At 52.9% G+C, this 102,448-nt stretch overlaps 2 protein-coding genes across 2 annotated transcripts; both read left to right on the top strand.

The window, feature by feature from the left end:
* The first annotated feature begins 815 nt into the window (after nucleotides 1–815).
* ALDH4A1 (aldehyde dehydrogenase 4 family member A1) lies at nucleotides 816–32,299 on the top strand. Its single transcript, XM_059914947.1, has 15 exons — nucleotides 816–1,017; nucleotides 10,725–10,818; nucleotides 11,542–11,634; nucleotides 17,648–17,695; nucleotides 18,532–18,687; nucleotides 20,247–20,396; nucleotides 20,475–20,549; nucleotides 21,673–21,860; nucleotides 24,286–24,359; nucleotides 26,839–27,035; nucleotides 27,172–27,219; nucleotides 28,015–28,167; nucleotides 28,933–29,054; nucleotides 29,965–30,083; nucleotides 30,806–32,299. Exons 1-15 carry the CDS (start codon nucleotides 956–958, stop codon nucleotides 30,916–30,918), a joined length of 1,692 nt encoding a protein of 563 aa, XP_059770930.1. The 5' UTR covers nucleotides 816–955; the 3' UTR covers nucleotides 30,919–32,299.
* Nucleotides 32,300–41,210: 8,911 nt separating this feature from the next.
* On the top strand, nucleotides 41,211–62,026 carry TAS1R2 (taste 1 receptor member 2). Its single transcript, XM_059895235.1, is given in 7 exon segments — nucleotides 41,211–41,392; nucleotides 43,084–43,383; nucleotides 45,909–46,671; nucleotides 48,878–49,087; nucleotides 60,514–60,637; nucleotides 61,099–61,521; nucleotides 61,524–62,026. Coding segments are annotated over 7 exon segments (2,505 nt in total).
* The last annotated feature ends 40,422 nt before the right edge of the window (nucleotides 62,027–102,448 follow it).

The raw sequence follows: 102,448 nt of genomic DNA, 5'->3' as shown, positions 1-102,448 counted from the left end.
TGGGTCCCTAAGATTCCATCCTCTGGAAGACTTCAGAATCTGAGTTTTAAATAACGTTCACGTGTTCATCATGCAGAAAACTTCCCCGAAAATTCAAATTTTGGTGCGGGGCACAAAAATAAAGCACAGGAGCAACTGGTTCCGCGTCCACAGGCTTTGAAGGAAAGCCTGAGCATAGACTGGCTCCGGTTTTATCTTTTATTGATCGTAATTTGCAAAGAAGCAGGCTGATTTATCTAAGCGCTAGGCCTCAGGAAGCTGGGTGGCCCCGCGCCAGGCCGGGAGGTGGAGGGCGGCTGAGTCCCAACCAGGAGGCTAGAGCCAGGGGCAGCAGGCTCATTCCAGGGGCTGCAGCCCCCGAGTTGAGGTAGGGGGCTGGCCGCTATGCGGCCCTGCACGGTCGAATATTCTGGCAGCCACTGGCCAAGGACAGCAAGAGTGGTAGCGCTGGGACTCCAGCTGCACCTGACTAGCAGACCCACTGTCCTTCCGTGCCGCCTCACACGTGTCCCATTCCCGCTCTCTTATTGGCTGCTTCAGCCCCTCTATCCCGGCCTAAGAAGGCGGCTACATGACCGCCCCTCTGATTGGTCCAGGAGCTTCCATGTATCATTCTGATTGGTCGATGGAGCTCACTCCCTTTTGCCCTCGGCCCCCTTTGGAGGGCGACTGGGTCATACCATAAAGAGAGGAGGGGAAAGTGTGTACATTTCAAGGCTTCTCTTTTGGGCAATTTTGCCCTATGTCACATAACATCCTTTATCATGCCCTCAAAAGGGAATTATCTTATTAGCAGAAGGTAAATACAGAGGCGTTTCGGTTGAGCCTGGCTTGGAGGACGGCTGGGGTGACATGTTCCCCCCGCCAGCCGAGGTGGTGCGCTCAGGGCGGGGCAGCGCAGTAGAGCCGCTCCGGGGGCGAACGGTCCAGCGAACAGCAGTGCCGAAAGCTCAAGATGCTGCTGCCGCCCCTCGCGCTCCGCGGCGCCCTGCTGGCTCGCCCGTGGAGGGCTGCCGGGTGAGTGAGCACCGGGCCTGGGGAGGCCCCTTGCAGCGCCTGCTGGCCCGGGGTCCCGGGAGTCACTGGGCGCTCCCTCGCCCCCGAGCCGGACTCCCTCCCTGCCATACCCTCGCCGGGTTTCCCAGGGTCTCCGCTCCGCCGGGGGTCACGTCCTCTGATGCCGTTCGACCCCCACGCAGGCCTTCCTCCCATTGCTATCCCCCCGTCTTCCAAAGGTCTTCCTTCAGCTAGGGGGACCCCCTTCCCGAATCCTGCAGCGGGGTGGGGTGCCTCGGTGCCCTGTTGGCTCCCACGCTTAGAAAGTAGCCGCTTAATCACTCGTCCTTCTCCTGATACTGGATCTTCGAAATTTGCCCACCGCCGGAGTGCAGTGCCTTCCTCCCAGGGCACCTCTTTTTAGCACACCCCGCTTCTCACCTCCCCACCCTCGGTCTCACATTCAGGACCCTACCTGGGTCTTCCCTCTCTTCTGTCCACCGGCATTTCTATTTCTCTCTTTTCTCCTTCCCCTTTTTTCAAGTTAAGTGTTGGGCAGAAAAAAGGACTCCTTTCTTCTGATAGGTGGAATAATAATACTTATGGAGTGCGTTGAACGTGCCAAATCTGTGCTACGCACTTGGGGTATGTGCCTTATTGTGATGATTAATAAATAAGTTGCTACATGTAAAGTGCATTGAACAGTGCCTGGCGCATAGGCAGTGCCGAGTTGCTATTAATCATGACCGTCATTATCACTCTTATTTAAACTTCTCCTGTGGGTAGCTGTTATTCCAAATTACAGATGAAGAAACCAAGGTGCAGTTTCAGAGTGGAGCTGCTCTGCAAACACAGATTTGCAAACCCCCGCACTGTGGAGTTGGGTTCCTGGACCCTTGCCCACTCAGCGACAAATGTTCTCAGAGCCCCTTTCTGCCTCTGGGCTTGGTGGAGAAGGTAGGTAGCACACAGATCCTGCCCCAGAGGGGCTCACAGTCTGGAGAGGCTGCACCCCTATGGACCCGTGTTTCTGTCCACCTCCCTTTCAGAGCTGGGCAGCTCCTGCCCCCAGTGTTTGCCTGACCTCTAGGACTCAGCAGTTACGTCTCGCCTGCTGAGCTATGCCCTTTCTGAGTTAATCAGTGTCCTAAGGGATGGTGCAGGGGTGCCCTGGGCACGGATGAGTCCCAGCGCTGCTGTGTATTCTCTGTGGTGGGGTGGGATAAGGAAGAGGACATGGACAAGAAGGGCTCTTTTTCCAAACTGAGGACGGGGGCCACGCTCACTACACCCTCAGCGTGGTCCCATTTGCCGGCCTCTCCCTGCACTCTGAGACCATCCCTCTCAGACCCTAGATGGAAGCCACATAGATTCACCTGTTTACTGAGTACCTACCGTGTGCATGTGCTTTGCTAAACACTGCAGGAGGGGGGGTACCCAGGGGATTTACACGTGGATGGGAGCCTTCCAAGAGTTTTCAGTGTAATGAGGAAGAAAGCCTTAAACATTAAAAAAACAAACAAACCCTCTAATATCTGGTAGAAAGAAATCCCTATTCTGAAAAAAAAAAATAAAAGCTCATAACAGCAATAGTTATCAAGCAATCAAGTACCATAGGCCTGATTGTGCAGATAAGCCCTGTATTATTACCATTTTACAGATGGGAAACTTATCTGTCTGTTAAGACAAATGTGAGACTAAAATCGCAGTCAGACTCCAGACTCATGCTCTTAATTACAAAGCCTCCTGAGTGGAGAAAAAGCATTTTGCGATCAGAGAAAGCGTTTTGCAACCAGATCTGCCGGTTCAGGTTATTTCTTTGGATACAGCAGCTGACCCGCTGCCCCAGACCGGGTTTCCAACCTCGGCAGTATTAACATTTGAGTCTGATAACCCTTCGCTGTGGGGCACCGTCCTATGCATTGCAGGATGTTTAGCAACATCCCTGGCCTCCACCCACCAGATGCCATAGTATCCCCCAGTCGTGACAACAAAATAATGTCTGCAGACATTGCCAAATGTCACCTGGGGGGCAAAATCACTCCTAGTTGAGAGCCATGGTTCTAGGAGAACAGTTTTGGTGTTTGGTCACTTGTTCATTTAGTCGACAGATATTTAGAACACTCCTGTGGCATGCCATGTCTGCATTTATGGAGAAACAGCGTTAGGACGTTTTCAGTGATATCTCTCAGTGTCCTGCACGAGAAGATCTAGTGCTGAGAAAAACCATCTCTTGGGGAACTGGCATGGGTGATGTTCTGTAGTGTTTCCCTTTCTGCCTGGAGTGCCAGGAATCTCAACCAATTTTTAAACATACTCTTGATTGTGCATTTTCTTTTTATTTAATTAGTAGGTGTCCATTGTACAAAGTACAGATAAAGCAAAAAAGGGTTACAAAAAATCGCCTGGCAGCTCACCACACAGAGGGAACCACTGCTGTCACTTTGATTACTAGCCTTTTAATATTCTAGGAACATATATGCTTTAGAAAAACAACATAAAAATGGGCTCCCCTGCAAATCCATTTTTGTAGCTTGCTTTTTCACTTGAGACTTCTCTACCATATTATATGTGCCCAGGGCCTAGAACTGTGACTGCCACCTGGGAAGCCCTCAGCAAACATTTGGTGAATGAAAGAATGATTACGTGATTCCTTCCTTGCCAACAGAGATTTATCACAACCAGTCTGGGAGACAGTCACGACAAACACCTGGCCTTTACGGATGGCCTGGGGATGGTCACTAATGGCTACCATTTACCTTTTACATGGATGATGTTACTTAGCTCCTCAGCAACCTATGCTGTGGGTGTTACTATACCCACTTCACGGATTAAACAGCTGAGGCCTGTGGAAGTTAAGGAAAACTTGTCCAAGGCCTTAAGCTGTAAACACCAGACCTCCCAATTGATTGCCTTTTGTCTCCTTTGGCCCTGACCTGCCTGCCCTTTTCTCTATTTCATTAACTTTGTCATGGGTGTCCTCTGCAAATTCTCTTTGGAAAGAGCCACAATACACATTTATATATAAATTTAATAAATAAAAGAACTAACCCAGGCTCATAGGAAGCTTACAATCAATGTTAATTTTTGTCCCTTACATACTCTTGTATCTGACCTCGCTGGGTGTCGGGGTCCAGAGGTGACTCCAGTTCAGCCCCACCCCCCAGTGTCAGGGGGCTTGCGGGCTGGAATTCCCCTGCAGAAATCCTGGTAACTTTGGACCCCTCTCAGCCCACCAGCCTGTCTAATTTTCCCAATTTCAAAACCCCCCAGTGCTTGTCCCAGCCTGCCCGCCCCTGGGATGGGCAGAGGCTGTGCTGGGCTGGGGCCTGGTACCTCCCACCATTCCCTGGACATACTCTGCCCTTTCACTCCTCCAAGCGGTGGCCAGGGCAGTGCCTCTTGCCTGGAATGTCCTCCCCTGGTGAACCCATGCTCACCCAGCACTTTGTGGCCTTGCCAAGGCAGCTCTCCTTTGGCCCTTCAGTGCCCTGTCTGTAAAACGGGAATAATCCTATTAACAGGCATGTAGCACAAGGATTAGAGATGATGTGACAAGTGGCTTGGTGGGGGCCTGGGACTCAGTGTGCGCTCTCTGAATAAATTGAGTAAAAGAATAAGTAGAACCTACAATGATCATAATACTTGCTTCTAAAGGTGTCAAAATCCCCACTCAGGCAGCAGTCGGCACCAGCACACGGACCCTGGGGAACTTGGCTTCCGGTGCCCAGCACCTGGCTCGGCACACAGCAGGTGCTGAACAGTTGCTGTTGGAATGGCCCACAGGACAGCCTGGGGTGGATCCTGGCTCTACCTCTTAGCAGCTGTGTGGCCCTGGGCAGGTTGCTTGACCTCTCTGTGCTGCCTCTTGTTCCCACGTGGAAAAGAAAGATAATAGTCGCTACCTTGTGGAATTGTCTTGGAGAGTAAACGAATTCATACGCGAAAACCACTTTGAAGAGTGGCCAGCACCTAGAAAACTTAATAAGTGTTGCTTCAAGCATTATTTTGATCCCCTCCCCCACTAGCGGGTATTGTTATGCAGTGAAAGCCCTGAGCTTCACTTCCCACCTCAGGGTGGCCTCTTTGCTCAGGTGGGAAGAGAGGAGGTGTCAGCTGGGCGATGAGGAGGATGAACCTGTCCCATTCAGCTGGCCAAAGGTGTCTGAGATGCTCCCCATGTTTCTGCCAAAGCGTGTCTCCCAGGTGAGGAAACCTGGGTTCAGAGCCTGCACCGTCACTCCACCAGCTGTGACCATGAGCTCTTAATCTCTGAACCTCAGCTTCCTCGCTGTACAATAGAGGTAATAAGAGTTTGCAGGGTAATATATTTGTAGGGTGAATTCAATGAGGTCATCACTTAGCACTATGCCAGGCATGCCGTAAAAGCTTCAGAAAAGTTCTTTGAACTGGGCTTCAGGCCCCTCCCTTCTGACCCTGCCCTGGGCTCTGTACTTTCTCTCAGCTCACCTCCATCACTGGTCCCTTATCTCAGTGATAAGGAGGATTGGTCTTATCAGGTCCCAGATAACAGCCGAAAAACCCGGAAGCTGCTGAACAAAGCAAAGGCAATTTCCTTTCTAGTCCTCTCCTTGGCCTTGGCTGCCCTGACCCCAGCCGCTGGGGACCTGCATCCAGCCAAAGAACATTGGCCTGGGAGTCCCGTCCGTCCCGGGGGCCTGGTGTCCACTTGTGTGTTATTGTTTTAAAGGTATTTCTCAGATGCTTACTGTGGTCTGGGCAGTGTGGGAGCACAGACAATCAGACCTCTGTAATGAGGGTTGTCACCTGTGAGATGATCTGATAGGGGTCCCATCCAGGCAGGGCAAGGCTGGTATCCCCTGCAGAGGGAGATGGGGGTGGGGTGGAGTGGGGAGACCAGGGTGGCAGGATTGCAGCAGATGAGGTGGGAGGGGGTGGGGGGTGATGGGAAATGAGTCTGGAGGCCTCAGTAAGGATTCTGATTCTTTTCTTTTTTTGGCTGCGCCACGTGGCATGCGGGATCTTAGTTCCCCGACCCAGGGATTGAACCTGTGCCCCCTGCAGTGGAAGTGCGGGGTCCTAACCACGGGACCGCCAGGAAGTCCCAGGATTCTGATTCTTTATTGTAGAAGAAATGGGAAGCCAGTAAGTTATGAGCTGAGCACTTACCCTCCGTCTCTCTGTGTTGATCATATTTTCATGTTAAGACTATGAAAACCAGTAGCTGCTACCTTTTAAGCTTCTGCCCTGGGTGGGACACAGGACTAAGTTTATTCCAGCAGTTTTGAGAGGAGCTTGGAGTCAGTGGAGCCAGAATGACTGTTGTAGTTGTCCAGGCAAAAGCTGATGGTGCCTTGGACCAGGGTGGAGGCGGAGGGGCGGCCTGGGAGCTCAGCCCCTGGCAGCTCAGCCCCTGGCAGCAGCCCCCTCAGTTTTCCCCTTTGTAAATTTCAGAGCTTGCAGGCTCTGTAAATTTCACACGTTGCAGGCTATGTTTTGGTGTTGCAGCCTTTTTAGCTCAGATCCTGGTACCTGCCGAGAGTGGGGAGGGGCAGCTGGGGTCTCAGGCCCAGGCCGTGAAGTCCCCAGGTGCGCAGAAGGGGCACCCCGGGTTGTTCGGGGAAACTGAGTCAACTTCAGACTCTGCCTTATGCTTCTTTCCTGAAGCGGGAGGGCTGAGAGCTGCCCTAAGAAGGTTGGGTTGCATTCACCTCTGTGTCCCAGAGCCAGGCACCTGCCAGGTGTGATGAACACACGGCTTGGGTGAGCCGTTTGACCTCATCTGAGCTATCTCTGCATCCTTGACATGTGGGATAGATATGTGCTGACTGACTGACTGAATGAATGAATGGGAATACAGTCCTGCCTAGAAGGGCCTCGCAGATCCTTGTAGAGGCCCCAAGTCCTGCGAGTGGTTCACGCTGCCTTTCCCTGAGCCAGTGAAAGGGTGCTCATGTTATCCCAAAGGGTACATGAGCCAAAAAAAAAGAAAGTTTGTCAGGCATCCTTGGATTATTTTTGGCTCTAGTTGACTCAGGCTGATCTTTGAACTAGTCTCTGTTCCCTAAGCTACGTTCGGACTGGTGGACAGTGGGGCCAGGGCCTGGAGACTTTCCAGGCAGAGAGAAAGCCACAGGGGCATGTGATCCTGAGGTCACAGTGGACCTCTGCCCTGGGGAAGGTAGGGGGAGACCTGTAGGATTTCTGTTTCTGACGTTGCTTGGGAGGGAACAGGGAGAGGAGGGCTGGTAGCTGCTACCTTTTGGACTTCTGCCCTGGTGGGACATTGGGCTACGTCTATTCCAGCATTGTTTGCTGAGCCCCCAGACCAGCCCCTGACCCTCGGGGGTGTCTGGGAACCAGTTTGTCTTTGAAAGCCTGGCCTGGTGGAGTAAACATTCTGGAAGACCTTTACAGTTTCTTAGGGAAACCTAAGAGCAGGAAGGGTGAGGAGAGGCAAGGCTTGTCATCCTTACAATGACCCTGTGAGGAACATGGTGTCACCCATTCTTCAGGTGAGGAAACAGAGGCCTGTGGAGTTTGTAATAATGTGCTGAGGTCTCAAGCAGGTGTGGGGGTCCGTCCGGGCTCTGTCTGCTTCCAGAGCCTTTGCTTTTCACACCCGCCAGGACATGGGGTCAAGAGAGGGCTTGGGCCGCCCCGCTTCTGGCTCCCAGCCCAGCACGCAGCGGCTCTCTCCTGGCTTGAAGAGGACCAGGTGATATGTGATTCACTGCTTTGTGGTGGTGTGCTGCTACTGAGGCAGAGAGAGAGGCATCTGGAACCTTCCAGATGGTAGGGGGTGGAGGAGTAGACGCCGCCCTCCCCTTTCCTGCCGGGCTGTTGAGACCTGTGGCCACTGAAATTTTCTGGCCTCTCCATTCTTCCCCACCGCAGTAGGTGGAAGGGGGCCGTGTGGATTTTCAGTTTTTGGGCACACGTGTAGCTTTGCGTTATTATTTCTTCAGATCTCCAGAATAACCCCAGGAGATGGGTGTCTCCGTGTTATACCGAGGAATCCAGCTGAAGGTCACACAGCTGCACAGAGGGTGAAGGAGCCTTGCATTTCTTCCTCTGTTTGGGGAAGGGTGGGGCCTGAGGCTTGCTGGCTTCCTTGGGTGTGGTGGGTAGGGCTGGGGTGGACCTGGAGGGAGGAGCAGGAGAAAGCCCCAGGGCTCACTTTGCCCTCCTGGGCAACCGGCCCTGCTCCCTCCCCCGTCCGTTCCCTCCCCTTCCACTGCACAGGCCCCTTTCTGCTCTTCCTGACTCAGGCTTCCTGCTCTGGGCCTTTCCCCTTGCTTGTTCCTCTGTCTGGAATGCTCTTCCCAGCTCTTCTCAGACCTCCTTCAGGTCTCTGGCAGAGGTCATCTCCTCCGAGAGGCCCTCCCTGACCACCCCCGCTGAAGCAGTCCTGCCCTTCCCGTTCCTCATTTTCCTATCCCCTTTGTCACCGCTGTGTTCCTTTCTTACCTGCGTCCCCCACTGGAGGTCAGCTGCATGCAACCACAGGCCTTGCTGTCTTGGTCACCGCTGTGTCTCCAGAGACGGAGCGGGTGCCCAGTAACCTTGTAGAATCAATGAAGGACCCGCCCTCACGGCCCCCGCTTTTGTGTCCTTCCTCCTGGCCTCCCAGGCTGGGTCTTTGAGCCCCCAGACCCGGTCTCAGTGAGAAAGAAAAAAAAGTGCCCAGTACTCGTAGCTGTTCTGTTTGGATCTCTTGGGCATAAACAACCTCGCAGAAACCCAGCCTCAGACAAGGTCACCGGAGGCCATGATGAAATGGACAGAACAGGCCCTCTTTTTAGTTTTGTCTAAGCACAGAGGTCACCATGCCACCCCCAAAGTACCAGGCGTCCCCCCACTCTTGCCAAATGAGGAACTGCTACTCTTTCACCCCACCGTAGAATTGCCGAGCTTCCTGATCCAGAGCCAGCCCCAGCTTCCTTAACCCTCCCCAAATTACCCTACTATAACCCAAATCCTATGACAGGTTCTTTCCAACACCTTCATCCCTGGAGGTCCTATGGTCCCCCAGGTGTGTGTCCTCCCTACCTCGGCGACCAGTTATCTGACTCATCCACCCACAGGTGCTGCCTGTGGGGTGTTGACACCAGGGGGAGATAGATCTGGGTTTTTCTGGATTCAAATCCAGGTTTCTCTTGATCTTGATCTTGACCTAGTCTTTTTACTTTTAGGATCAAAATTACCTTATTTCTATCACGGTGCCACTGGTGAGGCCCTTCGGATGCCACGAGGGCGTTATCAAATCTGATGTGCCCTAGGTGGGCTTTGTCCTCATTATTTTCCTCATTTACAGATGGGGAAACTGAGGCCTGGAGGAGAAGTCCCACCACTGGGGTTCCTCCAGCTCTGGAATGACTGACTCTTTTTGTTTTGTTTTGTTTTTGAAAAATTTTAAGGCTGTATTTACAACTCTTTTCATTTAAGTATATGTTATTTTGTTTATATACCATTTTCACCAGTATTAAGACAATAGAATATTGTGTGGCTTATTTGGGATCACTTGTGAACAATAATTCTTCATTAACAAAAAAATTTTTTAATTGAAGTATAGTTGATTTACAATGTTGTGTTAATTTCTGCTGTACAGCAAAGTGATTCAGTTATACATATATATACATTCTTTTTTTAAATATTCTTTTCCATTATGGTTTATCACAGGATATTAAATATAGTTCCCTGTGCTCTACAGTAGGACCTTGCTGTTGTTTATCTGTATATCCATACGGTAGCTCACATCTGCGAATCCCAACCTCCCACTACGTCCCTCCCCCAACCCCCTCCCCCTTGGCAACCACAAGTCTGTTCTCTACGTCCATGAGTGGAATGACTGACTCTTACCCACCTGTCCTCCCACCTTGGGACCCTCAGACACATTAGGGGTGGAGGCCACTGGTGGGCACTAATCAGTGAGGTCATACAGGTTAAGATTGAATGGGGTCTGCAGAACAAGGAGTTCTTGGAGCGCAGTACCCAGGAATCGGACCCCATACCCCAACAGCAGCTCTCCCTGTGTCTGTAAACCGAGCTCAGAGCACTCCTCCAAGTTCACGGCCCACCTCTTGGCCCTTCTTGCCCACCCGGAGCTCAGCTCTTTGTGCCAGGGGAGTCTCAGCTGTTTCACATTCTGATGAGACTGAGCTCTGGAATGCTCTGACTCTCCTGCTTAGAGAAAGAAGTAACTCGGGTCTGTTTGGAAGAAAGTCTGCATTGTGGGGAAATAAAGGGAGAATAAGCCTTCTCTATGTGCAAAACACTAAGCCATGGTTTTGCACCTATGAATTTAAACTTCAGGCAACCAGGGACTTCTCTGGTGGTTCAGTGGTTAGGACTCTGCGCTTCCATTGCAGGGGGCACAGGTTCGACCCCTGGTCGCAGAACTAAGATCCCATGTGACGTGCAGTGCGGCCGGGAAACAAAACAAAACAAAAGAAAGCAAAAAAACTTCAGGCAACCATGTGAGTTTCTATGATTATTCTCACTTGATAGGTGGAGAAATAGGCTCGGAGGAGGCAGGTCACATGCCCGAGGACACAAAGTGGCAGGATCTGGACTTGAACTTGGGTTTTGGATCCCAAGGCTGGTTCTCGTCTCCCAGTTCTGTAGTTGCCCTGGATTTCAAGATGCTGGGCCAACCTAGGACCCCCTATCGGGGATAGAAGGGCTAGGGCTGGTGGTGGCCGCTGCTGACCTGTCCACCTCTGTTCCCCACCCTCGCTCCCCAGGCTGTGTTGGAAGCACGTCTCCTCCCTGAAGGTGGCCAACGAGCCCATCTTGGCATTCACGCAGGGCAGCCCTGAGCGAGATGCACTGCAGAAGGTAATGGGAGGGTGGGGGGCACCCAGTGGTGTAGGGCCTGGGGAAGAGATGGCCTTCAGCAGCCCCCATGATACCTCTCCGTGCCGACAGCCACCCACGCCTTCCTGCCTCTGCTCCCAGCCCCGGAAGGAAACTGGGAATCTGGGGAGAGCTGTGCATCTGGAGGGGGGTGGGGGACCTGGGAGCAGCAGGGTGGCAACCTGGGTCTCTTTGGGGTGCCAGGTCAGGGGTCATAAGTCCACAGATATTTTATGCTTAAACACATTCTCCCGGGAATTCCCTGGCAGTCCAGTGGTTAGGAATCTGCGCCTTCACTGCCGAGGGCGCAGGTTCAGTCCCTGGTCGGGGAACTAAGATCCGCAAGCCGCAAAGCCGCAAGGTGCGGCCAAAAAAGAAGAAAAGGAGTTCTCCCATTAATTGCCAGTGTTCTAAAATTGTGAGATTTCACATAAATTTCAGACACAGGTTTTTAAATCTTATCTCTAATGGGAAGACCTGGCAACACTGGCCTTACGTTCCTGCAGGACAGGAAGTGACAGTGTGGGAGCTGAGTCTGCCCCCGCCCCTGGGGAGGAAACACAGCGGCTCTGACCACAGACCCCGCCCGGCCCCCTCCTCATTTCTGTTCCTTCCTGGGTGTCCGCGTTGGCAGACTGCATCGGGGTTTTAGGCGGGAAGTAGAGGGGAAGGAAGTGCTCATCTGACCTCTCGTCCTCTCCCCAGGCCTTGAAGGAGCTGAAGGGCCGGACGGAAGCCATCCCGTGCGTGGTGGGGGACGAGGAGGTGTGGACTTCAGACGTGCAGTACCAGGTGTCGGTAAGTCCAGTGGGCGGGCAGGGCTCAGCCTCTCCCCTGAATCTGGGGTCTGTCTCTCGGGCAGCACATAAGCATGCAACATGGGGTCTCTGCCTCCAAAAGGACTTAGAGTCCCTGCAAGATTTTGAATTCTGTGCACCGGTATAAAACTTCCAAAGGCAGTCTTAGGGGACTCTCGTAGAAGGTGCCAACATCGCGCCTGCCAAGAAGAAGTTAAAAACAGCAGCTGCCCCCAGCTTTGCCATCGCTTTGGAAAAGTTGACCCACTCACCAGCCTAGGGAGTAGGAAGCAAGGATAGAATGTCAGAATCAAGGAGAATCTTTCCGTTAACAGATACACACTACTATATATACAGTAGATAAGCAGCAAGGATTCACTGTCTAACACAGGGAACAATATTCGATATCTTGTAATAGCCTGTAATGGAAAATAACTTGAAAAAAAAATATGTATAACTGAATCACTTTGCTGTACACCTGAAACTAACACAATATTGTAAATCAACTATACTTAAAAAAAAAAAAAAAAAAAAAGATAATCCTTCCAAAGAAAGACAGTCACCAAAGTCCTGGTCTGTATTTGGGAACCAGTGGTCTAGCTGACAATGAGCTCAGCAGAGGTAAGCACCCAGGGCGTGGCCAGGTGTCACCTCCTCCTAGAAGCCCTCCTGTTGGAGCCCAGACTCCATCCACAGAGGCATCTGTTGAGACCCTGTCCCCTCTGCATAAGCTCCTCCCTCAGCCCCTGCCACCCCCCTTGGAGGCTGGAAGAGCAGGAGGTTAGCTGCCCATTTTACAGATCAGGGGAGAACTCAGAGACAATCAATGACCCTCCTGGGGTGGCACAGTTAGATACGGAACAGGGATGATGGATCCAGTTTCCCCAGAACCATATCCCCTTGATTTTGATTCAAATGAATTCATTCACACCCTGACTATTTCTAAAGGGGATTTCAAAGCAGAGTGTTAATTAGCATATGGCAGCAAGATAATATTCTTGCTGTGACCTGCTGGTCACAAAATCCTGAGGCCCTAGGCGCTTGCTGGAGATGGCCACAGACTTGCCTTTAGGCCTCCTGGTCTACAGCGGAGAGGAGAACACATCACTTGCCCTAGTCAGAGTGTTCCTGAAATAAATCCCCCACTGTGTGGTAGGAGAAGCACAGCCATTTCTGATACTGGGTCCAGAGAGGAATTTCTCCTGAAAGTGTCAGAAGGACACAGTGATGTGACAAGTCCCCACAAGAGTCACACATCTCATGCACGGATGTTTCGTGGGGCTGCTTCTCACACACTGTCGTGTGGGCCGAGGATGTCATCAAAGCCCAGTGCCTGAGGATGCCCAGAGGTCGCCCTGCAGGCCCCATGTCCACTGCTGGGGTGGGTTTTCCATCCAGAGCTCAGGCTGCAAATCGATAGCTGGTAGCTTTGTTTCCAAAACCTAAACATGGGTCGATTTCATGTACAAATTCAAATGTCTGGCTTCTCTTGAGAGAAGGAAGATGTGGCCACACAAGTGGCCTTCCTGTGAGCCCCCATGTGGGGTGACCCTCTAGCGGCTCCAATCCCCAGCCCAGCCCTCTCCACTCATCCCTCTTGCCTCCTTGGCCCTGGCAGGCCTCTCAGAGCCCCGGCCAGAGCAGTAGCTGGTCTGCCTGTTCCTCCTGCATTCTCCTTAAGTCTTTCTCTCAGTGGGGATTTTGCTAGATAATGAGACAGTGATAAGACAGCCTGCCTTTCCTAGCAAGTCCCTGGGAGGCATCTAGTCTGACTTGACAGTTGAGAAATGGCACCCATACCAGTGCCTCAACTGTCAGTCTGTTCAAGAGTGAGAGTGACATTCTTTGGTGACAGTTGGGGATCTTGACCAGGACTCAAGGCTGAATGGAAGTCTGCGGTGCTTCCCCACAAGGTGGCCTGAGGGTGAACCCCTGGGTCTGCTCCAGCCCCAGGCAGAGGCACCACCCCATCCCTTTTTATCCCTTGTTATGGCCATGACAATTTTAGCCCAGAAAGGCTTAAAGCAAATATGCTCCTTGGCTATGAACAAAAGGGAAGTGTATGTGTGTCTTTGTGTGTGTACACATATATATACATTTTGATGTTATGGATACATATGGAGTTTCCAGCTTTGTGCAAATGCAACCAGTTGCAAAATAAATGCCACGGTATGTAAACGAAGTGGTTTACTCTATGGCATTATTAGCTAGAAACCTGTTTAAAGTTGGAAAACAGTTTCTAAAAGGATGACTTTAACTCTTTCTAGGAGGGGTACTTGTAAATCATGATAGTAAAACCCACCCATCCATCCATTCATCCATCCAAGCCTCCTCGGCCCCAGACCTAGGGCTGGATGCTGGGACACAGCGGTGAAAATGGCACATGGCTCTGCCCTCACGGTGCTGACCTAGGGGAGAGTGAGATTGGTGTACATGTCAGCAAAGAAACAAACAGAATTCCAGATGGTGAGAGGGGCTGTGGAAGGCACAGGTGATGGGCTGGAGATGTGAGGCCACGCAAGGTGAGGTGGTCCACAGGCCTCTCTGAGGAGGTGACATCTGAGTTGAACCCCAGGGATGAAGATGGGCTGGGGACTCATCGCCAGCAGAGGGGTCTGCGGGTGCAGAGTCAGGAGGGGGCTGGGTGAGCTGCAGAACAGAGAGGAAGCCAGTGGGGCCAGAGGACTCGGGTGTGGTTATTTATTTATGTGTTCGTTTGTTTGTTTATTTTTGTCTGCGGGGTCTCGTTGCTGCACGCGGACTTTCTCTGGTTGCAGAGAGCGGGGGCTACTGTTTGTTGCAGTGCATGGGCTTCTCACTGCAATGGCTTCTCGTTGCAGAGCACGGGCTCTAGGCTCGCGGGCTTCAGTAGTTGCAGCACGCAGCCTCAGTAGTTGTGGCACACGGGCTTAGTTGCTCTGCGGCATGTGGGATCTTCCTGGACCAGGGCCCGAACCCATGTCCCCGGCATTGGCAGGCGGATTCTTAACCACTGCGCCACCAGGGAAGTCCCACGTGTGGTTCTTGTTGGCTGTGGTTAAGAGCCTCTTCCAAGAGCCCAGGGAGCCATTGGAGGGGGTTAAGGAGGGTGAGACTTTCCGAAAAAGCCCATTGCTCGCTGTAATGCTTTCTGATATCAGGATAGAGGAGGGATTAGGAGTGTGGGCTTGGCAGAAGAAGTGAGTCCGGACATAGATGTTTGGAGGGCCAGGTGCCCGTGGGCAGCCAGGGAGCTGGGATGGGAAGGTGGGTGGAGGGCCACGATGAGGAGTCCACAGCAGGTGGGGGGCCTGGGAGGCCGGGGAAGGCGTCGTGTACGAAGCCTTGGGAACAGCTTGGAACAAAGCACTGAGGATTCCATGCGAGGTGGAGAGGCACAGTGGGCGTCTGGGGGGGGCGGTGTCTGCTCAAATTGATGAGCCCCTCGCCCGCCCCCACGCGGTGAGCCAGGGCAGCCTTTGAAATCGTGTAGTGCTGCTCACTGAGGGATGCTGGGTCCAGGGATGGGCACCTGACCCCAGCTGGGCCAGTCGGAATTACCTGCCCTGGAACTTGGAACCGGCAACAAGCATCTTTCTTTGCGGGGCTGGGAGCTGTGGGGAGGGCATTGAACACCTCCCCACAGAGGACGAGAGAAAATAAGGAAGCGGGTCTGTTGAAAGATGCAGGACACCAACTCTCAGAGGAGCAGAGGCAAAGGAGAAGGAGCCTCAGGGTTTTCAGGCTGGGCCTCTCGAATCTTCCTAAGACCCAGCTGCATCCCACCCTAGTCACCATGAGGAGGCCCCTTTCTGCCCACTTGCTGGTTATGTATGTTTGAGCTGCGTGACCTCTCTGTGCCTCAGCTTTCTCACATGTACAATGGGGTAACAGTCACGCCGTGGAGGGATGTTGTCAGGTTTCAACGGATTAACCCGTGTCAAACACTTGGTGCCTGCACGCAGGAAACTAATGTTAGCTTTGACAGTAACTATCACTGTTCCTTAACCAGGGGCCTGCAGCTAGTTCATGTAAAAAAGAGCTAGTTAAAAGAAGGGAGAGGCAGAACTGTTTTTAACCACTGGAAGTTGTTCACTACCTTGTCAAGAGACTTTCTGCTAACCCACCCCGGTTGTCACGCAGGTGCCATGTGGGGTTTTGTGATATCACTGACTGAGTCCTGCCCACAGGCAAGAAAGATCCTGAGGGGTCCACACAACATCTTCCGTTATTCCTGATGGATTTCTCCACAAGGCGGTTTAGGGGCTAACGGTGGGCTAGGGTGGGAAGCTGGGCTCCAAGCCCCATGATGACATTGGCCTAAGAAACCCACCTGCTTGGAGTTTAGGAAGCCGGGACCTGGCATGTGCTTTGGACGGATCAGGAAACTCACAGGTCCCTGATTTAGGGGAGTGAAGGGCTGGCCCTTTTGCAAATGGGCTGAGCACACATCTGTCCAGATGGAGCCCTGAGCAGCACGTGCAGGGTTAAGGGGGCGGGCCCAGGGCCCCTACTCTGAGGGTTCCGAAGATGGCCTGGGGCAGGGGTCACCCACAGAGGCATCCTAGAGCCCCTGCGGCTGGATCAGCAACCGGAGGGCCCACACCTGGGGTGTCAGCACAGCCTGGGGTCCGCAGGCTCTGCAGGTCTGCACAGGTGTGTGCCAGGTGTCAGCCCAGAGCGGCTCCCACGGCCTCGCTCACCTGGTCTCTGTAACCGCCCAGAGCCCGACCTCACCTGCAGCTCCCCCGGCCTCCATGGCCACTGCAGCACCTGAATATTTTTCCAGACACTGGGATTTTGATAACCCCCTGGTGGGCACTTCTGATTTTCATTTCCCATACCACCTCACTGACCTGGCCACGTGTCATCCTTGGAGCCCTGGCATTTGGGGCCGTGGCGGCGTGAGGGCAGGAGCTCTGTTACCAGGATGTATTGCTGACTTGGGGTGTCCGCAGTCCACTGGGATTGGATGTGCTGAATCGAAGGGCCCGGGTCCCCAGCTTCTCGGCCCCTAAGGGTCACAGGCCAATCTCAGGTATAGACAGGATACAGGTGACCATGCCAGGGGGGGCCACTTTGCACTCAGACCAGACCAGTGCTGCCCAGTAGAACTTTCTGAGATGATGGTGGAAATGTTCTGAATCTGCTCTGTCCTCTTCGGCAGCCACCAGCCCCACGTGGTTATTGAGCACATGAAACCTGGCTTGTGCCACGTGAGTTGAAGCTCCAGTAGGCATGTGTGACTAGCGGCTGCCTCATTAGATAGGAAGCCCCTAAACATTCCATTGGAAGACTTACAGGTGGCGAAAGTGCTGATAATTATGGTGTAAAAAATAGGTCGGGAAAGAAGTGGTGTTCCCCCCGCCTTGTCGCCCAGGCTGACGTTCAGCACTGCCGGGTTCTGTTTGTAAACGTCTGTTGGGCTTCATCCCTTTTAGACAAGTTAATCTGCGTCCCAAGCAAGAGGCTCGAGAAGCAGTTGCTCTGTTCCTTTAGGGCCTTGGGGGGTGGCAGAAATCCTGAGTGTTTCACGACGCAGTGCATCGCCTAGGGCCTCCCGTGGTGACAGCCCACCCCCGAGCCTCACGCCAGACCCAGGTGTAAGGGCAGGATCTATGTTGGGGAACTTTTCACCTGTGACCCCATTTGGTCCTCCTCTCCATGCTTTCCCTGATGGGGAGACTTGGAGAAGGAAAGTCAGTTTACAGAAAGCTGCACAGCTAGTAAGGAGGGGGCAGAGCCGGGATTCGAACCTGTGTCTGACCAAAACGTCCATGCTTTCCCTCAAAGACTGTTCTGTTCATACCTTTCTCCTGCACTGTGAACCTTCCAGAGCTCATCAAACAGCAGGTGCCCCCGTAACTCTCAAGGTGGAGAGGTCATCGTGGGCCCGGGCGATTGGAGAAGGCATCATGGGGATTGGAGGGCAGAGAGCGAGTGGCCTGGAATGCCAGCTCTGAGCCCGGCTCCATCCCCACCTGCCCTGGCACCTCCCTCCTGGACAGCGGCCTCACTCTTCTCTCTTCTTTCAGCCCTTTAACCATGGACACAAGGTGGCCAAGTTCTGCTACGCAGACAAGGTGAGTCCCTGGCGACTTTGGGGTTGGGGTGCTACCCCGTCTTGTCTGGTTAGTTGCTGACATGGGGGTAGAGGTCAGTCACGGCTCCCCTCTCGGGCCATGGAGGGTGGGGGCGTCTGGGGGGCGGCTGGCACTGAGGGCGTCCCCGGGCACGTGTCTTTGACTGGGCCAGGCGTGCCGGGGTTAACTTGAGCCTAATGAGAGCTGCTTTGGCCAGGGCTGGGACATGCCCGCACATGCCCCTTGTGAGGCTACCCTGATTTAGGGAGGGGGAGGGGGTTCTGGAAGGCTGAGTCAGGGAAATTGGAGGCATCATGGATGGAAAGCCAGGCAGAGACTTGGCATCAGGGAGGGCCAGCGAGAGGCCACGGCGTCAAGGCGCTGGCGTCATGTGGTGATGAGGGCAGTTGGCAGCTAGGATGCCAGCGGCAGGTGTCTGTCTCTGGCTGCAGTTCTGGCCTGGCAAGGGCAAGGTCAGACCCAGACCTCAAGGGCTGGAGGCTCTGGACAGCGTGTTCAGGAGCACCAGGCCCCAGGAGTAAGAGGAGGCCCTGATGAGACCACGAGAGAGAACGGAGCAAGTCCTTGGCCTGTTGCCCTACCTGGCAGGCCCCTCGGACTCCTCCAGACTCTAGCAGGGCAGGATCGGAGCCTGGGGCAGCCCAGCTGGCCATGGGACATGGCGTCTGCCGCTGTAGGGGGAGGGGGCTGAGGGCCGAGGGAGCCAGGGGTCTTCCCTGGGTGAAGAGTGACCTCCAGATCTCTCCTCCCTCCCTCGCTCCTCTGGGACCCTTCCTGCTGCAGGAGGAAGCCTCCAACCTTTCCCTCTTCATCAGGCCCTGCTCCACAGAGCCATCGAGGCCGCCTTGGCCGCCAGGAAAGAGTGGGACCTGAAGCCTGTTGCAGACCGGGCCCAGGTCTTCCTAAAGGCGGCAGATATGCTGAGTGGGCCACGCAGGGCAGAGATCCTGGCCAAGACCATGGTGGGACAGGTGAGATGCCCACCGGCACAACTGGGGATGTAGGGGAGGCAATCGTACCCCATCCAATTCAGCAGGCGTCAGCTGAGTGGCTTCTGGGTGCCCACACCTGCTCTGCGTGCGGGAGCCCAGGAGGTGTCCTTGAGGGACCAGGCCTCAGAGAGGGGACAGACCTATATACTTTGTAGACAAGGTGGATTGAACTACTCTTGCGTGTCCTGCTCTGGAAATGGCCCCTCCCATCCACTTCTGTCCCTGCCCTGGACCAGGCCCTTGTCGTGCTTTGCCTGGACTGACAGTTGCCCTACACGGTCCTCCAGGCTCCATCAGACCTCTGCAGCCCTCAGAGCGGTTTCTGTGACACCTCCAGCAGGTCACTCTAGCCTTATGAACCACCGAGATCTCTCCCTCTGGCTGAGGGTCACGTCCCAAGTCCTGAGCCAGCCCCCAAGCCCTTCCATTCCCACCTCTGTCCAGCTCACCAGCCGCTCTGCCCTTTCCTGCCAGGCCATCCCGCCCATGATGTCACCAGCCTGGACCTAGCAAGGCTCCTGGACACCTCAAACATCCCATCTCCTGCCTCTGCCCCGGGTCCCCTGCCTGGAATGCTCCCTGTCTTCTCTGCCTCATGAACTCTTAACTGTCAAGGTCTAGCCCAGATAGCACCTCCTCTGTGAGGCTTCTAGAACCTTCTTAGTCCATAACGATCTGTCCTACCTCTGTGCCCGCCCCCCTTCCCCAACATGCTGTTCCTCTGTCGGTTATAGCTCAGATTCCATCGGGGTGTAATGACTTCCTTTGTGTTTGTTTCCCCTTTACAAGTTTTTTGGGCATAGTAATCACATGTTAGTGTTCTCTGTCTTTCTGCATCTTGCACCGTGTCTTCCTGGAGTCACAGAAGTGCCTGATAGATGTTTTTTGAGTTGAATGCCGTGTTGAGCCAGGGAGTGGCGTTAGCAGTTGAGAGAGGGTTAGTTTCGCCTTAGGGGGTTTGGGTCACCCCAGCGCTCTTCCGGTTCGCCATCACGTAGTGAGAGCGCCCTCTGCTGCACGGAGCTGGTATGACAGCTCCACACCTGGGTAAGTGTCTCCTGATTCAGCAGAGCCCCTGGGGTGGGTGTCGGGCTCCAGAGTGTCCCAGGTGAGCCACACCTGGGCAGGAAGAGGCGCACACACTCCAAGACCAGGTGAAGGTGCCTCTTTATTTGCCTTAAGACTCAGGAGCTTGTCGGAAGCTGGTGGCCACGCAGAGCAGGAGGCAGTGCATCTTAGCTCAGCTTCCCCTGCTGTGCATCCTGAGCAGGGTGAGCAGCTGCCAGTGACCCAAGGAGGGGCCGCCCGATCCGAGAAAGCCCGATTCTTGCTGCCCAGAGTCCTTTCCCCACGGCTCACGTTCGCCGTCAGGAGGATCAGACAGTCTAAGGAAATGTTTACAGTCCTCAGGTCTCCTGGTTCTTGGCCCAAATGCACCTGCAACCCAGTGTCACCATGGGCTCAGGGTCCAGTGTCAGAAGAGGGCTATTGGGAGGCACGTCCTCCACCACTGACCCCCCGGCCCTCCCGCCTCACAGGGGAAGACGGTGATCCAAGCAGAGATCGATGCCGCGGCCGAACTCATTGACTTCTTCCGATTCAACGCCAAGTTTGCCGTGGAGCTGGAGGGGGAGCAGCCCATCAGCGTGCCGCCCAGCACCAACAGCGTGGTGTACCGGGGGCTGGAGGTACCCCCCGGTGGTGGAGCGGGCGTCGGGGGCTGCTGGAAGCCCTGGGCTTGGCCTCACCACCTCCTCCCTCCCCAGGGCTTCGTGGCAGCCATCTCCCCCTTTAACTTCACTGCGATCGGCGGCAACCTGGCGGGGGCGCCGGCCTTGATGGTGAGCTGTGGGCAGCAGGCGGGCGTGGCGGGAACGGGTCACCACTCCCCTGTCAACAGACAGGAGGCCACGTCAGAGCCCCTGGGGTCCCAGCCCTAGTCGTGGGGAGAAGCACAGAAAGTGGAGGCAGCTGGGGGCTGTGGAAAAGGCTTGGGAGTCAGAGGCTGGTCTGGGTCCCAGCTTTGCCCCACTCTGTCTGGGAGACCCCAGGCAAGTCCCGGCCCTCCTCTGAGGCAGTTTCCTCATCTACAAAGTGGAAATAAAAGAAAAACTTACATTACAGGGTCATGAGGAGCAAATGAGACCATGCTTGTGACGCATCTACCGCCAGGCAGGTCTGGCCCAGTGCAGGCTTAGCGTTATATAGGGGCTGCTACTAATGATGATACTTATAGCTCACCTTTGAGTGCTTGCTCTGTGCCTGGTGACTTATTTGTCAGGGTTGCAAGGCTAGCAAATGACAGAACAGGTACGGATTTGGGCTTGGTCTGTCTCTGGGCAGGTGGTCTCGAAGTCGATGGGCTCCACTGTCGTTATCAGGGGGAAGGTGGCCATCGGCTCCCAATCGATGGGGGAGATGCAGCCCTACCCTCGGAGGTCCTGGGTGGCTCAGGGCGCAGCAGGAGGAGGGCTGACAGCTGTCAGGGGCAGCTGGGTGATCTGGAAGGATGCTCGTGCACAGGGCCATCCTCGTGCATCTGCACTCAGACAGACGCACACACACCTGGCACCCATGTGCCCTCGTCCAGGACACGTGTAGACAGAGCCCTGTGAGCACTTGCCCAGCCTCGCCCTGTGAGCACCCAGCGAGTTGGAAACACCCAGAACAGACCTGCCCGAGGGGTGCTGGCAGGACCGGTGGGCACAGGCTTCCGGAGGAAGGGAGCCTTTCGTAGCCAGAATGTGGGAGCAGACAGGGCAGGGTGTGAGCTCACTGACAAGGGCTTCTAGGGCCTGGGGTGCAGCACCTGGGCACCTGTAGGAATGGGGTTGGGTAGGGAACATCCTGGCCTGCATGGGGTCCCGGTGGCTCCAGGTGAGGGATGGCCATGCTTCAGGGTAGGGTGGGAGTTGGGGCTGGTGGCCCCTGACCTCATGAGTCATCACCGTGCCTCCCGGGCAGGGCAACGTGGTCCTGTGGAAGCCCAGTGACACTGCCATGCTGGCCAGCTATGCTGTCTATCGCATCCTCCGGGAGGCCGGTCTGCCCCCCAACATCATCCAGTTTGTGCCAGCTGACGGGCCCACGTTTGGGGACACTGTCACCAGCTCGGAGCACCTGTGTGGCATCAACTTCACAGGCAGCGTGCCGTAAGTCCCCGAGGTGGGATGGGCAGGGTGGCCTGGGGACGCTCACCAGACCTCGTGACCTCTGTCCGGGAGCTGGGGCTGTGAGCCCAGAGGTCAGGTGCTGTGTGGCCCTGGGTGAGCCACTTCACCTCTCTGAGCCTGTTTCTTCACCTATATGACCGTAGTCATGATTCTTACCTTGCAGAGTAATCGTGAAGGCCAAACTAGTTAATGGACAAGAAGGAGTGTGACAGGCTCGAAGCGGCCTACAGGTGTTTGGTGATATGGATTTCGATGCCACCACTGTCCCTGGAAAGGGCACAAGGGAGCTTGGGATAAATTGGAGGAGGAGAGTCAGGAAGGCTTCCTGGAGGAGGTGGCATCTAAGCAGACGAGTAGGCCAGGCAGAGGTGGAGGAGAGCGTTCTAGGAGGGGGAACAGCATATGGCATAAGGCTGAAGCTGTTGGGCTCTGGGTGGTGGACGTGGTCCCATGGGGCTGGAGTGTGGAGCTGGGGGCCGAGGGTCAGAGGGTGGGGGCAGGACATGGTTCGGTCACAGCTGCTCATTCACTCACTCACTCACTCAGCTGGTGTTGATCGAGCCCCCATGTGTACCAGGCTCTGCCGGTGCTAAGACTGGGCAGTGAACATGTGGAGTGGACAAGGTCCTACCTCTTGGGGGATTTAGTCTTTGTGACTATAACGCCCCATGAGCCTGCTAAGGTGTCTGGACTTTATCCTGAGGATGATGGCAGCCACGGAAAGTTACATACAGGGGGCGTGGCTTAATCAGGCTTCTTTTGTTTCAAGCAGGGATTGCAGATGGTAGCTCTCCAGTGGGCCTTGGCAAGTGGCTTTGTGTTCTTTGACTCCTAATAGGGGTGGACCAACCTTGTACCATTGGGACAGTTTCATGTAAAAATCCAAATATTGGGCCTCTTTTAAGAACCTGGTCCCACTGGACCTGCATTTCCATGTGGCACCATTGGCTGGAGGTGGGCGGGAGGTCTCTGGTTCCCCCCGTCCTGACAGGCCCTGGGTCTCTGCCTACCTGGACGGCCTCACTCATTCTCTGTCCGGCCCCTCCGGGCCCCTGTGTGTGCAGCCTCTGATTCGCTCTGGCTACTCTGAGCACAAGTCTCCAGTGGGTGGAAGCAGGAGACGGGTTAGGAGGTGTCCACGTCCGGGGAGGGATGGCAGGCGCCTAAACTCGGTTGGAGTCGTGGGAACGGGGTGAGGTGGGCTGATTCAAGTGAGGCAGTAGCAGGGAGACTCGATCACCTGTCCGTGGGGTCAAGGTCAGGGGGGTTCAGTGGGAACATCCAGGCTCGGGGCAGGAGGTGGGCATCGTTCACCGAGGTGGGCAACCCAGATGGCTGGGCACCTGGGAGCCTTGGGAAGAAGGTGAATCACATGCTGGTCACTTTGAGTTTGAGGCCCCCATGGGTCATCTGGGTGGAGATGTTGGGGTCTGCACTCCGGGCCTTCCAGGTGTCCTAGGGACACCTGCGGTGGCTTCTCGCCCTCTCTGCCTGGCCTCAGGCTCCCCTGCAACAACAACCCCTGCTAAGGTTTGCCGGGTGGCGATGGCAGCGTTAGAATTGCTGAGGAGGGCTGTTTTCCAAAAGGCCCGCTCTGCCAGCCACGGGCCGCATGGGTCTCTGCCTGTTAGCGGGCGGAGCGGGCCTGGCCCCCATTTGCCATGCTCTGATGCGCAGCGGGCTTAAAGGTAGGAAAGTCATAAATTAGTATTAGCTGCTGTGTCGCCAGCTCCCTGGTGATTAGCATTTTTATTGTTTTGTGGTGCTGAGGTTGGTCACACTTGGAGCCCAGGGAGGAGGTAGGGGCCTGAGCTGCCTCTCCCAGGACCCTCCTTGGTTCTCTGGAGCCTGGGCGTGAGCTCGTGGTGCCCCTCGCAGACCACGGTGGTGCCTGTCCCCCATCAGGCACCCATAGCATACCCAGCACTGTCCTAAGCACTTGACTCACATTAGAGCCTCACAAAACAGCCCTGCCAGGTGGAATTGTTCTTTCCAGTTCCCAGATGTGGCACAGAATTTGAGGCTCAGAGAGGTTAAGCGGTGGGCGCAAGATCACACAACCGTGTATGCCTGAGTCGGGACTCGAACCCGGCATCCCCTGGCCTCAAAGCCTGGCCCTTCTCTGCACTGTCTTGCCGCCAGGCCTCCCCTTGCTCCCTCCCTGTAGGCCCGGAGTGCAGCCCATTTCCAGCTGCTACCACCTACTGGGTTCCCCATCCCCATCACCACCACCACCACCGCTGTGACCCCTGCCCGCCTCCTGCGGGGCTGCTGACCCTAGCGCTCCTCCCTGGGCTTTCCAGCCTCTTCCTCTGGTAGGGCCTGCTCCCTACCCCCCAGGCCCCTCACCCTCTCAGGAGCCTGAGTCCGGCTCCCTAGTCACTGCCCTGTCCTCTGGTTTTAGCACCTTCAAACACCTGTGGAGGCAGGTGGCCCAGAACCTGGACCGGTTCCACACCTTCCCACGCCTGGCCGGAGGTAAGGGCCCCTCTCCCCGTGCCCTGCCCTACAGCCCTAGGGACCCCTCCCTGCCCTGGCCGCCATGAAAGAGGACGAGGCGGAGGTGATGCCCCCAGAGGTGGGGCGGCCCTGCGGGCGCAGAGAGCTCCTTCAGGGTGGAGCCCCTGCTCTGGCACTTATACAGAGCATTTATGCCTCAGAGGGTGCATTTTTTCTTTCATTCGTTCATTCATCCATCCATCATTCAGCAAGTAAATTATTAAGTATGTTCATAGGCACTTTTTGGACACTGGGGATGCAAAGGATGATGAGACCCAGAGACCCAGCCGTTAACGAACCTCTATTCCAACAGCGGGAGGCAGACAGTAAACAACTAGATAAATGATGTCAGGGAGTGAGAAGGGCTGTGGATAATTAAAGGAGGGCAAAGAGGTGACAGGCAGGGACGCTCAAGGGCTGGGCGTGGTGGGTAACTGTGACTTAGGGTGGCTGGTGGGGTGGGAAGCCTCTTCAGGGAGGGAACATTTGCGCTGAAACCTGAGCAATGAAAAGAAACCAGCTTCGCAAAGGTCCGGAGGATGGACCATCATGGGCACCCGTACTGTCCAGTAGAACTTTCTGCAGTAATGGACATGGGCTGTATCTGTGCTGTCCAATAGTATAGCCACTCGCCACGTGTGGCCGCAGGGCACTTGAAACGTGGCTGGCATGGCAGAGGAAGTGAAGGTTTTGTTTCATTTAATTTTAATTAATTTGAACTTAAATAGCCACGTGTGGCTGGTGGTTACCCTGTTGCACAGCCCAGATCTAGGCCAAGGAAATGGCAAATGCAGAGGCCATGAGGTGGGAATGAGCTTGTGTTTGAAGAGACAAGGCCAGTGTAGCTGGGGAAGGGAGGGAGGGGGGTGGCAGGAGATGGGGCTGAGAGGTCAGCAGGGCCAGGTCTTGTCAAAATAATAATTTTCCCACAAAGAAACAGTTTCATGGTCAAGGACATTTGGCGTGCGCTGTGTTTAAAGTAAAACGGATTCCTTACCTGCAGGACTTCTCAGAGCCTTTAATGCACTAATATATGCATTGCTTATCTTCAAGAGCCAAGGCTGATGTGCAGTGTTTCCCAAACTCTTTGGACTACACAACCCTGTTTTGACAGAGGACCCCCTGGACCATGTTTTTCATGGAACACACTCCGGGAAAATGCTGAGACCTCTCGAGAGGGAGGGCTGTCCAGGGTCACACAGTGCAGTAATGGCAGAGCTGGAGCTGGTGGTTCAGCGTTCTTGCTCCTGGGGGTGAAAGGGGGGGTCATGGGGAGACTGGACCCCACGCCTGAGCGGGTGGGAACTTTGTAAAATTTTACTGAAGTATAGTTGATTTTATAATACTGGGTTAATTTCCACTGTACAGCAAAGTGATTCAGTTATACATATATATTTTCTTTTTCATATTCTTTTCTATTATGATTTATCATAGGATATTGAATCTAGTTCCTTGTGCTATACAGTAGGACCTTATTGTTTATCCATCCTATGTATAATAGTTTGCCTCTTAAGCTGGTGGGAGCTGTGATGGGGGTGTCAGGGCAGGTGACGCTCCTCAGGGCCAGCTGTTGCATCTCCGATTTCCAGTTCCCCAGTGTGCCCCAGTCCAGCCTTCACGAGATGGGCGACAGTGAGTCCCTTGTGTGAGCTCTCCATGGTTTTCTGTTCTGTCTCCTTCCCACCATCTCCCTGAGGGAGAGAGACCGCTACTTACTCTACCACTTCCCCCCTTGAGTATGAGACTTTAATCTCTCTGTGCCTCAGTTTTCTTGTCTTTAAAATGGGATAATGATGGGAGGTTGCTGTGAGGCTTCAGTGAAATGGAGTTCAAAGTGCTTTGACCTGAGTCTGGCAGTTAGTGCTTTGTAACATGAGCTGCTGTTAGCTGATGTTTAACTGAGTGAGGAAACCGAGGCCCGGAGGGTGGAGTGATCTGCCGAGGCTCCCTCATGCCAAGGAGATCGAGGAGGGGTGTCCCCACTATGGATCAGGAAGAGGGGCCAGCCCTGGCCGTGGACCTGGGGTGGCCCCCTCTCCTCTCGCGGGGTAGGGGTCAGGGGAAGGCTCAAAGGAAGCCGTGCCCACTGCAGGGAGTGGACCAGCTTTGGGGAGCCTTGGGTTCTGGTCCTTCCTCTGCCTTTATGTTGGGCAGCACCCCCAGGGCTCAGTTTTCTCATCTGTGAGATGGGGGAGCTGGTCCTGATGCCCCCTGGTACCCTTCGCCCTTGCCTGGGCCTCCGTTTTCTCATCTGTAGGGTGGGAGGACAGGCCTGGCTGATCAGTTTCTGGGAGGTTGTCGGACTCCGACTCTGCCTTCTCATGCCCTTGTCCTCCCAGTACTGGGGCTGGTCGCAGGGCCCTGCAGACGGGTGGAGGCAGTGCGTTGGGCCCCTGGGCTGGCCTGGGGAGCCCACCCCCTACTCATGCTCCTCCACCTCCCCGCCCCACCCCTGAAGAGTGTGGCGGGAAGAACTTCCACTTTGTTCACCGCTCGGCCGACGTGGACAGCGTGGTGAGCGGGACCCTGCGCTCAGCCTTCGAGTACGGCGGCCAGAAGTGCTCGGCCTGCTCCCGCCTCTACGTGCCCCGCTCGCTGTGGCCGCAGATCAAAGGGCGGCTGCTGGAGGAGCGCAGCAGGATCAAAGTGGGCAACGTGAGTGGCGCCGGCCTCCCCTCCCCGCCACGGCCCAGCGGGGGGCTGATGGGATTGGAGGCTGGGGGGTGTGTGCGGGGAGGGCGCTCCCTTTGTCTCCGACTCTTGTCTCCTCCCATGCCTCCCTTGCTTCCAGCCTGCAGAGGATTTTGGGAGCTTCTTCTCCGCCGTGATTGATGCCAAGGTATGAACAGGAAGCAGGCCATTCCCGGGGTCCCGTGCCTGGACTGGGTGGGAGGGGTAGGGACAGCTACAGGGGCGACCCAGACCTGCTGCTTCGAGCAGGGCAGCCTGATAGCCACGCACCACCCCTGCCAGCTCTGAAAAGGGCAGAGGCATCCGTACCCGAGGGCAACTCGCCTCCCGCACACCCTGCCCCAGGCTCGACAAGCCCCCTTTAAGTGCCTGTGTTCACACACACACATACAAATAGGCCTGCACACTGCGTGCATCAACCCGAACACGCACGTACATGCACAGCCGTGAACACGTTCATTTAGATCTCTGAGCGGGAGCATGCCTGTAGATTCACCCACGTAAACACACGCACACCCGCATGCACACATATCCTATACAGAAACATTTGTGTACAGGTTCATACGTGTATATAGGCACGCTTGTGGGTCTGCATGCACAAGCACATACACATAACAAACATCCGTGTAATGCAAGCATATGTGTGCCTACATACGTAAACCTAAAAATTCATGGCCATACGTTTATATGTGTGTTTGTGATGTTTGTAGTTCTAACACACACATACACACACACACACACAAGCGTGCACATCTGCCCTTGTCTCTGCCCTGGCTCAGCCAGGCCCCGACTTTTGCTGTCAGGGCCCCCTCCCCCCCCTCCCCCCACTTCAGAATTTGGGCCCTTCAGGGACAGGTGTTTGGGGTGAGTGTGTCAGGGGGCTGCTGCTGGGAATGGCCTCCAGCCAGCCCTTGACGCCCCCTACCCCACCCCACCCCCCCAGTCCTTCAGCCGCATCAGGAAGTGGGTGGAGCACGCCCACTCCTCGCCCAGCCTCACCGTCCTGGCCGGGGGCCAGTGTGACGACTCCGTGGGCTACTTCGTGGAGCCCTGCATCATCGAGAGCAAGGACCCCCAGGATCCCATCATGAAGGAGGTGATGGGACGGGCGGCCCGGGGCCGGGAGGAGGCAACCTCTCCCCCGAGCATGGCACACGCACAGGGCCCTGGTGCTTCACGGGGCGTCATCCCATCTCACAGATGTGGAAAGCGAGGCCCTACGAGGGGACCGTCTCACACCCGGTGAGAGCAGAGCCAGGCCCTGAGCTCAGGCCTCCTGACCCCAAATCCAGTGCTCTGTCTTCGACACTGTTGACCCGGGCTGGTGTCATGGCACTTGTGCTGTCCACAGCCACCGAGGCCCCTGCGGCCATCTCAGTGGCTGACACTTGTAGACTCTTAACTGTGGGCCGGGCATTTGACAGAGATGAGGTGGGCATATCGTTCCCATTTTACAGATGAGAAACTGAGGCTCCGAGAGGTCAGGGCGCTTGCCCAGGAGGACAGTGCAGGGGTGGGGGTCTTCCTCCAGCCCCTCGATGGCAGAGGGGACAGTGATACCATCGGGCAGTTCCTGGGCCGGCTGTTGCCAGAAGTCTCTCCTTTCCAAGGGCCTGGGCCCTTGGCTCTGGGTGTGGGTCTGGCTGGCAGGGAGGCCAGAGACCCCTTGGATCTTCTGCCAGGTTGGGGTGGGGTGGGCAGGGTGGAAGCCATCCCCGAGGGAACCCAGCGGGAGGCAGCGCCTGGCCCTTCCTGCAGGGGCTGAGGAGGGGGATGGGGAGAGGCGGAGGCCAGAGCAGGGAGATGGGAGGCCTCGGGGTGTTGGTCCAGGTGGGGCCTGACCCTGGGGCTTCTCTCCCAGGAGATCTTCGGGCCTGTGCTGACCGTGTACGTCTACCCGGATGACAAGTACAAAGAGACGCTGAGGCTGGTCGACAGCACCACGAGCTATGGCCTCACGGGGGCAGTATTTGCCCAGGATAAGTGAGTGGCCACAGCCCCTCCACTCTAGTCCCGGTGTCCTGTCCCCACAGGACCCTGCTGTCCCCGGAGACTGCCCTCCTGGGCGCTGATCCTAGTAATAATGCTGCCCTTGCTTCTCTCCATTCTCCTCACCTCCGCCCTGACCGGCAGGTAGACACAGGCAGTGGGCTCTTTGTTAAAATGCAGATTCCAGGGCCCCACTATTGGCTGCTGAATGTGGGTGTCTAGGGGTGGGGCCGGGGAATCAGTGCCTTTGACCTGCTCCCCGGGTCTGATGGGGCTGCAGAGTGGAAGACAGAGGCTTGGGCCCAGGTGCACTGCTTGTCTGGCAGAGGCAGGATTCCAACTTGAGCACCGGGTCACTAAACCTGAGGCTTTGCCCTTTCCTTTCTCTGTGGTATTGCTTGTCTCCCCGTGTCTGCACTAAACCTGAGGCTAAACCTGAGGCTTTGCCCTTTCCTTTCTCCGTGGTACTGCTTGTCTCCCCGTGTCTGCACTAAACCTGAGGCTTTGCCCTTTCCTTTCTCCATGGTACTGCTTGTCTCCCTGTGTCTGCCTTTAAGAATGGAGGTGGGATTGGAACCTGAGGGGCAGGCTGGGGGTCTGGAGGTTCCCCAGCTCCCAAGGGCAGGAAAATTGGACCGAGATGGGCCACTCCCTCGAGTGCATACAGCCTGACCCTCATCCAGCTGTCACAGATGCCCTGCGAGGGAGGCGTGCTAACCCCCTTTTCAGAGGAGGGGGCTGAGCCTCAGAGACTCCCGGGAGCCTGTCAAGAGCCCAGAGCTGGCGGCTGGCCTCATGCTCACCAGGGTGGCCCATGTGGGCTGGGACGGGGGTGTTGGAGGTTGGCCCTGGGTCTGGAATGAGGGTGAGCTGGCCGCCCTCTTACCGCTGCCCTGCCTTGTAGGGATGTTGTCCGGGAGGCCACAGAGATGCTGAGGAACGCTGCCGGCAACTTCTACATCAACGACAAGTCCACTGGCTCGGTGGTGGGCCAGCAGCCCTTCGGGGGGGCCCGAACCTCTGGTGAGTGGGTCCCCCTTTCCAGAGGGGGGCCGAGTTCCTGGCGGGAGACCCTCGGTCCTTCATCTCAAGGGTGTTAAGAGGAACAGCAGTAGCACCATTTACTGAGCACTGTGGTCCAGCCCTGTGCTAACTCAGAGTCCTGCCAACAGCCTCCTGAGCTCAGGTGCTGCCATTCTTCTTCCCATTTTATAGAGGGGGAAACTGAGGCCCAGGGAGGTGAAGTGACTTGCCCAAGGGCACATGGCTAGAGAGTGGTGGAGATGGGATTTGGGTCCCAGCGCCCACACCTTTTACTGTCATACTCCAGGCCACTGTAGTCCATCCCCCTCCTGTTTACAAATAAGGAAAGTGAGGGTCGGCGAGGGGCGGTGACTTGCCAGAGTTCCCAAGGGCCGGAAACCAGGTCTCCCGACTCCCAGTCCAGCGCCCTCCACGGTGCTCCCCTGCCTCCCGGACACCTCTTGCAGGTGGTGTGCAGGGACCTGGGGAGCATGGGCGTCCTGCCTGCTCGCCGGCTCCTGCCTTGCTCGACCTCCGGCTGAGTGCCCTCCGCACAGATGTGCTCGGGAAACCCTGGCCGCTGTGACTGTGTTAGGGTTAGTTTGGCAGTTTGCTGCCCATGCTGGTGCCCCATTTATTCCATCAGCTCCTCCCCACTCCTTTTCCCTCTGCCCAGAGCCGTTGTATCTTTCTGGAGATAAACAGAGCTGTCTTTTCCACAGGGACTAATGACAAGCCAGGAGGGCCCCACTACATCCTGCGGTGGACGTCACCCCAGGTCATCAAGGAGACCCACAAGCCTCTGGGGGATTGGCGCTACCCGTACATGCAGTGAGCCCTGCTCGGCGCCTCCGCCGTCCACTCGTCTGTCTGTCCAAACGACTGACCTCAGTGCACTGACCCCACCCCAGGCCCTCCACCCTGCTCCCCACGGGACGACCCCCTTTCTAGGGCCGAGGCCTGCCCCCTGCCCGCCACTGGCCTTACCCACCCTTGGAGTCAGATGCCGGGCTCTGGTTTGAGATCATGCTGTGGGGAGAACAGGGCCGCCACCCTTGACCCCATCGGCTGTCCTAGAAATTCCATCTGGTAGGTGTGACCTTGGTGCCCTGCTGGTTCTCCATCTGTCCCCTTCCCTTTCCTCTACACTGTGGCCCAGTGGCTCAGGGACCTGAGGAATGGTGGTAGAGTAGCTCACGGATCCGTGGAGGAAAAGGAGGCAGCTCTGGGGCCCCTGGCAAACCTCACTACCCACAGAGGCCCCTGGCCTTGGCCCCGGCTTCTCCGGGTCTCCAGGATTACATGTGGCCACAATGGCCTACAGGGCTGGCAAGTCGTGGCTGCAGGGCATGGGGGCACCAGCTGGCCTTGCCCTCTTTAGTCCGGGCGGTTCACTAGCACTTTGCCCAGATACGTCTGTACCAGCAGGTACCTGTGCCCAACCAAATGCCTTAGACCCCGTGTGCCTTGCTCCAGAGTGCCTGAGCTCACCTGAGACCCACGGATTCCTGGCTATCTCCATTTGGGGGTCTGGGGGGACTGCTGCAGGCCACCTGCCAAGGTGTGGGATGCGCTAGTCCTTCCTGTTTGGGCTGTGAGATTGGCAGACTTTGGGGGGCCCTTCCTGCTGCTTCCCTTAGCTCTCGGGTCCTGCCTCTAGAGCCTGGGGTTTCCTGCAGGAGCTCAGCACCCACTGGCTGTGGTTGAACAGGCCCGGGTACATGTTGCTCCCACCTTCCCCAGCACCCTGAGACCTCTCCTTGGGTCCCCATCCAGCCCGGGCTGAGGCTTGCCTCTAGAATCATCCCTCCTTTGCATGTTAGTGGCTCTGTGTGGACTGGCCCCTAGGAGGCCTGTTCCTTGACGCAGCCAATCGGTGGACACTTGCAAATGCATCCTGGGTAGATTCTGGGTGGCCAGGGAATGAGAAGTGGTGACTTTGGAGGACAGTTTTTAGGGGGCCCCGGAAGGGCTGGGCCCTCCTCAAGCACAGCTGGCATGGGGCCCCCGCGGGGCTGGAGTCGCCATTCCTCAAGTGCACGGTCACACACCTTGGCCCCCGGTCAGGGGTGGGTCCTGATGCTGCCCGGGTTGTTTCCCACAAGGGGCCAGGTCAGGCAGCGGGGGCCGGAGGTGTTCCTGATTCTACTGGTTCTACACTGTGAGGTGGCAATAGGATCCGCCTGATGCCACCTAATAAAATGCCTCTTACCTAACCAAGTCGGTGGTCTTTCTGGTGGGGTTAGTGGGGACTGGTCACCTTCTACGTCCGACGGAGTTGCCAGTGTGTCATTAGGTGTCAGGAGGGCAGCGCCCTTGGTGTGATGGAAGGAAGGGTGAGCGCTGATGGCCGGAATCCCTGCTGTGGGTGGCAGGAACTCTGGTGCCAGAGGGCCTGGGTTCAAATCCCAGCTCCAAAAAGTTGTGCAATCTCTCTGACCCTCTGTCTCTTCGTGTCTTAGATGGAAATAACCACACACACACACACACACACACACACATGCACGTGTGTGCACTCACATGCACACAGGTTGTCTTGAGAATTCAATGAGTTAATTCATATAAGTGCTCAGAGCAATGCCAGCTAGGTAATTCATGATTCAACAATGTTACCCATTTACCCATTGTTATAACAACCACTGTTATGTGCTGTGATAGTTAAGTTTATGGGTCAAGTTGGCTGGGCTGTGGTGCCCAGATATCTACTTAAGCATTATTCTGGATGTTTCCATGGAGGTGTTTTTTTGGATGAGATTAACATTTAAATCAGTGGACTTTGAGGAAAGCAGATGACCCTCCATAATGTGAGTGGGCCTCATCCAGTCAGTTGAAGGCCTTAACAGAACAAAGGCCGGTCTCCCCCAGGCAAGAAGGAATCTGCCAGTGGCTGCCTTTGGACTCAACTGCAACTTCCTGCGTCTCTGGCCTGCTGGCCGGCACTACAAATTCTGCTTACCAGCCTCCATGATCACGTGAGCTACTTTCTTACAATAAATCTCTCTCCCTGTATCTGTCTCTCTCTACGCCTCATAGAGGCTCCGCTTCTCTTCAGAACCCTGAGTCATACACGTGCCAAAGAGTATGCATATGTTTTTTTCACTCACAAGTCTTACGAAGGAAGTACTGCTGTGCTCCCATTTTGCAGATGAGGGTACTGGGGTGTAGAAATATGAAGGGACTTGCGAGGGTATGCTCTCAGTGGGGTGGAAACCCAGGTCTGTTTGATTCCAAAACCCATTCTCTCTCTTCCACCCAGATGTCCACACATGGCTCGCAAAGATCTGCTCAGTTGGCCAGGTGACATGGCAGGGAGCAACCGTGGCCAGTTAGCTTGAGCCTGGAATCCGTGGGTCTAAACCCACCTGGGCCAGCTGACTTGGAGGGGAAGACACGTGTGTCCTGACCTGTCTCCACCCACAGATAATGTAAACAGAGCTGGTCCTGAACCACACAGACACCACCCTGTCCGAGGGTCCATTGCTTAGGGCTGTTGGCTGGAGGATCTCAGAGCTGTGGGGAGGGGAGGGGACTCAACCCTGGGCAGGGCCCCTGCCCTGGCTCACCCAGGGGCTGCTACTGATCTGTGCCAAAGGGGGCTTGAGTCAGGGACAAAGGGCCGCACCCAGAGTGCTCTGACTGGAGCTCACGGAAGGGAAGGGAGGCAACTGCCTTTTGTCGTAGGGGGGCGGGGTGGGGAGTGGGGGTGGTACATAGGCCTCGTTAACCTTGCTGAATGGAGTGACTTACTCAAGGTCACACTGAGACAGCCGCAGAGTTGGCTGATGACTGGCCAAGTGTTTTACCTACCTAGTCTCAGAGCCTTGACATTGACCTTACCAGGTAACTATTACAGCATTCTATGGAAGGGCGAGTGGAGGTCAGAGGTAGAATGACGAGCCCAAGGTCACATAGCTGGTTAGTAAAGGGCCGGGTTAGAACCCAGGGCTGTGGGTGCCGCAGCCCATGCTCCTCGCCACCTGCTCCATCAGGTCCCTGACTCCCAGCTATGCCTCTACCAGTGTCATTTTACCCTGGTGCCTCTGACTCCACTGAACGAGGTCAGGGGGTGGCTCCAAGCTATCGTTCACTCTGTTCTGTCTGCCCTCCCTTGTCCCCCAGGCTTGGGGCTGGTGGCTCCCGAAGGCCCAGTGCCCACCCGGGTGCCCGAGGCCTCTTTGCACGGTCACTGCAGTAAGTCCCCATGTCCACGGTGGCCCAAGGAGCCTCTTCATTTCCCTGCTGTGGCCGGGGGCCCAGCCGCAGGTCTGGGCTGGAGCGTGAACCATTTGACTGAGGCTGGATGTCCCTGCCACCGCGGTGCCGCCAGTGGGGCGTGCACGCTAAGGAAATGAGGGGCCACCTGTGCCCCGGTCACCAGGCAGACCTGGAGCTCCTGGGGGGCAAGAGGAAGCAGCAGGGTGCAGACCCACGCTCTTCACAGAGTCACGCCTACGTTTTCATTAATTCCCCTACCGACACATTCATCATCAAAGTTCCCGTAGGTCCTCTGTCTAGAGGCGCGTAGGAAATAGTAAGAGTCACCATTACTTGAACGCAGGCTGTGTGCCAGGCATTGCGCTAAATGCTTTAGACGTCGCACCCTCAGATTCTCACCGCAACCCCCCAAGGTACATTCCGTTAGTCCCATTTTACAGATGAGGAGACTGAGGCACACATGGGTGAAGTAACCAGTGCACCAGTAGGAGATGACTGCCTGGGTTTCTGTTCCTCATGTCTGCCTGCCTGGGCGCTGAGCACAGCCCTGATGTCCTGCCTTAACCCCTCTTACCTGTGCCTTGGCCTCCCCAATCTCAGAGTTGACGTTTCTGTGGGAGCTGGGGATCGAATGACATGTTTTAGAGCAAAGTGCCAGGTCCCGTGCCCTGCACAGAGTGAGATGCTCAGTGAATGAGAACTTACCTTCACCCACCCTCTCAATACCCTCATCCTGGATGCCTGTGCCCAGGAAGGAGATGAAGCTGGGCTTCCCTGAGCACCTATCCATGGGCAGGTGCTCCTGCTAATTAGCTTGGACCACACCAGCCTGGGAGGGAGGTAGTATTATCTTGGCCCCATTTCACAGATGAGGAAACTGAGGCTTAGGGAGCCTCAGGGAGACTTGTTCAGTAAGGGACAGGTACAGGGGCAAGAGCTGGCTATACCAGCACCCCCTTGTCCTGGTCCCTCGAAGGAATGCAGCAGCTTCTGGGTGGGAGCCATCCAGCAGGTGGATGGGAGTAGGTATGGCTGACACTGGCTCCAGACATAGCCAGCCTTGTCCCCCTCCCCCGGGTTGTTGACAGCTACCCTGGATGGTGGAGCGGGTACCATATGACCCTAGGTGCCGGGGTACATGAGCTTTCTGTTCTGGGGCTCTGCCATGCCCTCCCCCCAGGCCCCAGGTGCCCGGCAGGTACTCCTCAGACTCCCGAGCATTTAGCACACAGAGACCTGGGAGAAACGAGGGAGCTGATGTTCTGCTGGGCACCTGCTTGGTGAGGTGCATCCGGGCAGGTGTTGTCGGAAGGAGAGTGAGGCTTGTGGAGAGATCTGAGTCTTAGGAAGGAGAGTCATACAGAATCATAGACGCTAGCCCTTTACTGGGCCTAGAATTGAGGGTCCCATGCCAGTTCCATACTAGGACAAAAGCCATCAACAATGTAACGTAATATTCACTATCATTTATTAAGTAGGTGCTTGATGTATTCATCCCATTTAATCACCCTTGTTTGAGGTGGCTATGCGCATTTTACAGGCGAGGAAGCTGAGCGGAGTCAGGGCCTGCTGGTTGGCCCCTGTCCAGTGGTGCAGGCGGGGCCCTCCAGAGCCCCACAGAACAGGACCAGCCCCCTTCCCCATCCCAGCCCTTTATGCTCCCTTTAGCCACTATCACCTTTTTGGCTCTTATTGGGCTTGTGGTCATTTGGAATCTTCAGCTCTTTTTCTGAATGAGACACAGCTGGCTTGAGTGGATCTCTGGTCTCAAGAAGGTGTCCCAACCACAGCAGAGTCCCTCCTTCAGGCCTTAGCTGACCCCTAGTTCCCCAGCTTCTGGGGGTCACCCTACCCACTACACTTCTGACATCTCAGAGGGGTGACCAGTGAGGCTGGGTCCTCTGATAACCAGCTCTGAGGCCTCCCCTGTGCCCTCTTCCAAGGTGTCTCTGAACCAAGCCAGCTGGCTCAGGGGCTGTGCAGCTCCCAGACCCTTCTTGGGGAAGCCCTGCCTGCCTACCCCTGCTCTACCCTCAGCTGGATTGGAACTAGGTTTCCAGCTGCCCAGTTTTGTCCTGGAGGAGGCAGTACTGGTAGGAAAGAGACAGGGGAAATGGGGGGGGGGGGGCAGAGAAGCAAACAGAGGATGTACAAAGGTGGGGTAGGGGAGAGGAGCCGATGCCCCAGTCCCTGGGGTCATGCCCCTCTTGGGGGCTCCCCCCTGCACTCCAGGCCCCTCCAACCACCATGGCAGGGGGAGGAAGGAAGTTCAGGGCAGCCCCCTCCAGCCTAGAGCAAACATGGCCAGTTCCTTTCTGTAAGCACCCAGGGAAGCAGATGTAAGGCAAATGGGCAGCATCTCCCGGGCCCCCATTTCCATGGCTCGCCCCTGCCCCATGAACTTTGCATAAGTCTGTCATGGTTCTCCATCACCTTGGCAACCAGTAGCCACACAGGTGTGATCATGGGGACCTCAGGCCCTGGACTGGGCCATGAGGATGGCAGTGTGTTCAGCCTGGGCCACCGTGGGGCATGTGCTCTGGGGGCAGCCCTGAAGGAGAACTGCAGGGCCTTGGTGTTCCTGGACATTTGTTCTCAGGGCAGCCAGTGCCCTAGCCTCAGCCACTTGCCCTTCTTAGGTGATGTCAAGGCTAGAGGGGACCACGGAGATCATCCAGCCCAGGACATCGCAAGGGTCACGGACTGAGCCTTGTGTCATCCTGGATCTGGGCGCACGGCTGCATTTGTAGGCGTGTGCATTAGTGTCCAGGGCTTTCATCAGAATCTGAAAAGGATCCTTGCCCCTGAAATGTTAAGAAGCACTGAGTCCATTTTACAAGTGGGGAGACTGAGGCCCAGAGAATGGAAGCCACTTGTCTGAGGGCAGCCTTCAGGTTGGGGCGGAGCTGAACCAGAAGCCAAGACTTCTGACTTTCCATCCAGGGCTCCTTCTTCAGATTTTAGTCTTCAGAGAAGATCATCCATCTGGACTAATAGCCCCCACTAAGCAGGGGGACCCCATCATTCCTTCCTCATTGGAGCGCCTTGGTCAACACCATTCCCTGAGTCCCCATTAGGGTCTTGGATTCCTCCAATCCACATACTTGCCACGTGGCTTTGAATAAGTTACTGTCCCTCTCTGAACCTCAGTCTCCTCATCTGAAAAATGGAGAGATAATAACAGCACCTCAAAAGGTAGTGAGAATAAAATGGGATGGCAGCCTGGCGTAGAGTGAGCCCTCCAAACGTGTTAATGATAGAAATAACTTGTGCTCATTATCACCATCTTCCTCCCATGCTTCGTGGCACAGACGCTGCCTCCCCCATGGAGCTCTTGGGTGGCCCACGCCTTCCCTCCTCCTTACCCCTTCTTGGCGGCCAGCACAGCGTGGGTCATCATAGAGCTGTCCCGACATGCTTTTGACTTGATTGGAGTCCAGGGGAAATCCACCTGCTTTTCTGGCCCTTTGGCGACTGGCCCTCTCTGGGCCTCAGTTTCCCCATCTGTATAATGGGTAGGCTTGTGGAGCTCTGCAGGCCCTCTTAGATCTGATACAGTACGCCACACTATGGGTGGCCCTGGTGCCCCTGGCATCTTCCAGCATGTGCTGCCTTCACGAGGGCCCTGATTTCTGTCTCCAGACTGCAAGCCGTATCCCTTGTGTGTCCTGGCTGTGTCCCTTGTGCCCCACCCAGCCCTGGCACATAGTGGGCTCTGCTAGTGCCCTCTGGATGCATGGTTTTCTCAGCCACTCTTGTACTCCACAACGCCACACCCAGCAGGCTCCAGTTAACTTAGATGCTCTTTTTCTCTACCATCCTCTTACCCCCAAGCTTTGCTAAATAATCTGAGTTGACTGGGAGTCTCCAGAACATTCCAGGGCCACCCAGCAACTGGCATCTTTATTCTCTTCAAACTGACGCACACACTCATTGTGCCTGGAACTGGTCCTTCACCAACACCTTGGCCTTGAGGTGGGACCTGCATTGGGAGAGGGCGGCACCAGTCCCCACCCCCGTGGTGGGTGTAACGGTGACAGCTCCTGAGGGCAGAACACACCCGAATCAGACAGTACAGGGTTGAGAGCTTGGCAGCCTGGGTCTAAATTCTAGTGTCATTGGGAATTCCCTGGCGGTCCAGTGGTTAGGACCCGGTGCTTTCACTGCTGTGGGCCCGGGTTCAGTCCCTCGTCCGGGAACTAAGATCCCGCAAGCTGTGCGGTGCGGCCAAAAAAATTAAAATAAATAAATAAATAAATTCTAACGTCACTACCTATTAAATGTGTGATTTTCGGCAAGTCGCTTAACTGTTCAGCCTCAGTTTCCTCACTTTAAAAATGGGAGTAATAATGGCTGCTTTGCAGGGTATCTAAACGATATGATGCATAAAAAGCGCTTGGCACCGTGCCTGGCACATAACACACCCCAGAAAAGTGCTGTTTAGTTACTGTCTTCACGACTCCCTAAGTAGCTGGCAGGGCAGAGGACAGTGGTCTCGGGGGCTCCTAGAACGCCACCAGGGACCGCGTTCCAAGGAGGCCAATGTGGCTGTAGTTTGGGGCACACAGTGCAGGAGAGAGCCGGGGGGAAGGATGGGTGAGCTGGGGTCAAGCTGGGGAGGCCTTGAAAGCCAAGGCCAGGGGCTCAGCTGTGATCCTGCAGCAATGTGGCGTCCCAGGGGGTGTTAGAGCCAAGGAATGATAGACTCAGAGCTGTCCTTCAGGGATTTAAACTGTCAACCTGAGGCAGACGGGGAGGTCCAGACCGGAAGGTATAAGGGTCTGAGCTTGGGGTGTGGCAAAAGGGGGAGGAGTCTGGAGAGAACCGATAGACACGGTGAATTAGCGCTGGGGCTTTTGACCTGCTGTCACGGAGGGTGAATAAGGGCAGTCCAAAGAGGACCTCCCCATTGTACAGATGAGGAAACTGAGGTCAGGAGAGGGGAGAGCTAGGACCAGAACCCACACCTCCAGACACCCCGTGCAGGGCTCTTCTTTTCATTCTATGGGTTGGGTCTCCCCCACCCCCCACTGGTTTACATACACCCAGAGAGGGCCAGGGCCAGGCCCCAAATCACGCAGCAAATCCTGCATCTTTCCACAGCACCCAGAGGCCTCTCCCTGTTGTTTTCAATGTCTGTGGGTTGACTCCACCCCAGGGGAGGTCAGGGGCGAGGGAGGGGGTGCTCCCTCTGGAGTTGCTAAAGACACAGCCAGTATCCTTCAGGGTAACTTCGAGAAGATTTGGGCTCTTTCAGCTGGGCTCAGAGCCTGGGGTGCCCCCCGGGGCAGTTCATTTCATTACAAGAAAGGACAATCTTGCACTCTGGCAAATTCACCTTTCTCCAGGGTCTGCCCTGCGCCCCGCAGTTCACACATGCCTTTTTATTTAATCCCCACACCGATCTCATGAGGCTAGAATTATTATTCCTATTTCAGTAGCAGAGGCTCAGAGAGGTTAAGTAACCTGCCCATTCTCACACAGCACACAGAGCTGATGTCCAGTCCAGGCCGGCTGGAGTCATGCTGCCTCAATGTTCCTCGAGTGTAGACACACACGTCAGCAGGAGCTGGTCAATGATGTAGGTCCGTTACCAGGGGCGCAGTGCTGATACAGATGGAAGAGTCACTGCAGCGCAGAGCAGAAGTGGTTCCCGTGAACTGGGGCCAGGAAAGGGCTCTAGGAGGAGGTGAGGCTCCAGCTGGCCCTTGAAGGAGGATCAGGGCTTGGCAGGGGTGGGCAGGGGGACAGTACTGGATTTCCAATCCCCTTTTTGCCCTTGGAGCCTCCTCCCCCCATGAGCCTGGGCCCCAGGAGCAGCATTCAGGCCTGTGACATATCCACCTAGGCTGGGCATTTTATAGCAGGCCCCCAAGGCTCCTGCTAGGCCATATTGTTGGGGCAGGAAAGGACCAAAACAGCATTCCATGGACAAAGGTCTTTGATTAAACCAGGTCCCTGATTTGCTGGAGCCGTCTCCCTCCATTCCACTCCTTGGGGGCAGTCACCTTCAATGTTAGGAATTTTCAACTTTCCTTTCTGCCAACACCCCTGCCCCTGGGTCCTGGATCCAAGGGGGGATACCTAGAGGGGGCTCCCTCTGCAGAGGTGATGATGGATTATTGGGCTGACAGATGGCCCCCCTCCCCCACCCCCACTTCCCAATCTCTTTGCTGCTGTTCTGCTGCTTTTACCAAAAGCAAGGTGCTCGCGATGTAATATGGCATGGAGGTTAAGAGCCAGGCCCTGAGGTCTGGCTGTGTGATTTGAATCGCAGCTCTGCTGGTTGTGCAACCGACACTGAGTTTCTTAACTTCTCTGTGCCTCAGTTTCCTCACCTGTGAAATGGGGTTAGTAATAGTCCCAGTTATTGTGAGTGTTAAATGAGATGGTGAGTGACAAGCACTCAGCGTGATGCCTGGTTCTTAGTATCAGTGGCTGCTGTTTTGGAACAACTACTATGGGTCGGGGCGGGACACATGACCACGTGCCAGCCCCAACTTGGTCAGGCTCTGGAGTGTGGGCTCCATTTGCCCCCCGGCTCTGTCTCCTGATGGGAGCATCTATGTCCTTTACTCCCAAATGTTTGAAACATCAGGGAGTTGTGACCTGATCTCATCTAAGTGGCAGAAGGCGTAGGTGTGGCCAGGTTAGCAGGACATGCTCTGTCTACTGCCAAATGGGGTTCTCCTGGACCACCCAGGCTCAGCTGTACCCTAAGAAGGGATCATCCTAATTCCAGCCTCCTCCCCTTCCTCCAGAGCCCTCAAACCTCTCTACCTGTGCCAGGTGCTTTCCTGCTCCACGGACAGCGAAAGGACCCATATGTAAATGTCTGTGCAAATCCCCTGGTGTTAGGTTGCCAGCTCTCCAGGGAGGCAAAGCCACCTCTGGGACCTCTACTTCCCAGCCATGGGAGCCCAGGGCAGGGTGGTCTGCTCCCTGATCTTCCTGCTGCGGGCCCTGGCTGAGCTGGCTGAGAACTCGGAGTTCTACTTGCTTGGGGATTACCTCCTGGGTGGCCTCTTCACCCTCCATGCCAACGTGAAGGGCATTGTCCACCTCAACTACCTGCAGGTGCCCAAGTGCAAGGAGGGAGTCTCCAGTGTGAGGCTGGAAGTGATGGTGTGGGCGGGGTGGGAGCCGAGGCTGGTCCTGTGGTCCTGGGGAGGCCAAGCCAAGCCCAATGGGTCAGAATGCGTCTCCTCATTCATTGCCAAACCCCCATCCTGGATGCACTCCACTGGCTCTCAGGGAGGCCCGGCACAGTCCGTGTTATTAAAATCTATGGCGACTATGTCCTGAAATTTTGAAACCTGGTGTCTCAATGTCACATCTCTTACTAAAGAGTTATGGGATGTTTGAGCCTAGAGGGGTCTTAGAGACCATCAAAACCAACCCCCTTCCCTCTGGCAGCAGCGGGACTCCCAGTGAGTCCATGCCAAGGCCCGGCTGTTATACCTTTGGGAGGCAGGTTCTCAGACTGGAAGGAAGGTTTGTATTTTCCCAGGGCTGTGGTTGGGTGGGCAGGGGTGTTTCCAGGACCGGGGGTGCTTTCCTCTGCACTCCATCCCCTGTGAACCCACTGGGGTGGCAGCATCATTCAGAGATTGAGTGGGCCACCTTCGGGCAGGCATGAAGGCTGGGATACTGGAGCCAGCCTGGGATTATAAAATAGTGATCTTGTGCAGAGAGGGCGAGGCATTCTGAGAAAGAGAGAGAAAGGAAGGAGAGTGCAAAGATGATTAAAGCCTGACTGTAAGAAATGAACCATTTATAAGATGTTGGGGAAGATTATATGTTGGCTTGAGAATGGTGAGGGTGATGGTACTAAGCATGATGTTGGATATTTTGATGCTTGTGATGATGGTGGAGAGTCTAGAGAAATGATGGTGGTGATAGAAGTGATGGTGATGTAGATAACGTTGGTAGTAGTAATACTGGTGATAAGGAAAATGGAGTACGGTGATGATGGTGGCGGCAGTGGTGATGGTGATGGTGGTGGTGGTGGTGATAGTGAAGGTGGTGGTGGTAGTGATACTGGTGATGGTGGTGGTGGTGGTGATAGTAGTGATGGTGGTGGTGGTGATTGTGATGGTGACAGTGATGGTGGTGGTGGTGGTGATGGTGATAATAGTGATGGTGGTGGTGGTGGTGGTGGTGACGGTGATGGTGATAGTGATGGTGGTGGTGGTGATGGTGATAGTAGTGATAGTGATGGTGGTGGTGGTGGTGGTGGTGGTGATGGTGATGGTGATAGTGATGGTGGTGGTGGTGGTAGTGATGGTGATGATGGTGATGGTAGTGGTGGTGGTGATGATGGTAGTGGTATTGATAATGATGGCCACAGACATGGGGTGACTGTGATGGCAGTGGTGATGATACCCATAATAGGAATAGTAGGTGATGATGGTCACAGTGACGATAGTGATGATGGAGGCTATGGTGGGTAATGGTGGTCACATTGGTGGACATTGATAGAGTGATGACGGAGGTCATAGGGACGGTAGTACTGGTGGCAGTGGTGGTGACTGATGGTGGCCACAGAGATCATAGTGTCAGAGGTGGTCATAGGGACGATGGTGATCTCAGAGCTGTGAAAATGATGTGGTAAAAATGCCAGAACCCTCTGGAGTGGTTCCTTCTTGGGCGATGCCTTGGCTTTCCTACTGCAGGCAGGAGGAACAGGCTGGCTCTCCCCTCCCCTCCCCTCCCCTCCCCTCCACTCCCCTTCCCTCCTCACTCTGGACCCGTTGCTCACTCCACCCTACTGCGGCCTCTCCAGGTACGAGATGAAGGTGCTGGGCTACAACCTCACGCAGGCCACGCGCTTTGCGGTGGAGGAAATCAGCAATGACATCAGCCTGCTGCCCAGTGTGCTGCTGGGCTACGAGATGGTGGACACCTGCCACATGTCCAACAACGTCCATCCTGTGCTCTACTTCCTGTCACAGGAAGACTATTTCCCGCCCATCCAGGAGGATTACAGCCACTACGTACCCCGCGTGGTGGCCATCACCGGCCCTGACAACTCCGAGTCCTCCATGACCGTGGCCCACTTCCTCTCCCTCTCTCTCCTTCCACAGGTGAGGCCCCTGGGCCCTGGGAGAAGGGGCTGGGCAGGAGGGCAGCCGAGTGCTTTTCCTGAGGGCTCACCACCCCCACCCGTCCCGGGGGTGTTGGATCGGGGAGCGGAAGCAAGGTCAGGACATCCACCCCAGCCCTGGCAAGGTAGCCAGCCTATTGGTTCAGAGCTCAGGCTTCGGAGGCAGAAGGACCTCGGTGTGCATCTTGCCTCTGAGTCTTGGCCATTGTGAGACCTTGAGCCAACCTCTTAACTTTCCCAAGCCTCAGTTTCCCCATCTCTAAAGTGGGATGATAAGAGTCCCAGCCTTGGACTGTCTGAAGATGAAAGTGTTCAGTTTAGGTAAGAATTTCTAGTGCACAATAGGTAGTCAGTAATGTTCCTGTTGTTACGTAAAGCATCTTGCGCGAGAATAAAAACTCAGAAAGTGCTCAATATTATCCTGTATAATTGCCTAGCACAGAATCTGCCTCACAGCAGGTCCTCAAAAAAGTGCTATAGAATTACTGCTGCTATGCTAACTATTTTCACCATCATGATCAAAAAGGCGTAGTCCAGAACTGGCATAAAATATCTGCTTGTTAAAGAGCAGCTAGCACAAGACTCGGCCCACAGTGGGTAGTTACAAATACTGTAAGTTTTGCTGTTGTTTTTATTATATCAAGCACCAAGGATCTGACTCAGAGTAGGTGCTCAATCAGTGTTAATATTCTTATGTGAAGAATCTAGTCCAGGACTGAAGTAATTCTTTCATTCATTTAACAAATATTTATTGAGCACCGACGGTGCCAGGTATTGCTGTAGGTGTTGGGGATGCCGCTGGGGAAATGCACAGAAATTTGCCCTCATAGAGTTTATCTTCCAGTGGGGAGAGACAGACGATCAATGTAAATAAGTATGTGATATAGGATAATGGGAAGTGAGAAGTGAAATGGATAAAAGGAAAAGTCAAGTTAAGGTTAAGGGAGGTGGGGCGCGTCGGGGGACAGGCGGAGTGGGTACAGGGAGATTGGATGGAGGCTTGAAGGAGGTGAAGGAGGAAGAAGAGCACCCACGACAAGGGGTCAGCAAATGCAGAGGCCGGGAGGTGCCTGGCGTGTTCATGGAACCGGGTGAGCAGAACTGGGACTAGTGGGAGAGAAGGAGGTGAAATCAGAGCGGGAAGGGCTGGGGTCAGTGATGGCGCCCCTTAGGGACCACCGATGGACTCTGGCTTTTCCTGAGTGGCATTAGGAACTGTTGGAGGGTCTTGAATATGTGACTGGTGTGTATGTGTGAGCAGGACCGCCCTGGAGCCATGCTAAGTGTAGATTGGAGAGGGGCGAGGGGCGAGGATATTGGGGTAACTCGTAGCAGGAATGATGGTGGCTGGACTAGGATGGTGGGGGGGGGGTGTAGGCACTGAACGGACACACTGTGAAGGTAGATCCCATGGGGTGTGCTGATGGCTTGAAGGCGGCATGTTTGAGAGAGACGAGCCAGTGAGGACTCTACAGTTCCGGCCTGAGTAACTGGAGGGATGGATTCACCATCAGGGGAGATGCGGAGATTGTGGGCGAAGCAGGTTCAGGGGAGACAGGAGTTCAGTTCTGGCTACGTTAAGTTTGAAATGTCAAGGAGGCAGTTGCAGGTATGAGTCTGAAATTTAGCAGAGAGGTCCAGGGCAGGGCTATTGGGAATTGTCAGCATGGATATGGTATTTAAAGCCAGGAGCCTGGATGAGATCACCAAAGGAAGGGGAGCAGATGGAGAAGACACAAGGACTGAAGGCTGAGCCCTGGGGTCCTCCAAGGTCAAGAGGTCATAGAGGAGAGGAGAAGAAGCAACCAGTGAAAGGGGAAGAAAACCGAGACTGTGCCATCCCAGAGGCTGCGGAAGGAAATGTGACTAATCTGAGGATGATGATGGTGAGGAGGAAAGCTTTATGCTCAGGGGCACACAGTAGGCACTCAGTAAATGTTACTAGATCATGAGAATGATAATGATGGAAATCACCTAGCCTAGGGCTTGGCACACACTAAGTGGTCAACAGTGTTGCTAAAGGATGAGGTGGGGCTGATGTCGATGAGAAGCATCTTGCCCAGGGCCTGGCATGTGGTGGGTGCTCACGAAAGGCTACCATGCTGATGACCATCGTGAGATGGTGTACATCACTTAGCCCAGGGCATGGCACACAGTAGGTGCTTGGTAAGTGTTACTACAAGGATAATCATGATGATGTTAACGTAAAGCACCTAGCCTAGGGCCAGGCCCATGATAGATTCCTGTGAAATGTTATTTCAGTAATGACCATGGTGATGATGGAGCAAACCACCTAGTTCAGGGTCCAACACATAGTAGGTTCTCATTCATTGTCATTACTGTGATGTCCATGATGATGGTGGAGTAAACCACTTAGCCCTGGGCGTGGCTGGCGCTGTGTGCTCCTCAAACGCCATAAGGATGATGGCGGTGGGTGGAACCCCCCTTGGGGGGGGTACCCTGTGAGACCCTCGCTAATACCTGCTGGACCCTCCCCTCTGGCGGATCACCTACGGTGCCATCAATGACCAGCTGCGTTTCCCAGCAGTGCTGCGCACGGCGCCAGGTGTGCACCACCAAATGGAGGCCATGGTGCAGCTGCCGCTGCACTTCCGCTGGAACGGGATCCTCGTGTTGCCAAGCAGCGATGACTACGGCCGCGGCAACAGTCAGCTGCTCAGCAAGCGCCTGGCCCACCATGACATCTGCATCGCCTTCCAGGAGCCGCTGCCCATGCCGCAGCCCGACCAGACGATGACGCAGCAGGAGCCTGAGCGCCTGGAGGCCATCGTGGGCAAGCTGCAGCAGAGCGTGGCGTGTGCTGTGGCCGTGTTCTCGCCAGACCTGGCCCTGTTCGACTTCTTCCGCGAGGTTCTGCGCCAGAACTTCACGGGCGCAGTGTGGATCGCCTCCGAATCCTGGGCCATCGACCCGGTCCTGCACCACCTCACCCAGCTGCAGCGCACAGGCACCTTCCTGGGCATCACCACCCAGAGCGTGCCCATCCCGGGCTTCAGCGAGTTCCGCGTGCGCCGCTCCCAGGTCAGCCGGCCCGCGCTCAACAGGAGCAGGCTGGGGGCCACCTGCAACCAGGAGTGTGACACCTGTATGAACACCACTGAGTCCTTCAACTCCATCCTCACGCTCTCCGGCGAACGCGTGGTCTACAGCGTGTACTCTGCTGTCTACGCTGTGGTTCACGCGCCACAGAACCTCCTGGGCTGCAACCAGACCGGCTGCCACAAGGAGGTGGTCTACCCTTGGCAGGTGAGGTCTGGCCTGTGCAAAGCCAGGGCCGCACGGAGCAGGTGCAGAGTCCGTGGTTGCCATGGAGACCACAGAGCTGCCCACTGCTCTGCTCTATCCTCCCCTTCCCTTGGTGGGTTCTGGGCAAATGGGTGGGAGAGGCCATGGATCACGCCCTGCCTCCAGACACATAGGAGCCCTTCGTGGTGACAAAACAAAATTCCTTAAAAAAAAAAATTAACTTAATCATCACCATCCATGATAGTCTGTCCTTGGAGATTTGGGTGAAATTCCCTAGAAGGAAGCCCCGCAGGCCGGAGCCCCAGGTCTCCCCGCAGCCTCTCCAGGGTGGAGGCCCTGGGGATGAGCTTGTGTATTCCCATCAGCTCTCAGGTTCATCGTCCCAGTTCGGCATCACCTTGATTCAGGCCTGGAATTTAAAGCTGCGTTTTCCTGGTTTATGCACAGGCACACACACACCCTACCTTGGGCCTACGGAAGGTGTAGAAGGTTTTACTGAGGATCCAGAGGAGCAGAGGAGATATACACCAGAGACGTATGCTTTCTACTCGTCATTAGACATCTCTACTTAAACAGTTCACTGACTTTTTCATAGTTTGGAACCAGCTGCCTGCTCTATTGCTCAGTCACCCCCCACCCCCGTCTTTATCCTCCCCTGATACCCCTCAGGCATCTCTGATACAGCCCATCCGTTAGGAGGCAGGTGGTGATGATCTGAGCAGAGCTTTGGAATCAGGCAGCCTGGGTTCAAGTCCCAGTTCTGCCACCACTAGCTGTGCAACTTTGGGCAAGTTATTTAATATCTCTGAGCCTCAGTTTTCTCATTTATTAAACGCAAGGAGTAATATGTATGCTGCTGAGTTATTATGAGGATTAATAATAACGTATGTACATTACCTGGTGCAGAGTAGAAGCTGAGTGTCTCCTCCTCTGTTTCCGACACCAGTGTCTGGCCTTAGGAGACAGGGTGGGGCCTGGGGTTAAAGCCACTGCTGGGGTTGGGGGTGAGGCTAGGTGAGGAAGGGGAAGCAAGGCTCAGACCCAAAAGGGGAGCCTGGAGAGACCCAGGCCCCTGGCAATAATAGGCCCTGCCTTCTCAGGAGAATTACAGGGACATGCTTTCTGGCCCCATGTATTGGACCCCTGGAATCCAGGCTGCTCAGCCCAGCTTGGCCAGGTCGCCGCAGGGGTGTGACATGGACACTAGTGCTGGCTCCCCAGGGGCCGTTGCCATCCTGATCCTCATCCTCAGGCTGACGACCGGGATGGAGCCTCCCCAGTCTCAGCTCCCAGGACCATTGCTCTCAGACCCAGCAACCTGTGCATATGCGAAAGAGACTTCAGCCAGGTCCTCACTCTCCCGGCAGGGCAGGGAGAAGGCTAGAGATCAAATCCCTGGGCTATCTGTCTGTCAGTTCCTGAGATGAGGTGAGCTCTGGGCCCCCAAGATGTAGTCCAATAGACTCTCTCATTTATGGAGGAAAGACCTACGAGCCAGATTGATTTGATAACTAAGCTGGAAGCCCTTTTGGGATCAGCCCAGAGAGGTTCAGTGACTTGCCCAAAGTCACACAGCAAATTTAGGACAGAGCTAGGACTGGAATTCAGGCCGAAGGATGTCCTAGCATGTTCTAGTTCATACCAGCTTCTGCATAGTGAGAATGATGGGGGATGGGGTGGGGAGAGACTGAAAAAAGAGTTGGCTCCAAAGTGTGGGGCAGCAGGCAGGACCCAGGGGGCAGGGGAGACCCCAGTAGGTGGGAGAGACAGTGGACTCTGGACACCCCGTATTGGATCCCAGAGGGATGGCCGAAGTGACTTCCAGGGAAAAGGAATAATATTGACATCTCAGTAGGAGGTGAGAGCTGACTATTTTCCAAGCACTGTTCTGAGCCCCTAACAGAGATTCACTCATTTATTGCTTCAGAGCCCAGAAGGTCAGGCCATTTTGGCCCCCACTTTGCAGAAGAGGAATCTGGGGTTTATAGAGGTTAAGTGCCAGGTCCAAGGCCTCACAGCAGGTGGTAGATCTGATGCCTAAACCCAGGTGCATCTGACTCTAAAGCCAGAGCTCTCAGCCACTGCCTCCAAACTGCCACATTTTTCAAAGTTTTGGAAATCAAGGCCCGTGGGCTGGTAGCATTTCTCCCAGGTCTGGCCCAACCTCTGATGCCAGCTCCACTTCCCTTCCCTCCGGCTCCTTTAGCTACTTCCGGAGATCTGGAAGGTCAACTTCACCCTCCTGGGCCACCAAATCTTCTTCAATGAGCAAGGGGACCTGTCCCTGCACCTGGAGGTCATCCAGTGGCAATGTGACCTGAGCCAGAACCCTTTCCAGAGCATCGCCTCCTACCAACCGTGGAAGCGGCAGCTGAAGGACATTTGTGACATCTCCTGGCACACCCCTAACAGCACGGTCAGCTCTCAGGAGGGGGTGGGGGAGGGGGCTGGAGGCCAGGCCCCAGAGCTCATGCTGGGGTGGCAAGGACCCTTTTACCTGGGATTCGTTCTCGACAGCTGGTGGCGTCTCTGTTTGTGGGTGTACTGTCTGGGGTCCCAGCCTTCCTCCCCTGACGGAGAACTGTACAAGTTCAGGGTTTTCTGGCTTCTCAGGACCGAGGGGCTCAGGACATGTGTGTGTTAAAGACTTCAACTCTCATGCCAACCCTGGGAAATAGATGCTACTCTTCTCCCTATCTTATGCGTTAGAAAACTGAAGGCACAGAGTGGTTGCATGACCTGCCTAAGGGCACACAGCTTGTCCGTGTCTCTCTATACAGTATTCAGGCTACACCCTATCAAGGAATACTCACATTTTGGGGGATGATAGCTCTGCTTTCCACCGTGTCTGACATCTGTCAGTCTAAAGCTCCTTTGTTTTACCCTCTTTCTATAAAAAGCTGTCAGAATGTTACTGGGGAGGGGAGGATAGAGACCCAGCCCTGTGGGGTGAGGGAGGGAATCTAAAAACTTTTCAGTCTTCAGCACTCTCCCCACCCCCACTTGACCCCTGTTCCAGAGGCATTTGGTGCTGCTAGTTTCTGAGCTTCTGGGGGATTTTTATGGAGTACATTGTGCTGGTGTCTTTATTAGTTTGCTAGGGCTGCCATCACAAAGGACCACAAACTGGGGGGCTTAACCAACAGAAACATATTGTCTCATAGTTCTGGAGGCCAGAAGTCCAAGATCAAGGTGTTGGAGGGTTGATTCCTCCTGAGAGCTGTGAATGAGACTGTCCCAGGTCTTTCTTTTGGCTCCTGGTGATTTGCTGGTCCCTGTTGGCTTTCCTTGGCTCCTGCTGCATCACCTGATCTCTGCCTTCATTTTCACATGGTGTTCTCCCCGTGGGTGTGTCTGTCTCCAAATCTCCCCCTTTTATAAAGACATCAGTCATATTGGAGTCGGGACCCACCCTCCTCCAGTATGACTTCATCTTAACCAATTACATCTGCAGTGATCCGATTTACGAATAAGATCACATTTTTAGGTCCTGGGGTTAGGACTCTAACATAGGAATTTTGAAGGGACACAAGTCAACAAATAAGTGTCTTAGCCTGGCTTTCCCCCAGAAAGCAGAGCCTGAGACAAGGGCTGATGTGCAGATGGTTTATCCCAGGATATGATCTGGGGGAACAGGAGTAGGAGGCTGGGGAGTATTTAACAGGGAAAGAGGGAAAGGGAATGTTCTCAAGCTGGACGCTGCTGTGAGCAATGGGATCTCAGTCTTACCTGAACCTTCTCAGGAGTCACTTTAGAAAGGTCCCCAAGGGTGGGAAGAGGATGGCACTGATCCGTTGGCTCCGTATCTCCCAGTGGTCAAGGGTTGTGCCAGGGGGTATGAATTCCCTGGCATTTCCAGGTCACGCTCGTGTGATGCCCAGCAGCTCTCTGTGGGCATCTCACCCTGCAGCCCCTGGGCAGAGAGCGGCCAGTTTGGTCTCTGCACGAGGGGAGTCGAGTGAACCCAGCCACAGGTCCTGCTGCTGCCCTGGGCCCCGGGTGGACCTGATTCATCCCTCTCTTTCTGCCACCGTCCATTCTGGATTCCCTCGCCCTCAGCCACTGGCTGCTCTATGTCATTGGCATGTGGGGTGATCCAGACATTCATCCCCAAGGTGTCAGAGGCTGTTGTCACCTTGTCCTTGCTGGCTTGTGGTCTGATGGCTGTCTAGTAGCAGTCATCACTGGGCTAGAAGCACCAAGTGCCGCCTTGGGGAATTGCCTGGGTCCCAGTCCTACTCTTTCCTACCCCAAGCAGCAACCCTAGCCCCTCCCGCTAATCCAAGTCATTTACCTCGCCTTTCTTGGCTTTCTCGTTCGCTGGCATGAGACCCCCTAAATGACCAGGTGGTAACCATAGAGCCCTATTGTGTCTGCTGGTGGGAGTATTCCCCCTTTGGAGACCATACTTTATTCTAGCAGAATCCAAGGTTCTGGAGATGGGAAGTCCCATTTCTACAATGGGCCTCTGCAAAGAATGGTGAGTGTGGCCAATCCTTTTTACACCCTGTGGTTGCTGGACCCACGTCTTCTAGAATGATCAGGTTCCATGTGCATTCTGTCATGACAGACAGTAGCACAGTACACAACTCTGCAACAAGGTAGTGAATGTGATTTAAGATCTTTCTTTTTTAATGTGGGCATTGACAGCTAGACACTTCCCTCTAAGTACTGCTTTCATTGTATTTCAGAAGTTTTGTTACTTAAAAAAATTATCTTTAATTATGGTAAAAAAAAAACCCACAAATGTTACCATCTTAAATGATTTTTCCCAATGTTTTAATTGTGGTAAAATACACATAACATAGGCTTTACCGTCTTAACCATTTTTAAGTTGACCGTTCAGTAACATTAAGTACATTTATACTGTTGTACAACCATCACTGCCATCCATCTCTAGAATACTTTCATCTGGCAAAATTGAAATGCTATGCCCATTAAACAGTAACTCCTCCTTCATTCCTCTCCTCCAGCCCCTAGAAACCACCATTCTACTTTCTATCTCTGAATTTTTTTTATTTTATTTATTTATTTATTTATTTATTTATGGCTGTATTGGGTCTTCGTTTCTGTGCGAGGGCTTTCTCCAGTTGCGGCAAGCGGGGGCCACTCTTCATCGCAGTGCGCGGGCCTCTCACTATCGCGGCCTCTCTTGTTGCGGAGCACAGGCTCCAGACGCGCAGGCTCAGTAATTGTGGCTCACGGGCCTAGTCGCTCCGTGGCATGTGGGATCTTCCCAGACCAGGGCTCGAACCCGTGTCCCCTGCATTGGTGGGCAGACTCTCAACCACTGTGCCACCAGGGAAGCCCTCTATCTCTGAATTTGACCGCACTAGATACCTCATATAAGTGGAATCATACAGTATTTGTCTTTTTTATTACTGGTTTATTTCACTTAGCATAAGGTCCTCAAGGTTCATCCATGTTGTAACACGCATCATAATTTCCTTCCTTTTTAAGGCTGAATAATATTCCATTTTATGGATATATAATATTTTGCTCATCCACTCATCCATAAATGGACACTTGGATTGCTTCCATATTTTAGCTATTGTGAAATTAATACTGTCATGAATAAGAGTATACACATATCTCTTCAAGACTGCTTTCATTTCTTTTGAGTATATACCCAGAAATGTAATTGCTGGATTATAGATTAATTCTATTGTTAATTTTTTGAGGAACTACCATGTTTTCCACAGTGACTGTACCATTTTACATTTCCAGTGGTGCACAAAAGCTCACTGTTCCAATTCCTCTACGTCCTCAGCAACACTTGTTATTTTCTGTCTTTTTGATAGCAGCCATCCTAATGGGTGTGAAGTGGTCTCTCACTGTGGTTTAGATTCTCACTTTCCTAATGATTACTGATATTGGGTATCTTCTCATGTGTTTCTTATCCATTTGTATATCTTCTTTGAAGAAATGTTTGTTCAAGTCTATTTTTTTCATTTTTGAATCAGGTTGGTTTTTTGGTTGTTGTTGAGTTTTAGGAGTTCTCTATATTCTGCGTATTAATCCCTTGTATATCTTATTTGCAAATATTTTCTCCCACTCTATAGGTTGCCTTTTTACTTGGTTGATAGTATCTTTTGATGCATAAATTTAAAATTTTTCATTAAGTCCAATTTGACCATTTTTTTTCTTTTGTTGCCTGTGCCTTTGGTGTCATCTCCAAGAAACCATTGCCAAAGTCAGTGTTGTGAAACTTTTGCCCTGTGTTTTCTTCTAAGAGTTTTTATAGTTTTAGATCTTCCATTTAGGTCATGGATCTGTTTTCAGTTAATTTTTATATATGGTGTTAAGTACAGGCCACCTCATTCTCTTGCCTGTGGGCATCCGGTTTTCCCAGCATCATTGGCTTAAAAAACTATCTTTTCCCCATTGAATGGCCTAGAAACCCTTGTCAAACTCATTTGACCATATATGTGAGGTTTTATTTTTGGACTTTATTTTATTCCATTTGTCTGTGTGTCTCTTTAGTCTGGTACCATGCTATTTGATTACTGCCACTTTGTAGAAAGTTTTGAAATCAGGAAATGTGATTCCTCCAGCTTTGTTCTTTTTCAAGATTGTTTTGGCTATTCAGGGTCCCTTGAGATTCCAGATGAATTTCAGGATGGGTTTTTGTATTTCTGCAAAAAAACCTCATTGGAATTTTGATAAGAACTACATTAAATCTGTAGATTGCTTTGGGTAGTATTGACATCGTAACAATATTAAGTCTGCCAATCCGTAAACATGGGATGTCTTTCCATTTATGTATGTTTTCTTCAATTTCTTTTAGAAATATTTTGTCGTGTTCATTGTACAAGTCTTTCCCTCCTTGGTTAATTCCTAAGTATTTTATTCTTTTTGATGCTATTGTAAATAGAATTATTTTCTTAATTTCCTTTTTGAGTTATTCATTGTTAGTGTGTAGAAAACAACTGATTTTTGTGTGTTGACTTTGTATCTTGATACTTTGAAGAGTTCACTTATTGGTCCTAACAATTTTTTTGCAGAATCTTTAGGATATTTTACATATAAAATTGTATCATCTGTGAGCAGATAATTTTATTGATTACTTTCCAATTTAGATGACTTTTTTTTTTTCTTGCCTAATTGCTCTAGCTAGGACCTCCAGTACTGTGTTAATAGAAGGGGTGAAACTGCACATCTTTGCCTTGTTCCTGATCTTAGAGGAAAAGCTTTCAGTCCTTCTCCATTGAATATGATATTCACTGTTGGCTTTTCACATAGAGTTTTTATTATGTTGAGGTAGTTTTCCTTTACTTCTTGTTTGTTGAGTGTTTTTTTATCATGAAAGAGTCAAATACTTTTCCTTCATCAATTGAGATGATCATGTGTTTTATTACATTTATTTATTTATTTATTTTTGTTTGAAGTATACTTGATGTACAATATTATATAAGTTACAGGGGCACAATATAGTGATTCACAATTTTAAAGGTTATACTCCATTTATAGTTATTATAAAATATTGGCTATATTCCCTATGTTGTACAATGTTTCCTTGTAGCTTATTTTATACATAGTAGTTTGTACCTCGTAATCCCCTACCCCTGTATTGACCCTCTTCTCTTCCCCTTTCCCCACTGGTAACCACTAGTTTGTTCTCTATATCTGTGAGTCTGTTTCTTTTTTGTTATATTCACTAGTTTGTTGTATTTTTTAGATTTCACATATAAGTGATACTATACTGTATTTGTCTTTGTCTGACTTATTTCACTAGCATAATACCATCCAAGTCCATTAATGTTGTTGCAAAGAGCAAAATTTCATTCTTTCTTATGACTGAGGAACATGTGTTTTTTTCCCCTTCATTTTGTTAATGTGGTGTATTACACTGATTGATTTTTATATGTTGAACTATCTTTGTATTACAGGAATAAATCCCACATGATCATGGTGTATAATCCTTTTAATATGCTGCTGAATTCAGTTTGCTAGTATTTTGTTGAGAATTTTTGCATCAATATCCATAAGGGATATTGGTTTGTAGTTTTCTTTTCTTGAGCCTTTTTGACTGGCTTTGTTATCAGATTGATGCTGGCCTCATAAAATGAGTTAAGGAGAGTTCCTTCCTCTTTAGTTGTTGGTAGAATTCACCAGTGAAGTCATCAGATCCAGGACTTTTCTTTGTGGGGAGATTTTTTGATTACTGATTCAATCTCCATACTAGTTATAGGTCTATTCAGATTTTCTATTTCTTCATGATTTAGTATTAGTAGATTTTGTGTTTCTAGGAATTTGTTTCATCTGGATTATCTAATTTGTTGGTGTATAATTGCTCATAGTACTCTCTTATAATTGTTTTTATTTCTGTAGAATCAGTAGGAATGTCCTCTCTTTCATTTCTGATTTTAGTAATTTGAATCCTCTCTTTTTTTCTTAGCCATTTTAGCTAGAGGTTTGTCAATTTTGCTGATCTTTTCAAAGAAACAACTTTTGGCTTAATTGATTTTCTCTAATATTTTTCTACTTTCTAATTTGTTTCACTCTGCTTTAATCTTTATTATTTCCTTCCTTCTGCTAGTTTTGGGTTTAGTTTGATCTTCTTTTTCTAGTTCCTTAAGCTGTAAAGTTAGGTTGTTGATTTGAGATCTTTCTTGTTTTCCAATGTAAGTGTTTATAGCTTTAAATTCCCCCCTTAGCACTGCTTTGCTGTATCCCATGTTTTGGTACATTGTGTTTTCATTTTCATTCATCTTTAAGTATTTTCTAATCCCACTTGTGAGTTCTTTGATTCGTTGGTTGTGTAAGAGCATTGTTTAATTTTTACAAATTTGTAAATTTTCCAGTTTTCATTCTGTTATTGATTTTTAACTTCATCCTATTGTGGTCAGAGAAGATACTTTGTGTGATATCTATCTTTCAAAATTTATTCAGACTTAATTCATGGTTTAACATAAGGTCTGTCCTTATCTGGAAAATGTCCCATGTGCACTTGAGAAGATGTATATTCTGTTGTTGTTGGGTAGAGTGTCCTATGTATATCTGTTAAATCCAGTTGGTTTATTGTGTTGTTCAAGTCCTCTATTTCCTTACTTATTTTCTGTCTGGTTATTCTATCCATTATCGAGAGTGAGGCATGGAAGTCTTCAATTATTACTGGGGAATATTATGTGTTGAATTGTCTTTTCTCCCTTTAATTCTGATGGTCTTTGCTCCATGTGGCTCTCTTGTTAGGTGCATATCTGTTTATAATATATCTTCTTGATCTATTGACCCTTTTATTGTTATAAAGCTCCTTCTTTTTCCCTAGTAAACATTTTTGTTGGCATTCCCCCCACCACCCCCTGCCCAGCTTCTTTTGAGACATTATCTTTGTTTTTTTACATTTTGAATATTGTATACCTAAGAGTAATTTTTTAAAAGTATTTATCCCACTTGGTGTTCTCTGAACTTCCTGGATCTGTGATTTGATATCTGTCATTAATAATTATAAAATTCTCAGCCTATATTCCTTCAAATATTTCTTCTGTTCCTTTCTTTCTTCTCCTTTGGGTATTCTCATTATATGTATGTTACATATTTTGCAATTGTTCTATAGCTCTTAGATATTCTGTTCTCTTCTTTTCACTTTTTTTTTCTCTTTGCTTTTCACTTTGGGATGTTTCTATAGAGATATCTTCAAGCTCACTGGCTTTTTCCTCAGCTGTGTCCAGTCTACTGATGAGCCCATCAAAGGCATTCTTTATTTCTGTTACCATAGGTTTTAAAAAAATGTGTTGCATTTCCTTTTGGTTCTTTCTTTCAGTTTCCATTTCTCTGCTTACATTACCCATCTTTTCTTGAATGTTGTTCACTTTTTCAGTTACAGCTCTTAGCATATTAATCATAGTTATTTTAAATTTCCTGTCTGATAATTGCAAAATCTCTACCATATATGAGTCTCATTCTGATGCTTGTTTTGTCTCTTCAGACTTCCTTTTTGTCCTTTAACATGCCTTGTAATTTTTTGTTGAAAGCCAGACATGATGTATTTGTTAAAGGAACTGAGGTAAATAAATTTTAGCATAAGGTTTTATGTTTATTTGGGTAGGAGTGAGGCTATGTTTACTCTTTGCCATAGCTGTGGTGTCAGAGGCTAAAATTTCCTCTAATGTCTCCCTTTTTGGGTCTTCCCTGCTGGCTTTGGGTTTCCCTAGGGACTCCTTCTTAAACAGAATTTGAGCCTTGCAGTTCTTTTGGTTGTAATCCCCTGTTATTATACAGGAGCCTGAATGATGTGGTGGTAAGATGTGGGAGGAGGGGAAGAATTCTGGAATCATCTATGACCAGGTTTTATTCTTTTGGTAAGCCTGTGCCCTGGGCTGTGCCCTCCACAAGTGCCTCTCAGCTCTCCCCACCTTCGGTGAGACAGGAAGGCTAGAGGCGGGGCTGCAATTGGGTACTTCCTTTCCGCTATGTCAATTCAGCTGTGGTAAAATAGTTTCCCTTGAGGGCAGGCCTTTGTTAAGGAGAACAGAATGCTCTGGGTGTATTTCAGAATGGTTGCTTTTTCCTCTCCCCTTGCTGGAGAGCAGTCTTTACCCTGAGAAGCTGGTGGGGCTCCTGAGGTTATGGATGCACCCCTAGAGGTCTCTCTCAAGCTAGTCTGAGCTCAGTCCCAGCAACTGGTCATTTGCTGTCTAGCTGCTCCTACCAGTTTCTGCCTCCAGCAGCATTTCCTGCTCCTGCTAAGCTGTGACTCTTTGTGTGCACCTGTCTCCCCAGTTTTGGGATCTGTGGTTTGCCCCATGACCCCAATTCTCTGATGGACCTAAGAAGGGTTGTTGATTTTTAGCTTGTTCAGCCTTTTTCTTGTTGTGAGGATGGAGGAGATGACTTCCAAGCTCCTTACATGCCAGACCAGAAACCAGAAGTTCCCCATTCTCTCTTGAACCTACACCAACAAGGCTTTCCACCACATCACTCTTCTGAAACTGCTTTTGTGAAGGTCACTGATGTCTAGATATTGCCAATCCAACCATCATCATCGTAGTCAACCTGTGAACAGATGTGACACAGCTGATTACGTCCTCTCTTTGGAAACAATATCTTTACTCGAATTCTGGGCCAGTCTCTCTCTTGGTTCCCCTACAGCTATGACTACTCCTTCTAAGTCTCCTTTCCTGGTCCCTCCTTATCCCCTTGACCCTTAAACCCTGGAGGGTACAAGAGTTCAGCCAATGGACTTATTCTCTTCTCTGTCTACATGGTTGGAAATATGATCTATAGGTTTATAACTTCCAATTTTATATCTTCAGACTGGACTTCTCCCCTCAACTTTAAGTCAAATATTCACCTACTTACGCAAAGTTGCTCCCCCAAAGTCTTCCCATTCCAGTAAAAGGTAACACCATCTTTCTGTTGTTTGACCAAAAGCATTGAGTCATCCTTGACTCCTTTCTTTCTCATCCAACCCAGCAGTAAATCTTGTCCAGCCTACTTTCAAAACACATCCAGAATCTGACCACTTCTCACCTCTTCCACGGCTCTCTCTTTAGTCAGAACCGCCACCATTTCTCAGCTGGGCTATTACAATAACACCCTGCCTGGTCTCCTGTTGTGCCATTACCCCTCATGATCTATATTCAGACAGGGCAGTCCTGTTAAAACGAAGGTCAGATCCTGTCACTCCTCTGCTTGGGATCCTCCAGTAGCTTCTCATTTCATTCAGAGTAAAAGCCAAAGTATTTTGACTCCAACTCTTTGAACAGATCCGCTGTTCTTCCTCTTGCTCATTCTGCTTGAGCCAGGCTGACCTTGCTGCTCCTCGACTATGCCAAGTCTCCCAACCGCAGGACCTTTGCACATGCTGTCCCTTCTGCCTGAACAGATATCTTCATGACCTGCTCCCTCCCAGCCTTTACATCTTTGCTCCAATGTCACCTGCTGGATGAGGCCTTCCTTCCCTTCACCCAATGTGAAAGTGAAATCAGCTCCTCCATCATTTTCCATATCCCTTGCATGGCTTTATTTTCCTTCACACTATATATCACCATCTGTTGTATCACAAATTTATATGAGTGTTGTCTCTCTTCCCCATGAAAATATTCATTTCATAAGAACAGAGACTTTGCCTCATTTGGTTCACAGCTATATTTCCAGTGCCTGGCATCGGTATGTACTCAATACGTTTTTGAATGAATGAATGTGTGAATATCAGGTTGAGACTCCATGGGTAAGAGGTAGGATTAATTTGGTTACTTAGGGGCTCAGAGTTAGTGAAGAGATGAACTTGGAGGAGGGGGAGAATACATGGCAAGGGAGTGGTAGGGTGTAGGTCTGGATAAGGTGTGTGTGTGCTTGTGTGTGTGTGTTGGTGTGCATATGCCTGCACATGTGTGTGGCCCCACAGGAGGCAGAAAAGACCACAGAGGGAAGGCTGGCAGGGGATCAGACTTAACTTGGCTGATGGAGAGGCTCTTCCATGAGGTTTCAGGGAGAGAACAAGACATCCAGAAACATCATCTGATGCATGTGCAAGAGAGACTAGAGGGGTGGAACAGGAAAGCAGGTGATCTCTGAGAGGCCAGAAGAGAAGGGCTCTGAGGTCGAGTGGTCCTACCATGGCTCCTCGTGTCTGGGCCCTGGGTCCTTTATCTGTGTTCTCGTGCAACGCCCTCCTCATTGGTTGTCAGAATGATTTTTATACAACCTGAATCTAATCAGGCTGCTCCCCACTCAAGAGCCATGGCTGCTTCCCACCGCCCCTACATTTTTAGTGTCATAGTTCAGTCTTCCACCCTCCCCATGCAGCCTGACTTCAGCCAGGCTCAGACACACCCTCTTCCCAAGAATGCCACCCCCATCCTCTCCTCCACCTCATTGCTCTTACTGTTTCCTCTACTTGTAATTCATTCATTCATTTAATAAACAATCATTGGAGGCCTCCTCTTTGCTGGGCACTCTTCTAGTTTCTAGAAATATAGCAGGGACTTCCCCGGTGGCACAATAGTTAAGAATCTGCCTGCCAGTGCAAGGGACATGGGTTCGATCCCTGGTCTGGGAAGATCCCACAGGCTGTGGAGCAACTACTGCTACTACTACATGTGCCACAACTACTGAGCCCACATGCCGCAACTACTGAAGCCCGCACACTTAGAGCCCGTGCTCCGCAACAAGAGAAGCCACAGCAGTAAGAAGCCTGTGCACCGCAATGAAGAGTAGCCCCCACTAGCCACAACTAGAGAAAGCCCGCGTGCAGCAATGAAGACCCAACGCAGCCAAAAATAAATAAATAAATAAATAAATAAATAAATTTATTAAAAAAAAAAGAAAAAAGAAATATAGCAGTAAAAGCAATAGACATGGCCACTGGCTACCTGCTCTTGCTCACCTGAAAACCCCTGCCCCTCCATAAAAGATGTGTTAATTGGGACTCTCGGTGGTAAGTGACAGAAAGCAATATAAGCAAAAAGTTAGTTTATTGCCTCACATCATTGAACATTCCAGGAGTTGACCTGAAGGTAAAGCTTCAGGCAAGGCTGGATCCAGGGTCTCACTCTCTCCATCTCCCAGATCCTTCCTCAGGCATGTTCTCCCCCCAGAAACCAGCAGGCTGCTAGCAGCTCCAGAGTCATATCCTATTCACTCAGCAACCTCAGAAAGTCTCCATCTCTACAGCTGGGTGCTGTTACCCGAAGAAGGTGGAATAGGTCTTTGCTGGGTGAGACTAAGAAGGTGCCTACAGAGGTCCAGTTCTAATGGCAATCCCAGCACCCCTCCCCCTCCCAGACAGAGGCCAGTTCCCCTCCCCTGAGCATCCTGCTGGGGATGAGTTAGAGAGGGTAAGGGAGCCCCCAGAGAGTGGGAGAGAGGACTCAGGGTCTTTTGCTCTCCTCCCTCCAGATCCCTGTGTCCATGTGTTCCAAGGACTGCCAGCCCGGGCAAAAGAAGAAGCCAGCTGGCATCCACCCCTGCTGCTTCGAGTGCATTGACTGCCTCTCTGGCACCTTCCTCAACCGAGCTGCAGGTGTGATTCATGGGCCCACATGTTGCCTTGCCACTGCCCTGCCCTGGGAGGGGGGTGGTCTCCAGGGCCCTTCGCCTTTGGCAGGGTCTCTGGGGTCTCCCCCATGGTACATAAGTGTCCAAAGGCCAAGGATTATGTCTTTCCCACCAGAGGGTGAGGTCTTGGGAGGGAGGAATTATAGTTATTAGACTCTGAGTCAAGGAGACCTCGGTTCAAATCCTACCTCTATAACTTCCTGGCTTTGTGACTTTACCTGGCTGGGCCTCAGTTTCCTCATCTGTGAAATGGGGTTGCTGTGAGGAGTTGATGAGCCAGGGGGTGTAAGGGACTCAGTGAGCGTTGGTCGCCCTTAGCTCTCTCTCTCTCTTTCTCCTGCTGGGGCCTGGCCCAATGCAGGCCCAGAGGATGTAGATGCTGAGAAGGCAGGTTCGGCTGATGGGAGCTGCTGTGGGGTCTTGCAGGTGAATTCGACTGCCAGCCCTGCCCAAGTTACGAGTGGTCCCGCAGGAAAGACACCTCCTGCTTCAAGCGGCAGCTGGCCTTCCTTGAATGGCATGCGGCACCCACCATCACTGTGGTCGTGCTGGCTGCCCTGGGCTTCCTCAGCACCCTGGCCATCTTGATAATCTTCTGGAGGAAGTTTCAGACGCCCATGGTTCGCTCGGCTGGGGGGCCCGTGTGCTTCCTGATGCTGACGCCGCAGCTGATGGCATACATGCTGGTCCCCGTGTATGTAGGGCCGCCCATGGTCTCCACGTGCCTCTGCCTCCAGGCCTTCTTCACGCTCTGCTTCACCGTCTGCATCTCCTGCATCACCGTGCGCTCTTTCCAGATCATCTGCATCTTCAAGATGGCCAGACGCCTCCCACGCGCCTACGGCTTCTGGTCCGCTACCATGGGCCCTACGTCTTTGTGGCATTCATCACGGTGCTCAAGACGGTCATCGTGGGGAGCAGCATACTGGCCGTGACCACCAACCCCACTGCCCGCACTGACCCCGATGACCCCAAGATCACGACCCTGTCCTGCAACCCCAGCTACCACCAGGGGCTGCTGATCAACACCAGCCTGGACCTGCTCGTCTCCGTGCTGGGCTTCGGCTTCGCCTACATAGGCAAGGAGCTGCCCACCAACTACTACGAGGCCAAGGTCATCACCTTCTGCATGACCTTCTACTTCACCTCTTCCGTCTTCCTCTGAGCCTTCATGTCTGTCTACGAGGGGGCGCTGGTCACCATCCTGGACCTCTTGGTCACTGTGCTCCACCTCCTGGGCATCACCCTGGGCTACTTCGGCCCCAAGTGCTACATGATTCTCTTCTACCTGGAGCGCAACACACCAGCCTACTTCAACAGCATGATTCAGGGCTACACCATGGGGAGGGACTAGCACTCCTATCATCTGCCCATTGGGATGAGGGCCTCAGCGTTGGGAGATGGAGGCAGGGGCTTGCTGGTTCAACTCCAGATGGATGCAAGGAAGCCACCCCCAACGATTACCACCGTGCCCTGGTATCTGATTTGGCGTTCCTCCGAGGTTCTCTGCGTCCTGGCCATTTTTACCCACCTAGCGATGGATGCCTAGAAACATTTGCCCTTCGTTCCTTTCCCTCGAGCTGTTTAGCTTGCCAGGCAATGCCATCCCGTTCTAGAAAAACAACCCAAGGTGACCTATTGGTCTCCAAGGACGGAGTCCAGTTTGGCAGCCTACAGCCGCCATCTGGTGGTCACTGTGGGTACCTGCAGGTTCACGGTGAAGGGACGCCTGCTGGAGGGCTGGGCTGGGGTTGGAGGATGTGAGCTCAAATAATGCTGCCCTGCCTCATTCACTAGCTGCCCGTCTGTCCGCGTCTCATCCCCGAGATTCCCCCAGAGCACGAATCCCCGGCTTCTCTGTTGTCTCTGAATACGGCTGAGCCCATAAATGCTCGGGAATAAACCTCGCTTGGGTGAAACGAATGAGATTCCTTCTTGTTTTCCGGAGGTCCCCTAAGAAGATGTGGACTCGGAGACCTCGGTTTCAATCCCAGCATTGCCACTTCCGAGCTGTGTACCTTGGGCCAATTATTTACTGCCCCTGAGCCTACACTTCCCGGTCCCTAAAATGGGAACATTGAAGGATCAGAGATAAGGGGTGCAAAGTGCGTATATTAGGTACTCAATAAATGCCAACCGTTGCAAATCCACACGTCCCTGGAACCATCGGGGGCAAAATAAGGCTGTGCTTCCTTTTTACACCCTGATGTCCGTGGCATATCTTCTAGTCCATGGCACTAGCCTCTGCTGGAAACTGGCCCCGACCCAGTAAATTCTGGGTGTTGTTATGGGGGTGCTCAAGCCTCTCATGTGCTCCAGAGCCACTGTGTACCATGGCACTGCCAAGCCTGGGAGAGGCTGCTCTGCTGGGTGTGGCCGTGTGCATGTCCACCACCCCCGATGGTGGCCTCCAGCTGCAGGAGGGGCCCTGCCTTCCCTGTTCAGGGGCCAGACCTGGCCTCTGACAGCTCACCAGGGAGCCAGAGCTTCCATACTGAGGCCTCCAAACTGCTGCCTGCCCAGAGAGGTTGAGCGACTGGCTCAGGTGCACCCAGCTCCAAGTTGGGAGAGGGAGTGTCAGAGCCTCAGTGCACTCAGGCAGAGAGATGGGGGCCCTGAAGAAGCCATAACTGCGGTGACATGGTGGCCTTCTCAGAAATCCCCTGGGAGTGACTGAGAGCTTGGCCAGCGCCAACCCCAGCAGGAACAACTTCCCTAAGCTTATTTGCAGCTGGGAGGGCAGGACTGACTCCTCCTTGTTCTGAATTTACCTCTTTCATGCTTCAAGGTGGTGGGTGGCAGGATCTTGGCTTGAACCATCTGGGATTTGGGGCAACGGTCTTCATATTTTGGGCCACTTCTCCGTGGACGGTCCCTGTTTCTCTTCCCTAAGCCTCTTTTTGGAGCCTGGCACAGAGCAGGTGCTCCATGGATACTGATGAACCGCTAAATCACTGTCGGCTTCCTCCACCATCCCCTCCACCACCCCTTCCCCAAACCATCACATCATTCATTCAGTTCATCCTTCGTGGCCTTGGGTACTGGAAGGATGCAACAAATATTTGTACTTACAATTGATGAGGACAACAGCTAACATTTATTGCCCTCCCTAAGAACTGTACTGTAATTTTATCCATTTATTCCTCACCAAACTCTATGAGTTGGGTGCTGTTAGGGTCCTTATCTTACAGATGGGGAATAAAAGAGACTCAAAAGGGTTATGAAACGACCCCAGCCCCACACAGCTCACCCCCGGAACCACAGCCCTCTGTGGAGTGAGACCCAGACAGACCTGCCTGGAAAGCTGGTGCAGGGGAATAGCAATCACGGTTGCGTGGAGGGGATGCGGTGTCCCCACCAGGGCACTGTGGTGTGCTGGGGGGCTTCAGATTTTAGAGAGATGGCTGGTGGATGCAGTGACCAGGGAAGACTTTGGGGGAAGCTGGCATTTGAAAAGAGCCTTGAAGGACAGAGAAGTTTGGGAAGGCAGGAAGTATGAGTGTTGGGGGAGGAGCGGGGGTGGGGGAGGGGCGGGGTGGGTGGGACAGGCAGCAGAGCAAAGGCAGAGTGGAGGGAGGCCCGCAGGAGCAGGCGGCTGAGGGTGGCTGGGTTGTAGAGCCGAGCGTGGAAGGATAGCTGGGGCTACACGTGGGGGACCCTGACCTAGGGATCTGGACCTTGTCTTCCCTGGTGGCCACTGTCGGCGTCCCCTGCACAGGCTGGCTTGCCCTGCTCCTGGGGTTGCCTGAGGTGCTGTCCCTGGATGTCCCTGACCTCTGTGACCAGCCTCCTCTCTGGCTCCATCCTCTTCCCACAGTCCCACAGGCCAGGGTGTTGGCCTGGTGGGCTGGAGACTTGCTGGGACAAGACCCCAAGGACGGACTATTGGTGGGACCATCCCTTTTCTGTCCCCTCCGCTTGCCTCGCAGGGGAGCCCGGAGCCTCGGCTGAGACCCCATCCAGCCCTGAGTTTCTGGGGAGCAGCTCTGTGCAGTCTGTTCCTGGATGTGCCTGTGTTCCGTCCCCCTCGCCCTTGGGACCAGCTTGTCAGAGGCTCAGGGAGTTTTAAGCTCTTAATTCTCTTTTCTTGCAAGCTTCTGATGCCTTGGTTTAAACATTTTTTTTTTAAGAGATAATGACCTCATTTTCCTGGTTCTGCCTCACAGACCACCATTAGAGAGAGAATCCTGGAATCCCACTGACCTCAGAGACATCTGCTCCGCACCGCATTCTATAGCCACCCCGAGCTGAGAGCTTAATCCCTTCTTGTTCCCCTCCAGTGACAGGAGGCTCACTGAGGACCACGTCAGTTACTATGTTGATAAAATTCTTCTTAGATTGAATCAAAACCTAACTCTCCAGGATTTTGAAACATCTGTGGCCACTAGTTTTATTTTGGGGACCACAAATTAAATCTCATTCCTCTTTCTCATGAAGGTCTTTTATATGTAATAACAAAAAGCATATTGCCTTTGAAGGAGCACCTACTGTGTGCCATGTGCTTCATACACATTATCTCTAATCCCCAGTATGACCCTGCCTGATGGGTACCTGTGACCCTCGGTGGCCACGTGCTGATACCTCCCAGCATCCCCTTCCTCCCTCCCTCCCTGGCAGCCCCTGGTCTCCCAAGGGAGATCTATGTGGTTATAGGGAAGCTGCCTCCCGTGTCCTGGCTCCAGGGGATGGAGCAGGTGACCCAGGCCAAGCCAATCCACACATACCCTTGCTTTGGCTGCAGTGATTGGCTCAGGGGTGGGCACATGACCTGGGTTGGTCCAATCAGAGCGACTTTCAGGATGCTTGCTGGGATAGCTTCTTTCCGAGGAACCAGCAAGGCTGTTGACCCAGGAGCTGGGGGCAGCTCTTGCAGGACCACAAGGCAAGTCAGCCTTAGAGGCAAAGTGGAGGGATGGAAAAACTGGGTCCTTGGAAACCTTTGAGATGATGGATCTTGCGGGCAGGCAGCCCCACCTCTGAAATCTCCCATTTCACGAGTCCATTAATGTCCGCTATTGCTCAAGACAGTTTGACTTGGATTTTCTGCCCCTTGCAACCCAATGCATCCTTACCCTAGGGAAGAGGAAACTGAAGCTCAGAGATGCTGATTAACTTGCCCAGGGTCACCAGCTCATAAGTGAGGGAGCTAGGATTTGGGTTCAAGGGGTAATTGGGGTGGGGATCAGCTATTGTGCTCTCCTCGGATCATTTCTCTTTTGGTTTAAAGGTTCTCAGTTGCTCTTAGGACCTGATTGTGACCACCGACCCGGACCTCTCCTTTGGTCCTCTCCTTACTCTCTGACCCATAACCATCTCTCCTAGAGCATCTCTCCAGCTTTCCTCTCCAAGGCCCCTGTCATCCTTCCCAAATCCACACTCTGGCCAGCTGATTGACGTCCCCTTATTCCAATCACAGTCACAGGTCTGCCCTGCTCAGAAACCTTCTGCGGCTCCCCAGTGCCTACACGATCCTGCTCCAACCCCTTCGTGTGCCAATCAGATCCTTCAAAATCTGGACCCTGCTCGCCTCTCCAGTAGGCCCCCAGCTAGTCCCCAAACACACTGCTTGGTTTCACACCTTTATTCAGACCCTTCTGTCTTTTCCCCAGTGGACTTACATTTGTCCCCTAAGGCCCAGTTCAAATGCCTCCTCCCCTGGGAAGACTTCCCTGCCTTAGGCAGAGGGCTTCCTTTGTGCTCCCATAGCTGCTTGAGCTTAACGTCTGTTGGTCCAGCACTTGTGACATGGCTACTGCTTTTCTGGTCTGCGACCACCTGCGGGGGAGGGCAGGAACTGTTCTCTGTGCAGCCTTTTTCTCCCCTGTGGTCTCATTTCCAATGCTTTCGTTGCTCAAGGCATTGCTGGCTGAGCAGTGAGATTCCCCGGGGCCTTATGCAGGGCTGGAGTGGACCTGGTGGGAGCTGGCTGTGATCTGGGGCCGGGCCAGGAGAAAGGTGCTGCTTTCCCCGGTGGCAGGGGCTGCGGGGGGAATGGAGAGGGTGACAGAGGGCAGCCAGCAAGCTGGAACTGAGCCTCCCAGGCAAGCACAAATCTCTAGTGCTGCCTAGTCTCCAACAGTTTACTTATCTCAGGTATACGTTATATAACTCTTAACTTGGAAAGAGAAAATCCCAAAGACTAAATTCCATTGTTTTAAGAAAGAAAAAGCAAATATCTGTTCCAGTTTCACCAGTTAACAGTTTTACTTGGGAAATTTCATAGAAATAGTAGGATATCTTTCTCTAAATCTCACTTTTTAAAAAAATTTTTTTATAGTGGGTAATGTGAAGACTTCAGATGAAATAGATTGAGAAACTGATTGGAAATTGAATGCAAACTAAGACCACTTGACTGTTACTGAAATGAATAGCCCAGTTTGCTTTTTTTTTTTTTTAAAGAAATTCACGTTCTTTTATTTATTTATTTATTTATTTATGACTGTGTTGAGTCTTCGTTTCTGTGCGAGGGCTTTCTCTAGTTGCGGCAAGTGGGGACCACTCTTCATCGCGGTGCGTGGGCCTCTCACCATCGCGGCCTGTCCTGTTGCGGAGCACAGGCTCCAGACGCGCAGGCTCAGTAATTGTGGCTCACGGGCCCAGTTGCTCCGCGGCATGTGGGATCTTCCCAGACAGGGCTCGAACCCGTGTCCCCTGCATTGGCAGGCAAATTCTCAACCACTGCGCCACCAGGGAAGCCCTAAATCTCACTTTTTGAAGAAAAAAAAAAAAAATGGCAGCATCTCCATCACTCAGACCAGAACCCTCTGCATCATCCTGACTTCTCTTTATCTCTCATCCTACATCCTATCTGTCAGCAAAACTGTTGGCTCTACCTTCAAAATATATCCTGGTTTAAACCTACGTTCCAGCAACAGCCTCCTAATGGCTTCTGCCCTCGTCCCCATAGTGCCCAAAACGGTTCTCTAAAAACCTAAGTCAGTTCATCGCCTTCCTCTGCTCAGTACCCCATGGCTCTGCAGCACCCTCAGAGGAAGAGCCAGAGTCCTTATGTGGGCGTGTGTCAGACCCACAGGGCTCCCCGCCACCTCCCTCCTACACTCCTCTGCAGCCACAGTGCCCTCCTCACCATTCCCCAAACATGTCATGTTTCTGCCTCAGGGCCTTTGCACTGGCCATTTCCTCTTCTTTATTTTTATTATTTTCTTTAATTTTTATTTTATATTTTTGGCTGCGCCGTGCAGCATGAGCGATCTTAGTTCCCCAACCAGGGATCGAATCTGGGCCCCCTGCATTGGAAGAGCAGAGTCTTAACCACTGGACCTCCAGGGAAGTCCCTGTTCCCTCTTTTTGAAATGTCCTTCCTGATAGTCACATGGCTTGTTCTCTCATGTATTTTGTCTTCCTGTTTAAATTTTTTTCTTTAACACTGGCCACTAACACACTATATATTTTACTTCTTTGTCTTGTTTATTGTGTTTCTTCCCCAATAGACTATACATTGCACAAGGGCAGGGAGTTTTGTCTGTTTTGTTAACGGACGTATCTCAAGCATCTAGGTAAGTGCCTGGTACAGAGTAGGTGCCCAACAAATGCTGGTTGAATGAATGAGTGAAAGAAACAGAACTATAATGGGTTGTGAGGTCAGAAGCCAGAGAAGCAGGGGCAGGTCGGGAAGTGTGGACGGTGACGGTCAGGCTGAGCAGTTCAGGTCTGTGAGTGAGGTGCATTCACTCGTGCACCCCTTCTCTCACTCCCTCGTTCATTTATTCACTCCACAAATGCTTACAAAGCACCACTAGGGTCAGGCGCTGTGTGGCCCCGAGGAGACACCACCCCAGACATCAGTCCCTGCTCCCAGGCACTCATGTTCCAGTGGGGGACCCAGGACTCCATGTGACACTGTGTGAGGGGTAGGCTCCAGGTGCTGCAGGGGCACCCAGAGTAGACGCCTCGCCTCGGGAGGGGGAGGAAGGTGCCCCGAGAAGGTGACATCGGGCCAAGACCTGAGGGGTGTGCAGCCGTCGGCCCAGCGAGGGGGGCTCAGAGGGCGCACCAGGCAGGGGCCAGCCTGAGCAGAGGAGGAGCCGGTAGGCCCAGAAAATAGAGAGAGGGGGTGTGGAGCCGAGCTTGAGAGTGAGGGTGAGTTGTGGAGGGGGGAGGGGAGAGGAGGAGGGATGGAGATGGAGAAAGAGAGAGAGGGAGAGGAAACTAAGAGGATAGAAGAGAGGAAGGGAGGAAGGGAGAGAGGGAAGGAGAGAGAGAGACAGAGACAGGGAGATAGACAAACAGAGGCAAAGACAGAGACAGACAGAGACAGAGAGAGAGAGCGCACCTATCCAGCTGTGTGGCTCTGGGAGAGTGAACTCACCCCTCTGTGTTGCAGTTTCCTCTCCTGTGAAATGGGGGGATGGTCACAGGACCGCTGTGAGGATGACACGAGCTGCCCTTGTGAAGCACTCAGCAGGCTGCCTGACACAGAGTGAGTGCCCGGCAGGTGTAAGCCGTTTGGTCCTAAGAGGGAAGTTTGAGGGTTTCTGAAGGGAGAAAGCAGGCCGTGTGCTGTGAGACAGGAGGCGGGGAGGCCCCTTGGGCATCAGGTCCAGGTGAGTGAGGACACAGGTGTGGACCTGCGGCGGCCGTGGACGTGGGGCGGCCGTGGACCTGGGGGCAGCTTGGCCCTGCAAGGAGGAGGGGGCTCCTGATTTGGGCAGCCGCTGGTTGGGGAAGCTGTTAGGTGGGTGGGTCCAGCCCACTTAAGAGTCAGAAGGGACCCCAGAGGGCATTCACACCTCCCCCCTTGCTTCTGGGCAGGCCTGGGGCCCAGCCTGGTGGCCAGCGCTGACCCGCTTTATAAAGGTCTCCTGGGCAGGCTTAGAGCACTAGATGCAGGGAACCGGCAGAAAGAAGCTTGTGATATCCGGGAACTTGGGACCACTTGGGTGGGTCCCCATCCTGGCTCACTGCATAACCAGAAGCAATATTTCCTCCATCTCTCTGGGAGCAGGAGGTGAGGCGGATTCTCCTTGGGCCTCAGATCTCCCCCATAAGACCCCCAAAGGAGACCCTCCGAGCAGCGGCCATGGGGGATGTCCAGGGTAGGCCGGGAAGAAGGGCCGGGCCCCTCCTGCCCCTTCTGCAGGGAAGATGGGAGTGTGGGGTTTTCCATACAATAACGCATGGGCCCATCTGCTTCCAATTAGCAGCTCCGGGGGAGCCTAATTGGCAGATCAAACCATTCGATGTTCCACATTAGATAAGTAGTCAGAAGAGCCCCAGCAGAGTCTGATACTTTTTGGACAGAGCCCAAGCCCTGTGTTGACCACCGTGGGGCCTGGGGTGCTAATGCAAACCAGATCCTCATGCACAGAAGTGGCAGGATATTAACAAGTGTCAAAAGGCTTTGAAGAGCCTGGGCAGATGCGGCTGTGCCTCTGCCCCTGCGCTGAGGAGGGGCGCCTGGGCTCCTGAAACTTAAGCTTGAACTTCAAGGAGGAGGGAAGGGCTCTTGGAGAGTGGCGTCCTGACCCTGGCTGTGGCAGGGATGTCCGAGAGCCAGTGGGTCCTGCCCTGGCAAAGACACATGGTGGAAGGCTACGGGCTCAAAGAGGGGAGACCTTGGTTCTCACTCCCTGCATGACTTGCTGTGGGCCACATGACATAAACGGACTGGCTCTAGCTGTGTGACTTTGGGCAGGTGGTGTTACCTCTCAGAGCCTCAGCTTCCCCATCTGTAAAATGGGAGAAAACCGTCTAGGCTTATTCAAGGTGGATGGATTCCATTCAGATCCCAGCTTTGCTCGTTACTACTTTGGACATGATACTTAACCTCTCAGAGCTTTACTACCCTCATCTGTAAAACAGGGTTAATAACCGGAACCATCTTATCAGGGTTGCTGTGAGGGTCAAATGAGATTTACACATGTAAAGTACTCAGACTGCGCCTGGCCCATGGTAACTGCTGTATAAATGCTAGCTGTTGTATCAGTCAGTGTGTGCTAGGTTATGCTAGCATGACAAACATCCCCTGGATCTCAATGGTTTACAGAAGCAAAGATTTCTTTCTTTCTTGTGTGGGCTCACTGCAGCTCTTCTCCATGTGTCTTCTTTCCAGGATCCAGGCTGAAGGAGCAGGCCTGCCTTGAAACACCCTACTCTCACAGCAGAGGGAACAGAGTGATGGTAAAAGCACATCATGCCTCTGAGGCTTCTTCTTGGGGTGTCATATGTCACTTGTGCTCACATTTCATGGGCCAAAACAAGTCACATGACCTGGCCTGGTGTTGATGGACAGGGAGATAAATCCTCTCAGTGGGTGGGGCAGTGAAAGTGAGGACAGGCAATGTGATGGATCACAGTCATGACTATGGTTAATTCAGGGGCCATGGGGATGTGGAGGCGGGGATTGTCATTACCCAGATGTTTTATCTCAGTTTGGTTCGAATTGTGGCAAAATGGTGAGTTTTTCAAACTTTGTTGTTAGCGTGCCTCTGCTCCCTTGTTGGTACCCTCACCCGGTCTGTCTGATCCCTCCTGCTGAAGGGAAAACCTCACAGAATAAACTCACAAAAGGTGAAAGTCAGTATTCATCTAAGAGGAACACTGAGGGTGATGTTTGGCATGCTGCTCGTGGTGGAATTAGGCATCAGCCAGAAGGAAGAGAGTTTTGCCAAGGAGGTCTCTCAGCACATGGGCAGAAGAACAAGCCTGAAGAGGATTGATCGGGCCTGGTTACACCAGGCATCTGGCCTCGGAGCTGAGCCATCAGTAGCAGTGAGGCCTGATTGGAAGGGTCACCCCCTTGATTTTGCTTTGAACCATGAGCCGGACTGTCCCAACCGGAGACCTTTGAGACCTGCCTTTAGGGGGACCTCTGAAATGCACCTGTGCATTCTGTAGCTCCTTTCCCTATGGCTGGAATCTCAGGCTCCTGGGGAGGGGCAGACTTGCCCACCCGTGGGCTCTGGACTGTGCTAGTCCTGCCTGGTGCCTGATCCCAGCCCTGGGGCTCCTGCCCAGCTGTGATGTCGGGGCAGGTTCCTTGAACATGAGTCATGAGCCCCCACGAGTGGGAGTGTCTTGCATCCCGCCCAGCACATTTCCAGCCCCAGGGAGGATCTGGTTCATGGCTTTCTCGTGTTGGTGAACTGAAGGTGTTTGATGAAGGTAAATGGCAACCATGATAGTGACAACAGGTGCCATTTAAGGGTGTTTCCTGTGACCCAAGAGCTGTGTGGAGCATTTTACACCCATCATCCCATTTCATCCTCATAGTCACTACCTGAGGATTGTTATTATTCCCATTTTACAGACGGGAGAACTGAGGCTCAAGGGAGTCTTGAGTCATTCATTTGATAAAGGATGGAGTTGGGATTGGGATCCAGGTCTTCTGACTCTAAAGTAAAAGTGGAAGTGACGCTTCTAGTGGGTAGGGTGGGGATAACATTGTAGTGGCCTTCGTAATGATACTGTGTTAACAGGTAATATAACAGCGGTACAAATCGTCACCGAGGAGACAGCTCTGGATTCAGAGCTGGTGGAGAGGTGTGGAGGAGGGCAAACCTTGTATGTTAATACATGGGGTTCCTTCACACATACATCATTTTGTTTCATCCTTATGACACCCTTGCAATGTATACAAAATTATATATTATAAATTACATATTTTCTGAAGAGGAAATTGAGGTCCAGAAGGGTATAGTGACATGTCCAAGGTCTTAGAGCAAGTGGGCAGCAGAGCCAGGGTTGAACCTGGAGTTGAACTTGGTGTTGGTGATGGTGGACACAGTGGTTATACTGTTGTCAGAATAGCAATGTCGGTGGTTGTTACTCAATTGGGGTAAAGGAGAGTAGGCTACAACAAAGAGACCCCCCCGAATGCTTATACATGGCAGAAGTTGTTTCTCTGCCATGTAACAATCTGGAAGTGTGCGGGTGAGAACTGGTGGGCAACTCTGCCACACTCCACATGTGGATCCAACTCTGGGCCCAGCGTGGCTGCTCCAGCTCCCACCATCACATCTGCATCACAGTCAGTGAGAAGGTAAGTGGGAAGAGGATTACATGCTCATTCCTTTTCAGGCACAACCTGAAAGTGGCAGACATAATTTTCTCTTACATAGCATTGGCCAGAATTTAGCCATCTAGCCACACCCTGCTACAAGAGAGGGTGGGAATGTGGTATTTAGTGGCATCTTTGGTGGACACGGAATGCATCACCTAGATCCCCTTTCAGGACTGAAGAACTTCTTCCCCCCGCTTCCGGGAGGGCTGCTGGCTGATAGTCCTCAGTCCTCCCTAGAAATGGCTCTTGGCTGGAGAGAGCTGTCTCGCCTAAAGTTACATCCCCATCCAGTGGGGAGCTTACAGGCAACGACTGTAGGCTGTGGGAATCTCGAGGAATGTCAAGGCCAGCCTCTCAACTGTAGAAAACCATCCAATCTTCAGAGGTCCTTGTGGGATCAGCCAAGGCCTTTGTTGAGCTGGCTCTGCATCCAGCTTCTCCCTCTGCCCAATCCCATTTCTTTTGCTTCCTTTCCGCAGGTGTCAACCTCGAGGGCACTCCCCAGTAAACCTGCCCACTAATCTCAGAGTCTGCTTCTGGGAGAACCCAACCTGCATCCATCAAACATATTTGGGAGTGCTGTTGTAAGGGAAGTAGGGGAGAAGGCCTACTGATGGGCAACAGAAATCTGCTTCAGGAATGGTGGCATCATGGCGGGGCTAATTGTGGGGATGTGAGAGTGTTGATAGCTATGATGGTGTCATTCATGAGGCTTGTTGCCATGGTGATGGAGGTCATGGCCATGATAGAGAGTGGGAAGCCATGGTGTTACAATGTTGATATTCATTCACGTGGGGGTAGGCTTACCTGGCTGCTGGACCCCAGCTCTGAGAAGCTGCTCCCTCCTGGCCTTCACCTCACGAGCGGGCTCCTGTAGGGGCTGCTCTCTTCCTCTCTCTGACGTTCCATGTAGATGACGGTCAACCTGCTTCCTGGCTCCTCAGACTCCCTAGTCCCTCTTCCTTCTAGCCAGCCTTGAGAATTACCCTGCCCTGGATGGGGTCCTGTCTACTGCTTCTAATCTCCCGTCCCAACTCTGGGTCCCTCCAGTCCTCCCACCTCTACTTCCTTGATGACTAACTGAGCCGCTTGGCCCTCTCTGGGGGCTGACACTCAGCCTCACTCTCTTCAGCTAGATTTCTGAGTTCAATGTCAGCTGCAGGGGATCCGCTTTCTTCCCCGGTGTAACCCAACCTAGATCTGGCTCAGTGGTGATGGTAGGAAGGTTGGCGAGGTGTGGAAGGTAGTGATGGTGATGATGGTGGTGGTAATGACAGTGATGGCAGGGTTTATGTTGGCGGTGATGGTGTTGATGGTGGTAGTTATGGTGATGGTGATGGTTTGCTTGTGATGGTGTTGATGGTGGTGTTGATGGTGGTGGTGGTGTTGTTGGTGGTGATAGTGGTGTTGGTGTCGGTGTTGGTGATGGTGGTAGTTATTATGGTGGTGGTGATGGTGTTGGTTGTACTGGGGATGCTGGTGATGGGGAAGGTAGTGAAGGTGGTGGTGGTGATGGTGGTGGTGGTAATGACAGTGATGGCAGGGTTTATGTTGGTGGTGGTGCCCTTGGTGGTGATGGTGTTGATGGTGGTAGTTATGGTGATGGTGATGGTTTGCTTGTGATGGTGTTGATGGTGGTGGTGATGGTGGTGGTAGTGGTGGTGGTGATAGTGGTGTTGCTGTTGGTGTTGGTGATCGTGGTAGTTATTATGGTGGCAGTGGTGGTGTTGGTTGTACTGGGGATGCTGGTGATGGGGAAGGTAGTGAAGAAGGTGGTGGTGATGGTGGTGGTGGTGTCAGTGATAAGGATGTTAATTCTGGTCCTTTCCTTTCCAGATTAATGCCTTCATTAAGTCTCTTTTTTTAGAGGCCAAAAGCCAAGATCACTTGTCCTTTCTTATACCAGCAATACGTAGACCTCTCTCTTTGTCAGATCTGGGTCATTAGGTGATCCATCCAGATTCTGGCTGAAGTGGAGCAGACCATGGGATAGAATAGAGTGGGGACGGAGTCTGGCAGATAGAGCTATGTAACTCTTCAGCCCCTCATCATCCACCCCCTTCTCTAGAAAAGGGTGGGCGGGTCTGACCAGGCCCCTGACTCTCTGTCACCACAGTCCTAAGGGGCAGGCCTCCGGCTTGTGGCACAATATAGAGAGAGCACTGGACAGGGAGTCAGGAGGCTGGGTCCGGTTCTGACTCCCTGAGTCACTGCGACCGAGTTTGCTGCTCTGAGCCTCAGTTTCCCCACTTGCATAATGAGGGGGTTGAACGGGAGCTGAGGGTTTCAGCTGTTTCTTACAGTGGAACAAGGACTGCTTCTGGGGCCGCAGTGAAGCAGGATGTTCACACCGGGGTCCCTTAGTGACCCGGCCTGGGTGGGTCCAGCTGGCCCTCCGCCCTGTGTGCAGTTTGATCACCCAGGGGACCAGGTGAGAGAGCATGAATGGTTTGGTGTAGCTGACTCCTTTACAGCTGAAGATGGGTTCGCTCACAGCTTCGCCTGTGTGTGTGTGTGTGTGTGTGTGTGTGTGTGTGTGTGTGTGTGTGTGTATCTATCTTCAGAACAGGTCACAAATACGACCTCTTCTGGCCTGACCCATCCTGATCTTACCCTGGGTTCCTGGGTAGCCCCTCCCTGGTCTCCAACCTTCTGCCCATGCCGCCTCTACGGTTTATTAACTACATATTGTCCAAAGTGCCCTTCAAAACTTAAATCAGATCTTGCCACTTCCCTGCTCAAAACGACTCCCATCCCATCAAAGGGAAAGCCACAGTCCTGCCAGGGACCCACAAGGCCCTGCCCGATCTCCTTGTTCCCTCCCTGACCTCCCTCCTCCTCCTTCCCCCTCTGCTCGCTCTGCCCCAGCCACACCGGACGCCTCAGTTTCCTCCAACACATTAACCTGCATGGCCCCACCTCAGGGCCTTTGCACAGGCTACTGTCTTGGCCTGGAAGACACATCCATGCACCTGGTCCCCTCACCTCCTTCAGGTCTCTGCTCAAACATTCCCTCTCAGTTACACCTCCCGAGCCTCCTTCTGTTCCTAGCCGAACCCTCCATCCCATACACAGACACTCCTTATCCTGCCTCTGTGCTCTTTCTCTCCACAGCCTGTATTGAAATCTGGCGAGATGTGTCTTTTGCTAATTCACTTTATTTATCTGTTTCCTCAGTAAAAGGGAGTTTTATTTGTTTTATTCTCTGCTGTATCTTCAGCACTTGGGATGGTGCTTAGCCTATAGTAAGTGCTCGGTAAATACTTGTTAATGAACTCCTGGGTGTTTTCAGATCCGTGTTGCTGTGGGCCGTCAACACTGCTGAATGGATTCAAGATGCAAACACTGCCCTGGCCAGTATCTGGTAGTGGGGGCAGAGGAGAGGGGCTTGGGCTGGGGGCCACTGTCCCAGGGGTGAGACCTGGGTCAGTCACTTGGGGGTGATGTGAAGTTGGGCAAATTAGGGCACTAAGCTGAGCCTTGTTTTCCTCATCTGTAGATGGGATAAGAAGGATCCATCCTGCAGGAGGATGGCCCCAAGCTCCTTAATAAACTGTTAATAGGGGCTTCCCTGGCGGTCCAGTGGTTAAGACTCCACGCTTCTACTGAAGGGGGCACGGGTTCAATCCCTGGTTGGGGAGCTAAGATCCCGCATGCTGTGTGGCGCGGCCAAAAAACCCCAGAGAAAACCATGATTCAAAAAGACACACGCGGGGCTTCCCTGGTGGCGCAGTGATTAAGAATCCACAAGCCAATGCAGGGGACACAGGTTCGATCCCTGGTCCGGGAAGATCCCACATGCCACGGAGCAACTAAGCCCGTGCACCACAGCTACTGAGCCTGCGCTCTAGAGACCGTGAGCCACAACTATTGAGCCCGCGCCTAGAGCCTGTGCTCCGCAACAAGACAAGCCACCACAACGAGAAGCCCGCGCACCACAACGAAGAGTAGCTCCCGCTTGCCGCAACTAGAGAAAGCCTGCATGCAGCAACGAAGACCCAACGCAACCAAAAAAAAAAAAAAAAAAATTAATTAATTAATTTTAAAAAAGACACATGCACCCCAATGTTCATTGCAGCACTATTTACAATAGCCAGGTCATGGAAGCAACCTAAATGCCCATCAACAGAGGAATGGATAAAGAAGATGTGGACATATATACAAAGAATGGGTTATTACTCAGCCATAAAAAGGAAATAAATTGGGTCATTTGTAGAGACGTGGATGGACTTAGAGAGTGTCATACAGAGTGAAGTAAGTCCGAAAGAGAAAAACAAATATGACATATTAACACATACATGTGGAATCTAGAAACATGCTATAGCTGATCTTATTTGCAAAGCAGAAATAGAGACACAGACGCAGAGAACAAATGTATGGATACCAAGAAGGAAAGGGGGGAGGGTGGGATGAATGGGGAGATTGGGACTGACATATATACACTATTGATACTATGTATAAAATAGATAACTAATGAAAACATACTGTATAGCACAGGGAACTCTACTCAGTGTTCTGTGGTGACCTAAATGGGAAGGAAATCCAAAAAAGAGGGGGTATGTATATATGTATAGCTGATTCATCTTGCCGTACAGTAGAAACTAACACAACATTGTAAAGCAACTATACCCCAATAAAAATTAATTAAAAAAAAGAAAATCTACCTCACTGCAAAAAAAAAATAAACAGTAGCTACTAGGATCTGACCATTACTATTATGAAGATCTATGACATCCATGACTTAAAAGGAGGGAGGCAGGGGTAGGGGTTGGCCTAGCGCTTGGCTAAGGAACCTGGTAGAAGCCACCTTGTCCCAGGCATCCTGAGCCTCCGGCACTGCCCTCTGCTCTGGGAGGAAGGCCTGACAGACCCTTTCAAGGCCTAACTCAGTCACATCCACCAGGGATGTGAAAAGAGCCCCCCACCTTAGAAAGGGTAATTCTGGGCCCAAGGCGATGAAGGAGCCGGCCACGGGGAAGACAGGAGTGCTGGGCTGGGACACAGAGGACCTGGACCAATTCCTAGCTGGCCATTGGCTCCTGTGACCTCGGGGATCCCTCCTCCCTCTGGGCCTCAGTCTCCCCATCTGTAAAACAGTGGACAGGTCACCTCCACTCTAAGGCTGCTTCCCTCCTGCATTCAGCAGGTGTCCGCACGGTGGGACGGGAGCATGGTGCCAGAGCCAGCCAGGGCCACCTTCCCAGCCACCTGTGGTCTCCCTCACAGCCCTCATCCCTTTGCGGTTTCTTGCCTGGGCCTCCCAGTCTCTGCAGCCCCCTTTCACAGGGGGTCAGGTGTGGGCATTCGTGTGGAAGAACACGTGATCTGTACAGTGGGCCTTCCCATCCTGGGCAGGACTCAATGTGTCTCCCATTGCTTCACCCCAAGAATTTGAGAAAAACACTCCATTTGTGAGATGGCCGTGCCCCTCTTCCTGGGGTGACCAGTGGATCTCATCACTCCCTGACTTGGGGCCCCAACTTGGGTACCAACCTTCCCAGGAGTTTCTGACCAGGAGCCCCATTCTGGGCCACAGGACTGGGGTGTCCCTGTATTCTCAGCTTGGTCTCAGGATCTCAGGTCCTTAGGGAAAGCCAGCTGAGGGCCAGGCGCGCTCTCTGCAGGGCAGTTCCAGAAGCCGGCGGCAGGTGGTGCTGTTGACCCCGTTCCTGGGCAAGGGGAGGGCCAGGAGTCTCCTGGTCTCCCAGCTCCAGGGCCTGGCAGAGCTGCTGGGGCCTGAGGTCCCCTCTCCTAGGAGGCCGGACTCTCGGGCACACCCTCCATGGCCCATCACTTGCCCTGGGGAAGTGCAGACTCACATAGACACATGCGCACACCAGACACACAGGGGCACACACAGGCTGTTCACCTCTGTCTGCCTGGTGCCAAATGCCCAGCCTGGCGGTCTTCACGGATCACACACGTGCTTCCGTGTAGCCCACGTGGCAGGGGGCCTGCCTGGCTGGGGGTGTGTGAGGGGAGGAGGGCTCATGGCAGGGGATGCTTGTGTGGGCTCCTGTGGGTCAGCGTGAGTGCACGAGAGCTTGTGTCTGTGGTCTGTCTGCACATGCACACGTGAAAGGTGTAGCATGTGGGTGTGGGTGCACACGTGTGTGAGTGGGTGTTGTGTGTGTGTAAGCCCTCCAGCGCCCTGTCCCTCTGGGCACGACTATTCAGCTGTGTGTGGGGAGACGTGTGTGTCTACAGCTGCCCACACAGGTATCTGTGCACACGTGTTTGGCTGTGTGTGTGTGCTTGTGTGGGCAAATCTCAAACTCCTGGCAACCTCTGGGCTGGGCTGATGGATGAGAAGGAATAATAAGTGGTCTGAGGAATAGAGAGGGTATAGACAGACAGGCTGCAGAGACGAATTAACCTCTTTGTTGGTGCCCAGAGACCCTGGCCCGGCGGGGAGTGACCCAGCGGTTCTCAGGCTGGGAGCAGGCAGCGCTGCCACCATGATTAAGTGCACTGAATTATGTGTGATGAATTGCCAGGCTCTTTCACACACTGTCTCACCTAACATCCTCCTAATGTCCTCCTTTTACAGATGAGGAAACTGAGGATCAGGGAGGTAGAGGAATTTGCTTGTGGTCAGACAGGGCTGGTGGAGCTGGGTCTTGAGCAAAAGTCCAGCCCTAAGACTTGTCACTGAATCTCCTCTACGCCAAGCAGGTCTGGCTGATGGGCTGTGACGCTGATGAGTGTCAGGCCCCAAGCCTGGGATGGGACCGGAGGACATTTTCAGGGTCAAGGGCGAGATGAAGGAAAAGAGCCATGACTCCTGGTGTCAAAGGAGGCAACTCAGACAGTGGAAAATTCCCAGCTCTGTGGCAAGAGTGGCCTGGGAGTGTTGGCCTCTGCCTGCAGCGAGGGGTCGGCCTCTGGGAGCCTCAGTTTCCCTGCGTGCTGAGCCCCGACCTGGTGCAAGAAGCCTTGTTGGGTACTGCCCGCCCCCATTCATTCAGCAAAAGTTTATTGAGTACCTGCTATGTGTCACGCGTGGTTCTAGATGCTGGAGACACAGCAAGGAACAGGAAAGACATGGTCCCTGCGCTCATGAAAGCTAAGTGCCATGAGAGACAGGAAAAAAAAAAACCAGCACAAACGAGACCTGTTCAGACCCAGGTAAGTGCCAGGAAGAATGGAACTGGCAACGTGACAAGCAGTGGCCGGGCCGCTCTGCACAGTGTGGTCAGGGAGGGTCTCCAGGGGACGGCCCTGGGGCTGAGGTGGGGGTGGGGGCCAGGAGGGGCTGAGCCGAGGCAGCAGCAGGTGCTTGACAGGGGCTGTTGGGATGGTGGCCGGAGGACGGAGCAGGCCTCGCAGGCCATGGCGAGCCCTTGAGATTTTATTCTCAGAGCAGCGGGGAAGCCATGGAGAGGTTTAAGCAGGTGAGATCTGATTTGCCCTTTAAAGCTGGTCTGGATGCCATTCAGAGAATGTTCCGCGGCGGCTGATGATGCTGCAGAATGGGACTCGCACAGGTGCGGCAGAGACTCCCTAACCCCTTCCCTGGGCCCGCAGGTTTGGAACACAGGAGGCCTGGGAAGTTGTGCTTTGAAATTTGGATCCTGGAGCAAGCCCTCCTCCTGCTCTCTTCCTTCCCATAGGTCCTGTGTGCCCTGTGACTTCCAGCTCTTTCCCTGAGCCGGGAATTTTCTTATGCCTGGAGATGTTTTCTTCGCCACTGTGGATCCTGGGAGCGAGGTCTCCAGGTGCAGACTCTCTATCCTGCACAGAGGTCAAATCCCAGCTCGTTTCTTATTGGCAGGACGACTTTGGCTAAGTTACGTCTATGAAAGCCTCAGTCTCCTTGTCTGTAAAATGGGGATAATGATGCTTCTCAGAGTATCAGACAGTGCTGAGGCTTAGATGTGATGGAGCACGCAAAGGGCTCAGTACAGGGCCAGGCACGTGGCTGTCAGAGCTCCGTTATTGTTCGCTGTTGCTATGGTGTTGATTACTTAGTTACCTGAATGCCTGGCGTGGGCCCCTTAACACTCTGAACTGCAGTTTCTCCACCTGTAGAATCAGACCCACTTTGAAGGTATAGCCAGAAATTCAAATGAGATGTGGGAAAGTGCGTGGCAGACTAGGTACTTGGAAATGTGGCTTTGAGGTGCTGCCCAAGCTGGCCCAGCCTTCTTTGGGGGGCAGGCACCTGGCCACCTCTGCACAGAGGTGGCTTCCCGGGCCAGGGGCACAGCCAGGAGGGCTCCACGGGCCCTCCTCTGACTCACCTGGGCTCTTCCTCTATCTGCCCTCCCTCCAGCCCCCTCCATCCTCCAGTGTGTCCCCGGGAGTGAGCCTTTGGCAGTCTCCCTGAGTCCCTTGCCTTCCCCCAATTTGCATGTTTAAAATATATCTGCAGACACATCTTGCAGCTAAGGCCCAGCCTCCCTCCCTCCCTCCCTGCCGTGTCTCTGGGAGCTGAGCTATCTGCGTGCACAAGAGCCCGGAAAAGCATATCCACTTGCTTCTCCAGGTCAGCATCTTCTGAGATGCCCTGCTCTTATTTGGGGGTGTCAGGTTTTTTTTAATCTCCCCGTCTTTGCCTGCACCTGTGGGCTGTGCTCACTCATTGGCTGCTGGGTGATGCTTTCAGATCACAGGCCTGACACTGCAGTGTTTGTGTCTCTGTGCTAGGCAGGCACAAGCCCGAGCAATCGATTATCCCTGCGTAATCGCCAAGCACCGTCCATAACACTTCATCAGCCCCCATCAGCCCTTTGGGCTGCTTCCTCTGGGCCTCACGCTGGGTTACCCATGCCCTCTCTGCTGTGACTGGGTGCTCTCTTTCCAAATTCCAGAAAGAACCACCCCCCCCTGCTCCCTACTCCATCCTCCTTCTACTCCCCATGAGGCAAGTAGGGCTGCCTCAATTTCTGGTCACTTCCACCTTCCTCTGTGTCGTCTTGCACCAGCCACATTGTGTTCCCTTTAATTCCTCTAAGAGGAGGTGCCATCCCACCTCAGGGCCTTTGCACATGCTGTGTCCTTCACCAGAACTCCTTCCCAGTAGCCTCAACACAATCTCCTTTCTACCTAGCTCACTGCCACTTGGCATTCAGGTCTCAGCTTAACTGTTACTTCCTTCAGGAAGCCCTCTTGGATTTCCCAGCCTAGGTTAGGTTATTCCATTCCACTCCTTTTTACACTCAGCCCGTTTCTTTCGTGCTCTGTCCCTCCTATAATGATTTATTTGACATCTGTCCTCCTCACTCCATTTGAGGGGGCCTTGCCTCTGTTTTGTTTGCTTGTGTATCCTTTTGGCTCACATGGTGGTGCTCAATAAATGTTGATTGAATTGAATGAATGATTGAATGAATGCTTATTGAATGCAGTCTAACAAAGGCCTGAATTTTTGGCCAAGAAAAATTTCCTTCTGTAATCATGGGGAAAATGCTCCTCTCCAGGCCATCCTTCATATAATGAGGTGGCAAGGCTGGGGCAGGAAGAAGTGGTCCTGATGACGGATGTGATCATGGCTCCCAGGGCTTACTCCTCTGTCTTAGGCTAATGTTCGCTGAGCTGAATCTAAAAATGATGATGTGTCTGGTGGTGATGGTGGAGTCAGTGATGGGGAGGTTAATGGCAATAGCTCTTGGCAGTGATGGTGCTGGTGATGGCAGTAATGATAAGACCGATGCTGATGTTGGTTACTTTTTTGGTGGTGAAAACGATGACAGTTTTGCTGTAGTTTTGGGGTGGTGATACAAAGCATGTTTAAGAAGATGGACTTTGGATTCAGACAAGCCTGGATTCCTCCCTTGTCTCTATCACTTTAGAGATTCAAGAAACCCTTCAGTGTCTTGGTTTCCTCATCTGTTAAATGGGTACAACAAGAGTACCTACCCCATGGGTGCAGGGCTGGGACTAGGGTTGTTGTGAGGATTAAATGAGGGGATTGCATGGAAAACCCTTAGCACAGAGCTTGGCCCACGTGAGGTTTTGGGTAAACATGTGTGGAAGGAAATCACGGGGACGATAGCTCTGTGGTGATGGCCTCTGGACTGTTGCTGTTGCTGACGATGACGATGGTAGCATTTGTGACAAAGGCGTTGAAGACGGCAGCGTTGGTGCCTTTCCTGCTGCCGGTGTAGTTGATGGTGGTGAAGTGATGGTGGTGATGGTTACAGAGGGGATTACAATGTATTAATTCAACCTGTCAGTTAAAGAAACAGCGATGTGTTTTATGCCAGCACATTTTTGGGAAAAAAATAAATAGAAGCCTTGATTTTCAGGCATCATCAATAAAGTAGCAACTACACACACACACACACACACGCACACACACACACACCATGGTATAAAACAGGTGGCCAGATGTCAAGTGGATGTTTTGCGTCAGAGGAAAGCCAGGGGATGGAGGATCAGAGAAGGCACCAAGCAGGAGGTGGTTTCAGGGCAGGAAAGGTGTGGTGCTCAGAGACTCAGGGAGCGGTGAGAGGCAGGGGGGAGAGGGAGTGGAGAGGGACAAAGAGAGAAGGCTGGAGAGATAAGAGCCATGGCCAAGGTGTGAAGGATGACGGTGCCTTGTGTCCCCACGACGTGCTGAGTGCCACGTGAGAACCCTGGTCTCTAGTCTGGAGCTCTGGTTCCAGTCCCAGCTCTGCCACGATCCTCTGTGTGATCCTGGGCCAGCACTTTCCCTCGAAATAGTCCCTGGGTTCCCTGTGACTCCTAGGGGATTTGCTCCCATTTTAAAGATGTATACACTAGGCACATTTGGACTCTTGGTTTAGAAGGCCGGTGGTGACCTTGCAGAAGGCACCCTTGGGGTATCAGGACCACACGTTTCATGGCAGCGTTGAGTCAATTTGTGAGGAATGTCTGAGCATCCTTCCCTTCCTCCCATTTGCATGTATGAAATGTATCTGCAGATGCATCTCGGGCTGCCAGCCTCCCTCCCCGCTCTGCCTGCATCTCTGGGGGCTGAGCTTTCTGCATACACAAGAGCCCCCAGAAGCGCTTCTGCTTGGCTCCTCCTCACCAGCGCCTCCCATTCTGATGTTCACGTCCAAGATGTGAGTCACAACCAGAGAGGGCAGTGCCTTGCCCAATGTCACACAGCTAGGGGAGGCAGAACAGTGGCTTAAGGGGCACAGGTGAAAGCCATTGTGTGACTCCCACCTTACCCAGGGCTCTCCCCACACTGGATTGACCACAAGGGTGGGGAGCAGGTGAGGAATTGGGAAATAGGGACAAGGGGAACTAACCCTTATCTACCAGACACTGTAGTGTAATTAAGCCTGTGGACTTTGGAGCCAGAAAGGCCTGGGTTGGAATCCCAGCTTTGAATCCCATGGACTAGCTGTGTGGCCTCAGACAATCCACTCAGCCTCTCTGTGCCTCAGTTTCCTTGTCTGTAAGATGGAGGTGATAACGATGGGACCTACCTATCTCTGAGGATTCTTGTGAGGATTAAATGAGTTTGTACATAGCCCCTAGGACGGGCTGCCTGGTGGTGAAGGTGGCTGGTGTTACATGCCCTGTACTTCCTAGATTCACACCTGCCTCTTTGGATGTCCCCCTCTTTGACAACCCTCGTCCCTACTTTACAGGTGAGAAAACCGAGGCTCAGAGAAGGGAGGTGGGAGACTCGCCTGGCCAGGATTCCTGCCCGGGCCTGGCTGGCTCCACGCCCCATGAGCTGCCTTGGCAGAGGGACATGCAGGGGTGGGTCTGGAGAGCTGGTGGCGGGTGGAGGGGTCTAGAGAGGGGAGTGGAAAGCATTGAGCCTGACATAAGGCCCTCAAGAATGTGATCCACTTCCTCTGGGGTCCCTGGGAGCCTGGTAATCCTGGGGCGGCTGGGATGTGGGGAAACAGCTGTGCTGGGTAGGGTGGAGGGGGGGAGGCTCGAGGACCGTGGGCCCCGCTTCTCCGCTTTTCCTACAGGGGTGGAGGCTACGGGACAATTTATTCTGGCAGAGCTAGAGCCAGGAGGTGGGAGAGGAAGCAGGGAGAGGAAGGCTCGAGGTGGTGGGGGAATCAGCCAGGTCTGAACTAGGCCAGTGGTGAGCCCACCCCGGGCAGCCCGGTCCCAGCTGTGGCCAGCTGGCCCTCCCGGGGAGGCGCTGGGAGACCAAACTTCTGAGCGTGACAAAGGAGGAGGGGAACAGGCTTTTAACAGTGTCTCAGCTGGAAGGGCCATTGGGAGTCCTCTAGCCCAATCCCCTTGCTTTACTGAAGGGGAAACTGAGGCCCAGAGAGGGACAGCAACTGGCTCAAGGTCACACAGGAGTCAGTGACTGAGCTGGGAATAAGCCCAAGGCCTCCTGGCTCCGAAGCTGAGAAATTCTCTGCTGCCCAAGCGGCACCCTATCCCTCCAACCTGCCGCAGGGCGGGAGGTTAACTGGACAGTGGACGCAGAATCCTTGGATTCATCTGAGCTGCACCAAGGGTGCCCCCTGCAAGGTCACGTGTCCACCACACTGAGCTGAGTCTAGAAGGAGGGAAACGTGTGGTCCAGCGGAAGTGGGCAGGGAGGGGATTTCTGGCAGGAGGCTCGGTGAGCCCGGGTGGGGAGGCAGGGAAGAGTAGTCATGAGGTACTGAAAGTATTTTGTTGCTTTTTGATTTTATACATGGTTTCTAGTTTTTCTAGTTTCTATTTTACCGTATTTTCTAGTTGAGCAAGCCCTTCACATCCTTTGTCTCATACAACCCTCGCCACACTCCGTGTGAGTAGACGTTCTCACTCCCATTTTACAGGTGTGGACACTGAGCTTCAGAACGGAAGTGCTTTACTCAGTCACATGGCAACTGATAATAGCAGCGAGCCTTTATAGACACTTGCTGAACACAGGCTCCCACCTGCGAACTCATCCACAGACCCCGTGGCTCCTGCGGGCCGTGGGCATTTGTCCTCCATTCCTCCCTTCCCTGCGCCCTCACACCCCATCCAGCAGCCAGGGGATGGTGCCTTCTGCACGTTTCCCAAATCTCAGCCCCATCTCGTTAGTGCCGCCGCGTCCTTTCCCCTGGATGACACCTACGCCCCCCTTGCTGGTCTCTGCCTCTGTTCTTGCCCCCTGCAGTCCATCCTCCACAAAGCAGCCAGGGGAGCTTGCCAGAGTGGGAATTCGGTCCTGTCACTTGCCCCCACCTCCCGCTACAGCCCTTCAGGACTTCCCATACTCTTAGAAGAAACTCCGTTTCCTGAACACGGTCCCCAGTGCGGCCCTGCTTCCCACTGCTCTGATCTCATCTCCCAGGGTTCTCCCCTTCACTCTCATCACCCGCTCCTTGCTTCAGACTCAGGGTCCTCCTTCCTCTTCCTTGAACCCACCAAGGTTGTTCCCACCGCAGGACCTTTGCACATGCTCGTCCTCCTGACTGAACTGCTTTGCCCACATCCAAACACGGTTGTCTCCTTGTCAGTTCAGCCGGCCTTTGCTCACCACCCTGGCTAATGCTGATCTCCAGTAGCCTCACTGGACTTGACTTTCTTAATAGCACTTTCCAGCATCTGAAATCATCTGGCTTGTTTCTTCTGTTTTGGGGTTTATGATCTGTTTCCCTGACTTAGAATGTAAATATTCTGAGAGCAGGGACTTCATCTGTTCTGTTCACTGCTGTAACCCCACTTCCTGGAGTAAAGCCAGCACATAGTAGGTGCTTGATAAATCCGTGATAACTGACTGACTAGGTGACCAAGGTTGTTGGGATCTGAAATGTCAGACATTTCCTCTCTATTATCCTATCTGGCTTTCTGACCCTGATTCACTGTTGCTGTCAGAGAGCAGAGGACACTTTGGGCCCAAACCCTGGTGCACTTCGACTCGTGCTTCTTCACGTAATATTCAAATTATGGACTCCTTGTTATGCACCGGGTGGCCTGAGAGGCCCAGAGGCAAAAAAGGCAAACAAAAAATAAGACCCTGCCTTCAGGGAGCTTAAAACGTAAAGCATAAGATAAGAGAGGTGGACAAAGGATCCTAACAAGCTGGAGGGCTTTAGTGAGCACCTACTATGTGGTCGGTACATTGCAAACCTTGTTACATTGAATCCTCACGGAATGAATCACTGTTCGAGGGAGGATGGAATAAATCCTCACAAAATCCCAGCACAGTGGGGACTCGTCTCCGGTGACAGCTGGGGAAGGCGAGGTATGCTGAGGACAGTGACGTGCCCGAAGTCACTCAGCGGGTGAGTGGCAGAGCTGGATTCAAATTCAGCTCTACTGAAATCTACTCTGAAATCTATATCTACCAGAGAGCAGTAGGTCAAGCCTGATTGGAATGGGGAGGATGCAGTTGAGCGGAGTCTAGGAGGGGAAGGTGTGGGCCAGAGGAAGTGGGCAGGTGGGGGATTCCTGGCAGGGGGCCCAGGAACTGCGGTGGGGAGGCACGGAAGAGCAGGACAGTCATAGCAAAGGGAGTGGCTTTCCTGGGGGCATTTAGGGGAGGAAGGAAGGGAGATGAGGGGGGAAGGTGGCCTGGCCAGACTCTTGTCATTTGTCTTAGCATCACGGTGGCACAGTGGGGTGACAAAGGGAGTGCAGGGTAGAAGTCAAACCCCAGAAACTTCCCAGCAAATTGGTCCTGAGGGTCAGATGCTGGTGTGTTGGGGGGTGTCTTCTCTAAACTCAGCTCCACTTCAGGGGTTTGGGGGAATGGGGAGGACAGGAGAGGCCAACGAGAAAACAATGTGATCGGGAGAGAATTTGAGGCTTAAGTCTGTAAGGCTGGGAAGCAGTAGCCTTGCTTGGTGATTTGAACAAGAGGTGGTGGGCACTCTGGCTTTTGGAGTTGCCAGACCTGAGTTCTGATCCTGCCATTTCTGGACTGTGGTCTTTGTGTGCCAGACGGCTCTGAGTCTGGAATCTTCATCAAGAGAATAACAGGAATTCCCATTGCTATGAGGACTAAAGATCTTAACAAACGTAATGTGCCCAGAAGAATGGCTGGAGCAGCGTTTAAACACTCAATAAAGCTTAGTTTCTAAGTCCACCCCCCATCCCCTCCCCTGCCCCATGGGAAACCCTAAAGGGGTTGCAAACAGACTGACTTGCCCGAGGAGGCTAGGTGGCTCCTGTAAAGGGGCAAAGTGGTTGGGTGGGGCTCTGGGGAACTATGTAGCCCGAACATTTTTTTCAAGAGAGGCTAGAAATATGGATTGTAAACCTCCCACAGCTACGGTGCGAGAACCCCCTCACCTCCCCAAATAAAACACCCATGGTCCCCAAGGCTGCCAGTCTGCAAAGCCTCTCTGAGCACCTGGCTGAAGAGATGTGGGGGTACCTTCTGAGATTGGGGTGGGGAGCACGGGGGGTGGGGGATGGATCAGTCCAGGGTGTTTGAGGCATAGAGGACTGTTAACTGATGAGTTAACGAGGGAGAAAAGCTTCCTTGACCTGGTCAAGGTCACAGTCAGAGCAAGTCACGGAGTGAGATTGGGACTGAAAGATGATGAGGTCTGGGAGCAGAAAGCCAGAATCTGGCCTTGGCTCTGGACAAGATTGCTGTGTGACCTTGGGCAAGCCCCTTGCCCTCTCTGAGCTTCTGTGACATGAGTGAAGAGGCTCTATCAACCGTTCTGGCATTCTAGGCTTTGATGGGTTGGGCACCTGGTCTCTACCCCTGAGCGGATGGTAGTGGAGAACTCCGGGGAGAGAGCCCCGCCTCTCTTCTTGGGTCCTGGGAACAACAGGAGGTCTAATCTGCTGTTGACATTCCGCTGGGTCTAGGGGCTTGGGTTTCTCCTGGCCTGTGTGATCCTCCGGCCCCTCACAGCAGGCGAATGCTGGGATGGAGCACTTGCTCCGTGTCACTCTGGGATGGATTAGGGACCCTGGGGCCAGGGGATTGGGGGTGCTGAGAAGAGGGGAGTTGGGGGCAGGGCTGAGGGCCAGCTGCTGGCTGGGGGCTCTTCTTCCTTCTTAGTGTGTTTGTGGGGGATGTGCTCAGATAACCAGACGGGGCCTTGGAGATAACGATTGCTCATACAAGTCAACAGATGCTAACTGAGCACCTACTATGTGTCAGAGTTAGTAGGAGCTCAACAGTCTGCACTATCTCACCATTATTATTGCCATTTAACAGAGGGAGAAAATGAGGCTCGGAGAGAGGGGATGACTCACCCAAGGTTGTTGGGTGATGGTGGGGTTTGAATCCAGGTAGCCAGGCTCTCAAGCCCACACATTTAACTCACATGTGCTCATGCGGACCAACGCCGAAGGCAGAACACAAGAGCAATGGATGCAGCCAGAGGGGCGTGGCCTGGGCTACGAGGTGGGCATGTGATGGGGTGGTCGGTGTAGCCCCGAGGGGCCGCCCGGGGAAGCTGGCACTGGTGTCCTGGTGAGCTTCAGTGAGGGGTGGGGGGCACTGAGGGGTCTTCAGTGGGGTCTGGTTTGTGCTTTAAACAGCTCTCTCCCAGCGTGGTTCCTCGGAGGCAGACCTGAGTGGGGCTGTTCTGAAGGCCAAGTCCTGCTTTTTCAGGCGCTGACCCAGGTGTCCCCATGCTGGGTTCTGAGCATCCGTGGCTGGCATCTGCAGGGTGAAAAGAGGACCCGCAGTGGTCTGCAAAGACAGTTTCTCCTTGGGCTGCTGAGCTCCGCGGTGTCCTCCTTTTCTCTCCCCTCCTCCTTCCTCTCTCTTCCTTTCCCTTCATCCCTCCTCTGGTCTTGGTGCTAAATGAGTGACCGGAGGGCCCAGACACAGATGGGCACCACCTCTGTCCCCAGGAAACTCATGATTGGCTGGGAGGGCAAAGACGGGGACTTCAGTTACGGGGGTGCTAAGTCTCTAGCTGAGGCATGCAGGAGGCCGTGGAGACTGCTGAATAGCCTAGGGCACGTTGCTTCCTGAGACTGAGTTTCTCCGCATCACACCTCACGGCGGGAGTGAAATGAGATGTCCTGTAGAGAGCACCTCGTGCAGCCCGGCACACCAGCTTCCTGCATGCACTCATTCACTCATTCATTCATTCCCATAGAGGGCCAGGCACTCTTCCAGGATCTGAGAGCATCACGGGCAACATTAGTTATTTAATTACTCGATGCCAGGCATGATGTTAAGATGCTATATTCATTACCTCATCTGCTTTACACTGGTACTCCAAGTGGCAGATACTATTTTCATGCCCATTCTATAGATGGGGCATGGAAAGGTTAATTCCTAAGTGGCAGAGCTGGGGTTTGAGCCTAGGTCAGCCTGGAGGCAGAGCTCAAGCCCCAGTCCGTACTTCAGCCTTGACCTGGCCCTCAATCCCACATGCCCTGTGTGGGAATGAAATCTCAGAGTTGGTCTTTCCTGGGCCTCTAGATTGAAAGCTCCATGAGGCCAAGGACTATGTCTGGTTCTGCTCACCTCTGGAGCCTCTTGACCAGGCACATTAGGTACTTGAGAAATGAATGGATGGATGGATGAATGGTCGCACAGGCCAAGCCTCTCGGGAGTCCTGGAGGGGACCCTGTGGGCCATTCTCGGGGCAGGCCCTGGGCCCAGGGACCCTCTGCCTTGTGGCTTGGCTGTGGAGGATGATCTGTCTGGCCTCTCCACTCCCCAGCCTCCTCCAGGACTTACGGGGCTTGTGGATATGGGCCCGTGGCGGGATCCAGAGGGCCTCGGATAGAATATCAGTGGCTGAGCCCTTGAAAATCTGATCTCACCCCAGCCCACCTCCCCAAGTTTCCCCCCAGACCATCAATCAGCAGCAAGACACGATCGTATTTTATAGCCAGGCCGGGGTGGGGGGGGCATGAAACCCAAGCCCCCACTCTGCCTGGGCTCCTGCTTGCTTATAAGGATCAAGGCAAACCCGGGCAGAGCCTTAACCCTTTGTGATCCTGTTCCTACCAGTGGTGGGCACAGATCTCCCACAAACCCTGCCAAACGAGGTCCCTCGGGGTAATGGAGGGACTTAACGGAAAGGTGGGTAGGTGTTCTGGGGTCTTGACTGCCCCCAGGGACTTGCAGGAAGGCCTCTGGATTAGAGGATGGTTTCTGGCTTAAGGTCTGCCCATTTGCAGCTGTGTGAACTCAGGTGGGTTGCCTCCCCTCTCTGGGCTCACTCGTCAGCTCTAATGTGGGAATCCCAACAGCTTCCTGCTTATCTTAATAGGGGTTATCCTACTGTCTTTAACAAGGGTGAAAGTTGATTCTTGGTCTTGGGCCCCACGGTCTTTATAACAGGGTCCTTCCTGGACCCCTGGAATAGTTTATCTGTAGTAAGAGACTCTTACCTCTCTCAAGGATTGGTATTTCCGTTTTACAGACAGGGAAGCTGAGGCCCAGATAACAGTTTCCATTACCCCGGATCACAGCCAGTTGCACAGCTGGTGGACTTGGGTTGAGGGAGTAGAGAAGCTTGGAGTTGGCCTGAAGGTGTTGCCCCAGCTCGGAACCCTTGGGAGTGACCTGGGATGAAGACCACATGGGCTTCTGGAGAACCAAGTCTGGTGGGAGAAACCCCAGGGTGAAGGGACTTGTTAACGTTATGAAGGAGGTCTGGTGACACCCTCCCAACTTTAGGGTGAGCCAGTCCTCGGCTGGGAACCTTGCCTAGGTGACCTTGGAGCCTAATTTTATCATCCTTGAATGAGAAGAATAATATCACCTTGCCTAGTTATCTTGAAGCTTAAAATAATGACCACTCCCAACTGCTCCCTACTCAATGGACCCTCAGTTATCATGGGGCTACGCCAGTAGGGGCTGAGCGCCCTGTCACTGAGGGGCATTCAAGCAGACTATGGTTACGAGGTAGGGAGGCATCTTGGGGAAGGGGGTGAACGAGGTGACCCTGAAGACCCCTTTCAGTCCTGATGGGGGCAGGGGGGTGAGTGGCAGGGGAGGTGCTTTCTCTGGTGTCCAGTTACCAGCTCCTGGAATCGCAGAGGTCATTTCGGCAGCAGGGGGCGGGGAGGGCTCTAGGAGCAGTTTCCTCGTGGGGACGAGGCTCTGGGGACGCGAGTGTCACACCAACAGCTGGACGTGCTGGGTTGATGGATGGCTGTTAAAAAATCAATTTTCTGAAGCCCAGTCAGTGGGGCGGGCGGCTGGCCTTGGGGAGACTTGGGCTGGCCTCGGGAGGGGCTCTGTGCCCTGCAGGTGGAGCTCAGCCCCCTCCCCAGCTCCAGAGGCCCTCCTAGGGGTCACCTCCCCTGCCTCTTCACTGGGCTGGACCTCAGGCTTAGAGACCCTGCCCTGCCCCCTTTCTGGCCTCATGGGGAGGAAAAGAAACCAAGTCCTCGTGGGAGGGTCAAGCCATCTGGCACCTAGTTCCGGCTCCGCCTCTGATGGGCTGTGTGAGCTCTCTGGGCCTCAGTTTCCCCATCTGTAAGTAGAGGGAATAGGGCTAAATTCCCCCCACTTCCCAGGGACCAGTAAGCCAGATCCTCCTTATGCTCCAGTCTCAGTTTAAGCATCATCTCTTCATTTTAATTTAATTTAATTTTATTTTATTTTTGGCCACACCGTGCGGCATGCAGGGTCTTAGTTCCCCCACCAGGGATTGAAGCCACGCCCCCTGCAGTAGAAGTGCAGAGTCTTAGCCCCTAGACCACCAGGGAAGTCCCATAAACATCATCTCTTTAGAGAGATGGCCCCTCCCCTCCAACCACCCTAAGGCAGCCATCCTGAGCAGCCTGCTGGCTTTTCCCTGGCTCTCAGCACAGACCCAGGGGCTTTATCCATGCCTGGCCCTCCCATGAGGAGACGAGCTCCATAAGGAAAGGAGCTATGTTGAAGGAGATGCTGTTGTGTCTCCAGGGCCTACACTGTTGTGTCTGGCGCATAACGGGTCCTCAATCAATGATCGTTGAAGGAATGAATCGGTGGCAGGCCCTCTGCTAGGCGCTCTGGAGGCCCAAGAAAACAATGACAAGTTTCTGTCTTCAAGGAGCGAAGATGGGGGTGGGGGTGTGTTCCCAAAGTGCTTTGATTCTGAAGCAGCGAACAGGCCAAGGAGGGAGGTGACCTGGAGCGCGGTGTGGGATGATGGGCAAGAGCTGACGGGGATGGGCTGGGGGGACCGCTGCATCTCGGCCCCTGGGGTTTTACAGGAGCATGCGCATTGCGATGGCCAAGTGGAAGTTCAGCCCTGGATGCAGGGCCGGGAGTCACAGGTCCCTCCTGCTGGACCAGGTGCTCCTGGCTTTCTTCGGCTTTTGCTCAGAGCCTTTGGCATTGCTTGAGTTCCTTCTTTTGGGAGGCCGCGGGATAGGGCATAGCGTCTGGCCTGAAACGCCCAGGTTTCAATCCCACTCACTCTGGGTGACCCTGGGGCAAGCTGTTAATTTCCCTTTTACACCCCCTCTGTGACCCCGCAGGGGGTTGTGAACAGAGATCCAGAGATCCACGTGTAAACCATTGGCAGGCATTGTCTCTGGCACTTAGCACTCAGCGGTCCAGTTCTCAAGGATCAAAAGCACATTCACACCCATATCTCAGCAGGGAAAAGTGAGTCCCAGGAAGAACTCCTGCATTTATGCAATATTTACTTGAATGCCCGACTCAGTGGCACATGAGTTGGGGAAAAGCCCTCCTCCCCCTCTGCCTAATTTCTCTGCTTTTGACTCGGTTTTTCAGCAACTCTACTGGAACCCCGCCTCCGCCCTTGATAAACCCAGGCTTGTAGAAAACAGACCTGGAAGGGGCCTATCTTAGAGGTCTGTGGCCCATCGAACCATTTGGCATATGAGCAAGTAAAGCCCGGAGAGTTCTGCCCGGCCAGAAGTGGACAGAGCCTGAGGGAGACAGAGCAGGCCACGATGTCCCCTGAGCAGGAAGCCACCTCGGGGAGCTGTGGGTGTCTCCTGACCATGACTGGGGACAGGCAAATGAAGGGGGGGACAGGCAAACGGAACAGGGGCGGGGGCTGGACAGCACTGTGGAAGGTCTGTTCTTCTTCTCTCTCTCTTTTGTCCTAAAAAAGAAAAAAAAAAGAAAGAAAAATCCCGGATCTCCCACGACTTGGAAAAATGGCCTGAATCCTGTGTCTGGCTCCGGAACATTTTATGGCCCTTTCCAGCCAGGGATGTGAAGCCCCTGGTGACATGAGCTCCCTTGTTCCACAGCCCTGGCCGGGGAGGGCCCATCCATCTTCCGCAGCTGGCGGCCGCGTGTGGGAAAGGCCCCGCTGGCGGGGGTGCCACCTGTTGCTCTCACTCTCCCTAAGCTGGCTGTTTCAGTCCTTCGTGGAGGCCGTGATGGGGGAGGGCCCTGGGGGGACCTCTGTCCCCGCTGCAGACTCTGAGCACCACCAGCATTGCCCGGGTGATGAGGCTGCCATGCGAGTCAAGGTCTGTCCAAGGCCCGGGCTCTTCGGCGGCTGTGCCACACTGCATCCCTCCCTGAAAAGGTGGTGGGCCCTGGAGCATCCCCAGAGGGGGAGGGAGCCAGCCCTGGCCGGGTAGGGGAGGCAGACATGTCGGTGGCAGTGACAGTGGGAAGCACAGGCAGCGAGGGAAGAGCAAGCTAGGCTGAAGGAACAGCCTCTGTGAAGGCCCAGAGACCCAGCAGGGCAGGGTGTGTTTGGGGAACTTTGTACAGGGTGTGAGGCAGGGAGGGACGCAGTCTCGGCCGGGCATGTAGGAATGGCCTTGACCATGCACTTGGACTAGTCCTGAAGACAATGGGAGTTATTGAGGGTTCTAAGAGCAGGAGAGAGACATGCTCAGATCTGCACCAAGAACCGCTCTGCTTCCAGGGTGGAGGAGGGATTGAAGATGGACAACGAGGCAGAGATTGAATGGAGCCAGATGCACATGGGCACACGCCCAGCCTGGACACCCCCAACCGTTGTCCTCTCGGCCAGCCACCTCTCCTGTTTCCCCACCATTGGAGTGAGGGGGTTGGACAGGCAAGGTGTGGAAGACCTTGGACCAATGCAAGCTCTTCCCCAGAGGTGCCGTCGCTCGGCGCTGGGAACAAGTGTCTTGCCTCCCTGAGCCTCAGCTTCCCTATTTATAAAGCATCAAACTCACAAGCAAGTTGGAAGCACCAGCTCACTGATTGGAAGGTGCCTAGCACCAGGCTTGGCACATACTAGGTGATCAAAGTTGGAGAATTTCTTCTGCTTTAAGCCCCTCCCAGGTTGAAATTGCTCTATTTCTGTGATGACTGTTATTGGGGCTTTCCTAGGGAAACAAGGCAGGGGCGTTGAAGGAAAATGGTGCCCCAGGGAGCCCTGAGTGGGGTGGAGGGAGAGGGCCGGAGCTCTGGAAGGGCCACTCAAGTTTCAGAGATCCGGGGACCTGCAGAGCTCCTAGGAATTTTCCCAGGCCAGGAGGCAGGCAGCTGGAAGCCATCCGTCCCAGGGAAAGAGAGAGGATCAGGGGTTCTGCCAAGGTCTTTCGCTGGGAACAAGAACTCGGGAGGGGAGCGGGATTCTCCCATCCAGCCTGGAAAGACGAAACCCTTCTGCCGGGGCAGCTGCTCGTGGGGATGCCAAAAACCCAACGGCCGGCCCCTGGGCTCTCCTGGGGCTGTGACCGAGTTAAGGGGGCTGTTTGGAGCCCTGACAGCCCCGACAGCCAGGGGAGCAGACCTGGAATCTGCCACCTTCTGAGTCTGAACAGCCTCTGGCATAGACCTGCCCTGGGTGGAGGCCCAAGGACATTGCCCCTGGGGTGCTGAGGTTTCTCTTGGGTAGCCAGGGTGCCACAGACCGGGAGATGGGGAGGTGGGAGACAGTGGGGGTGAGAGTCCCACTTTGGAGCCGGCCAAAGTGGGGAGCCCAAGTTCAAGGTCATCACAGGGTCAGTATTCTCTACTCTGCAAGGTTGTTGTGAAGATTAGAGATAATACATGGGAAGAAACAGCACACAGTAGGTGTTCAATAGGCGCTAATTATATTACTGGAGGGGATATAGACTAGTGATTAAGAGCGCAGGCTGAGACTGACTTTCTGGGTTCAAACCTCGCCCCTGCCACTTCCTCGCTCTGTTAATCAGTTACCATTCCTGAGCCTCAATCTACTCATGGGATGCACTTGAGACACTGCCTGGCAAGGCAATGAGCCCTCCATAAGCACTAGCTGTTATTGTTATGCTTGTTGCTACAAACGCCCTATGAATACTTTGGGCCCAGATCTACAGAATGAGAACATCCTTTTTTTTTCTTGCCAACCCTAGTAACAATAACAGCTGCTACCCACACCTTGCCTTCTGGGTGCTGGGGGCCCTGCCTGATGACTTACCTTATCGCAGGAGTCTGCTTACCATGCAGGGATATAATGATTTACTGTCGCATTTGGACAGGGGAGGAAAGAGAGCTCTTAGTTCTGGAGAGACTCACCTAAGGTCCCACAGCCAGGAAGTGCCAGGGAGAAGAGATTTCAGGCCAGCCTCACACAGTACGGGAACAGGAGCAGGGAGGACTTCCAGGCACAAAGACACTGGGGAGAGCGCTGGGCTGGGAGTCAGGAGCCAACACTCTTTTTCAAACACACCGTTAACTTTCTTAGTCTCATAGTTAAAGAAGAGGTGATAATAGCAGGTACTGCGTGGAGTCGGGATGAACGTTGGTTGAAATCGTGTGTGTAGAGGACCTGGCACAGTGCCTGGCACAAAGTGAGTGCAGCCAGTGGTGGCGTGTCGGTAGGGAGTTTGCATTGTTGATGTTAATGGCGCTGTTGGCTTTTCTATTAGTGTTGACGTGGTTGCTGCTGGGCTGATGGGGTAGGTGTGGCTGTTGTTGGGGTAATCGTTGCTGTTGTTGTGGATGGTGGAGATGGTGTTGGTGGTATAATTGGTGGTAGTGTTGGTAACGGTGACGCTCTTGTTATTGGCGTTGGAGTTGGCGGTGATGGCGGTGTTGACGCTGATGGTGTTGGTGTTAATGTCGTTATTGGTGGCAGTGTTGTTAGAGAGGAATAGTATTGTTGGTGTCGGCAGCGTGGAATTGCTTGGTGTTGGTGCTGAGGTTGTCACTGTTGGTGGTGGTGGTGTTAATGTTCTGACTGGTGATATTGGGGTTGCAGGGACTCACTGTGGTTATAGGTGGCATTACTGCTATTGGTAATGTTGAAGTTGTTGGTGCTGAGGTTGTTCTTTTTGTTGTTATTGGGAGCGGTCAGGTTCACGCTGGTGACGTCGGTGCGGATGCTGTTTCTGGTGGTATTGGCGTTGTTGGTGGTGATGCTACCATGATCACTGGTGGTGTTAGTGGTGTTGGTGCTGATGATATTATTAGTGATATTGGTGTTGGAACGGGTGTTAACACTATTGCTGGTGGTATCAGTGTGGACGACGTTAGCCTTGGTAGTGTTGATGGTGGTGATACTAACATGATCACTGGTGTTGGTGTTGGTGGTAGTGGTATTAACGTTATTACTGGTGGTATTGGTGTTGCGTATTGATGGTGGTGATGCTAACATTCTTACTGGTGGTGTTGGTGTTGGTCCTGACATGATTACTGTTGTTAATGGTGGTGGTACTTACATGATTATTGGTGGTGTCAGTGTTGTTGTTGGTGGTGGTTCTAGAACGATTCCTGGTGTTTTGTTCGTACTCACATTGTTCCTGGTATTGGTGTTGGTGTTGATGATGGTAGTGCTGACATGATTACTGGTAGTGTTTGTGGTGGGATGGTGGTAGTGCTAACATGTTTATTGGTCTGGGTGGTGTTGCTGTTGGTGCTAACATTGTCACTGGTGGTGTTGGTGGTGGTGTTGTTTGGGGGATGCTTTTGTTTTCTGGGTCCAGCGCTCACCCAGCCAGACTGAAACAATGCCATGGCTCGTGACTTTTCCGCTGCTCCAACCAGACTTTCCTTAAGGAGTCTGTGCCCTGCAGACACACCTGTGTGCTTTGCCATCTGGCTTCCTCTGCCTTTCCTTGTTTTCCTTTTGAAAAACTCTAGCCTGGCCTGAAAGAGCATTGCTCACTGTTCAGTTGGGATAGGGAGGGGATCGGGGTATCTGGCAAGGCCTGAAGGAGAAAGGGGGAACAACATGGGGTGGGGTTAGACTGGGGGAGATGGGGCCCACAAAGCCTCTCCTACCAGGGCTTTCCTGTTCCCCCACTCCAGCCCTCAGACCCTCCTTCTTTCCTTCCCTCTTTCTATCTACCCTCCTTCATTCTCAAATTCACTTATTCAGCAAAGACTCCCTGCGGTCCCTCCATGCCAGGCCCTGGGTGGGCCCCTGATGTACCATGATGAACCAAAGACATTTTAGACATGAGTCCTGTGAGAGCAGGGAGCTCCTCTAGCTTGTTCATCACAGTGTTCCCAGCTCCTGTTGGATGAGTGAATGAATGAATGAATGAATGCACAGATGAATTCCCATTTCTCAGGGGGCTCACAGACTGCCAGATGATCAGCTGGTGTAGTGGGAGTGGCACCCAGGGTTCAGAGCCTGAGGGAAAGAGGGAGGGATTATTTTGCCTGGAGGGGTCTGAGGAAGCTTTACTAAGAGGTGACAATTGATCTGGGCATTAAAGGACCAATAAGATCACCAAGAGGAGGGAAGTGAGAAGCGCTCGATAGTTGAAGGAGCAGACTTTACTGGGAGCCACCCTCCCTCACTTCTCCGGCCCTGCCTCCAGAGACTTGGAGGAGGTCTTGTGCCTCACGGCTGGTGAGCTGCCCCTCTGGGATGGAGGGGGGTGGGATGGGGGCTTAGTCAAAGCCTTGCTTGTGGGTGTTAGCATGGGCCAGAGTGCCGCTTGGGGATGTCTTAAAAACCTCACAGAGCCTAGAATGTCAGTGCAGGAAGGGCCCTTAGAGGATGGCCAGTCCAGTGGTTCCCAAACTGGGTTTCTGGGAACCCTGGGGTTCCACTGAAGCATCACTGGGAATGAGAGGGGGACAGAGGGGCACTAGCCTCAGGCCCAGAGGTACTTCTTTCATCGGATCTATCCACTTGGGTTCTGGGTAGAAACTTTTCAAAATGCGTATTGTATTCCATCTTCACCTTCAATGGCCCCTGTTGTTCTTAAAGATCAAAATTCTTACCTTGACCTACAGGGTTGGTACGTTCAGCCCCTGGCATCCTTTGACCCTCACCACACGCCAGCTGTCCCTGTCTCACTTTGTCCTCGAAGGCGGCATCCTCTGTCCCACCCCTGCTGCTCCGTCCTCTGCGACACCTGGCCAACTCCTACTCCTCCAGGTCTCTGCTTCCCCAGGGAAGCCCGCCCTGGTCCCCAGGGGCAGTGCTGACTCCTGTCACTCATGCCTTCTCCTCGGTCCTTTCGCCGCTGGTCTCACACTTCTCAGTGAACTCCTGTGATGTCTGCCTTCCCCGCAGACCATCAGCTTCCAGAGGGCAGGGAGGGGGCCCGTTTCCTGCACTGCTCTGTCTCTGGGGCCCAGCACACAGTAGGTGCTCAGCAAATACTGTGAAGTAAACCATCTTTCCCAACCCTCTTGGGTGGCAGATGGAGGCGTGAGGCCCAGAGAGGGCTGTGCGGGACCTGGGGTCGCACAGCAGGTCAGCGGTGGAGGCTGCCTGTGTCCTCCTGCCTTGCCTGTTCCATTGTCCCCTGCGGCCTCTCCAGGGCTTTCCCCCATCCTTCCTGGCCACATCTCCCTCCCCTCCCCCCACCCCCGCCTTAATCCCTGTGCTTCCCCTGAACGTTCCCTTGAACATCTGTAAACTGGGATGGGCATGGGAAGCTGGCAGTGGTCTCATCTCCCCTGTGAGGGCAGGAAGTCTCTCTCGCTGCCAGCGCTGGCTGCTTGGCCCGGACCGCACTCCTCTAAGCCCCAGCCTGGGAAAGGCACTCCTGGCCCCAGTGTGGCATTCCTGGTCCAGCCTTGCCAAGGGCCTCAGCTGGTGAAGGCCAGGATATGGGGCGAGTGGCTGAGGTGCTGGCATTCAGGCTCACAGGGGGGTGGGGGCATTTACGGGAACCAGCCTTCTGCCCAGCTGCCCTTCCACTTCCAGGCTTCAAATGCAAGAAGCAGTGAGAGGGGAGAGGATTGGGCCAGGAGGCGGCCAGCAGCCAGGGAAAGATGAATAACGACACCAGAGAGGCCAGACTGCTTCTGGGAAACACCCTTGAAAATTGATTCTCAGTGTGGAAAACCAATGGGTGAAGCGGGGTCTTTTGGGGTCTTTTGAGCTTGTGGGCTGTGGCCTGCTCCCCTGAATCCTCTGGGGCCTGCCATTCCCAGGGAGGCTCCATTCTGCCGGGGTCCACCCAATTCCCAAGGTACTGCGCCCGTCTGGATACACAGGGCTGCGGCCAGCTAGACTGAGACAATAACAGTAATAATCCCTGATGTTGTTTGCTCAGCTCTCTCTACCCCATCGTGTTGCAGGCCGGATTTGAGGCAGATCATTAAATTCAGGCTCTACTTTTCAAACAACTGAATGCTCTCACATAGTAGGTACACAGTGAATGGTCTTATTCCACTAGGTCTTCATAACAATGCTGAGAAGTGGTAAGTGTTGTTGATTCCCATTTTGCAGGTGAGAAAACTGAGGTTCCCAGGTTACAGTCTTGCCCAGAGGCTCCTAGCTGGTGTAGAGCAGACCGAGGGCTCTGTCTGCAGACCCCACTGCCTCTAATTGGGAAGTGTGTGGGACTCAGGCCAGAGCACCCTAGGGGTGGGTCTCGTGCCAGCAGCCAGGATAGAGTGTCTTTGAGACAGAAATTGTAGACTTGCGGTGTCACAGGCTCCAGAACAAGCAGGCAACACACCAAGGAACACTTTCTAGTGTTTGCTTATTTTTTCTTCTGATTACTGCAGTAAGACATGCTTATTAGAGAAAATATAGAGATGTATAAAGAAGAAAATAAACCTGATCTAAGGTGGAGGCAGTGGGGGGACATTGAAAGTCAGATATTTTGGGTTCATATCTCCATTCTGCCCCTGGGACAGGCACTCAAATTCTCTGTGACTCAGTTTCCTCTTCGTAAGATGGGGATAAGAATTCCTTTTACTGTCATGTGAAGATTATAGGAGTAAGGTAATGTTTGAGCAGTGGTCAGAGCTCATCAAGTTTACCAGCTTATGGCAGGGTGGCTCCCGCTTCCCCACAGCTATTATTCCATCACGAGGATCATGCTGTATATACTTTGAATCCTGCATTTTAAAAACCTTTCTATGGTGAAATAATTATAGATCCTCAGAAAGTTGTAAAGATAGTGCAGAGAGGTTCTGTGTACCCTTCACCTAGTCTCCCCCACTGGTTACATCTCCCATAGCTTCAGTGGGATATCAAAACCAGGAAATTGACATTGACATTGAAACTGACATTGAATTGCCTAGTTCTCTGCCATCTTATCATGTGTAGGTGTGCGTAACCACCACTGTAATCAGGATACAGAACACAAGGGTCTCCCTTGTGCTCCACCCAATTTCTTCTCAGCCACCAGCCCTAACCTGACAACCAGGAATCTGTTCTCCGTCTCTATGATTTTGTCATTTCAAGAATGTTATATAAATGGAATCATACAGTATGTGATCTTTTGAGGTCTTTTTTTTTTTTTAAACTCAGCAAAATTCTCTAGAGGTTCATCCAGCTGTTGAATGTATCACTAGTTTATTCCTTCTTATCTCTAAGTAGTATTCCATGGTATGGATGTACCACTGTTTGTTTAAATATTCACTTATTGAAGGATAGTTTGGTTGTTTTAAACTTTTGGCTATTACACATGAACATTCACGTGCAGGTTTTTGTGTGGACATCAATCTTTATATCTCTGGGATAAATGCTGAGGATGGTCATTGCTAGGCTGTATGGTAAGTATATACCTAGCTTTTTTGAGAGACTGCCAAACTATTTTCCAGAGTGACTGTATCACTTTACATTCCCACATGAGAGCTCTTTTTTCCTCATCTTCACCAGCATTTGGTGTTGTCACTATTTTTAATTTTAGCTGTTTTAATAGGCACGTTGTGATATCTCATCGTGGTCTTAATTTGCATTTCTCTAATACCTGGTGATGCTGAACTTCTTTTTATGTGCTTCTGTGCCATCCTGAATCCTGATTTTTTTTACCCAGCATTAAACGTTAGCCCTTGCTGCCTGTGTTATTGCAAACCCTTTATAAACATTATTCGTGATGACTGCATAACCCTTTATCATATTTAATTTCACCATTCTCTTATTCTCCCTGTTATAAATAATGCTGTGATGAACGTCATTGTGCATAAATCATGGTCCACATAACACACCACTCACCTAGAACAGATTCCCAGAAGCAGAATTCCTGGATCAAAGAGTGTGGACCACTCTTAAGGCTTTGCTGCACATCACCAACTGTCCTAAGGGAGGTTTCTTCCCATTACCCTCCCCAATTTTCCCATAACTTCTTTGGCAACAACTAAATGTTTTAGAACACAGGGAAGCATATAACATTCTCAAAAGGAGATCATATCCTGTGGCCAGGCTTTTGGAGGTTAAATCCTGGCTCTGCCATACACTTGCTATGTGACCTTGGGTAAGTTACTTAATTTCTCTGAGCCCCACTTGTCTCATTTGTACAATGGGGGTAATTAAAGAATCTTCCTTTATAGGGTTATTGTGAAGGTAGAACGGAATGCTCTCATAAAGAACACAACATAGCGCCTGGCACATAGTAGATGCTCAACAAATCAATGTTTACTACTGTTATCATCATCATCGTCGTTGTCAGGCCCTTTGCCGGGCACTGGGGACACAGAGATGAATGAGGTAAAGACTGTGTTGTGCTCATGATAACAGTCAAGAGAAATGTGATGAAGTTATGTGGTTGGTGAAACAAAGTGCTCTGGGAGCCCAGAGGAGGGAGCGATTCTCTTTGTCTGGATCTGGGGAGCAGAAGGAAAGCTGAGGGGAGCTGGGGAAAGCATCACAGACAGACTAA

The sequence above is a fragment of the Balaenoptera ricei genome, chromosome 1, assembly GCF_028023285.1.
Source record: "Balaenoptera ricei isolate mBalRic1 chromosome 1, mBalRic1.hap2, whole genome shotgun sequence".
Classification (NCBI taxonomy): Eukaryota; Metazoa; Chordata; class Mammalia; order Artiodactyla; family Balaenopteridae; genus Balaenoptera; species Balaenoptera ricei.
Note: the sequence above shows the minus strand (reverse complement) of the source record. Positions and strands in the feature narration are given on the sequence as shown.

Excerpts from the sequence above, each read along its gene's own strand:
- ALDH4A1 (XM_059914947.1), top strand. The coding sequence starts at position 956 with ATGCTGCTGCCGCCCCTCGCGCTCCGCGGCGCCCTGCTGGCTCGCCCG. Across the intron at positions 21,861-24,285 it reads AACTTCACAGGCAGCGTGCC|CACCTTCAAACACCTGTGGA; the intron begins GTAAGTCCCCGA and ends CTCTGGTTTTAG. Across the intron at positions 24,360-26,838 it reads CTTCCCACGCCTGGCCGGAG|AGTGTGGCGGGAAGAACTTC; the intron begins GTAAGGGCCCCT and ends CCACCCCTGAAG.